This window comes from Salmo trutta, chromosome 2 (assembly GCF_901001165.1).
Source record: "Salmo trutta chromosome 2, fSalTru1.1, whole genome shotgun sequence".
Lineage (NCBI taxonomy): Eukaryota > Metazoa > Chordata > Actinopteri > Salmoniformes > Salmonidae > Salmo > Salmo trutta.
Window position 1 is genome coordinate 53,177,143 of NC_042958.1, and position 144,179 is coordinate 53,321,321.

General features: G+C 43.5%; 6 protein-coding genes across 10 annotated transcripts; 2 read left to right on the plus strand and 4 right to left on the minus strand.

Annotated features, from left to right (window-relative positions):
• Positions 1 to 9,799: 9,799 nt before the first annotated feature.
• Positions 9,800 to 52,103, minus strand: rnls (renalase, FAD-dependent amine oxidase). Of its 2 annotated transcripts, none has more exons than XM_029705104.1 (7): positions 51,717 to 52,103; positions 49,672 to 49,777; positions 49,255 to 49,400; positions 47,744 to 47,905; positions 20,135 to 20,308; positions 12,632 to 12,807; positions 9,800 to 10,679 (listed from the first exon to the last, which is right to left on the minus strand). In XM_029705104.1, the coding sequence occupies exons 1-7, from the start codon at positions 51,829 to 51,831 to the stop codon at positions 10,527 to 10,529; spliced, it is 1,032 nt and encodes a 343-aa protein (XP_029560964.1). In that variant the 5' UTR covers positions 51,832 to 52,103; the 3' UTR covers positions 9,800 to 10,526. The 2 variants fall into 2 exon arrangements, with proteins under 2 accessions (XP_029560964.1, XP_029560973.1); XM_029705113.1 differs by having other exon boundaries at positions 47,744 to 47,902; positions 51,717 to 52,096.
• A 207-nt stretch (positions 52,104 to 52,310) lies between these two features.
• On the plus strand, positions 52,311 to 69,784 carry LOC115157138 (lysosomal acid lipase/cholesteryl ester hydrolase). Of its 2 annotated transcripts, none has more exons than XM_029705124.1 (10): positions 52,311 to 52,422; positions 53,628 to 53,745; positions 60,135 to 60,246; positions 62,741 to 62,939; positions 63,670 to 63,779; positions 63,929 to 64,065; positions 64,245 to 64,391; positions 64,557 to 64,628; positions 68,346 to 68,414; positions 68,619 to 69,784. In XM_029705124.1, the coding sequence occupies exons 2-10, from the start codon at positions 53,635 to 53,637 to the stop codon at positions 68,856 to 68,858; spliced, it is 1,197 nt and encodes a 398-aa protein (XP_029560984.1). In that variant the 5' UTR covers positions 52,311 to 52,422; positions 53,628 to 53,634; the 3' UTR covers positions 68,859 to 69,784. The 2 variants fall into 2 exon arrangements, with proteins under 2 accessions (XP_029560984.1, XP_029560991.1); XM_029705131.1 differs by having other exon boundaries at positions 60,135 to 60,240.
• ankrd22 (ankyrin repeat domain 22) lies at positions 69,782 to 75,324 on the minus strand. Of its 2 annotated transcripts, none has more exons than XM_029705154.1 (6): positions 75,133 to 75,324; positions 71,331 to 71,522; positions 70,879 to 70,986; positions 70,636 to 70,713; positions 70,436 to 70,538; positions 69,782 to 70,283 (listed from the first exon to the last, which is right to left on the minus strand). In XM_029705154.1, the coding sequence occupies exons 1-6, from the start codon at positions 75,151 to 75,153 to the stop codon at positions 70,276 to 70,278; spliced, it is 510 nt and encodes a 169-aa protein (XP_029561014.1). In that variant the 5' UTR covers positions 75,154 to 75,324; the 3' UTR covers positions 69,782 to 70,275. The 2 variants fall into 2 exon arrangements, with proteins under 2 accessions (XP_029561014.1, XP_029561005.1); XM_029705145.1 differs by having other exon boundaries at positions 70,440 to 70,538; positions 75,133 to 75,322.
• Positions 75,325 to 80,635: 5,311 nt separating this feature from the next.
• Positions 80,636 to 93,554, plus strand: LOC115157160 (AMSH-like protease). 2 transcript variants are annotated; one of them, XM_029705168.1, is made up of 12 exons: positions 80,636 to 80,781; positions 80,920 to 80,977; positions 84,049 to 84,156; positions 85,980 to 86,197; positions 86,725 to 86,800; positions 88,117 to 88,212; positions 89,191 to 89,500; positions 89,766 to 89,890; positions 90,351 to 90,488; positions 91,354 to 91,466; positions 91,905 to 92,004; positions 92,149 to 93,554. In XM_029705168.1, exons 3-12 carry the CDS (start codon positions 84,127 to 84,129, stop codon positions 92,203 to 92,205), a joined length of 1,263 nt encoding a protein of 420 aa, XP_029561028.1. In that variant the 5' UTR covers positions 80,636 to 80,781; positions 80,920 to 80,977; positions 84,049 to 84,126; the 3' UTR covers positions 92,206 to 93,554. The 2 variants fall into 2 exon arrangements, with proteins under 2 accessions (XP_029561028.1, XP_029561037.1); XM_029705177.1 differs by lacking the exon at positions 80,636 to 80,781 and having other exon boundaries at positions 80,794 to 80,977.
• Positions 93,555 to 94,828: 1,274 nt separating this feature from the next.
• acta2 (actin alpha 2, smooth muscle) lies at positions 94,829 to 102,906 on the minus strand. Its single transcript, XM_029705187.1, has 9 exons — positions 102,802 to 102,906; positions 100,653 to 100,827; positions 100,260 to 100,388; positions 99,141 to 99,251; positions 97,230 to 97,314; positions 96,748 to 96,909; positions 96,387 to 96,578; positions 96,075 to 96,256; positions 94,829 to 95,453 (listed from the first exon to the last, which is right to left on the minus strand). The coding sequence occupies exons 2-9, from the start codon at positions 100,779 to 100,781 to the stop codon at positions 95,310 to 95,312; spliced, it is 1,134 nt and encodes a 377-aa protein (XP_029561047.1). The 5' UTR covers positions 100,782 to 100,827; positions 102,802 to 102,906; the 3' UTR covers positions 94,829 to 95,309.
• A 32,328-nt stretch (positions 102,907 to 135,234) lies between these two features.
• On the minus strand, positions 135,235 to 136,569 carry ch25h (cholesterol 25-hydroxylase). Its single transcript, XM_029705201.1, has one exon. The coding sequence runs from the start codon at positions 136,521 to 136,523 to the stop codon at positions 135,765 to 135,767; it is 759 nt and encodes a 252-aa protein (XP_029561061.1). The 5' UTR covers positions 136,524 to 136,569; the 3' UTR covers positions 135,235 to 135,764.
• Between the last annotated feature and the right edge of the window lie 7,610 nt (positions 136,570 to 144,179).

Sequence of the window (144,179 nt, forward strand, 5' to 3'; positions counted from 1 at the left end):
GCTTTAGTGTTAATACCTCTGGGCTTTAGTGTTAATACCTCTGGGCTTTAGTGTTAATACCTCTGGGCTTTACTGTAGTGTTAATACCTCTGGGCTTTACTGTAGTGTTATTACCTCTTGGATTTAGTGTTATTACCTCTGGGCTTTAGTGTTAATACCTCTGGGCTTTAGTGTTAATACCTCTGGGCTTTAGTGTTAATACCTCTGGGCTTTACTGTAGTGTTATTACCTCTTGGATTTAGTGTTATTACCTCTGGGATTTAGTGTTAATACCTCTGGGCTTTAGTGTTAATACCTCTGGGCTTTAGTGTTAATACCTCTGGGATTTAGTGTTAATACCTCTGGGATTTAGTGTTAATACCTCTGGGATTTAGTGTTAATACCTCTGGGATTTAGTGTTAATACCTCTGGGATTTAGTGTTAATACCTCTGGGATTTAGTGTTAATACCGCTGGGCTTTAGTGTTAATACCTCTGGGATTTAGTGTTAATACCTCTGGGATTTAGTGATAATTAATACCTCTGGGATTTAATGTAATAGTCACTGCTTACTCTTGTGACACAGGGTTCGATTCCTGAACGGCACCCCCAGAAAGCAGTAATGGTGAAGGGTTGGGCAAGGGGATAGTAACCCCATTCGTAAAATCCTTGTGCTCATGAAACAGCAACAAAGAGGTGATGCTACTGATGTGGCTGTATAGTAGGGGTGCTGAGGTAATGAGTTGGAGCTCTTTAGTAGAACAAGTCTGTCTGTATGTTTCTGACTGACTGTCCCTCCCTCCCGGATCAATAGTGAGCTCTTAGGCGATCCACTGACTGTGCTCAGAGGGCTGTGCCTGCCTGCCTGTTTCTCAGCTCTGCCACAGAGAGAGAGAAAGAGAGAGACGGCTGCTATGGTGACGTCACCTCCCACGGGGAAGCGCACCGCCTCTCTCCTTATCCAAGCCTGGGCGCTCTGGGGTGTTGAGGAGGAGTCTTAACATCCTAATCTACTGTCTGGCACACACACACACACACACACGATTGTATACGTGTGCACATGCACACATATCCATGCATGCACACACATAAATTGTTGTATGCCTGTGCACATGCACGTATGTACACACAAACTTGTATGAATGTGCGCTCACACAAGGGGCCACAGAGTGGACTCACTTTTACTAAAAACCCAAACCCATTTTCCCTCATTTCCTCCCTGAAGACATATTTTCCCCTGGGCAGATAGCCTTCCACCAGCAGAGTAATCTTATTAAGAAATGCTCTTGGATCCGAACCCCCCTCCATCCCCAGTGGGAACAGAGTAGAGTGATCGCTCTGAGACTTTTCATCCCAATCCGGGCGAGTCACATGACAAGCCATGACCTGAATCCTGCCCTTGTTGCCCCAGAGGGAGGGCTGGGGGGGTGGAGGTAGAGGGGGGTGGAGTTCAGGAGGTTGGTGGCACCTTTATTGGGGAGGACGGGCTCGTGGTAACATGGTTTCCATGCGTTTGATGCCATTCCATTCGCTCCGTTCCAGACGTTATACGAGCTGTCCTCCCTTCAGCAGCTTCCACTGGAGTGAAGGTGGGGGGGAGGGGGGGGGGAGGGGGGGCTGGGTGGAGGTAGAGGGGGGAGTGGCAGTAGGGGGGATGGAGGTGGGGGGTGGAGGTAGGGGGATGGAGGTGGGGGGGTGGAGGTAGAGGGGGTGAGGTAGAGGGATGGAGGTGGGGGGGTGGAGGTAGAGGGATGGAGGTGGGGGGGTGGAGGTAGAGGGATGGAGGTGGGGGGGTGGAGGTAGGGGGGATGGAGGTGGGGGGGTGGAGGTAGAGGGATGGAGGTGGGGGGGTGGAGGTAGAGGGATGGAGGTGGGGGGGTGGAGGTAGGGGGATGGAGGTGGGTGGGTAGAGGTAGAGGGATGGAGGTGGGGGGGTGGAGGTAGAGGTATGGAGGTGGGGGGGTGGAGGTAGGGGGGAGGAGGTAGAGGGATGGAGGTGGGGGGGTGGAGGTAGAGGGATGGAGGTGGGGGGGTGGAGGTAGGGGGGATGGAGGTGGGGGGGTGGAGGTAGAGGGGGTGGAGGTGGGGGGTGGAGGTAGAGGGATGGAGGTGGGGGGGGTGGAGGTAGAGGGGGTGGAGGTGGGGGGGTAGCTACTACCTCCTCAACCTCTGGTGCCATCTGCCAGTGACTTTGCAAAAATGCAAATCGGCTACCCACAGTGCACAGCAGACGCGCAGCGCGCTCCATCGGAATAGCCTACAAAAATAGGTCAGACGCACCATGAGCCTAGTGTCTCGGGCAGCATGCTTTACTGCTTTGTGTAACGGGGAGGGTGGGGGAACTCTTCACAGAGAGAGACAGAGAGACAGAGACAGAGAGACAGAGACAGAGAGAGAAGGGGTGGATAAAAGTGAAAAGGAGTCGGGGGAACATTTTAAATGAGTGCTGGCAGTGAAACAAAGGCTTCGCTTGACTTTGTCATTTACCAAGCGCTCTGCCAGCCAGCCAGTGAGAGTGGCACAGTGCCTGCAGCTCTTCTCACTGCTCCAAATGCAACGCTGCTCTGTTCTGTCTCTCGTCCTGCCGAACAATCACACAGCAGTAACCATCCAACCAGCCACACACAAGCCCACCGGCAGACCCAGGTTTACTTTAACAGCACCGTCCTCCACAACCCAAATCCCCAGCATTCTTCTCCCCTCCGCCGCCTAACTCTTCATCCATAACCAATTCTTTCTTATCGGATGCTAAAAAAAGATCAAAGACCCCCAGCTGGGGATGGGTGTGTTAATGAGAGTCAGACAGGCAAGCAGGAAGAGAGGCAGGCAGGCAGAGCAGAGGCAGGCAGGCAGAGCAGGCAGGCAGGCAGAGAGGCATGCAGAGGCAGGCAGACAGAGCCGAGGCAGGCAGAGCAGAGGCAGGCAGCTGATGCAACGTTGTGGCAAGGCTAGTGCAATCCAGGCAGCTGACTTCTTTTTCTTGCAGGATGACTCTGATGAATTATGTATCCCCTTGGAGCAAAAAGCTTCCCTCTCGTCCCCCCCCCCGCTGCAGTTCTGCTCTGTTCCACCCAGTCTCTGGATGAGCATTAGCATGTCATCTGAGCAGCTTCCATCTCTCTCCTCCTGCCCCTCACGTGAAGCTTGGTGTGGCACGAGGGGTACAGTGACTGATGTACTCTGTGTGCTTAGTCAATGTCTTGAGTTGTGCGACCTGCTGAGTGAAAATGTTACAGGAGATCACACACACATACAGTTGAAGTGGGAAGTTTGCATACACTTAGGTTGGAGTCATTAAAACTCGTTTTTCAACCACTCCACAAATTTCTTGTTAATTTCTAGTTTTGGCAAGTCAGTTAGGACATCTACTTTGTGCATGACAAGTAATTTTCCGAACAATTGTTTACAGACAGATTATTTCACTTATAATTCACTGGATCACAATTCCAGTGGGACAGAAGTTTACATACACTAACTTGACTGTGCCTTTAAACCACTTGGAAAATTCCAGAGAATGATGGATGGCTTTAGAAGCTTCTGATAGGCTAATTGACATAATTTGAGTCAATTGGAGGTGTACCTGTGGATGTATTTCAAGGCCTACCTTCAAACTCAGTGCCTCTTTGCTTGACATCATGGGAAAATAAAAAATAAAACATTGTAGACCTCCACAAGTCTGGTTCGTCCTTGGGAGCAATTTCCAAACACCTGAAGTTACCATGTTCATCTGTACAAACAATACTATGCAAGTATAAACACCATGGGACCACGCAGCCATCATACCGCTCAGGAAGGAGATGCATTCTGTCTCCTAGAGATGAACGTACTTTGGTGCGAAAAGTGAAAATCATTCCCAGAACAACAGCAAAGGACCTTGTGAAGATGCTGGTGTAACAGTTGTCGTCGGGAATGGAGGACCAAAATGCAGCATGAATGTGGATGCTCATCTTGTATTTATTTTAAAATAAAGAGAACACCAAAATAACAAAAACGAAGAACTCACGAACAACTAAACAGTCTTGTCAGGCTCACACAGGCAAAACAAGAAACAATCTCCCACAACACTACACAAAACAATTACCCATATATAGGACTCTCAATCAAAACCCGGAAAAAATAAATCTAACACCCTACTACAAAAACCATCACCCCGAAACACATAAACAAAATACCCTCTGCCACGTCCTGACCAAACTACAATAACAAATAACCCTTATACTGGTCAGGACGTGACAGCTGGAGGAAACAGGTACAAAAGTATCTATATCCACAGTCAAACAAGTCCTATATCGACATAACCTTAAAGGCCGCTCAGCAAGGAAGAAGCCACTGCTCCAAAACCGCCATAAAAAGCCAGACTACGGTTTGCAACTGCACATGGGGACAAAGATCATACTTTTTGGAGAAATGTCCTCTGGTCTGATGAAACAAAAATATAACTGTTTGGCCATAATGACCATCGTTATGTTTGGAGGAAAAAGGGGGAGGCTTGCAAGCCAAAGAACACCATCCCAACCATGAAGCACAGGGGTGGAAGCATCATGTTGTGGGGGTGCTTTGCTGCATGTGTCACGTCCTGACCAGTAAAGGGGTTATTTGTTATTGTAGTTTGGTCAGGACGTGGCAGGGGGTGTTTGTTTAGAGTGTTTTGGGGTTTGTTGGGCTATGTTCTAATGTAAGAGGGGTGTTTGTTTTATGTGTTTCGGGGTTTGTGGTTAATGTTCCTTGTTCAGTGTTTGTGCACCTGACAGGACTGTTTCGTTTTGTTCTTTTTTTGTATACGTATTTATTTGTTTTTCCTTCTTCAAAATAAAAAGAAGATGAGTATACATTTCCCGCTGCATTTTGGTCAAATCAATACGACAACCGTGACAGAACTACCCACCAACAAAGGACCAAGCAGTGGGGTAAAGAGCACGATGAAGAAGGATGGACATGGGAGGAAATGAGGATGAGCATATCCAGGGCTATGGAGGAGTTAAGGGAGCCTGAGAGGCAGCCCCAAAAAAGTTTTGGGGGGGGCACACGGGTAGTTTGGCTGGGCCAGGGTTGAGCCCTAAGCCAACTCCCCGTGCTTACCGGAGGCAGCGTGGTACTGGTCAGGCCCTGTGCTATGGGGTGATGCGCACGGCGTCGAGGCCGAGCATCCACAGGCCAGTGTGCTCGGTGCCAGCGTCATGCATTGGCCCGGGGGAAGCGGGCACCCAGCCAGTACGGGTGGTGCCAATCCTGCACTCGAGACCGCCAGTGCGCCTCCACGGCCCAGTGTATCCTGTTCCCGCTCCCCGCACTAGCCCTGAGGTGCGTGTCTCCAGTCTGGCGCCTCCACTACCAGCCCCACGCACCAGGCCTCCAGTGCGTCAGGCCACTCCAGCTCGTCCTGCTTCTGCTCCTCGCACTAGCCCTGTGGTGCGTGTCCCTAGTCTGGCGCTTCCTAAGTCAGCCCCACGCATCATGCCTTCAGTGCGCAGTCCCCGTCCAGAGCTTCCGGCAACAGTGCCTCGTCCAGAGCTTCCGGCAACAGTGCCTCGTCCAGAGTGTCCGCCAACAGTGCCTCGTCAAGAGTGTCCGCCAACAGTGCCCCGTCCAGAGCTTCGGGCGACAGTGCCCCGTAGAGAGACGGCCCACGGTCCGTAACCGAGAGAGACGGCCCACAGTCCGTAACCGAGAGAGACGGCCCACAGTCCGTAACCGAGAGAGACGGCCCACAGTCCGGAACCGAGAGAGACGGCCCACAGTCCGGAACCGAGAGAGACGGCCCACAGTCCGGAACCGAGAGAGACGGCCCACAGTCCGGAACCGAGAGAGACGGCCCACAGTCCGGAACCGAGAGAGACGGCCCACAGTCCGGAACCGAGAGAGTCGCCCTACAGTCCGGAACCGAGAGAGTCGCCCTACAGTCCGGAATCGGCGGAGCCAGAGTCGCCCTACAGTCCGGAATCGGCACAGCCAGAGTCGCCCTACAGTCCGGAGCTCCCAGAGTCGCCCTTCAGCCCGAGGTCTCCAGCGATGCGCATCAGCCCCAGGTCTCCAGCGACGCACATCAGCCCAAGGTCTTCAGCGATGCGCCAAAGCCCAGAGACTTCGGGAGGGGTAAAATGTAATAAGTATTTAGCGGGGGTGGACAGGTTAGGTTGGGGACTAAGGCCAGAGCCTGAGCCACCTCCGTAGGAGGAGGATTGGGGAGGGGGGGGGTGTAGCACAGGAGCCGTCGGTGACGGTAGCCACCCTCCCTTCCCTCCCTTTAGTTTAGGATTTCTTTTTGTTTTGGGGTTTATTTTTGTGTTTTTTTTTTGTTTGAGGTACATCCAGGGTCATCCAGGTGCATCCAAATGTCAGGAATTGTGAAAAACTGAGTTTAAATGTATTTGGCTAAGGTGTATGTAAACTTCCGACTTTAACTGTAAATAGTATTGCACACAAGCATGCATGCACATACACCTTAGGGCCTTACAATTACACACTGGTGCCAGTTGTGGTAGGTTGGCTTCATATCACACTCCTATTAGAAAGCAGACCGTCCACACCGCAGTAAAACTGCAGTTACTGGAAAGGAAACGCTTCAATTTTATTCTACCACTCTGTTCTTATATAGTCACATATCAGTTAACCCTGAGAGAAATGTGCTTGTATCTGACCCTGAATCCCGTTATCTGGTTTTAATGTCCATTCTAGAACGCCCTTCCAGCCAATCAGAACCGAGTATTCAACAATGCTGTGGTATAATTAAGCAATAAGGCCAGAGGGGGTGTGGTATATGGCCAATATACCACGGCAAAGGGCTGTTCCTACGCATGATGCAACGCAGACTGCCTGGACACAGCCCTTAGCCGTGGTATATTGGCAATATACCACAAACCAGAGGTGCCTTATTGCTATTATAAACTGGTTACCAACGTAATTAGAGCAGTAAAAATAAATGTGTCATACCCGTGGTATAAGGCTGTCTGCCAATCAGCATTCAGGGCTCGAAGAACTTTTACGTATTGTTCAGTGACAAGTGTTAGATCAAGAAAAACCCTCCAAAAACAGGGCAAACCCTTTGAGAATAGCGAACCTCCCAAGCATGAAGAACACTACCCAAACTCCACAAATACAGCGCATGGTGCTGCATCAGTATCCGAACCCCCCCACCCCCACCCCCACTCTCGCTCTCAACCCCCTTTCCTGTCTCTCATTTCTTTGGATAGTTTTGGCCTCTTCAAGCCAGTGTGTGGTTTTGCCCTCTTCAAGCCAGTGTGTGGTTTTGCCCTCTTCAAGCCAGTGTGTGGAATCTGTTCAGTGGGCTGTTCATAATTCGACATTCTGGGGTTTCTGTGGCACACTGCGTTGATAATGGTAGCATGCGAGACGGCATAGCCTAATTGGATGTCAGTGTGGAGGTAGAGCCTGGTGCCATAGCAGGTGTTACTGCATGGGGCTGGAGAGCGATGAGGGCCCCGCCGCTGCACACTTGCCCATAGACATGGGAAGTAGGGGTGCTGCAGCACCCCCTGATAAAATATTTTTTAATAATAATTTAAAAAAGAATACCACAAAATCAGTGAACTAGGCATTTATTACTCCTGTACGAGGGGAGAAACACTCATCAGCACCCCAACCCAAAACATCTTCCTGCGGCCATGCACTGGGTGTGCATACACACTGTAAAAACACTAAGCACATATAGATGTGTGTGCATGTGTGTGTAGGCACGTGTGTGTGTGTGTGTTAACCCCGATCTGGGTGCTGCTTGGTGCTGCAGACTAAGTAGAGTGGAGAGGAGAGTGGAGAGGGCCTACTACTACCCCAGCTGCAGTAGCCCGGGGCCCCGGCCCAAAATGCTGTAATTATGTTGGATTAGTGGAGGGGGGGGTGTCTCTCCCTCTCCAGACCTCCTGCCAAACATTTTGTTTGTCCCAGATTACTGCCCTGCCACTAAGCAGCTGAACTCGGCCAGCGGCGGGCGGCTGCCCCGGATGGAATTACACTGCCACGGACGGGGGGTGGCAGGGTCACAGGGCCCTTAGCCTCCATGGGCACAGGGCAGATCTGGGGTAAGTCATATCAGGCAGTCATACCCAGAGTCCTCTGGCTGTACTAATGCCAGGGGTCACACAATGGTGGGTGAGATCTGGTATTACTCAAACACTACATAGTGTGCCTACTTTGCCTAATGCATTTAGAAGTCATTAAGGGATCTTGATTGCTTTCTAATTGCTTTTTGACTACCACATCCATTTTGTACGACTTTTCTCTGAGCTCTGTGCGGATTGGTTTCCATACCACCTGCCATCTTCCTGTTTATCAGTGCGAAACGCAAGTGGAGTTAAAGACAAAGTGGGAGATAGTTTGAAAACATTTTTATTCAAGGTGAACCAAGATAAGGTGTTTAGAGAGAAATCCTGAGTAACAACACAATTACCGTAAATTCCGGACTATAAGCCGCAACTTTTTTCCCAGGCTTTGAACCTCGCGGCTTAAACAATGACGCGGCTAATATATGGATTTTTCCCGCTTTCAATGCATATGATGCAGCTTTCAAGTTGAAGGCGATTGATCTGGCTGTTGGAAAAGGAAATAGAGCTGCTGCACGGGAGCTTGATCTTAATGAGTCGATGATAAGACGGAAACAGCAGCGTGAAGAATTGACTCAGTGCAAAAAGACAACTACCGGTAAAGCTTACTGCTAAATTTTTATTTTTTGTTACAAGCCGTGTTTCGTTAAAGCCTATTTATTTTTGTTACAAGCCATGTTTCGTTAAAGCCTGTGTAAAGTTCATTTGTTTCAATGTACCGGTAGGCACCTGCGGCTTATAGACATGTGCGGCTTATTTATGTTCAAAATATATATATATTTTTTATTCAGTGGGTGCGGCTTATATTCAGGTGCACTTAATAGTCCGGAAATTACGGTACTTACAAGTACAGTTTTTAATTTTGCCTAAACAAGGCAATAGAACAGAATCATTGTACACCTTTTTAAATGAGCAGGCCAAGGGGTGTGTTAAACACACCTGTTTTGCATCAAACTACACATGAACACAGCCTCCTGTTCATCCTCCAGCATATAAACACCAAATGTATTTGGACAGATTTTTTTTTACATTTGTCTCTATACTCATTTTGGATTTGAGATTAAATGAGGTGATAAATAAAAGGTACTGAGGGTAATTTCATACATATCCGTTTAACCATTTAGAAATGAAAGCACTTTATGTATCGAGTCCCCCCATATGAAAAAGTCATAAGGGACTCTCAGTTGAACAACTTAATGCATTCATGTGTCTTCCACATTTAACCCAACCCCTCTGAATCAGAGAGGTGCGGGGGGCTGCCATAATCGACATCCACGTCTTCGGCCGCCGGGGGAACAGTGGGTTAACTGCCTTGCTCAGGGGCAGAACGACAGATTTTGACTTTGTCAGCTCGGGGACTCGATCCAGCAACCTTTCGGTTACTGGCCCAATGCTCTAACCACTAGGCTACCTGCCGTCCCTTTAATTCACTTAGTGTATTAAAGTAGTATTTGGTCCCATATTCCTTGCACACATCAAGCTTGTAACTACAAACTCCTTGGTTGCATTTGCAGTTTATGTTTTGCCCAATAGTAACTGAATGGTGAATGATGACTGGAGTAATTTTCTAAGTGAGTAGATAACATGTTTCTGAACAGTTCTAAATTAATCCTGATAATGCCATGATTATTAAAAATCCTGAATGAATTATGAATAATGATGAGTGAGAAAGTTACAAAACATGCTAACATCTCACCATTACCAATAACAGGTGGGGGGGGGGGGGGGTGACCTTTGTGCCTCTAACTTTCTCACTCACAATTAATTCACGATTATCCATTCATTATGGCATTCACGATTATGGCATTCATCCACATTTATTATAAAAGTGACAACACATTATTCACCATTCAGTTCCTATTGGGCAAAACATTATCTGAAACAACCAAAACAAACTGCAAATGCATCCAACAAGTGTGTAGTTACAAGCTTGATGTAGTCACTGTGTGCTAGGAATATGGGACCAAATACTAAACTTTTGACTACTTTAATACACTGTTCGTGAATTTGTCCAAATACTTGTGACTTCTTCAAATGGGGGTAGTAGATACATAAACCGTAAAAACAGATATGAACATTTCCTCCAAAACAAGGTGACATTTTGTACTGTCGCTCAAATCCAAAAATGCTGGAGTAAAGAGGCATTTTAAATTGTAGCTTCACTGTCCAAATACATATGGTGTTGACTGTAATATCACACAACATATTAAGTACCTCAGTGGATGAAACTGAATCCATTCATTCACAGAGAGGGGGGATGAAACTGATCTGTTTTACAGAATCCATCCATTCACAGAGATGGGGGGGATCATTACTCCCCCCTCATATCTCTGTGAATGGATGGATTCTGTAAAACAGATCAGTTTCCTCCCCCCTCTCTGTGAATGGATGGATTCTGTAAAACAGATCAGTTTCATGCCCCCCTCTCTGGGCTAACGTGCTGTACACATAGAACCCCACCACACTATACTCCCAACCCCAGAAGGCGGCATCAGAGAGAGTGCTTCAGAACGTCAAACACCTTCAGGGCAGACTCGATACAGCCGTCGAAATTGGAATGCGTGAAGCCGTCGCCCCCACACACCAACAGAGGCTGGGACAGCAGCGTCATCTGCCCCGGGCAGTCGGCCACCGAGCTCCTCACCTAATTAGTCGAGAAAGAGGGGGGTAGAGAGTGAGGGGGGTCCTTCCTTCCGATTTTTGCGGTATTTCATGAGACTTTGGATAAATTTGAATTATTACCAATATTGAAATTTTCTGGAAAATATGAATCTCTACACTACTTGCCACATATCTATTCACACAGATATAGTAGAATGAGAATTGAGAGAATTATTTGTTTGTACTACAATTATCCTGAAATCCCCAAAGTCTTTTCTAACAGTCTGTGCTCAGGGTAGGTCGATACATGGTGGGATACAATGGAGGCTGCTGGGGGGAGGACAATTCATAATGTCTGGAACGGAGCAAATGGAATGGCACCAAATACATGGAAACCATGCGTTTGATTTATTTGATACCATTCCACTAATTCCACTCCAGTCATTACCACGAGCCCGTCCTCCCCAATTAAGGCACCACCAACCACCTGTGGTGGGATAGTACAGATCAAGCCAGAAAAATGCACCGTCTTTGGCTAGACGAGCAGATATCAAATCAGCCTCGCAGCCAACTGTCTTCATGTTTCAACCCTGAATGCCGAGAGTTCAGTGTGTTAATGATTTGGGAGTGTAAACACACAAGTCTGTGTACGTGTCATAGCAAGGGCCATTTTTAGAGGCTTCTGCTGGCCTGCACTGAGGTACACTGCCCCTCACCACTAAGGGTAAGGAAATAGTATCCATTTCCTGCTGGGGCTTTTAATAGCCTACTACTGTGTGCTGATATCAACCCCCACTCTCCACCTCCCTCCCTCCATTCCCACTACTCCCCAAAAACTAAATATTGTGTTTGCTCATGCATTTCTGAATGGTAATCACCATGTAAATCAATTGATAAGCATTCTTGTTGAAATCTAGCCATGGACAAATTGTTTGGTTTACTCTAGTGGTAAGTTGATACAGCGGGCCTGAGCTCTGCTGTCTCCATATACAGTGTGAGGCTGATTTTCCAGGGCAAAGAGCACAGAGAGTGAAGGAGGAGGGTGGTTTTGGACATTAAGATAAAATGCCCCAATATAAACACATTTTATAGCAAGGAAAGCATGAGATTCTAGCAGCTGAAAATATGTCTGTTTCATGGCCAGGTCGCAGTTGTAAATGAGAACTTGTTCTCAACTGGCCTACCTGGTTAAATAAAGGTGAAATAAATAAAAAATAACATAAGTATCTAAAGAGAAAGCAACCTATAACCTACATCTAAGCAACAGTTAACTACTATAACTGTTAGGATAAATAATTTCCTCAAGTTTAAAAAAATATGTATTTTACACTTCTCATTTAGCCGTCGCTCTTATCCATTTCCGTACTGGTCCCCCGTGGGAATCAAACCCACAACCCTGGTGTTGCAAGCGCCATGCTCTACTAACTGAGCTACACATGTTCCTCGCTCTCACAACGGTCTTTGCTAGAATGTCTGCTTGTGTATTTGACAGGGAGCTGATGTGTGTATGGTATGAGTGTGTGTATTACAGTACAAATGTGCATGTGTTCTATCATGGCCCGTCCAGTTCCAGTGGGCCTTGGCCCATGCTCTGGCACTCCCAGTGATGTGCCTCCCACACAGATGTTCTGTGGCCTCTGACCCCCTAGCCCAGTCCAGCCTCGCTTAGCAGAGTGTGTGTGAGTGTGTTGGAGAGAGAGAGAGAGAGAGAGAGAAAGAGCATGATAGAAAGAGCGAGAGAAAGAGCATGATAAAGAGAGCGAGAGAAAGCGCGAGCAGAGAAATGTAATGCATTGAAGTTTAATAGCGTTTGATAGACAGATACAGCATGTCAATCCTCTACGTTGACCTTCTTTCCATGCATCGTGACAGGACTGAAGTAGAAACAGTTATTTTCTCTCAAAGGAGTAATGAAGACAAACATCTTGACAGTCTACTTTCTCTTCTCTCAAAGAAGGAATGCGGTAAAACTCCTGACCGAGTAACCCCGCTCACCTGCGAGTATCTCCACTTCTGGCATTTGATGCTGTCGGGCTGTGGCAGGCCGGGCAGCAGCTTGTTCAGCTCCTCCAGGATGAGAGGCTCCACCTGCTCCTTGGCCTCCTCCAGGTGTTTGATACCAAAGGGAACACTGGTGTGAACCACCATGGAGGTACCGCACTCAGGGGATTCTGCACAGAAAGAAAACACAGCCCAGTACAGAACCATACCACCACGGATGGACTAACTCTGCTGACTGAACAGCACCACACAGGCATAGCTAAGAACACAGTGCAGTTACGTTTACAATGCAGGACAGTAGAAGTATCAATACAAAAAACAAATATTAAGACATTTATGTTTTGGCCATACTGATCATCAGAAACGACTTCTAAGACAGTGAACTCTTAAATCTCACAGCTGAACAGTAAAAAACATATGAAATATAAATCCAAAATGCCCTACTGAATGTAGCGGGTCATCAGAATGTCTTGAGAAGATTCGTTTTCAGAAAGAACCTCAGATTTAAACAGCTGGAGATGGAAACAGCTTAGATGTTGAATAGAACCGAAAATCATCCTTGGCATCAAGATCGTTCCCCTAATCTGACAGCGGAATTCTTTGATAGGATTCTGACTCCAGGAAGAAGAAAAAAAAGCACTTCCTTATCTCTGTCCTGATGTTTAATTAAGAGTTGCATGCCAATACCAAAAGGGGGTTAAAACTGTGCATGCCGCTGACAACATACGTCATGGCTTTTTAATGAAACAGACTCCTGTACCCAGAATCCCCTGTTTCTGCGTAACTAATATGACCAGCTTGATTTGTAATGCAAATGTCTCCCTCAGTCAGAGGTTGTTGTGTGTTGCATGTACAGGCACTGCCAAACAGGTAACGCCAATGTAAAGTGTCTTGAAGCTGTTCTGGCCACCACGAGCCAGTATAGCTTCAATGCGTCTTTGCATATATTCTACAAGTGTCTGGAACTCTATTGGAGGGATGCGACGCCGTCATTTGGTGTTTTGTTGATGGTGGTGGAAAATGCTGTCTCAGGCACCACTCCAGAATCTCCCATAAGTGTTCAATTGAGTTGAGATCTGGTGACTGAGACGGCCAAGGCATATGGTTTACATTGTTTTCATGCTCATCAACCACTCGTACCCGGTGGATGGAGGCTTTGACATCCTATGGGGGCATAGCCATGGTATCCAAAATAATGCCCTGCCCAGCATTTTTATACATGACCCTAAGAATCATGGGATGTTAATTGCTTAATTACCTAAATAGACTTTGTAACCCTCATTTCCTCAAGTGTTTCCTTTATTTTGGCAGTTACCTACCTGCATGTTGTGTTTTTGGTAACTGTACACACAACCGAAAGGCTTGTTGTCTGCTGTGGATCTGGCTGTGTGATGGTGACATCATGCAGGGAATGGACACAGTAAGGTCCTGTTTCTAATGACTGACAGACAACAGGCACAGACAGACAGGGCTCTGACCCATAAAGGATGTTTTGCGTTGATTTATCGCGGCAATATGTCGTGAAGTCATCTCTCTGATGAAATTGTCTTAAAACCATATTTAAACTGATTGCGGAGAATAATAGTTTACCACAGCAAATAAACACATCCCGAGATTGGCTTGCCGGAGCAGGACACAGAGTTACCAGAAGTTCAAATCATCTCCTCCTGTTCGGTTCATTTTTTTTTAAAAGCGGCAGACGAGACCATGTCGCGTGACTGAGCGCACACACAAACACAGCCAGCTGTTTTGTTTGGAGCCAAACTGGAGATGCTAAACTGACTTGTGGGAAACTAGGGAGCTGGGGATGCTCACTGTGGGCCCACCGTGGGGTCACAGAGACTCTACAGCACACATTCACTGGGGTCTAACTTTTGTCCAGTGGGCCATTCTGGGTTGGCTCTTGGGTAAGAGAGACACTCTAACCAGTGTTTGGCATCACTGTGCCCAGGCAAAGGGCCAGCTAGAGAGAGAAAATGAGAGCGAGAGAGAAAGAGGAAGACAAAGAGAAAGACAGAAAGAGGTGCAAAACCCAAACAGCGTATCCTGTGCGGAGGATATTTGTTGTCATGGCGACTGAACCCACAGATGACTGTTTCACCCTGATCACTTGAGATGTGTCATTCCTGGAAGTGAGCTTTTGCATCTGCCGTTCTCCTCCAACAAATAATTCTGTTCAGATGGAGAGGGCAGAAATGGAGACGGAGACCATGTTAATACGACAGGGTTCTCCAACCCTGTTCCTGGAAAGCTACCCTCCTGTTGGTTTTCAATCCAACCCCAGTTGTAAATACCAAATCAATTTTTATGGTCACAAACATATGTAGCAGATGTTATTGCGGGTGTAGCGAAATGCTTGTGTTCTTAGCTCCAACAGTGCAGTAGTATCTAACAATACACACATCTAAAAAGTAAAAGAACGGAATTAAGTAATATTAGGACGAGCAATGTCGGAGTCTGGAATGTAATTGGATGTATAGACAATATGGACAGTATATAGAGTAAAAAATGTAGTATATCTGACAAATAGTATATGTACAGCGATTGTTAAATAGGATAGGCCTCGACTAGAATACAGTATAGAAGTATGATGTGGGTGAAACAGTACTGTAAGTAAATATTATTAAAGTGACCAGTGTTCCATGACTATGTACATAGGGCAGCAGCCTCTAAGGTGCTGGGTAGAATACCGGGTGGCAGCCGGCTAGTAACAGTGACTAAGTTCAGGGCAGGGTACTGGGCGGAGCCTGGCTAGTGGTGACTATTTAAACAGTTAGATGGCCTGGAGATAGAAGCTGTTTTTCAGTCTCTAGGTCCCAGCTGACCTTGCCTTCTAGATGGTAGAGGGGTTAACAGGCCATGGCTCGGGTGGCTAAGATCCTTGATCTTCTTGGCTTTCCTGTGACACCGGGTGCTGTAGATGTCCTGAAGGGCAGGCAGTGTGCTCCCGGTGATGCGTTGGGCAGACTGCACCACCCTCTGGAGAGCCCTACAGTTGCGGACGTTGCAGTTGCCGAACCAGGCGGTGGTACAACCCGACAAGATGCTCTCAATAGTGCATCTGTAGAAGTTTGTGAGGGTCTTAGGGGCCAAGCCGAATTTCTTCAGCCTCCTGAGGTTGGAGGCTGTTGCGCCTTCTTCACCACACTGTCTGTGTGGGTGGACCGTTTCAGATTGTCAATGATGTGTACGCAGAGGAACTTGAAGCTTTTACCTTCTCCACTGTGGCCCCGTCAATGTGGATGGGGGCGTGCTCCCTCTTACGGTCTCCTGAAGTCCACGATCAGCTCCGTCCTACAGGACGGTATCTCTGTAGGATACCTACAGGACGGTATCTCTGTAGGAACCTGCAGGACGGTATCTCTGTAGGAACCTACAGGACGGTATCTCTGTAGGAACCTACAGGACGGTATCTCTGTAGGAACCTACAGGACGGTATCTCTGTAGGAATGGTGTTAGGCAAGCCCTGTTATAATATGTAGGATATGACACAGAGGAGATGGACATAGGGCTCTTTTGAAATTCATAGCTCTGACTGTGCAAGGCCATGGTATAAGATATTCAATTTTTTAATGGTATATGGCACCACTAAAAGGTGTTTGAGTAGCTGGTATTTAGAGCTCACAGAATCAGTTATTGGTTGTTTTATACGTAGGTAGGTAGAGGCTGGCATCAACTCTGCTTCCGAGATAGAAGCAAGAGACTACAACGTTCACCAGGTAGAAAAACAAAGACAGGCTCCACTCAGAGCAAGTTGGCAACCAAGTTATGCAGTGTGCAATTTGCATTGGTTGTTAACTTACTTTTATATGACACAGGGGGCCCACTGTCCTGTCCTGTGACCTGACACCTGTTCCCCTGGTCACAGCAAGCGCCCCGTTTTAGACCACTGCAGAGAGTTGGAGAGACACTCCACAGCTATTCTTACAGCGCCTCTAATGCTCTCTGCATTCACAAGCTTTCAAATGGCCATTCAGAAATAATCTGAGAGAAGTTTGCTTGCACACTACTACCCTGCTTAATCAGGCGGGAAGTGAGCTGAGAACTGGCGGGTTGATGGTATCAAATCCATTGCCTGCAGTAGTGACCTTGAGCAAGCTCCCCAGACAGCCAGTGTGGCAGCCCCCCACAACTCTACAAAAACCTGGATACAGTGAGTTCGGAAAGTATTCAGACCCCATTACTTTTCATACATTTTGTTACGTTACAGCCTTATTCTAAAATGGATTAAATTGTTTTTTCCCCCTGATCAATCTACACACACTCACAATACCCCATAATGACAAAGCAAAAAGTGTTTGAAATTTGCTAATTTATAAAAAAGAAATACTGAAATATCACATCTACATAAGTATTCAGACCCTTTACTCAGTACTTTCTTGAAGCACCTTTGGCAGTGATTACAGCTTCGAGTCTCTTGGGTATGACGCTACAAGCTTGGCACACCTGAATTTGGGGAGTTTCTCCCATTCTTCTCTGCAGATCCTCTCAAGCTCTGTCAGGTTGGTTGGGGAATGTCGCTGCACAGCTATTTTCTGGTCTCTCCAGAGATGTTCCATTGGGTTCAAGTCCGGGCTCTGGCTGGGCCACTCAAGGACATTCAGAGACCTGTTCCCGAAGCCACTCCTACGTTGTCTTGGCTGTGTGCTTAGAGTTGTGGTCCTGATGGAAGGTAAACCTTTGCCCCCGTCTGATGTCCTGAGCGCTCTAGAGTAGGTTTTCATCAAGGATCTCTCTGTTCTTTGCTCCGCTCATCTATCCCTCAATCCTGACTAGTCTCCCAGTCCCTGCTGCTGAAAAACATCCCCACAGCATGATGCTGCCACTACCACCATGCTTTATGGTAGGGATGGTGCCAGGTTTCCTCCAGACGTGACGCTTAGCATTCTGGCCAAAGAGTTGAATCATGGTTTCATCAGACCAGAGAATCTTGTTTCTCATGGTCAGTCCTTTAGGTGACTTTTAGAAAACTCCAAGCGGGCTGTCATGTGCCTTTTACTGAGGAGTGGCTTCTGTCTGGCCATGCTACAGTACCGTAAAAGCCTGATTGGTGGAGGGCTGCAGAGAGTTGTCCTTGTGGAAGGTTCTCCCATCTCCACAGAGAATCTCTGGAGCTCTGCCAGAGTGACAATTGGCTTCTTGGTCACCTCGCTGACCAAGGCCCTTCTTCCCCGATTGCTCAGTTTGGCCGGGCGGCAAGCTCTAGGAAGAGTCTTAGTGGTTCCAAACTTCCATTTAAGAATGATGGAGGCCTTGGGGACGTTCAATGCTGCAGAAATGTTTTGGTACCCTTCCCCAGTTCTGTGCCTCGACACAATCCTGTCTCGGAGCTCTAAGGACAGTTCCTTCGACCTCATGGCTTAGTCTTTGCTCTGACATGGATTGTCAACTGTGGGACCTAATATAGACAGGTGTGTGCCTTCCCAAATCATGCCCAATCAATTGAAATTAGCACAGGTGGACTCCAATCAAGTTGTAGAAACATCTCAAGGATGATCAATGGAAACAGGATGCACCTGAGCTCAATTTCAAGTGTCATAGCAAAGGCTCTGAATACTTATGTATTTAATAAATATATATATTTTTTATACATTTCTTAAAAAATGCAAAAACCTGTTTTCGCTTTGTCATTATGGGGTATTGTGTTGTCATTATGGGGTATTGTGTATAGATTGATTAAATACATCGATGAGGACAATTTTAGAATAAGGCTGTAACGTAACAAACGTGGAAAAAGTCAAGTATGTGTATGTTTGTGTGTCTTTAGGAGGGGTTGGGATAAAAATCTAAAAAAATCAATTTTGGTTGGACCTTGTGTGGATTGACCAATGAATTGACCAATGAAGTGATCTTTTTCTTAATAACCCCCCCGATATCAAACTCAACCTTTTGTCTTTTCTAGTGATGAAGACATGGATGTCTCATGGTATGGTAGGGTATGCAACATGGGTCAACTTTAAGCACCTTTATCCCCTGAATGTTTTGGCATTCAGGTCAAAAAAGTCACTTTATGAACACTTCTATGATGGGCAAATATGTACAGAAAATTGTAAAATTTTTGTTCGTCTACTATTCTTGTGGGGACTTCTGGTCCTCACAAGTACAGTTAAACATGTCCACACACACAAATACATATATTTCTCTCTCTGAAACACACACACACACCCACGAACCCCTCCAGGTGTGATATAAGAGGATTCTGTTCCTTCTTATAGCAGCCGAGAGGCAGTGGTTGCAGGAGTCTGACCTCAGGGTGCTGTGCTCCCCTGCTCAGCGTCTAATGCTTCTCCCTCCTGTCAATCAGTAATGAAGCCTGACTACCAATGGACTGACTGGGCAAGCCCAGCACTCAGGGAGACAATCAAATACTTAGGACTATGGAGGGTCTCCCCAGCACCATCAAAAAAGGTTGAGTTTGAATGAAAATGTCACAACTTGTATATTGGGATTTTGAATGCACACAAAATGCAGCTTTATAAAGTCAAGGAAGAATCCGGTGGACTGAAGGCATAAGCTGGCATGGAAAGTTACATGCCTGCTGAACAGTGGTACTCAATTAAAGAGAAATTCTGACGCACGCCTTCTAGAGAGGGAAAAAGAGAAGCAGAAAAGAACAGAGAGAGAGAGAGAGTGAGTCAGAGAGAGAAAAAGAGAGTGAGTCAGACAGACAGACAGGAGAGAAAGAGAGTGGGAGTCAGACAGACAGATAGACACAGAGAGACAGACAGACACAGTCAGACAGATAGAGAGTGGTAGCACTGACCTAAATTGGCTTTTTATCGCCAATGGCGATGAAGCAAAAATATATATATTTTTTAATTGATTAGGTAAAAAAAAAAAAAAAAATGGATTAATGCATAGCGGGGTAGGGTGAGAGGAGGCGGCAGAGGAGGAGAGAGGAGGGAGCGGAGGGCAAGAGGAGGGAGCGGAGGGCAATAAGAGGAGAGAGAGACAGGCAGAGAGAGAGAGAGAGAGACACAGGCAGAGAGAGAGAGAGAGAGAGAGACAGGCAGAGAGAGAGCGAGAGACACAGGCAGAGAGAGAGAAAGACACAGGCAGAGAGAGAGAGGGAGAGAGGCAGAGAGAGAGAGAGAGAGAGAGAGAGACACAGGCAGAGAGAGAGAGAGAGAGAGAGAGACACAGGCAGAGAGAGAGCGAGAGAGACACAGGCAGAGAGAGAGCGAGAGACACAGGCAGAGAGAGAGAGAGCGAGAGACACAGGCAGAGAGAGAGAGAGCGAGAGACACAGGCAGAGAGAGAGAGCGAGAGACACAGGCAGAGAGAGAGCGAGAGACACAGGCAGAGAGAGAGAGAGAGACAGGCAGAGAGAGAGAGAGAGAGAGAGAGAGAGAGAGACACAAGCAGAGAGAGAGAGAGAGAGACACAGGCAGAGAGAGAGCGAGAGAGAGACACAGGCAGCGAGCGAGCAAGCGAGCGAGCGAGAGAGAGAGAGAGCGAGAGAGACAGACATGGCAGCAATAAAATGGTAGCACTGACCTAAATTGCGCTTTTTATCGTCAATGGCGATGAAGCGAATGCAGGGATTATTGGAGATGTACTTGGCGGCCCAGGGGACGTTGATGTGAGCCTGGGCTTTGTAGAAGAGGCCCAGCGCATAGCGCGACGAATAGCTCACCGCCTCAAGCTGCTGCCGCTGACTCTTCTCTAGCACTGCAGCATAGGGAAACAGAGGGACAATGTCAGGGTCTATACGCCTGTTATCATGCCAGTATCAGGTAGCCTAACCTGGACACACACAAACTACACTTACAATGAATACCACTGAGGTGATGGGACTGTGTACCAAAGTCTAGGTCCCAGTCAAGCTAACATTTACCAGTATCAGGCTTCACTCATTCATCCCCACTGAGCCCTCAACAACGGAACATTAACGGCTCTACACAGTAGTCTAGGATCCGACGGAGGTTCGTTTGCGTGGCTCTCTACATAGTCAGATTGCGTAGACTGTGAAATCACTGTGGAGAGCCCTTCAGATGACATAGATTACAGTTTCTTAAAGGATTTGATCCAAGCAGGTTTACAGCAGCGACATTAATGCAATCTTGAAAAAAAATAAAAAAATACTCCGCACATTAGGCTCCAGTTATGATATAAATTATATTGTAACTTGACCCATATAAAAGCATGTCTAATGAGGTGCTCAGAGTATGATCATTGAGCAAGCACTCAGTCTACTGAGGCAAGATAGCTACCGCCTATCAGACCACATGCATAAGATTGGGTGCAACTAAACTAACATCCATTATTGCAAAGACTGAGTGGAGGGCGAAAAGAGGATCTCTCCTTAGTTTATTTATAAGGGTTTGGATTTTATTTTTATTTTTTTAAATGCTGTTTCGTCTGGAACATCTGTTGTTTATTGGCCTCTGAAGCGTCAGCTTGGCCGTGCTTTAGTTATTTAGGGCCCCAGAGTGTAGAGCATATACAGGTCAAAGGTCAACTCTGTGGATTCTAATACATATTTCTACTAGACATGTTGGAAAGAAAATCTTCTCATTGAGGCCAACAGTGGGTCCTAAGAAAAAGCCGCAAGTAAACTAACCCTATGGTCGTCTCTGGACGGTCCTAAACAAATACGTGACTGAGGCGATTCCAGAAGAGCAGAGTCAATATGTGGGTAGAACGATGTCTCACTAAAGTTTACCTATGACCGGTTGTGCGACATAACCGTTTCTGAATCCAAACAATATTTTTTTAACTGCAAACAAGATTTACCCAGAAAGTAAAAACAGGGCCAAAAGGGCCAAAGAGATAAAAAATGAGTGAGGCTTACAAAGACAAAAAAAGTCCATGAGCACAAGTCATGTTAACATATTGCATAGTACAAACAACAAGCACCACATCTGTACGCTTAACATCCCTGCGACAAAAGCTATTAAAATCAACAGAATGAAAAATTATCCGCCCAGTAGTCCCAATGCTGTAGTTTCACTACTGCACGGAACACTTGCAAATGGTCATCTAATTAGCGCCACACCGAGCTGACGATGGGGGAATATGACAGTGCCAGTCACAAGGTCACATGACTTTCCCAGGATATGGAGCCTTTTATCATCATCTGTGTCATCCAGGAACATCTGGGCCAGATTAGGCACGTGTAAATGTGGCTCTTGGTACGACTGGGCAATCTGCTGCAGCATCGCACAAACACCCGGCCGGCGTACACGCACGCACACAAAAAGGGGATAATGCAAAACCATCTGATATATATATATATTTACATTTAAGTCATTTAGCAGACGCTCTTATCCAGAGCGACTTACAAATTGGTGCATTCACCTTATGATATCCAGTGGAACAACCACTTTACAATAGTGCATCTAAATCTTTTAAGGGGGGGGGGGGGTTAGAAGGATTACTTTATCCTATCCCAGGTATTCCTTAAAGAGGTGGGGTTTCAGGTGTCTCCGGAAGGTGGTGATTGACTCCGCTGTCCTGGCGTCATGAGGGAGCTTGTTCCACCATTGGGGTGCCAGAGCAGCGAACAGTTTGGACTGGGCTGAGCGGGAACCATGTTTCCTCAGAGGTATGGGGGCCAGCAGGCCAGAGGTGGATGAACGCAGTGCCCTTGTTTGGGTGTAGGGCCTGATCAGAGCCTGAAGGTATGGAGGTGCCGTTCCCCTCACAGCTCCGTAGGCAAGCACCATGGTCTTGTAGCGGATGCGAGCTTCAACTGGAAGCCAGTGGAGAGAGCGGAGGAGCGGGGTGACGTGAGAGAACTTGGGAAGGTTGAACACCAGACGGGCTGCGGCGTTCTGGATGAGTTGTAGGGGTTTAATGGCACAGGCAGGGAGCCCAGCCAACAGCGAGTTGCAGTAATCCAGACGGGAGATGACAAGTGCCTGGATTAGGACCTGCGCCGCTTCCTGTGTGAGGCAGGGTCGTACTCTGCGAATGTTGTAGAGCATGAACCTACAGGATCGGGTCACCGCCTTGATGTTAGTGGAGAACGACAGGGTGTTGTCCAGGATCACGCCAAAGGTTCTTAGCACTCTGGGAGGAGGACACAAGGGAGTTGTCAACCGTGATGGCGAGATCATGGAACGGGCAGTCCTTCCCCGGGAGGAAGAGCAGCTCCGTCTTGCCGAGGTTCAGCTTGAGGTGGTGATCCGTCATCCACACTGATATGTCTGCCAGACATGCAGAGATGCGATTCGCCTCCTGGTTATCAGAAGGGGGAAAGGAGAAGATTAATTGTGTGTCGTCTGCATAGCAATGATAGGAGAGACCATGTGAGGATATGACAGAGCCAAGTGACTTGGTGTATAGCGAGAATAGGAGAGGGCCTAGAACAGAGCCCTGGGGGACACCAGTGGTGAGAGCGCGTGGTGCGGAGACAGATTCTCGCCACGCCACCTGGTAGGAGCGACCTGTCAGGTAGGACGCAATCCAAGCGTGGGCCGCGCCGGAGATGCCCAACTCGGAGAGGGTGGAGAGGAGGATCTGATGGTTCACAGTATATATATATATATATATATATATATATATATATATATATATATATATATATATATATATATATATATATGAGGATTTCTGTTTCTCATGGAAATTAAGCAAGCCCATTGTTAGCTGCTGTTTAAAGATTTCAGACAGGCAGGGTGGGAACCAATCTAGTCAACATATACCATTTGAAACAGAGTAAAGTCCCACACCAACTGTGGATTCAGTACTTTATTCAAAACGCATTACGCTTAACTAGTCAGACCCTGAGGTAACATTTAGTCATGGAAAATACTTGAATGATCTGAATAGAGACAAACCTTTTGAAAGGCTTGTTCTACTGAGCGGTCAGCATTGGGGTCCACCTAAACCTCACTCACGGAGCTGTTTAAGATATAGCCCTAGTAGATCGGAGGGGAATGACAATTTCGTCTCAAAATGATCCTGAACAATGCTGCTTGTTCCAATGAGTTGTTCATGGAATCCTCAGACAGTCCTTCAGCCACGTGAAGGCTGCTCCATTCCATCTCATTAACCTTTTTCTACTAAGTCTGACCTGATGAAGGCTCATTGAAGGTTCACCCATCCTGCTTTCTTCAGTGGTGTGGACTCCAGTGTTTTGTTGTGGGTGGATGTGAGAGATGCCGTCCAATGTGACGATCATCTAGTGGGAGTTACTGGGTCCAGCGCACCAATTCTAGACGTCCAACAGGTTGTGGTAGGAACACATTATGGTATGAACAAATATGGAACGGGTATGTGTGTCAAATACCTTGTGTTCAGGCCTGTAAGTATACAGTGCATTACAACATTCTGTAAAGATCTATCAGTTACAGTAATCAAAACACTAGGAACCATTCCTTTCGATGTCTATTGCTTTACTGACTAGGACACTCAATATTCATTCTGCACAACAAGAAGAGGACAGACGAATCTGCAAAAGGCTGGGGCCTCTTTGGTCCTCCAAGCAGAAGGGAGGGCCTCTCCAACCCCCTTCATTCACCACGAGACAGCACTACAAAACACACGTGCACATGCGCTCACACACACACACACACGCTTGCACACACACGCCATCCTCACACACACTTGTCACCACGGAGGCCTCTGGGGTGGGGGTGCCTGCTCTCTGTTTGTTCATACATTCCCTCAGGCCCTCTCTGCAGAGACCTGGCCAGCTGCCGTTGCAGGCCTGAGAGAGTGGCTCCCTCCAACCCTGGCAGCATTGAACAAATGCTTTACAACTCCTATAAAAACACATTCAGAGCATACGGTTCAGCACCAAAATAATCCATATGAGCCGGCGGCTTTTCTATATGATCACCTGGATGTGTAGCAGCCAAGGATCTCTATGTAGGTCTTCCGTGTGTGTGTGTGTGTGTGAGATGAAGATAAAGAAAGAACAAGCATATGTGTATGTGCACGCGCTCGCACAGATGTGTGTGTTTGTGGATGTGTGTGGGTGCAGATGAGAAGGTTCACATTTTCCAGCGTGGTTGTGGTGCAGTCAGTGTGGCTGCTGCCGCTGTGTGTGTGTGCCAGTGGCCACCCTGATCTTTGATGTAGGAGTGGGCTTGCGTGCACTGCACACACACACACATGTTGACAGAAGAACTCTGGAGGCTCATACGTAGTCCTCTGAGATCCAGATATGACACGGACACCTGGCAGAGCTACAGCCCCTTCACTCCTAACGGAGGTCCTGGTGCCAGCGACGGGTGGGCAGAGCTCTCAGCAGGAGCAGGGTCTCATCCAACCAGAGTCTCTCTGGGGCAACAGGCCCAAAGCTGTAGAGATGCATGTACTATAACACTGCATTCTGTTGTATTTTCCTAAATGTGCAGATAGTGGATACTCATTGGCTGAATGCACAGCACATACAGTACAGTAGCAAAGGTCAAACAAACAATTCCTTTTAAAAATACCCCTCAGGTACGGTTTTACGGAGGTCTTTAAATCACAATTGGGACTGTCTATGGTCTGTACTTTAAGGATTCATGCCACCAGTCAATTACAATGGACCCTCAGGCTTATTGTCTGATGTGCTAGAATTTAACTGGCTATCAGTGCCTTAATTACAATGCATTTCTTTATGAAAGAGGAAAAGGGAGGAGCTTTGTATAGTGAAGTGAAAGGTGGAAGTTACAGTATCTATTGTCATCACCACAGTAAGGGAGGGAGGGAGGGGAGGCATACTGGAAAGCGTGAAAGAAAAAAAGCTTCCACTCTAACGCGTGCTCAATGTTAAGGTCATGGTCCATGGCAAACAAATAGCACACAGAGCTTCCTTATCTGGGTCTGTGTGTTATGATAACTACCAACGGCATCCATGGTTGACCACAGAAAGCCTTCAACCCCATTCAAATACATTTGAAAAAATTCTAGCCCAATTTCAACATTCACGATGAGGTGCTCAGAAGACACGCAGCAGTTACAATTAGGAATAAATACACTGCACTTATGTACATTGATGTATGGTCAACTGGGACATGCAGTGAATGATATATGGTCAACTGGGACATGCAGTGAATGCACATCACAAAATTTCACTTGTGAAGGACATCCTATGAAGGATACAATGCATCCTTGGGAAAATGTCAAATTGCATTTCCTAGATTCCTCACGTCCTCTCTCCTCGCCTTGTCCTCCAAACCCATTGGATGAGAAGGTCAGAGGGGAGGGATCTCTAACCTTCTCATCCAATGGGTTTTGAGAAGGAGGCGAGAAGACGTCAGTAATCAGGGAAATGCAATTCAGATTCTCCCCTGCTCCCCTCTCCTGTGTCCACCTGTCCTCTAGTCAGAGAGGAGACATGCTCCCCTCACGTCGCCGTCCCCGGAGGAAACCGCTTCGTCCCTCCACGGCGCAATCTCTTTTCACCTAATTGCATTTTTTGTCAAACCTTGTAAAGGATCTGTGCGGGCAGCGGAGCGGCAGCCATGCGGAGTCACGTGTCACTTGCAAGGCCCGGTTACACATCATAAACGGCAATGCCTCTTCCCCATCTGGCAGGGGCAAGGCTGTAAAAGAGAATGTTATTGTGAAACACGCTCGACAGCTCACATCCAATCAATGGGGAGTAAAGCGGAGAGAAAGAGAGCGGAGGAAGAGAAACGTGCAGGCCAGGCATTTTCATATAAAATCCCAAAGTTTAAAAGTTAGAGGCATAAATATCATACCCCCACAAAAACGCTAACCTCTCCTGTTATTGGTAATGGTGGTATGCTCTTTATGCCTCTGTAAATTTCTCACTCATCATTATTCACGATTCATTAATGATTAGCCGTAATTATGGTAGCATCCACATTGTGTTTAAAAACATATTCTATTGTTATTTACAATAAAAGTTACTCCAAAATGACAATATATTATTTACCATGAATTTATATTGGGCGCAGCATGATCTGAAACAACCAAAATAAACTGCAAATACATCCATCATGTCTGTCGAGTCACAAGCTTGATGTAGTCATTGCGTGCTTGGAATATGGGACCAAATACTAAACTGTTGACTACTTTAATACACAAGTGAATTTGTCCAAATACTTGACACCTTCAAATGTGGGGACTAGATACATAACATGATTTCATTTCTAAACGGTAAAACAGGTATGTATGAAAAAAAACTCATAAAAAAGGGTGACATTCTGTACTTTCGCCTCTTACGAAACATTATCTCAAATCCAAAATGCTGGAGAATAGAGACAAATTAAAATATTTACCTTCACTGTCCAAATAAATACATAGGGGAGTGTATACAGCATTTTTAACTTACTGCGTCAGGGTGCTAGCCAGCCATGCTACATAAAGCCTGCTCTGGGCCAGATTTATAGGCCCTGCAGCCTGGGCCAAGGAACCAGAGAGAACTGCAGCCCTGCAGTGCTGTTGCTGGACTCCAAATGAATGTGTAGTGTGAGCAGGGTGTGTGTACAGGTAGACACTGTTAATCACTACAGGTCTATTGAGGGGTCAGGAGTCTAGTTCCCTAAACGTACTGCTGCCACACTTTCCCCCCTAAAACCACAGGTTTAGGATCAGATGACCCTCCTAAACAGTCCTAACTTTACCAATTAAGGGAATGGAACAACACAGACCTGGCTTGACTAGTGATTTGGGGGGAGGGATCTCCTCCCTCTCAATATGGTACTGCAGACTGAGCTACCGTCACGGTGCTCTCTGAGGATCCAAGCTATGTCCATTACTGTGGAGGAGAACATGACATCCATTCTAGGTGATGACAGTTACCATGAACATCATATTTTACCAGGTTAGACACCTGCTGCTGGCAAATGGGCTGAGATGTGTCACTACACAGGGGGATAGAGACAGAAGAAGGGACAGGGAAACGGAGTGTCCATCTATGAGGAACATATAGAGGACAATCTGAGAAGATCCTTGTAAGTCTCTCTCACTATAACAAGGATGTTCTGTCCACCAACACCAACTCTATAATAAAAGGGCTGGCAAGACCAAAAGGAAGGCTAACCCATACATTTTATATAAATATATACATTTTTTGTATGGGAAAATCAAGTCTGAAATGTCAAACTTCAGAAGCCTTTTTAAACCTCAAATACACTACATGTTTTAAATGTCCTGCATTGCAGGAAAGTTCTGCAACAGGGTGATCAAATTAAGATCCTACATCTGTAGAACAGCATAGTGAGACGACGACACTACAAATACACTGACCACATCCACAGGCCTGTTAACACATACCTAGGTGTCAAACCATGCAGACTCTTTCCTTCACAGTGTATTATAAAGTGTGATAACAGTTCAGTAATAAAGGTTTGATAGGATGTAAAACAGAGCGCATCATCTCTGTGGTGTAATTTAAAAAGCAAGATGTGATACGCAAAGAACGAACTGAGCCACAAAAACCAAGTACTCAATGAAAAGAGCTACATTAAGTTCTGACACTCTCTCACCTGCAAGAGTGTTTATTCACCAAAGCATCAGAGTCTGCTTATTTGAAAAACGGGTGGTAGGATAATTTTTTCTTCTTCTTCACGTTAGTATTGTTTTAAAAATTGACATTATTGCGAGCGAACACAAAAGTTTGAATGGGTCGCAACACTACTCCCATCCATTCTCCATTGTTCCCAGCCAGGACCTGGTCTTTAGACATTTCCCTAGGGGGGCTCGGGTCCGGTACCATGGCAACGCATTGAAAAGTTATTCAGCTCTAGCTGCACCGTTCCCCCAAGTTATGATCTCTCAGCCCTTTAAAGGTTGATTTAATATTTGCCTGAGAGGTTTTGGACGGCGTCCCGTTAGTTAGAAGGAAAGAAAAGAGAGGTTGTTTTGCTAACCTTTAATGCACTTGTATGTGAACTGTGTCCGACAATAAGTACAATATTTATTGGGTAGGGTGAGTCATTGGCGTGCGTAGGGAGGGGGAGGAGACGGGGCGGTCAGCGGCTCAGCACTGAGTGTCTGTCAGTGGTCAGAAAGCCCCCACACAGGAGCGACCAGGCTCCGTCATTAGCCCCGTTTCCTAATGGAGCCCATTTGAGCCCTAATTTGTTGGAATAACAATGTCGTAGAGGATATATTTTAGGAAGGGGGCCAAATTACATTTCCAACTGCAGCACGCATCTAGACACGGGTCAGATTAGAGAAGTTCTACAGAGAGAATGAGGTAGTGTGTTGGCCAGACAGAGGAGACATGTCTGTGCTGGATGAAGTAGCCTATTAGAATAGGTCAGAATCTCTCATTCAATCATTTATCATCTCAGACTGTTTGGCTTGCTTCTGTTTGTGTCTTTTTCATTATTAAAAAAGACAATTCCCAGACAAAGGTCTCTGAGAGCCAAGCCAGTAATTGACTCTGCTGCTACTCACCACAACAAAGATCCACCTTCAGCGACCACCTTCCTTTCCTGAGCCACAGAGTCAGACTAGAGATTGAGCGGCCAACATATCGACCGGTCTGGACATTCATACATCCGCTCTCTCTTGGTAGTGTGCATCTTGCTTCAGCAAATCTGTAAATGAAAGTTTCAGGCCTCTTTACCTCTGGGGTGATGCATGGAGGACGGTGAGGAAAAGCAGATCAGATTTTCACTGACTCCTCCACAGCTGCAGTCTACTTTTAAAGCACACGTTTTCAGGGATGTTTATTAATGCATTCGCTGGAGGGGTTTTGTCTCTTGCTGCAAACAAGCAACCCCCTTTGTGAATTCCAGGCAAATGAAGATAGCTTTCTCTGATGTCAGATTTTTTTAATTTTATGGGATGAACAGAGCAGCGCAGGGCAAAAGCGTCTGGGTTTATTTCAGAGATAGCGTGTGTTTAATTATGTCCCAAACAGAAACATTTAGAGTGACAACCTGCAGGCTCCAGGACTGACGTCAAGCCAGAGTGGTTATTTTAAGCAGGGAGGGAGTAAAAATGTGCCAGTTCCACTGTCTTTTTATAGGGGGAGCTTCACTTGTCCTGACCAGCCAAACCTATACATACTGCCCAAGCTACTCATATGGTTATTGCTTCATCCAAACTGAAACAGAAAGGTAGCTTTATTTCTGACTTTGAACTGGGCTGATGGATAGCTACCAAGTACATTCATAATGGTTGCAGTAGTTCCTTTAGATGACTCATATTTAGTAGGCTATCTGTGGAACTCCCTCTCCTCTCTGTAGAAGCCACTGCTGCAGAGTCAGAGTGCTGCAGAACAGAATAAAAACAGAACAGGAAATCAATATGCCCCATTTCAAACTACACAACAGTTCCTCTACGAATGAAAACCGTTGGCACAACTGGGGGAGTGAAAAATAATCTACTTAGTCAAATTCAGCCAGTGAGTTGGGAAATGGAGAATTGCATACCGCCCATTTAGTACAGAGCTTTGGCTGACATCTATACAACCCCTAAAATGGATGCGTTTGGTGCTTTTCTATCGATGACATCATCGGTGCACACTGGCAGGCTTGTGAAACCACTAGCTGCCATATAACCAAGTCACCATGCTCTGCACAGCAGAGTCCTGTGAGATATCTGTGGCCATAGCTTCTATTTTGAATAAAAGCGCTGGTAGGTAGAAGTCAGTGGAGGCTGCTGAGGGGACAACGGCTCATAATAATGGCCGGAACAGAGCAAATGGAATGGCATCAAACGCATGAAAACCATGCATTTGATACCACTCCACTAATTCCACTCGTCATTACCACGAGCCCGTTCTCCCCAATTAAGGTGCCACCAACCTCCTGTGGTAGAAGGCTGTGGCCATATTTTGTGGGACTTACGGGTGAGCTACAGTATGCAAGTTGGGTTGACACGTTGAGTAGGTGTGAAATGTTTCAGCCCAGGTGATAAGAGACGTGCATCACCACAGGTTTCCACCTCCGCTACACCTGTAAAACGTGTTCAACAGTGAGAAACCACTAAACCATTCAATTCTACTCATTTCATTGCCCTTAATAAGCAACAGGAAGTCCATTCTATATTTTCACATGCACTTGCAATGCAAAGCAGCAAGACAAAGCTGTGAAAATAGGGTTTCTACTGGAAACAGGAAACAATCTGTGGGTGTGATTTAAAATTATGTGCATGCATGCATACACGCATGCACGCTCATACGCTCACACGCAACCGTTCAAAAGTTTGGGGTCACTTAGAAATGTCCTTGTTTTTGAAAGAAAAACATTTTTTGTCCATTAAAATAACATACATTTGATCACAAATACAGTGCAGATATTGTTAATGTTGTAAATGACTATTGGAATAGCCTTCATTTCTCAGAACAAGAACAGCCTGACGAGTTTCTGAAGAAAGTTCTTTGTTTCTAGCCATTTTGAGCCTGTAATCGAACCCACAAATGCTGATGCTCCAGATACTTAACTAGTCTAAAGAAGGCCTGTATTATTGCTTCTTCAATCAGCATAACAGTTTTCAGCAGTGCTAACAATTGCAAAAGGGTTTTCTAATGATCAATTAGCCTTCTAAAATGGTAATCTTGGAGTAGCTAACACAATGTGCCATTATAACACAGGAGTGATGGTTGCTGATAATGGGCCTCTGTATGCCTATATTCCATAAAAAAAAATGTAATCTGCCGTTTCCAGCTACAATAGTCATTTATAACATTAACTAATGTCTACACTGTATTTCTGATCAATTTGATGTTATTTTAATGGACAAAAAAATGTCATTTTCTTTAAAAAACAAGGACATTTCTAAGTGACTCCAAACTTTTGAACGGTAGTGTACATGCATACAGAAAATATACTGTAGCCTACACCCTAGCACCATCAAGTCCTCAACATATATTCTGACACATACTGCATATTGCACATCTCTGTCCCCACTATGGTGTGCATTTGTAAGATGACATAGAGCAGGCAGGAAATAAGCAATGCGTCTCTGACAGTAATCAGAGAGAACGTTTGCGTCATTTCGTACACACCAGACTGATGCGCTGCTGTAGCTGCCCAGGGCAGACCGACCTACATTCGGGCTGCGTTTCAAACTCAAAGTTGACAACCTAAACCCTCAGCCCTTGAATGACGTTTTACATCGTCACATCCGAGTGTACCTTAAATGTCCCTTGCCCAAGCGAGGGAGTGTGATGGTCGGAGAGGCAACATCCTTGGAGGAAGTCTTGAAGTTGAGCTTAAAAACAACCAACCTAAAGCTAATAATGTACCTAGTAAGCTAACATATCTAGCTAGCACCCCTGTCAGGTAGCTAGCAACAGTTACCCATAGCTGGCTAGCTAGTTTTATAGTTTGGTCATTTATTCCAATACAGCAACATTTTATAGCCTCCTCATACGAGACTAAGACAATTTGCCAACGCTTATTTTTATATATAAGCGTTGGCAAATTGTCTCCGACCAGTAAGTGAGAAAAAAGTACTGCTCACACTGCTCAAAAAAATAAAGGGAACACTAAAATAACACATCCAAATCTGAATGAATGAAATAATCTTATTAAATACTTTTTTCTTTACATAGTTGAATGTGCTGACAACAAAATCAAACAAAAATAATCAATGGAAATAAAATTTATCAACCCATGGAAGTCTGGATATGGAGTCACACTCAAAATTAAAGTGGAAAACCACACTACAGGCTGATCCAACTTTGATGTAATGTCCTTAAAACAAGTCAAAATGAGGCTCAGTAGTGTGTGTGGCCTCCACGTGCCTGTATGACCTCCCTACAACGCCTGGGCATGCTCCTGATGAGGTGGCGGATGGTCTCCTGAGGGATCTCCTCCCAGACCTGGACTAAAGCATCCGCCAACTCCTGGACAGTCTGTGGTGCAACGTGGCGTTGGTGGATGGAGCGAGACATGATGTCCCAGATGTGCTCAATTGGATTCAGGTCTGGGGAACGGGCGGGCCAGTCCATAGCATCAATGCCTTCCTCTTGCAGGAACTGCTGACACACTCCAGCCACATGAGGTCTAGCATTGTCTTGCAATAGGAGGAACCCAGGGCCAACCGCACCAGCATATGGTCTCACAAGGGGTCTGAGGATCTCATCTCGGTACCTAATGGTAGTCAGGCTACCTCTGGCGAGCACATGGAGGGCTGAGCGGCCCCCCAAAGAAATGCCACCCCACACCATGACTGACCCACCGCCAAACCGGTCATGCTGGAGGATGTTGCAGGCAGCAGAACGTTCTCCACGGCGTCTCCAGACTCTGTCACGTGCTCAGTGTGAACCTGCTTTCATCTGTGAAGAGCACAGGACGCCAATGGCGAATTTGCCAATCTTGGTGTTCTCTGGCAAATGCCAAACAACCTGCACGGTGTTGGGCTGTAAGCACAACCCCCCCCTGTGGACGTCGGGCCCTCATACCACCCTCATGGAGTCTGTTTCTGACCGTTTGAGCAGACACATGCACATTTGTGGCCTGCTGGAGGTCATTTTGCAGGGCTCTGGCAGTGCTCCTCGTGCTCTTCCTTGCACAAAGGTGGAGGTATCGGTCCTGCTGCTGGGTTGTTGCCCTCCTACGGCCTCCTCCACGTCTCCTGATGTACTGGCCTGTCTCCTGGTAGCGCCTCCATGCTCTGGACACTACGCTGACAGACACAGCAAACCTTCTTGCCACAGCTCGCATTGATGTGCCATCCTGGATGAGCTGCACTACCTGAGCCACTTGTGTGGGTTGTAGACTCCGTCTCATGCTACCACTAGAGTGAAAGCACCGCCAGCATTCAAAAGTGACCAAAACATCAGCCAGGAAGCATAGGAACTGAGAAGTGGTCTGTGGTCACCCCTTGCAGAACCACTCCTTTATTGGGGGTGTCTTGCTAATTGCCTAATATTTCCACCTGTTGTCTATTCCATTTGCACAACAGCATGTGAAATTTATTGTCAATCAGTGTTGCTTCCTAAGTGGAGAGTTTGATTTCACACAAGTGTGATTGACTTGGAGTTACATTGTGTTGTTTAAGTGTTCCCTTCATTTTTTTGAGCAGTGTATATTTTGACATGCCGGAAATACAACATTGTTGATTAAATTTGACACTTCACGGCCACCAGAGTTTGACATGTGACTACAGTTTATTGAATTGTGTGTCCTGTCAACCCCGCAAGTGACCATGGTTGTTCACTCGCTCCGTTGAGCTAAATCGAGGGCCAAGGGGGCAACGTTAGTAAATTGGACCTCCACTTAAGATGGCAATCAAACTGCATCCAGTTTCGACGGGGATTCCCCCGAGGGAAGTGACTAGCGCAATGACTGAGGCGGTAATAATAACGTGTTTGGACTGCAACATCGGCCTTAGGTCTACACAAGAGTACAGTCAAACTATAAAGATGTACCTGTTCAACGGATACAATTGCATAAATAACTAAGGGTATGATTGTTTCAACTTTGAATAAACCAAAATGTGCAATACGGCTGTTCACTGGTGGATTTGATAAACATAGTGTGGGGGGGGATCATCAGTGCGAATACTATTAATCTCAAACTATCAAAGCCACAAATCAAACCCGGCTGCCAAAAAGACAAATTGCCACACAAGCGAGGCAAGCCTGCCAAGAAGAGTTTGTAATTTCATAAGATCTTAATAAGAATGATGTTTGTCAATATCAGCCTGGTGTGGGAGCCAAATAAGAGAATTGGGAAGTGGGGGTTAAAATAATGGGAAGTGAGTGACTGCCTGCCCTGCTTTCGCCATAATGCTCCACCTTCTTCTCTATGCTGCAGTCCTAGTTCTATCCTGCTGTAATTATCTGTGGCTATCTGCAGCTCAGGGAAATCAAAGCAGTGGCCTAAAGCCTCAGCACAGTGCTGTGCAACAGGAGTGACCAGACAGGACAGGACGGATGATGTCATCGGAGAAAGGAGAGGAGACTGCTGGGATCCATAGGAAGTGTAGTCCAGCCAGAGGGACAGATGATGGAGGGATGAATGGAGGGAGATCAGGTCAAGCCCCCCCCCCCCCCCCCATTGACACAGCCTATGGGTAATAATAGCCACCCGTCTGTTGAGAAAATCTGACGCGGTAGTTTAGGGAGAGCGGAGGTGAAAATGCTGTGAACCTGCAAGGATGTCATAAAGTACAGTCGAGTGGCTTATGATTCACAGCTTGGTGGAGGCATGCTATAATTTCTCTGCAAAAATAGTTGGGCCTTGGCTTAGAGGGAGCTGGAGAGAACCAAGTGCACTTTGATCTCGTGGATCTGTGGCTAATTGGTTTGACAGACGATAACACCAGTGCAAAGGGAGTGGCTACACACTGAAACTTTGATATAAGTTCTGTAGAAGCAATGAGCGGTTCTACAGATGCACCATTGAGAGCATCCTTTCGGGCTGCATCACCGCCTGGTACGGCAATTGCACCATCCGCTACAGCAGGGCTCTCCAAAGGGTGGTGCGGTCAGCCCAACGTATCACTGGGGCACACTGGCTGCCCTCCAGGACATCTACAGCACCCAGTGTCACAAGAAGGCCAACAAGATCATCAAGGACTTCAGACATCCAAAACTGCAGCTTTATCTCTGTTCTTTGATAAGGTCAGAAAATAAACTACCAGTTAGTCTCACACCTGCTCACTACATGGCCAAAAGTATGTTGACACCTCTTCAAATTAGTGGACTCGGCTATATGACGCACACCCGTTGCTTTATACACCGACAGGTGTATAAAATCGAGCACTCCATAGACAAACATTGGCAATCTCCATTAACAAACATTGGCAGAATAAGGGCCCGTCATAGGATGCCATCTTTCCAACAAGTCAGTTCGTCAAGTTTCCGCCCTGCTAGAACTGCCCCGGTCAAATGTAAGTGCTGTTATTGTGAAGTGGAAATGTATAGGAGCAATAACGGCTCAGCCGTGAGGTGGTAGACCACACGAGCTCACAGAACAGGACCCCCGAGTGCTGAAGCACATAAAAACTGTCTGTCCTCGGTTGCAACACTCACTAGCGAGTTCCAAACTTCCTCTGGACGCAACAACAGCACAAGAACTATTCGTTGGGAGCTTCATGAAATGGGTTTACATAGCCAAGTAGCCACACACAAACCTAAGATCACCATGCGCAATGCCAAGCGTAGGCTGGAGCGGTGTAAAGCTCACCGCCATTGGACTCTGGATTAGTGGAAACTTGTTCTCTGGAGTGCTGAATCACACTTCACCATCTGGCAGTCCGACAGACTAATCTGGGTTTGGCGGATGCCAGGAAAACGCTACCTGCCACAATACATAGTGCTAACTGTAAAGTTTGGTGGAGGAGGAATAATGGTCTGGGGCTGGTTTTCATGGTTCGGCCCAGTTCCAGTGAAGAGAAATCTTAACACTACAGCATACAATGACATTCTAGACAATTCTGTGCTTCCAACTTTGTGGCAACAGTTTGGTAGAGGCCCTTTCCCGTTTCAGCATGACAATGCTCCCGTCCACAAAGCGAGATCCATACAGACAGTTTGTCGAGATCGTTGTGGAAGAACTTGACTGGCCTGCATAGAGTCCTGACCTCAACCCCATCATACACCTTTGGGATGAATTGGAATGTCGACTGCGAGCCAGGCCTAATCGCCCAACATCAGCAAAGGGGGGACCAACTTCATATTAATGCTCGTGATTTTGGAATGAGGTGGTCGATGATTTGTTGTCCATATACTTTTGGGCATGTAGTGTACTTTTAACGCTTCCTAAAATCAGAACGGATCATGGCAAAAAGTGTTTTAGTTCCGTGGTCTTGGAATTCTCTCCAGACCAGCTTGAAACACCAGGATCTTGTTTCCTTGGAGGAGTTTAAAGGTTTGGTTGACTCACGTTACTAAGAAATGTGATCGTCATTAGACTTGATGCGGTGGTACATATGATTGATTTTCTATATATGACGCTTGTATAGTTCTGCATTTGGAAAGTATTCAGACCCCTTGACTTTTTCCACATTGTGTGACGTTACAGCCTTATTCTAAATAAATCCTCAATCTTCACACAATACCCCATAATAACAAAGCGAAAACAGGTTAAGGAATTCTTGCAAATGTATAAAAAAATAAACAGAAATACCTTATAAGTATTCAGACCCTATGCTATAAGACTCGAAATTGAGCTCAGGTTCATCCGGTTTCCATTGATCAGCCTTGATGTTTCTACAACTTGATTTGTCATCTATGCATAGTCACTTTAACTCTACCTCAACCAACAGGTGCCCCTGCACCGGCAACCTGTATATATATATATATATATATAGTTCTTTTTTTACTGCTGCTCTTTAATTACTTGTTACTTTTCTCTTATTCTTATCCTTATTTTCGGTTAGGGGCTCGTAAGTAAGCGTTTCACTGTAAGCTCTACATCTGTTGTATTCAGCGCAAAATTGGATTTGATTTGAGTCCACCTGTGGTAAATTCAATTGACTGGAAATGATTTGGAAAGGCACACACCTGTCTATATAAGGTCCCACAGTTGACAGTGAATGTCAGAGCAAAAACCAAGCCATGAGCTGGAAGGACTTGTCCTTAGAGCTCCGAGACAGGATTGCGCCGAGGCACAGATCTGGGAAAGGGTACCAAAACATTTCTGCAGCATTGAACGTCCCCAAGGCCTCCATCATTCTTAAATGGAAGTTTGGAACCACCAAGACTATTCCTAGAGCTTGCCGCCCGGTCAAACTGAGCAATCGGGGAAGAAGGGCCTTGGTCAGGGAGGTGACCAAGAACCCAATTGTCCCTCTGGCAGAGCTCCAGAGATTCTCTGTGGAGATGGGAGAACCTTCCACAAGGACAACTGTATCTGCAGCCCTCCACCAATCAGGCTTTTATGGTACTGTAGCATGGCCAGACGGAAGCCACTCCTCAGTAAAAGGCACATGACAGCCCGCTTGGAGTTTTCTAAAAGTCACCTAAAGGACTGACCATGAGAAACAAGATTCTCTGGTCTAATGAAACCAAGATTCAACTATTTGGCCAGAATGCTAAGCGTCACGTCTGGAGGAAACCTGGCACTATCCCTACCATGAAGCATGGTGGTGGTGGTAGCATCATGCTGTGGGGATGTTTTTCAGCAGCAGGGACTGGGAGACTAGTCAGGATTGAGGGATAGATGAACGGAGCAAAGAACAGAGAGATCCTTGATGAAAACCTACTCTAGAGCGCTCAGGACATCAGACTGGGGCAAAGGTTCACCTTCCATCAGGACCCCAACTCTAAGCACACAGCCAAGACAACGTAGGAGTGGCTTCGAAACAAGTCTCCAAATGTCCTTGAGTGGCCCAGCCAGAGCCCGGACTTGAACCCAATGGAACATCTCTGGAGAGACCAGAAAATAGCTGTGCAGCGACATTCCCCAACCAACCTGACAGAGCTTGAGAGGATCTGCAGAGAAGAATGGGAGAAACTCCCCAAATACAGGTGTGCCAAGTTTGTAGCGTCATACCCAAGAGACTCGAAGCTGTAATCACTGCCAAAGGTGCTTCAACAAAGTACTGAGTAAAGGGTCTGAATACTTATGTAGATGTGATATTTCAGTATTTCTTTTTTATAAATTAGCAAATTTCAAACACTTTTTGCTTTGTCATTATGGGGTATTGTGTGCGTGTGTAGATTGATCAGGGGGGAAAAACAATTTAATCCATTTTAGAATAAGGCTGTAACAAAATGTGGGAAAAGTAATGGGGTCTGAATACTTTCCCAACTCACTGTGGAAGGGTACCAAAAAATGTCTGCAGCATTGAAGGTCCCGAACACCACAGTGGCCTGCATCATTCTTAAATTAAGTTTGGAACCACCAAGACTCGTCCTAGAGCTGGGTGCCCGGCCAAATTGAGCAATCGAAGAAGGGCCTTGGCCAGGGAGGTGACCAAGAACCCGATGATCACTCTGACAGAGCTTCAGAGTTCCTCTGTGGAGATGGTTGTCTTTCTGGAAGGTTCTTCCATCTCTGCAGCACTCCACTAATCAGGCCTTTATGGTAGAGTGGCCAGACGGATGCCATTCCTCAGTAAAAGGCACATGACAGCCCACTTGGAGTTTGCCAAAAGGCACCTAAAGGGCTGACCATGAGAAACAAGATTCTCTGGTCTGATGAAACAAAGCCTGAATGCCAAGCTTCACATCTGGAGGAAACCTGGCACCATCCCTATGGTGAAGCATGGTGGAGGCAGAATCATGCTGTGTGGATGTTTTTCAGTCAGGGACTGGTAGACTAGTCAGGATCAAGGGAAAGATGAACGGCGCAAAGTACAGAGAGATCCTTGATGAAAACCTGCTCCAGAGCGCTCAGGACCTCAGACTGGGGCGAAGGTTCACCTTCCAACAGGACAACGACCCTGAGCACACAGCCAAGCTAACACAGGAGTGGCTTCTGGACAAGTCTTTGAATATTCTTGAGTGGCCCAGCGAGAGCCCGGACTTTAACCCGATCGAACATCTCTGGAGAGACCTGGAAATAGCTGTGCTACGACGCTCCCCATCCAACCTGACAGAGCTTAAGAGGATCTGCAGAGAAGAATGGGAGAAACTCCCCAAATACAGGTGTGCCAAGCCTGTAGTGTCACACCCAAGAAGACTTGAGGCTGTAATAGCTGCTAAATGTGCTTCAACAAAGTACTGAGTAAAGGGTCTGAATACTGTGTAAATGTCATATGTCAATGTCATATTTCCATTTTTTTATTTTAAATAAATGTGTCACGTGTAGATTGATGAGGGGGAAAAACAATGGAATCAATTTTAGAATAAGGCTGTAGCGTAACAAAATGTGGAAAAAGTCAAGGGGTGTGAATACTTTCCAAATGCACTGTATTTGTCTATGTCCCCAAATTGTTATGGTGTGTCGATGTCTGTTAGTTGTTACAGAACGTCTGATATTTGTCTCAAACATTGTTCCCCCCAGCTGCTGTCTTGGTTGGACCTGGTCTCTCTTGAAAAAGAGATTCTCAAATGAGACTAACCTGGATTTTTTTTTCTTTTTTTGTTGTTGACTAACCTGGATAAATAAAGCTTAAATAAAGAAATTGAACACTGGTCACTTTAATATTTACATAGGGTTTACCCACTTCATATGTTTATACTGTATTCTAGTCAAGGCTCATCCTATAAATCTACTGTACACACCTTTTATATTCATATACTGTCCATAATGTCTAAACAGCATCATATATAAATATATTTATATTCTGACATTGCTCGTTCTGACATTTCTTTCTTTCAATTTTGTGGATTTGTGTGTATTGTTTTGTATAGTTAGGTATTACTGCACTGTTGGAGCTAGAAACAAACATTTAGCAAAAAATGTGTACGCGACCAATAACATTTGATTTGACTTTCACCTCTATAAAGTGTAACACGTAAGCTTTGACTACGAAAGCGATCACACTCAGATCCACAGATAACATGGAAGATATCTACATTAGTTCAGACAGTAAGACTGCCTTTCACTAAGAAGGCAATACATGTACTATATTATAAATCAATAACCCTCTACCCAGGGGTGCAACTTTGGTTTTAGAAGTGTCCCCCGTCCCCAGTGAAAGTTGCACCCCTGCCTCAACCTATTTAGAGGACAGGGAAAACCATTACACTGTACTTACTATACAAAATCATTATTTCCATTAAAAAAACACTACTCTTCAATGGGTAAGTCTAATGTTTTTCTAAGCAGAAAGTGAACAAACTTCTGCTTTTGTCCCATTCTTCCTTTACCCACAAGAACAGAAACAGTTCCCCTGATGCTATAACAGTATGTGCCAAAGTGGAAGTGAGTTTATATGACATTCTAATTTTAAAACGGCCTTACTCAGCCTTTCTGCATTGTTCCAGGACTGGGTTAACCACCTGTTAGCAATTACAACCTCTGATGTAAAATATACCAATAGTGCTCCACTTCTGGCCTAGATTCAGATGAATTCGAGGAAAGTGTGGGCAAGAGAAGGGTTGTATAATGTTTCATGGACGGTTTCCAATGTGAGTACTGGGCGTGTGTGTGGGCTGTGGCTGGCAGTAGGGAACACACCGCACCAACAGGTGTCCCTGTGAATACTGCAGCAGACACACTGGCCCTCAGAAACCATTCAAAAATCTTATGTCATTCAGAGAACTCTGCCAGCTCTTGCAAAACCAAACATTCCTGACTCTGTTGTTAATTTCTGGCAGTTGGCTAACGTTGTCAATGAAATCAGATATATCGCCAGAGTAAAAGAGGAAAAGAGGAGACATTCTGCAAAAGCTCCCAACATTAAGACAGGGAATTCACTTCCCTGAACAAAAAAAATAAATGTCCATAAAGCAAATTGGCTGGGGTAGAATGCATTAGGGCTCTGGCACAGAGGTTGGCAAGCCACCCTGGATGAAAGGACATCTCTGCCCCTAAAACTAGTGCTCCAGGAACCCTGTCAAACCACTGACCCAAAATCCTCTGCGATATATTATGGGAAACAAATAAGCCAGGAGACCGCAGAGATTTATATCAGGCGTGCCATGGCCCGCCAGTGCTCCCTGAATTCATTCATCTTTTGCAAATGTTACATGGTCCTATTTCCCTGCGCTGTGAGGGCCAAGACAAGCCACGCAACGCCACAGAAGCTGTGCCCGAGTATTCTGCTGGATACCAACCATAAAATCCAAACATTTCGGACGAGACAACATGAACTATATGTTGAGTACTTGCTCAATGTACATTTGACAGCATGGATATGTGGTTGTTTGAAACCAAGGGTTTGATTTATTTTGGTTGCAGTTCTAAATTGTAGCTCTAAAGTAACTAAGGCAATAAGACCGAGAGAATCGGAATAATATGCACATAAACAGTTGCCAAAAACCTTGTTCATTTCAAAAAGGGTCTGCAGAGTACAGATAAATCCACATTGTGCGGCGAGATCAAAAGACAAAGATGATTAGATGAAATAACCCACTATTCTGTGAATGGTTAGACCGTGTGTGTGTGTATATACATATAATTTGTATATTTTTTTATACATTATTTGCTAAACTAAATTCATGTGAATTATTAATTTATAGTAGGGACAGATCAAAATGTACTGGGTAGGATGGGTTCACCAGCAGCAAATACAAAAAGACTGCTGAACAATTAATCAACTGGCCACCCAGACTATTTACATTGACCCCCCTTGTTTTTACACTGCTGCTACTCGCTGTTCATTATCAATGCATAGTCACTTTACCCACACCTACATGAACAAATGACCTCGACTAACCTGTACCCCCACACACTGACTCGGTACCCCCTGTATATAGCCCCGTTATTGTTATTTTATTGTGTTATTTATTTTTTTACTTTAGTTTATTTTGTAAATATTTTCTTAACTATTTCTAGACCTGCATTGTTGGTTAAGGGCTTGTAAGTAAGCATTTCACAGTAAGGTCTACACCCGTTGTATTCGGCGCATGTGACAAATACAATTTGATTTGAAACATCTAAAGAATAAGCTACTAGCAAAACAAGCGAGTAAGAATTGTACTTAAACTCCCCCCTCATACTCATCTGGAGGTTGAGCATTTTTTCATCTCTATGTAACTGTATATGTAAAAAAAAAATATAATAATAATAATAAAATCGGGACCGCAATGTAAATAAGTCCCCGACTTTATTGTGCAATACCGGTCACTTAAAAAAAAAAAATTGTGTATATTTATTTTTTTAAATAACAAATCAAATCAATAAATCCAAACTGTGCAGCGGCCAATTGATGAACTGAAAGAGACATCTGTTACAAAACACCAAAAAGTTTAATGACATTCAGAGACTGTGAAGCCAAGCCTTCGATACTGGGTAGTCCTACATGGTAGAGAGGAATGTTTTTCTGTTTGTCGCAAACTATGATATTGAAGTGTCCTAAGTCAGTAGGCTTTGTTTATTGGTTGTGTGGTGCATTGGCACAGAAACCTTTGTGGAAAATGTGTTGCATATATTTTATATAATTGTAAATATGGCATCAAAATGTTGAAACTCAGATTGCCCTCTAGTTGATGATTGTCTGCAGCTGGCTCTGATTGTAGTGTAATGAAACAGGCAGGGAGAGGGAGCTCATTCGTGGTCGTCGGTGAACCATTTATAAACACAGGGTCACTACAGTTATTGTTATTTATGGTCGTAAACATTATTTTGAGTTAATTCTACAGTACAAGGGGAGAGTCTTGTGAAAATATTTTTAACATTGGGGAAGAGGGTGCATTTTTTTTATGACACCTTGAGTTGGACCAGCCACCCCGTCAATTTCGATCTGTCCCTATCAAGTGTGGCTTGAGCATGATCTACTATAGGCTTGGTGTAAAAGTCAGAGTTGATTCCTGCAAATTATCCATGGGCTTTTTCTATTCTCCATTTCTCTTTTCAACATAACGACAACACATTTCTCTGCGTCTCATATTTTCAGAATTTTGAGCAACCAGGATCGAGGAGGAAGTGTGAAGCAAGGGTTATTTTGGAGCTTGATTCTGTTTAAAATTACTTCCAGATTGCATCCTCATGGGGCAGGGACTGGCCCCAGCTCTCACCTGTTACTGCCCCCCTCTGTCCAGTTCCTCACACTGCATCACTATCAATGACGTCTTCAAATGATTCAGGACCTTTTTACACAATATGCCTCATAATGAATGAATCTGACAATAAAGCCAGTCAGTCCTACCACCCACATTTAGGAAGCGTATCTACTGTATATTATATAATCTGTATCTAATATATAAAGACAAACCAATGTGTGGTGGTCTTCCAGAAATGTTATATCAATATACTGTACATTCAGCTTTGGCTTGTATGAGCCTGAAGGCTGTAAAAGTACACCCCCTGGACAGGACGCTGTCTATTGCGTATATACGAGTATATTCGTACAGTACCAAACAAAGTTTTCCTTTCCAAGAGGTTGAGTGTTGGATCTAGAATGATCTACACATTGTAGAACATTTGCTGTTACTTAAAAACAATCCCCATGAACACGTACTTACAATCAATCCATGATGAGTTCGACACACTCTATATGGAGACGGATGGTTCGGTTGGGCCAGATTTAATTTGACCGAAATACTATAACGAGAACAAAAATATCCAAGTGTCAGAAGTTGTGTGTATAAATTAAACAACAAAGGAGACGGGCATCTGAAGAATGCTCCCAAATGACTCCAGTCTGTTTCTGTAAAGCAGGGCCATTTGTATGGATAGAGTTTCTCCAAAAGGCACAGAGCACATTTCTCAAACGAATCCACAAATCCATTTCTAAGTCAAGGGGGCTTTGAAGTCATTTTCTATGGCTTTGAATGAAAGCCGTCAAACTGGGCTGACTTACATGCTTCTATTAAGTGAACTGTAGCAGCTCATCATGCCCATCCCCAACTGAGAGAAAGAGTCAAACATTTTCTCCAGACAACTCTGTGAATATTTTAGGGACAGGTAATTCAGTGTGTAATACTTTCAGAGCCTCTGTCTTAATTGAAAGAAAACTATTCCCCACTGCTCCTGAGATTTCAGTGAATCTTGACATGGGCTGACATTTCCTGTATGCACCGGTCCCAGTCGTATGGTGTATAGTAACTTAGGGGACACCACTACTTCAGTCAGACTATGGTTCCTTTCACGTGTACCTCAGCTGTCACTCACAGTGCAGCACACTTCCAGAAGATAACAATGCTTCACCAACTCCTGCTCTAACGCCATACTTCGACCATCCTCAACCTTCTGTGTGTGATGCCACCCGAGTCATTCAGAATTCAGCATCTCAGACCATCTCTTCAACCTAATAGCAATAGGCACTGATTCCTCCACCCTTTTCACTCGTCTCGTTCCCTTGTTCCGTCCAGCGGCTAATTTGGAATGCAACCATTTTTTTGGAAGCAGCGACTTCTGCTCGCGCTCTGCATTATTCAGCATTTCCATGAAACTCTAGGCACCCTGGAGGACTATGCCTTCCTCTCTCATTTCCATATTTGGCCTGTAGGACTCTACACTACGCCGCGTTAGGGTTTAGAAATCTTACTCAGAGAATACCAATTTGTCGATGAATGTGAGCCCCTCGCAGCCAGAGAGACACCTGGAGACCAATTTAACATGCAACTGGAGGGACCCGGTCAGCAGTTGGCAGCTAAGGACAGGCTCTGTGTCTGTCTGTCTACTGGTGTGGCCGTGACCCCACTCTCCGAGGGTGTCTCAGGGGGTGGTGGGATATGCAAAAACCACATTTCCAATTCACACATGCATATAATACACACGTTTACATGTGTGAAATAGGACAAATATGAGTACCAACCAAATTATTATTATAGTCACCCACCGACCAGCCAGTCAGCTGTCTGTCTATAATGAGAGGCCAGAGTGATACCTTCATACATATATGCATTGGAGTGAGGAGCACCCAATTTTTCCAAGTCAGAGGAACGATGGGGCGCTTATTCATGAAAACAAATGAAGTAGAAGCAGCTTGTTACATACAGGTAACTTCCCAAATAAAGGAAACACCTAAATAAAGTGTCTTAATAGGGCGTTGGGCCACCATGAGCCGCCAGATCAGATTCAATGCGCAGTGCTTTCCCTAAGCTACGGCCGTCGACTAAACAGCCGATAACAGACTTAGTCAGCCGGCTACTTTTTCCACTTCATAAGGTAACTAGGATTATTTTCATTGAAAAGTTTCAATTCGCTAGTCAGAAATGTTTATATAGCCTTCTCGCTCTAGAATGAACAACATGCATCTTCTAGCGATCAATTGATAGGAAAGGCGCATGTCAGTCACAAAGCAAGCAATGACAGGGAAACACTGCTGTTTGTCAGTCTGCTGTCTATCCAGCCTCTCGGTACCAGTGTTATTTTTGTGCGATGTGGTTGGCTGCAGTTTAATTTCTTTTCACGGAGGAGGGAAAACATGATGCTTCTTCATCGTCTCCTGTGAGTGAATTTAATGAGGAGTTGAAATCCACTTAATTATTGTTTTGTGGCACATTAATTTATTTTCTTCCGCGTGTTTCATATGAACAATATGCATCTAGCCAGACATGGAGTCGGGCGCATAGGCTATTTATTGATGACAGAACAGCAAGTGTTGACTAGTTCATAAAAGGTGTTGGAACTGACTGAATAAAGTAGATCTCCTATATCCCTTTATTCATAAATCATACAATGTAGTTACACGGAGTGTACAAAACATTAGGAACACCTTCATAATATTGAGTTGCACCCCTTTTGCCCTCAGAACAGCCTCAATTCATTGGGCATGGACTCTACAAGGTGTCAAAAGCGTTCCACAGGGATGCTGGCCCATGTTGACTCCAATGCCTCCCACAGTTGTCAAGATGTCCTTAGGGTGGTGGATCATTCTTGATACACACGGGAAACTTTTGAGCGTGAAAAACCCAGCAGCGTTGCAGTTCTTGACACAAACCGGTGCGCCTGGTACCTACTACCATACCCCGTTCAAAGGCACTTAAATGTTTTGTCTTGCCCATTCACCATCTGAAGGGCACACATACACAATCCATGTCTCAAGGCTTAAAATGCTTTCTTTAACTTGTCTACTCCCCTTAATTTACACTGATTGAAGTGGATTTAACAAGTTACATCAAAATGGGATAATAGCTTTACCTGAATAGTCTATTTCATGGAAAGAGCAGGTGTTCCTAAAGCTTTGTATATCGCACCGGGACAATGGTATTTTATTAGAATCCCCATTAGCTGTTGTAAAACATGAAACATTACATAATACAGAACATTAATAGACAAGAACATATGAAGGACAGAACTACATCAATTTAAAAAAGGCACACGTAGCCTACATATCAATACATATCAATACATGTATACAAACTATCTAGGTCAAATAGGGGAGAGGCGTTGCGCCGTGAGGTGTTGCTTTATCGGGTTTTTTAAACCAGGTTTGCTGTTCATCTGAGCAATATGAGATGGAACGGAGTTCCATGCAATAATGGCCCTATATAATATTGTACAGTTTTTTGAATTTGTTCTGGATTTGGGGACTATGAAAAGACCCCTGGTGGCATGTCTGGTGGGTTAAGTGTGTATTTTCCCAGTGACCGCTAAAGTGAATTGTTAGTGTAGCCTAGTGATGGGTTCATTCGGCTCCCTAATTTGCATACTGGTAGGCTACTACTTTTTGGCAGTTATCTGCAGATAAATTATGAAAACATTTGATAAAGATGTTGAATCCTCATTGCAGGAACAATAGGAAGTGGAGAGAGCCTCAATCTGGTCCAAAATATGATAAAAGAAAACATCTTGAAGGTTATAAAAGCTAATGATAGTATTTCAGATATTTATATAGGCCTACTGAGTTGATTAAAGTGTCGACAATGGAGTAGTCAACTGCTGCTTTCTGTGTAGCAAAGCCCATGTTCAACACCTGCTTCATTCTTCAATCATACCTGTAGGTCTATTCGTGGTTACCTGACTTTGTGCACCCAAACTTTTATACAATCTGACGGGGGATCTGGGGATCCTCCCCATGAAGTTTTGCCTTTTTATTTTTATTCTGCAATTCTAGATTGTTTCTCAACAGGTAATCCATGTTTACTTGACAGAACACAACTTTCTTCTTAGGTTTTTGCCACAATAAACAAAATTGAAAGACTAGACTATGTAGACGAGTATTTCTGACTAGATTAGTAATCTACCGCCTTCCTCCAAAGTCCCACCCACAGTGATTGATTGACAGGTCTGAAACCCTACCAGCTCTGTGACTCACAAATATCCTAACAATACACTGAATTCATACATTTCCAGTCATTTTTATTGCAAAGTCATGTCTTCTACTCAATACAACACCTAATTTTTACCAATCTGGGAGGTTAAATCGTTAAAGTATTCAATAATGTAGCTGTGCATTTTGAATGGAATCAAGGCATGAGAATGTACAAGAGGCCACCAAAATAGAACTCGTTCTGCAAGTATATTATAAGACCTGGCTGACTCCAGCTATGCCAAAACGCACATGTAAGTAGAGGCAGAGGTGAACTAGACAATACCAGAAGAGCATCTCACATACTGTTCAGTGCAAATATTTCACTGATTAAAAACTAAAACATAGGCTGTATATAGGCCAGTCCTCAGATGTTTTTTTCCCCCATGGCTCCTAACTGATAAAAAAGATAGGATGAAATAGGAGCAGCATACATTGGCCCTCAAATCTGAAGCTGTGTAGCTCTTGTAGAAGTATCATGACAAACCATGCATACAGTATGTGTGTTTCGGTGATGGTAGGTAGATCAGTACTCACAGGAGCCCATGTCTCCTTGCAGCTGTAGGATCTGCGGTACTGGCATAGTGAGGACCACGGTGTCAAACTGCTCCGGGGCCCCACCCTTCCGACACACCTCCCAGATGGCGCCCTTCTGGTAGATGTGGGTAACGTGGTGGTCAAAGAACACCTCTGCCCCTGCTTGGGTGTGGAGACACAGAGTTGGCAATGTTGCAGTGAAAGACAGGGACAGATGGAGGAAGAAAAGGAAAGAAAGAGTCGGTGAGGAAGAAATCCAGAGAGGATGTAAAATATAGAGAAGACTGTGCACAACTGGGGAAATGATTAAAACTTTGTGGTTAATAATACATACACATTGTATATGGTTACATACACTCTCTGGCGCACATGGTGGTGCCAAGAGAGTTCTAGAAAGGCATGCTACCTCACTTCATTCCATTCCCAAATTACATATAATGAGGAGAAAAATGCAGGAAGAGATTGTGAATTAGAGAAAAGATGCACAACTCCTCTCCCTGAGGACGCCGAGTTGTACATTCCAGAATTAGACTACAGTATAAAGAAACAATTTGTCTCTTTAAAGATCAAGAACAAGGTTAGGAGCGTCGTAGAGGTCCAGAAAAAATATATAGATAGAACCCTCAACCTTTTCTTTGTGGAGACTGGAGATAAAATTACAGTTGTTGCCTGAGGGCTGTTATTTGATCTGCTAATAGTGTACCATTAGGTTTTGTCCTATTAGCTGATTAATCAGTAGAGTAATCAAATGTGGAGGTAGTATATCAGGCCTCTATTCATCATTCATAACTCATTCTAAAAGGCCTGGAGTGGGTAATACTGTAGATAGCCCTACTTTGTTTGGCCTGCTAACAACTAGCTACCCACGACCTCTTATAACATTCCATGGCTTTGACCTAGCGTGACACTCTGCTATCTTTGAATTTCAATGACATTATTTGTTATCACTTTTTTGATCTTGTATGACATTCACCTTGATTTACTGAAATAGACACTTCAGTAGGGTGAAACCGGGTTAATGACCTAATCATTACTGACCAAGTTCAAGGCAATATTTGGATTAACTGATTCATCTTTTTTCAAAACTTGTTGTCAACTAAAGCATCAGTTGATCAATCAGTTTGATTAATGGATTCATCTTTACAGCCCTAGTTTTGAAGTCAAAGCAACATCCTGCAATGTCCCTGCTTGATATCTAGTTGGGCTAGGCCTTCATTATCTGGACTCAGTAAGGTTTAGACAATATAAATCACCCTATGAAATCTGGCCTTATTCCCCCCTTGCCCTCTAGGAACTTGGACAAATAAATGAAAGCTGGATGAGTGGGAGGACATGAACCTCAGGACATGAGCTTCTTGCAAAATATTTGTTTAATTAAGAACAAAAGGAAAACATCTGTGAAATACTCAACAGAAAACAGCGCAAGTAAATCATTTCTCCAACAAGGTCCTTGTCGAAGATATTTGAGACTGACATCAAATACAAGGTAAAAGGGTAGAAGACAGGGCTACCTGACTGCTTAAGGAAATGTTTGACGATGGCGGACACTCCTGTTGGACTGACATAGTTTTTATGGCCTCCGTCCTTCATCACCTCCCCTTCCACAGAGGAAACCAGGGGCTTCAGAACACCATGGGCCAGCAGCTCTTCATAGAAGCTGAAACACAATGGGATGAAGATGAGAACCATCTTGGAACACAAAGAATAACTTGCTCAAAGTTAATAAAACAGACACCAATGGATGGACACATTTGTTGCTTCCCCTAACGGGTATAATTGGTCAAATGTTGTATAAAAAAATGTTTTAAGAAAAAAAAATGATTATGCTAGTAACATACTGCCATGGTGCTGTGGGTAATAGGTAGACCCTAGAACAACAGATTTGAGAAGTTTGGGACATGATATGCATTGATTGTGGAATACTGTACTTTTGATGCATTTTGGCGTAGTATGACGTGGCAGTAATGTACTGTGCACCAAGATCAACTATACAGGATGGATCAGACGGACTTCTGCTGGTGGACATCCTTCCTCCTGCAACACAGAGATGAGAAAAGGCATGAAGAAAACAAACATTATGTATAAACAAAAATATTGAAATTATATTTACTCAAATTACATAACAGACTGACTGGAAAAATTGACAAATTATAATAGTTTACTGATGAGATTTCATGAGTGTTGTTAACAACATTCACATCAACTCAAACAAAACATCTGCATGTGGGCCTAAGGTTAACAGCAGCAAGCATATACATAGATCATTTTATTGGTCAGTTGTACACAAGGTCCAACTGAAATTGGACTTCTGCTTTTAACGCAAAGCCTCCGAAAGACACACACAGGCGAGAGGTGCGGGGGACTGCCACACTGAATGCCCAGGGAGCTGTTGTTGTGGGCGGTTAAGTGCCTTACTCAAGGGAAAGAACGGCAGGCAATGGCAACCCCCCGGTTGCTGGCTAGCCTCTCTAATCACTACGCTACCTGCCGTTTAGGGTTATATAACCTATACATTAGGGTCAAATATTATTTTGTGATATATCTTTCTAAAAACCAACATGCTCCGACACAGCTTCAAGCCCCAAGCCATCAGATTGCTAAATAGTGAATTAATGGTTTTATTTGTATTTTATTTAACTAGCACGTCAGTTAAGAACAAATTCTTATTTACAATGACAGCCTACAATGGTACCCAAACTATTTGCACTGACCCTAAGCACACTCACTAGACTGTATATACAAACCATATACACACACTCACTAGACTGTATATACAAACCATATACACACACTCACTAGACTGTATATACAAACCATTTACACACACACTCACGCAAAACACTACTTTGACAATCCCACACACATTCACACACACACACACACATAATTTGCTGCTGCTACTCTGTTCTTTATTTTACTCTTATCTATCCTGATGCCTTGTCACTTTACCCTGCGTTCATGTACCTACGTTAAATACCTCGTACCTCTGCACATTGTTGGTATTGACATTTTATTTTTATAGACAAAAATATGTTTTAAACTCCATCAGTGGCTTGTCAACTCCATCACTGATGGCTAACCCTTAAGATCGTTTTTTTGTCAATATGCCGAAGAAATATTTTTATCACTGTTCTGCAAGAGATCTGTGGTGGAAAAAGTACCCAATTGTCATACTTGAGTAAAAGTAAAAATACCTTAATAGAAAGTAAAAGTCACCCAGTAAAATATTACTTAAGTAAAATTCTAAAAGTCTTTGGTTTTAAATATACTTAAGTTTCAGAAGTAAATGTAATTGCTAAAATATACTTAAGTATCAAAAAGTGTAAAGAATTTTAAATTGCATATATTAAAACAAACCAGAAGGCACAATTCTCTTGTTTTTGTTCATTTACAGATAGCCAGGGGCACACTTCAACATAATTTACAAACGAAGCATTAGTGTTTACTGAGTCTGCCAGATCAGAGACAGTAGGGATGACCAGGGATATTCTCATGATAAGTGCGTGAATTGGACCATTTACCTGTTCTGCTAAGCATTTACAATGTAATGTAATGAGTACTGTTGGATGTAAGGAAAAAAAAATCACTGGTGTAAAGTACATAAGTAAAAATACTTTCAAGTACTACTTAAGGTCGTTTTTTTTGTATCTGTACATTACTTTACTATTTTTATTTTACACTTTTACTTCACTACATTCCTAAATAAAATAATGTACTTTTCGCGCTAAACCACTCAATTTGACCCTCTCATTTTTACTGTTCTCTATAGAATAAGCACGCAGCCGACATTGTAATTATATAATTTTGTATGGAAACGTGCATCTGGCCAACGCACTGTACATTCTGTGCATTGTAACATTATGTGACAGTCATTATTGCCTCGTGTAGCAGTATGCTACGCTTCTGCTTCGTATACATTGTATCTAAATAAGTCAAAATGTAAGAACTTTGTCGGCAACTGACACAAACTTACCTGCTCCTCGCGATTTATCCCAGACAACAATAACTTTGTTTGGCATTTCTCTTCGTAGAAGACAAGCGCATAAACTGCCTGTCAAACCTGCACCAACTATAAGAACTCGAGACATTATCACCTGAATTATAAACTATTTTATTTGACAATATTTGACCGCACCAAGCTTCTTTAGGCGTGTTTGGTAACGCTGCAGATTTCACCTCTATCCTATAATTGTAAACATGAATGGCTGTTGGCCGACCAAAATGTTCCCTTGGTTGTATGCATAGAGAAACAGTTTATTGAAGCAAAATAAACAAACCACTTAGTTCCCATTACAACATCGCACTGACAATGTTATTGTAACATCTATATGACTGACTAATTAGGCTACTAATCACCCATTTTGGTTGATACAAGCCTTTCAACCAATCGGCAATAAAACCAGCAGGATGTGTAATCATTACTCTAGACACATGCAAAACGCAACGGAAACGAGCGTTTATATTGGACAGGTTCAGTTAATAGGGCGGGACCTAACCGAATCTGTCCAATAGAAACGCTGGTTGTCGTTGCGAAACAGAACGTTTCGTAACATGAGTAATGATTACATCCCACTGTTGCCTCTGACGTTTTATCACGCTACTGCTCTTGTGACTTATTCCTCTTTCGTCGGCCAACCAAGAATAATACAGTATTCTAATTCTACACAGAAGTTGTCCGGGTAAGTTTTTAGATATGGACACATTGTAGCTATCGTAAAATAAGATTTTTGGGGATATAGGCTATTTGATAGCTGATAAAAATGTTTGCGTTTTCCATATATCACCAACGTGTATATATAGGCTTGTATGGCAATAGTTTAGAAGTTGTCAGTGACTGAGTGCAGATCACAGTGTGGAATGAATGTCAACAATGGCCTACTGAATGAAGCCTTTGTCTGACTACTCATCCTGAATTTCATTCCGCTGCTCTATGATCGCTCCATACATTCATCATGGAGAAGAAACGCTAGTTTGACCGGAGCGATCCGGCTACGGAAGCCTTGCCTACTCCTATTCAACGTATGCTGTAGGTTAGGTCGAATTAACCGTTTCCTTTGTAAAGGCTAGAGATTTAAACTTTCACTTACTCATGATAATCCTGGTGTTATATCTACTCTATTCCCAAGCGTATCTTAAGCTCTTCACAACAACTCATTAAAATGCATTTTTTGCTCTATTGACTGCAAAGGCAACCTTATAATCAAGTTTGTTGTATTCTAACTAATCGGCTATGAGACTCAATAATTTTTATTTATTATTTTACCTTTATTTAACTAGGCAAGTCAGTTAAGAACAAATTCTTATTTACAATGACGGCCTAGGACCAGTGGGTTAACTGCCTTGTTCAGGGGCAGAACGACAGATTTTTACCTTGTCAGCTCGGGGATTCGATCTTGCAACCTTTCGGTTACTAGGCTACCTGCCGCCCCAAATAGCTCAATGTCAAAATCTGGACCAACTCATAGCAATATTTATAGAATTCATCTATTTAGTGATAATTCTTGCCACAATCCCCAAAATCTTTTGATATTACACAAACATATGGCTAACTTTGAACTTGTATCAAATGCAAAAACACTATCAAGCCATATCTCATGGCGAAGAGAAGAAAAGGCAGCTGAATAGCATCTGTGAAATCCGAAGAGTAGCAAGTAGAGACAGCAACATTTGGATTGCAATCATCTCGCTTAACCAGAGCTAAAATCTTGCATTATTATGTTTGACGAGAGATTAGCATTGCAATGATACGTTTAATGTATTAAGTGCCCTTTGACCATATTAATATTTCCAGGTGTGTGCTGCTGCATAGGTCTTGACCTAATGTGGTCAGAAAATGTCTTTTTCATTTTTTAGAGGTTTATAACACATGTATTATGTTTTTCAGAGTGAAGATGATGTGGGTTCTACTTTTAGTGGCATTCCTGAACACTGGAGCGCTCCAGTGTCAGAGATCCTCGCTGAAAGACAGTAAAAGACTGGACCCAGAGGTCAACATGAACATTGTGAGTTAGATCAAATCAATAACAGAAGCTGTGTTCTCGTAAACAAAGTGGCCAAATACTGACAAATAGTATTTATCCAAACAGTTTTTTTCAGACAGCCTTCAAATACACTATTGGACTTCATGGTTCATAGAGCTCATTAACAATTCATAGAACTAGGCAATCTTCTGGGCCACACAAACAAATAGTCATGGTGGTTACCTCATGTGGGGAGTACTGTTTTAGCCCACATTCTGCCCTTTGTACCCCATATATCTCATGAGTTATTTCAAGGAATGTCATAACATGTAGTTGGGCTGTTGCCGTGACTGTTTTACCCGCAATCAGTAGTCATGACTGCAGTCAAATGAGCAACTAGGCTTCTCCAAAACTGCACTCTGATGTCGCTGATGGTCTTTAGTAGCCTACCAGACTTGCTAACAGCCAGTCGCTAATGGCCTGGTACTCAGCGCTCTATTTAAGCAATAAGGCATGGGGGGTTGTGGTATATGGCGTCGTGCCTGGACACAGCCCTTAGCTGTGGTATATTGGCCATATACCACAAACCCCGAGGTGCCTTATTGCTATTATAAACTGGTTACCAATGTAATTAGAGCAGTAAAAATAAATGTTTTGTCATATCCGTGGTATACGGTCTGATATACCATGGCTGTCAGCCAATCGGCATTCAGGGCTCGTACCACCCAGTTTATAATGTCCCTCTAATCACTCTGACATCAATGCAAATGCCATTGAAAATTGAACCAAACACTTCTTCAGAGCCCTGGCATTCAGAGTTTGTATAGAATAGGCTCACCTATAGCAGAGTGAGAGCCAGCTCCTCACAGCTAATTTATGCATGGAATGAAATAAGTGTTCGTATAAATCCATGTTGCATTTCTATAGGCTATGCAATTGCTTGAGAAAACAACAGAGTTTTGATGGCTTGTATTAAAAAGAAGAGGATCCCATCAGCGTTCTATAGGCTAGGCCTACTATATTTATTCCTCAACTTTCCTAATGTTAAGCACATTGCTTCGCTTTGCAACCGGAGTAGCCTACCTGGCTGGCATGTAAGTGAACCGCGGAAAAAGTGGCCTCCTTTCGCTATTCAAGTACCTATGGATGACTTGTTAATTATTATTTCTATTTTTTTCTGTTCCGACAGATGCATGATAATGGCCCATTCAAAACTAATTTCACAAATATATTATGATATGCAAAGACAAGATTAAATTGAGAATAGTCTGAGGTGTGAGAATATTATCACATGAATGATGCCCAGTGTGTGCAGTCTAAGGCAAGAAACAGCAACTTTTTTCCCCCCGACTTTTTCAAATCATAGTGGCATGCGTCATGTAGCCTAGCCCATTGGCCTATATGTTTTGATAAGGTTTGTATCACAACTAAAGTGATGCCCATAGGCCTAGAACCCCTGGAACAGGGTTGGAGAGTCCAAAGCCTACAGAGCCTAGTGAAACGTGTTCTTGTAAGCTCAGTCATTGCACAATTGCATGTGAAAACAGAATTTTGACTGGGCGATATTTAATAGAGGATCCCAGCTTTCTCATGCTGCTATAGTCTATTTATTGCTCAATTCTTAAAAGTAGGCACATAAATTCACTTTACAACTGGTGTAGCCTACCTGCACTAAAATACTGCTTGATTACAGGCCTTTGGTCACTTAGTTCAGTTGTTTTCTTTAAAAACTGCTGGGTTATTGAGGCTGGGTTATTGCTCTATGACCCAGCGGATCAGAAGACTAGAGGTGGAGTTTAGTAGGGCGTGGCTTTCAGATAGTTCGTTTTAGCCACCCATGAGAGTAAATGCCATTCCTGTTCATCTGTTTTGTAGACGGGTTGGTTGTTTAGCTATGAAACCGACGCGTGCGCAACTAAGGGGCAAAACAGACAGGGTTGGCTTAGATTGTTGACAACATGTAAGCTACATTTCCTCTCCAATGTTTATTGAAAACATAAATACATTTGCACAATGAGCACTTGTCTCTCAAATACATTGTTACAGTTGTTGGTTAGCTAGCTAGTGAATTTTAGCCATATTAGCATTGACATGAAATCAGTCAAAACACCTCAAAGCACGACATGTTATCAATAACAAGATGAATCGAGCTGAAATGAGCCACCTATGATTCCCCAAATGGCAGTTTCTTGTCATTCTTGCTAGCAATCTGGCCATCCAGAATCACAACAATACGCCCCATGAAAGCACGTACATCGTATTCATGACATTGTCAGCTAACCCATCTATAGTTATCACATATTGAACATTTACATTTTTGTAGCTTCAATGAGGCTTACAGCAGAGTGTAAATTCCCTAAAAGACTATTTGAATCCCATTGTTGGATACAATAAGGTGTTGTACCTTATTATAAGAAATAATCTTCATGTTATAGAAGAATGTGTAAAATGCAGTAAATTAAAATTTGCAGTATGTTAATTTAACATGATGAACAGGAATGACATTTATGCTCACGGGTGGCCAATAAGATCTGCCTTAAAGCCACACCCCTAATAAGCCACTCCTCCTGAAAACAACTTAAGGATTTCATTAAAAAAGGCCCAGCTGCTAGGTCAACCAAGCATGAGAGTAAAAATGATCCAATTAATGGTTCAATTAACCCATGTTTGTGTAATCACAACCACCCAACATGTTGGGTTATTCACACAACCCAACTGGCTGGGTTAAAATAACCCAACATGTGTTCTGTCCACTATTTAACCGGCATTAGGTTACCAAATAACCCAAATTTGGCTGTTTTTAGCCCATCATTTTTTAGAGTGTTGCATATTTAAAATGTAACCGCTGGAAGCACTTCCTCCATTCGCTTCTTTGAGTGCAAGCTACGGATTACATGTTTTACATTTTTTTGATATCACCTTTATTTAACCAGGTAGGCTAGTTGAGAACAAGTTCTCATTTACAACTGTGACCTGGCCAAGATAAAGCAAAGCAGTGCGACACAAACAACAACACAGAGTTACACATGGAATAAACAAACATGCAGTCATTAATACAATAGAAAAGGTCTAAATACAGTGTGTGCAAATGAGGTAGGATAAGGGAGGTAATGGGGTGCAAAGGAGCAAAATAAATAACAGTATGGGGATGAGGTAGTTGAATGGGCTATTTACAGATGGGCTATGTACAGGTGCAGTGATCTGTGAGCTGCTCTGACAGCTGGTGCTTAAAGTTAGTGAGGGAGATATGAGTCTCTACAGCTTCAGTAGTTTTTGCTGTTCGTTCCAGTCATTGGCAGCAGAGAACTGGAAGGAAAGGCGGCCAAACGAGGAATTGGCTTTGGGGGTGACCAGTGAGATATACCTGCTGGAGCGCGTGCTACGGATGGGTGCTGCTATGATGACCAGTGAGCTGAGATAAGGCGGGGATTTACCTAGTAAAGACTTATAGATGACCTGGAGCCAGTGGGTTTGGCGACGAATATGAAGCGAGGGCCAGCCAACGGTGGGTAGTATATGGGGCTTTGGTGACAAAACGGATGGCAGTGTGATAGACTGCATCCAATTTGCTGAGTAGAGTGTTGGAGGCTATTTTGTAAATGACATCGCCGAAGTCGAGGATCAGTAGGATAGTCAGTTTTACGAGGGTATGTTTGGTAGCATGAGTGAAGGATACTTTGTTGCGAAATAGGAAGCCGATTCTAGATTTAATTTTGGATTGGAGATGCTTAATGTGAGTCTGGAAGGATAGTTTACAGTCTAACCAGACACCTAGGTATTTGTAGTTGTCCACATATTCTAGGTCAGAACCGTCCAGAGTAGTGATGCTGGACGGGCGGGCAAGTGTGGGCAGCGATCGGTTGAAGAGCGTGCATTTAGTTTTACTTGCATTTAAGAGCAGTTGGAGGCCACTGAAGGAGAGTTGTATGGCATTGAAGCTCATCTGGAGGTTAGTTAAGTGTCCAAAAAAGGGCCAGAAGTATACAAAATGGTGTCGTCTGCGTAGAGGTGCATCAGAGAATCACCAGCAGCAAGAGCGACATCATTGATGTATACAGAGAAAAGAGTCACCCTGAGAATTGAACCCTGTGGCACACCATAGAGACTGCCAGAGGTCCGGACAACAGGCCCTCCGATTTGACACACTGAACTCTGTCTGAGAAGTAGTTGGTGAACCAGGCGAGGCAGTCATTTGAGAAACCAAGGCTGTTGAGTGTGCCGATAAGAATGTGGTGATTGACAGAGTTGAAAGCCTTGGCCAGGTCAAAGAATACAGCTGCACAGTATTGTCTCTTATCGATGGCGGTTATGATATCGTTTAGGACCTTGAGCGTGGCTGAGGTGCACCCATGACCAGCTCGGAAACCAGATTGCATAGCGGAGAAGGTACGGTGGGATTCGAAATGGTTGGTGACCTGTTTGTTAACTTGGCTTTCGAAGACCTTAGAAAGGCAGGGTAGGATAGATATAGGTCTGTAGCAGTTTGGGTCTAGAGTGTCTCCCCCTTTGAAGAGGGGGAAGACCGCGGCAGCTTTCCAATCTTTGGGGATCTCACGATATGAAAGAGTAATAGGGGTTGCAACAATTTCGACGGATCATTTTAGAAAGAGAGGGTCCAGATTGTCTAGCCCAGCTGATTTGTAGGGGTCCAGATATGGGGGGGTGCATTCTAAACCAAATGTAATTCCACACATATATTAGTAGGCTCTATTTAAAGACTATATTAAATTGCGAATAGTCTGATGGGTGAGATTATTATAATGTGCTTGACAAATTGTGAATGAGAGAATGTGTGCATGCAGCCTGTGCAAAAAATCTGAGCAGAGCGCATGCCTTTCATGCAATCTTTTATTTTTCTTCTTTCAAATCATCATTAGAGACACATCAATGATGTGGCATCATGCAGCCTTGGAATGTATTAGAAATGAAAACATTTAGCCTAAGGTTTGTATCACAACTAAAGTTTCATAATAGCCCGAAGATGCTGAACGTGTTTACATTAATTAACGGCCAATTACTGTGAGACCGGCAGTTATTTGCATGGGAGTTACCGGCTGACAAAATGTCATGGGAAGTCCCTCTGTCATGTGTTGAACTTCAGCATAGATGTATCTTTAGATAGGACAATATCACAGCCATATGATATACCTAAAGACTGAAGGTTAAGATCTGTCCTAATAAAACAGAAAACGCTATATAAAAACGTGTAAATTGCAGTTTAATATATTTGTCTGTATCCTCTTGCTCCGGTGTTTCTATATAATAATTATAATGCTAATAATTATTATCATTTAATAATAATAATAATAATAATAATAATAATAATAATAATAATAATAATAATAATTTATTATTATTATTAAGGTGTAATAACCCTTGAATTGATCTTGGGTTGTTTGTTGTAAGCTAAAAGAGTTTTGATGGGCATTCATTCACTTTTCAAGAATGGATTTTAAGGGGCAAATGGTGATTCTGTGTGCTTAGTGATATCAGTATCATTTGTGCTCTAGGAGCACATACAGGCATACAGTAGTTAAAATATTTGACATGGCAATCAATCAAATGTGTTCACCACAATTTGTCAGAAAATATATAATGTATGTTTATTCATATATGAGGTATGCCAATGGTAAAATAAACGTGTGGATTTGGGCCTGGTGCATGTCAATGGTTATCCTTAAATCTTTGATAAGCACAGTAACACAATATCATGATCCTGAATCTAGTGTCTAGTTAGTATACAGGATTTGTCATTGGAAACTACAGTCTCAGTGATATAATCCTAATACAATTCCCAGTAGCAATGGTTCTCACATGCTAATGTTTCTTTCTCCCATTGAAAGCCTGCAAGCACATGCCCTCTCAATAGCTCTCCTCACCACATGCAGGTCACGTGACAGGAAATTATTTTCAATACTCCCATTTCCCTATGTAAAACCAGACCCAAATGAGACAGAGCAGAACACCGATTCTCCCCTCCACCCCTGTGCCTCTGATACCTCCTCAGTGTGTGTTGAGCCAGCAGAAGGTTTATCACAGTCCCACAGTCAGTAGAATGTGTAAACTTGCAGCATAGAGGGAGACAGGAAATGGTGGTGGGTATTAATTATGCATGGCTAGATTGCATGGCAGGCCTGGCCGGAACCAACAGGCTCACATGCTTTCTTTTGAAGGTCCAGATTAGCGTATATATTATCTGGGAATGGGCGTGTGGGAGGGAATACAACAGGGGAACAATGGAATTTTTTAGTGACATGATGACTAGTAGAGGCAGCGGAAATAATGTTGTCTGCTTGAATTTTACTGTAATTTCACAGCGAGTAAAGTATGGTAATAGGGCTGTAAAATAAAGTGTTACCATAGAAACCCCTTCTGTCAGAATTCCAAATATGTTTGACTGTTTGTTTTTGTCTTCTCTCTCTCCCACACAGAGTGAGATCATCAGGCATTGGGGCTACCCGACAGAGGAGCACGACGTCGTCACAGAGGACGGCTACATCCTGAGCGTCAACCGGATCCCACACGGTCTGAAGAAAGGTGACGGTATGTATAAAAGAGTTCATGGCCATAGCATGGGGTTAATTCATATGTTCAGTGGCCTTAACTCTTTTAAACACGGAGTAGAGGTCTGCATTGACGTGCACTTTGGAAAGCCAGGGCCTCAAGCCCTGTAATCAGATCCACATATCAAAGACCAACACACACACACAAACACCGTGACTAACATCTGAAGTGCTGATATTTCCCACATTGTCAAACATTAGTACTGAGTCAAGATCCAAAATTGAAGTGGTCTTCAGCATTAGTCACTCTGACAAGAGCGGAGGAGGAGGACTCCATTTCTATATAATGCGATTGCACCGCCCAGCCTACGCCTGACCTTTTGTTGTCAGAAGGTGGCTTGTCCTGTCATCACCAGCTATAATATCACATGCATCCAGTGAGGCTGGCTAGCTGCAAATAGTTCACCTCTATGCTTCAATCATTTTGAGCCCAGACTATGATTGAATTGAATTTCTGTGGCGTTTTTATTTCTTTGGTATTCCTCATAATCCGTCCCTAGCTTGAGCTGTTTCAAATGTAGCTCGGATCATTTTCAACCATCTCATTTATTAGGATTTTGTTCAAATGTATTTACAGTGTATTTTCAATATGTGATGGGAAAAGTAACAGTTACAGTAATAAGGAAGAAATGATTTGCTTTAGTGTGTTAGGAATGCATAATGGTATTACAAGTTTTAGATTTCTTCTTAAGAGCAGTTGTTGTCTTACAAGTTTAGGCGAAAATACCGTGATCCACCGCTTCTGTCAGACAGAGCCACACTCGCTCTCCGGTTCCTACGAATCAGTATTCAGTTTCTCTTGCCTGTGTTGCCGCTATATTTCATTAATAAGCAAAGTGATTGCTAAACCTCACACTAATCTCATTGGGGGAAACCATTCGAGTGCAAAACAAATTCAGATGCTATAAACTATGCTTTTTCCTGAACACAGTGCCTCATATCATTCTGAACAAGAACTCATGTTCTCGACACAGATCTCTCTGTAGGTGAATTTAAGTGCCTTGAGTATTAAATACTGGCCTTGGCTCCGGTCTTGTTTTTACTCCATTGGATTACTTTCCAAAACATGAATTAGTAAATGAACTACTTCAGTTGACCCTCTCCAATGATTTAAAATGCAAATTCAGTTTAGTGTTAATATTGACATTGGTTTGTCATTAGAAATGCTTCATAAACTAGCCAGGGGTTCCACTTGAAAGATACCCCCCAATACATGTGATATGCCAGGGTTGAGCTAGTCTGGGGAGTTAAAAATCTCAATAATATATTCTGATATCCTCTAAATAAGTAAGGAGCCATCATGTTGTTTGTATCTCTTGATGCCTCTCGCTCCATGCTCTATAGTATGTGGCAGCAGCAGCCCATCCAGTCAGGGAGGCAGCAGGGCTCTGTGATAGGCTGGAGATGCATCTCATTTCCTGTTGTCCCACTTCCCCTGCACACACGGGAGAGCGTCTGGATCACTCCAAAGGAACACAGCAGAGCTGGAATTATTTCAGCCCCCAGATGGGGTTTTGTTCTGAAAATCGTGCTAGTTAGAAGAGCTAATGTTAGAAATCTTTGATGTTCAATCTAGGAGAGATACTGTAGATTTGGTATTTTTGCACACAGCTGCATTGTGGCGAAGTGGTTGAGACATATCATTCATAATGTATAACATTTGAACAGATAACACTGTGTTTATGTCTTTGACTATACATTAGACTATTGTTAAAACAAAATCCCTTTTTGTCCCTTTAACCCCTTAGCTATTGTAACAGTGAATGGCAGTGTTTTAATACTAAAATAAAACATAGATACTTAATCAACACACACACCCATTTCACTGTAAGACAACAGTCAGGATTTCCCATCAGCACCCACTACAAAGCATTATGTGTGTCTCTTGGGATCACCTGGGAGTTATGTTAAATCTCTCCAGCAGCATGCTGGAAATTCAAGTAAAGGCAGTCTCGGCAACAGGGTAGGCTAGGGGTCCATTCCCTATATCAATGTTCATTGATAACGTACACAGATTTGCAAGTGTTCTAGCAGGTGCAGTGAAATGCTCCGACAGTGCAATAGAGGGATAGTACCCAATCCTATCGTCTAATGGTCTGTTTATGCCACAGCTCCTGTTTCTGACATATATCTGGGGTTTTTAAAGCTCCCAAAAATGCACTGGGAGAGTGCTGAGCCACAAGGAGAAAGGCTGCCCTGCAGCTGGGATGTACCGTAACTTGGACAGACACGCCCTCTGGTGGTGACAGTCAACACAACACTTGAATTATGAATCGACCAGTTATAGTTAAATCCACTTTCAGTTTATGTATTTTTGGTCATGTTTGAATGTGAATGGATTCTTCAGCCATGTTTGAGACGAATGGATAAATATTACATAACCACTATGTTATGCCTATGATCCTTGCTTTACTTTGCTACAATATTCACCCTATAGCATTATGCTCAATTAAGTCCATTTCTCATCCTCCTAGATCCCAAGCCTGCAGTGTTCCTCCAGCATGGTCTCCTGGCCGCGGGGAGTAACTGGGTGACCAACCTGCCCAACACCAGCCTGGCTTACCTGCTAGCCGACGCTGGCTATGACGTCTGGATCGGCAACAGCAGGGGAAACACCTGGTCCAGGAGACACCTCACACTCAGCCCTGACCACAATGAGTTCTGGCAGTTCAGGTAGCTTCAAAGATTCATTCCACTTATACTGATCCTTGCTTGCGCTTCACGTCATGGCTATGCACCTAGGCCTGGATATACACTCAGTGGCCAGTGTACCAGTTAGGTACACAAAAATGGTTAGCTCCTACAGAGAGTCACGGGGCTGTGGCGCAGTACAACAGCGGTGCGCAGAACGGCATCTCGGAACGCACAACTTGTCTGTCCTTGTCACAGATGGGCTATTGCAGCAGATGACCACACCGGGTTCTACTCCTATCAGCTAAAAACAAGAAGAAGTGGCTCCATTGGGCACCCGATCACCAACACTGGACAATTGAGGAGTGGAAAAACATTGCCTGATCTGACTAATCCCGTTTCCTGTTGCGTCATGCTGATGGCAGATTCAGAATTTGGTGTAAGCAGTATGAGTCCATGGCCCCATCCTGCCTGGTGTCAACAGTACAGGCTGGTGTTGATGGTGTAGGGAATGTTTTCCTAGCACATGTTAGGTCCCTCGAAACCAATTGAACAACGTTTCCACGCCCCGAAGCATTCAGGCTATTCTGGAGGCAAAGTTGGATCTGACCCGGTACTAGACCTAATAAACTGACCATATGAGTGTATATCCCCTGTGCTCACCAACAGAATCACAAGAGGTTCTAGTAGAAACACATGATATTGTATGAAATGTCTATTTAAATAGTCTTATTATGGCATTTACTGAGTTTCTTCTGTTCTTATTCTTCAGTTATGATGAGATGGCAAAGAAGGACCTGCCAGCAGTGGTCAACCACATTCTGAAGACCACAGGCCAGGAGCAGATCTACTATATCGGCCACTCTCAGGGAACCACTATTGGTGAGATGGCTTGATTTTTGGTTATGTGTCATATTACATGAAGCAGAACATTTTTCACCTGTAGTTTGGCACTGGTATCTATTCTACACTATGGTTTACCGTTTTAAACCATTAAATGTTTTTCTGATTGCTTGTCTCTGTCCCCATAGCTTTTGTTGCATTCTCTTCCATGCCTGAGCTGGCAAGCAAAATCAAGATGTTCTTCGGCCTGGCTCCAGTGGCCACTGTGGCTTTCACTGCCAGCCCCATGAGCAAGCTCTCCATCTTCCCCGATTTCCTCATTTGGGTGAGTAGAAAAGGACTTTTTCTTACATTGTATTATGTCACAATTTATTCATACAATACGTCTGACCTGTGGCTTACCTAACTTTGGCGGAAGTTTTTTTTATTTGAACAATCGGTCAGAATCTTTGATTATTTCAATACTGACTAATGCTAATCCATTGTTTGGTTTCTGTATGCTAGGATGTGTTTGGGAAGAAGGACTTCATGCCTCAGAGTGCTCTCATCAAGTGGTTCGCCACCAACGTCTGCAGTAAGAAACCTCTTAGTGAGCTGTGTGGAAACCTCTTCTTCGTCCTCTGTGGCTTCGATGAGCTGAACCTCAACATGGTGCGTCTCCACCGCGCTCACATTTTCATTATCGCTTTAAAAAAAATTCTTGTACAGTATTACTGTTGTAGACTTCCTTAAATCTACTTTCCTCAAGCCAGTTCTATAGGTATGAATGAAGATGGGGGAAGATGTTGATTTCTATATTTATTTGTTTTTGTCCAGACTCGCACACCTGTGTACACCTCCCACTGCCCAGCAGGGACCTCAGTGCAGAACATGATTCACTGGTCTCAGGTAAGAACATACCTGATGAGAACCTATCAAAACACACTGGATCCAATATGATTCAGCTCACTTCTTCAAACCTATACATCCCGCCCCAACCCCTGTTTGTTTAAAACTGTCACGTAGGACTACCCTAGATGGCAACCTATATATGCAGAAAGGCTGGGGTGCAGGCAGCACAGTCTGAATGGAGAATGAGTTTGCTCTTCTGAAACCACGCAGTTCTAATAGCTCCTATACTGTACGAGCCTCCATTTCCTGAGCCCTAGCCGTGGAAGTAAGACGTCCAGTCAAAGAGCAGAGGGATCAGAGCAGACACAGCTTTGGATTAAGTTCACAGCTGCAGTCAGATGTACTCCCCGACTGACTGAGTCTCCCGGGCAGACTTTACTCACAACACCCTGCTCTGATCCCCCTGTCTGGGTGCCTTTGATGTTCCTTTCCCTTTTACACATCTCATATCCTCCCTTACCAATCCCTCTATTCCCCCCATCCTCTCCCCTCCACCCCCCAAGCCTCCGCTCTGTCCTCACTAGGGTTGCTTGGCTACAGGTCATTTACCAAAGTTACTTGAATCTATGGCATCTTTGGTAATTTATACTTGAATAACTTATTTTTTTTATTTTATATATATATAGTATTCATTTTCATATATACTCATTTTCCTAGATATGTGTCCATATTGTCCATGAGTTTCTACTGGATATACTATGGTTCCAGAGAAAATAGCATAAATAATTTTAAAAAGCATCTAATCAACAATAGCATTATTTTTGATTAACTATGCAAATATTCAAACTACAGTTTGGCTCCAAAACATTTACAACAGAGACATATTGACATAGTAAAATAAATACAATTATATAAAAATGTTCCACTTTGTCATTCTTTTTCATTTTAAAATCATGGCCAAACTGATTACAGACATGTGTGATAATCGGAAGTACCCAAAAATACCTTGAAAGTTACAAAAATTCTGGTTGTTTCCAGTTATATACAGTGCATTCGGGAAAGTATTCAGACCCCTTGACTTTTTCCCCATTTCATTATGTTACAGACTTATTCTAAAATGTATTAAATCGTTTTTTTCCATCATCAAACGACACACAATACCCCATGATGACAAAGCAAGATCAGGATTTTTTGTTGTTGTTGTTGCTAATTCATAAAAAAATAAAAAAATGGATCACATTTACATAAGTATTCAGACACTTTACTCAGTACTCAGCACCTTTGGCAGCGATTACAGCCTCGAGTCTTCTTGGGTATGACGCTACAAGCTTGGCACACCTGTATTTGGGGAGTTTCTCCCATTCTCTGCAGATCCTCTCAAGCTCTGCCAGGTTGAATGGGGAGCGTCGCTGCACAGCTATTTTTAGGTCTCTCCAGAGATGTTTGATCGGGTTCAAGTCCAGGCTCTGGCTGGACCACTCAAGGACATTCAGAGACTTGTCCCGAAGCCACTCCTGCGTGGTCTTGGCTGTGTGCTTAGTGTTGTTGTCCTGTTGGAAGGTGAACCTTCACCCCAGTCTGAGGTCCTGAGCGCTCTAGAGCAGGTTTTCATCAAGGATCTCTGTACTTTGCTCCGTTCATCTTTCCCTCGATCCTGACTAGTCTCCCAGTCCCTGCTGCTGAAAAACATCCCCACAGCATGATGCTGCCACCACCATGTATCACCGTAGGGATGGTGCCAGGTTTCCTCCAGATGTGACACGTGGCATTCAGACCAAAGAGTTTAATCTTGGTTTCATCAGACCAGAGAATCTTGTTTCTCATGATCTGAGAGTCTTTAGGTGCCTTTTGGCAAACTTCAAGCAGCCTGTCATGTGCCTTTTACTGAGGAGTGGCTTCCATCTGGGCACTCTACCATAAAGGCCTGATTGGTGGAGTGCTGCAGAGATGGTTGTCCTTCTGGAAGGTTCTCCCATCTCCACAGAGGAACTTTGGAGATCTGTCAGAGTGACCATCGGGTTCTTGGTTACCTCCCTTTCCAAGGCCCTTTCCCCTGGTTGCTCAGTTTGGCTAGGCGGCCAACTCTAGGAAGAGTCTTGGTGGTTCCAAACTTCTTCCATTTAAGAATGATGCAGGCCACTGTGTTCTTGGGGACCTTCAATGCTGCAGAAATGTTTTGGTACCCTTCCCAAGATTTGTGCCTCGACACAATCCTGTCTCAGAGTTCTATGGACAATTCCTTCAACCTCATGGCTTGGTTTTTGCTCTGACATGCACTGTCAACTGTGGGACCTTGTATAGACTTTTTATTTATTTTATTTAACCTTTATTTAACTAGGCAAGTCAGTTGAGAACAAATTCTTATTTACAATGACGGTCTACCCCGGCCAAACCCTAACCCAGACGACGCTGGGCCAATTGTGCGCCGCCCTATGGTACTCCCAATCATGGCCATTTGTGATACAGCCTGGAATCACGCCTTTAGCACTGAGATGCGGTGCCTTAGACCGCTGCGCCACTCGGAAGCCCAGGTGTGCCTTTCCAAATCATGTCCAGTCAATTGAATTTATCACAGGTGGACTCCAATCAAGTTGTAGAAACATCTCAAGGATGATCAATGAAAACAGGATGCACCTGTACTCAATTTCGAGCCTTATAGCAAAGGGTCTGAATACTTACGTAAATAAGGTATTTCTCTTTTTTATTTTTTATTTGCAAACATTTCTAAAAACATGTTTTCGCTTTGTCATGATGGGGTATTGTGTGTCAATTGATGAGGGGAAAAAAATCATTTAATACATTTTAGAATAAGGCTGTAACATAACAAAATGTAGAAAAAGGGAAGGGGTCCGAATACTTTCCGAAGGCACTGTAACTTCCCTTCACAACCCTAGTCCTCACCCATTCAGGATGCATGGCTCGTCTGTTCATCGCTTGCAACAGAGGTTTTCATGGAAACCGTTACATTATGAAGGGGGATATGTCAGAGGAGATTTTCGCTTTTATTTTCATGTTTGCAAATTTAATGTCCCAGATACTTTCTGATGCAGGGGAGTTATTATTTATGTCAAACCGACACTGATTTCACAAGCAACTGAGCAAAAACAGACACTCAGGACATAAATAAATGATCTCAGACGTTGATAAATTATTCCTCAATGTTTCTGTGTCATAAATTATTACTTCACCCTGTTTATGACACAGTTTCACACCCAAGTCAACTATCATCGACATTCCGCTGTGTGAAAAGGAGCGGCACAGACATTCCTGCTGCGCACAGACTTATTGACTTAAACACGCCCATTTCCCCCACTCAACGATTCAGTGTTGTAGAAATGAATGAACCTTGAGTAAAGGTCAATCCCAGATTTACCAAAGACAACTTTAACCTTACTGAAGGTTACCTATTGTTGGACATGGTGCACATGGTACTCTCCCATGGGCAGATTCTGCTTAGACCGATGGATCTGCCGGGACTGAATAGGATCCGTGAGATGACGAGCAGCGTTAGTTAAAAAAAATGTTTGTCACTGGTTATTTGGACGTATCAGGATTGGGTGAAGGTGGTGCTTGAACTGCTTTGCGCTTGTGTCTTTTGCGAGGGTGGAGATTCTGTCAATTTCTAACATGTATGAACACAGAAGTTGATCACGCAGCTGACCAAATTCCGTAAGATTTTACTTCTGGGTTAAGAGATTCTACCTTTACATCCAGGACCACCACGTGTTCAGCTACCTAGAGTCCAAATATTTTTGATGTATATTCTTTTTACAGGCAGTGCATGGTGGAAAGCTGATGGCTTATGACTACGGGAGAGCAGGGAACATGGCTCACTATAACCAGGTAAGGCCAGCTCAGAGCTCATTAGTCTACCACAATACACACACACACACCACTTCACACTGAAGTTGTTTTCCAAAGCTCTCAGAAGCTCCCACCTCTTTCTGAAAGTACCTTCTCTTTACTGCTCCGTATCCACTGTGCCCTTATGGTCAATCGATGCCTTTAGCTGACATCTAGTACATTCTCCCCCCCCCCCCCCTCCAGTCGACCCCCCCGCTGTACAACATCCAGGACATGAAGGTGCCTACAGCCCTGTGGTCCGGAGGTCATGACACCCTGGCTGACCCTAAGGACGTTGCCGTGCTGCTCAACCAGGTCCCCAACCTGGTGTACCACCGCCACATTGAGCACTGGGAACATCTGGACTTCATCTGGGGTCTGGACGCCCCCCAGGAGATGTACAGTGAGATAATCAAACTGATGAGTCAGCAGGACTTGGTGTGAACAGTGGATTGACAGGGAGAAATATGGCCCGTTTTAGCCTCAGCTCTCAGCACACTAGCTGAAGAGACTTTAATACTGTATCTGAAACATATTGGGAGACATGTCGCAGCGCCTGGGTGCGAGTGTGTACACGTTTATGTGTTTGACTATAAGCATGTGTAAAAGCGAGTATTCGCGTGTGTGAGTAAGCCATGCTCTCAAGCAGCAATAATCATTTACCTCTAAATTGGGATGGTGAGGAAAACAAGCTGTGAGATTAGGATTCAGTGTTGTGAGGAATCCTCTATTTTGTGATTTTACTACCACAGTCCTCTTTCAGAACACTTGAATGGATTTTAGATGTCTTTAAAACAAAATAATTTAACCTTTAACTAGGTAAGTCAGTTAAGAACTAATTATTATTTACAATGGTAACCCACTGTTCCCCAGTAGGCTAACGGCCTTGTTCAGGGGCAGAACGACAGATGTTTACCGTGTCAGCTTGGGGATTCGATCCAGCAACTTTTCGGTGACTGGCCCAACTCTCTAACCACTAGGCTACCTGCAGGTTATGAATGTAGCTTAAGTCATTGGTACATTATCATGAGAAAGGTCCAGGGTCCAGTTCAACATACAGTACCTCTCTCTACAGAACTTGCACTTTTCAAACTGTCATCACCAGGACTTTATTGCGGTGTTGTGTTGGTTAATGTTGCTGTGCCTTTTTTAATCAAACACATTCAATTTGGGTTTACCTGTCCCTACTGATACTTGTCATTTTGTTACAGAGATGAAGTATTTTTATTGGATCTTAGGTAAGGAAGGGAGCCGACCAAAGAATGACTGATGTGTTTGTTCATTCATTTTCTACTTCCGTTGTGTTAGAACACTTATGTATGCTGCTTTTTAATGTATCCAACTACTCAATAAAAATGTATTCAATCTGTTGTACAACTCAATTTATTGAAAACATTTATTGAAAAGTGCTTAAGAAACTGAGTATCTACTCATAGAATGCTTTAATCTGTAACAATGTTTAAATTCACTTACTCCTATGTACAATATGAAAACCAGGAACTCATCTGTTTCTAATTTACATTCATTTTGCTAAATATTTTGAGACGCATAGTATAAATTAATGTCATATTTCAAGGAGGTTCAACCATTAGACTAAAAACTATTTATTGGCCATTGATATTGGTGTGAACTTTAACGAATGGTTGCTAGACAGCCGAGGCCAAAGTGTCGAGTACGAACCATAGATTGTATACATATGAATAGAGATCCTTCCTCCGTCAGACAAAAGACGCCTGACGAGAAGGTGATGTTGCCATGGTGAAAAATTCCCCATCGTCTGCAACTCTCCCTTCAGTCAGGCTTTTTCAGCATTGTAACAATCTTCTTGAACTGCAGTCTCCTTGCTATATCCAGTGGGGTCTCATCCTCCTAAAGGACAGGATAATACATTATATTACCGCCAAAGCTTAATGAAATAGTAGCATAAAATGTCCTCTTATGCTTTGTCAGAGGCGTCGAGCAGGTTAGAGAAGAGATTAATAAGCTTACCATAATGCACTTTGCAAAAAGTGACCTCATACCTACTTTGTTTTTAATAGAAATGTCTGCCTTTTTCTCCAGTAACAGTGGAACGAGTCTGTGACTCTTCCTCTGACAGACATAGTGAAGACCCGTGTTTCCCTGCTGAAATACACAGTGAACACAAAGGTCAAATAAGTCACACAGAATGATCAGTAGCTCATTCTAATTTTACAACTATATACTTAATCTCAGTACTCACATAGTCCACAGCGTCAACCTCCACTTTAGTGTTCAAAACCAGATTCATTAGTTTCACATTCTTCCTTTGCTTGTCTTCCTGTTGAAAGGAGGAAGGTTTATACCACAGTGACCAACAACAACACTTTCCCATTGCTCTTACAGTGTAGTTGGTGTGGCTGGTCTGGGAGCCTTGACTGATGAGGAGAGACTTAAGACTTTGCACCACTGTATTCTAAGGTCAGCGTTTCAAAGTATATCCTACCAGAATGAGGTATCCAATCAACAGAATTGGCATGAGGATAGCGATCATCAGGTAATCCAAGAAGGAGAAGGTCCTCTTTGCAGCATAGTGCAAACATGTCCTCTGTTTCTACAGGCAGACAGGGAGAGAGAGCATGGATCAGTGCTACACATTTCACAAGACGCCCAGTTTTGGCAGGCTCCTCATTGATAACACTAACATATTTCTGTATTGTTTATATAATTGCATCACCTAGTTGAGGAACATTCTCATTTCCATTGTAGATTCCTACAAACAGTGAAGTAAAGGTCACACTTGGTCTGATTGTATCCTTTTTACCTAATATTTACATATAAATGACAGTGACATAGTAAATAATAACTACTGTTTGTGTATTTGGTAGTCATAGAAACAAGCATAAATAAAAGTTACACAACTACTGTCCAAATGTCTCAGAACTGCATTTCCACTACCTTGTTTCTTATAGCTACATCTGCCTTTAGGTCCAAAAGGTACTTGACCATTTGGATGTTTCCACATCTGCAGGCAGCTATGATTGGTGTATCGCCAGATTCCTCATCTTGAACATTTAAAGTCTTGGCATCCTCTTTTAGAATGTGGTACACCTTTTGAAGGTCGTTATCGTAGGCAGCTTGGCAAATGGGCTGCGGAAATAAGCAAATGGTAGCATGTAAAGTAACTTCATAAACCAGTTCATGCATTTGTAGGCTGTTGATTCGTCTTGATTTCACACCTGGGTCAAGGCTTTATTGAAGGATAAACAGACCAACAATGAAACAATGCCAACATCAGATAGGGTAAGTGAGCCTACTGCTGTACTGAGAAGGAGCCCTTCTGTAGCCAGTGGCAGATAAGATGAGCAGCAAAACAGGTCATTCCTGTCTCACTTCAGTTATAACTGTGAGACAACCGGCCAGCCCCTCCTTAGGTCACATCCTTAAAAAACACAGATGACACCTGAGAGCGGTCAAATACAGGTCACCTCCGCTTTCTGTCCGATGGCTAGTGAAATATCATAGCCTATATGGGTATGGCCAACACCGCCCTTTAACAAGACAATACATCTGTGGCAGACCCCAAGTTACAGGGGTGCAACTTTCACACGACCCTCCCAAATAGTGAAATTGCATTTTTGTCCCCCCCTCCCAGTTGTATCATTGCCTGTGATACAAAAAGCGGCATCAGTGTGCTTTAGGACCATGCAAATGCCTCAGAGCGGTCGGCTAGGCTGTTTGGTGGTTTCAGCCAACTAGATTTAGGGTTGCGTGGACACCACAGAGCGTGCGAACAGAGGCAGCTGTTGTCTATGTGTGTTATGCTTTTTCTCTGAGTTGTAAAAGCAAGTAGAACAGAAAATGACTACTTTTTATTTAACTGATGTAGCTGCCAAGGTAACTGCTGTTTGACTTAACAGAAAAAAAAGAAAAAATATCCCAGTGCTGAGCTAGTAGTGTAACTGACATGTAACATGAGCTAATGTTAGATCCCCTCTCGACTCAAGTTCTATCTTAAGTGAATGAACAAGCTAGCTAGCTAGTAACTAGCTACCACAGCCAGTTCAGCTCTAGCCTCTAGCTATCTGTCAGGTAGCACTATGTAACAGTTGTTGTGTGTATGGAAATGTTTTGTAGCTTTTGTTTTGTCCCCTTTCCACAGAAGTAAATTAACTTGGCTCGTTTTCGCCAGTTGATGTACCATAGAGCTAGCCAAAAGTTGGCTAACATTATATATTATTTTTATCCTCAATCACAGTCAGTATAGCAATGTAACATTATTGGTCTGTCAGTTTTACTACATAATTCTCTACTTTTCATGCTGACACGGTATAAACAGCTCTACAGGCTTCAGTGTCATGGTGGACACTCAGTAGAAAACACTTTGCTCATCATGTCTTAGCACGATTAGATGGTGACAGCAGGGTCAGACAGCCAGGGAAGACCAGTCTACCGAGCTCAGGTGAATTTTACAGATGCAACACTTTATTCTCTCGGTGCAGCAAACACTGGACAAGCCAGAAGCATCAAAGATTGAAATGATTTTAAGGCCATCTGACAAACCTCAAGTTGATTTACAAACTGTACCTAGGGTTGATAGAGGCTTTTCCCGATAACACTTAACATGTAAAACAAAAATACGAGGAAGACCTGGTAGAACCTATTGATGATGATGATGAATGGATACAGATTTGATTTAATGCTCAGTCATGTTCATATAATCTCAGACATAAATTACTGCAGTTTAAGGCCATCCATAGAACATACTATATGCAAGTGAAACTGAATATCACGCATTCAGAAATGTAAGTCCTCTGCTGGAGGTGTAAAACACCTTTGCTTGGAAATGTTGATACGGGAGACTTATCAGAAGAAACTGTGTAACCTAGCATTTATAGCAGCTAAGAAATGCATTTCCATTCATTCGAAGGTTGGTTATCCTCCCACAATGTCACAATGGATGACAGTAATGTCAAGTTATATATCAATAGATTTGATTTATTTCCAGATTAAGGGTATACTGTGCAACTTTCATACAGTTTGGATTTCTTATATGGAATACTGTGCGACAAAAGGAGTCTGTATTGAAAACATGCCCACGTCAGGGGAGATACCCATTTAGGCAATCCCTGCTGGGCTGCTCAGTCCTGGCAATGGGGGTCTGTTGGTTGTCACTCTGGCCTTGGCCTAACACACCTGAAACCAATAATGAATGTTTCACTAAGATCCTAAAGCTGAGTGGGGTGTGTTGGGTTGGTGGACCCATACAGGCAGGACGGAGCTCTACAGTACCATTAGGCCTATGATATGAATTACAGTGCCCTCTGTAATTATTGAGACAGTGAAGCATTGTTTCTTCTTATGGCTCTATACTCCAAAAGTTTGGATTTTAAGTCAAACAATGACTATGAAGTTATCGTGCAGACTGTCAGCTTCCATTTGAGTGTAATTTCATCCATATTGGGTGAACCGTTCTGAAATTACAGCACTTTTTGTGCATAGTCCCCCATTTTAGGGGCGCAAAAGTATTGGGACAAATTCACTTCTATGTGTATTAAAGTAGTAAAAAGTTAAGTATTTGGTCTCACATTCATAGCATGCAATGACTACATCAAGGTTGTGACTCTACACATTTTTTGGAAGCATTTGCTGTTTGTTTTGGTTGTGTTTCAGATTATTTTGTGCCCAATTGAAATGAATGGTAAATAATGTATTGTGTCATTTTGGAGTAACTTTTATTGTAAATAAGAATATAATATGTTTCTAAATACTTCTATATTAATGTGGATGCTAACATGATTACAGCTAATCACAAATGAACTGTGAAAAATGATGAGTGAGAAAGTTACAGACGCAAAAACATCATAACACCAAGACATGCTAACATCGCACCACTACACTAATAAAATAGCTTAGTATTTTTCAAGGGGTATGATATTTGTGTGTCTATAATTTTCTCACTCATCATTATTCACAATTCCTTCAGGATTATACATAATCATGGTAGCATCCACATTCATATAGAAGTGTTTAGAAATAGATATTGTTATTTACAATAAAAGTGAATGCAGGAAATGATGAGTCTTTCTTGTATTATGAAAAGTGTTTTGACTTATTTCCTTTTCCTTCCTCTCCAAAAGTTGTGTAAGTGTAGGCTGCCATTTATCGTGTTCTACATACAATTCATTATGTAAGTACATGATGTGTTATGTTTGTTAATTATAATTTAGCAGTGACTTTATTAAGTAAACCAGGCTAGTCGGCTATATGACGCAACGACTGCACCCATCTGCGATTCCCGACGTCTGCTTTTCACTGGAATGTGGTTTGCTCGAAATTAACTGATTTTGTGATTGTTTTCTTTCACCCTTTTACTCGAGACACCGATACAGTTGCCCGAATAGTCCTTCAAATATCATAAAGACTAGGATCCCTGTTCCTGGAGAGTTACCACCATGTAGGTTTTCATTCCAACCCCAATTTAGCGCACCCGATTCTAATAATTAGCTGGTTTACAAAATGAGCCAGGTTAGTGACAATTTGGGTTGGAGTGAAAACCTCCAGGAGGGTAGAGCTCCAGGAACAGAGAACCCTGGGCTACAGGTAGTGCTACTCAGCTGCGGGAAATTGCGTTTACCTGGATACACCTAGCAATCCATATGCTGCACTGCATAGGGGCATCCTACTAAAACTTTCTCAGAGACTAAACACACAGACTAAAAGAAACGTGCCCATTAAACGTCTGTAAATGACAGCTCACCTCTGAATACACTATCCCCATGTCGCCTCTTCTTCAGTGACAAAATACTTTCCCCGGTGAAATAAAACACCTGACTTTTATTTTTTAGAAGCCAGTCAAGTAAAATGTCTTCAGAGGTAGGCTAATATTTCCACAGCCGATGTATTCATTTTTCAGTTACGCACCTATCAGATTCATCATGCTAGTAACACCATTACTGTAGGGTGTGGCTTGTTTGAGTCATTACCTTAGAACCTCACTTTGCTCATTTTAACAAGAACAGGCAACAATTGTGGGTAAGCACTTTGTGCAAAGCCCTAACTGCAGTATACTGTTGTATTTTGGACCAAGTAATTGTAGAATAACTTGTGTAGGCCTACTACTGCTGTTGAACTGCAGTTATACTGCACTGTAACTCCAATTACACGGCAAAATTACTGCCGTAAAAACAACTTATTTTGGAAGCAGTATTTGCAGCATACTGCACTCTTTTTTTCGTAAGGTATGGCGCAACAACACGGGTGTGCAAGGCGAAGGGTTCACTAGAATAGAGCTGTCTGATAAATCTGCGCAGCATTTTTTACACATGATCCTAAGCGTGTTTGGATGTCAATTGCTTAATTAACTCAGGAACCACTCCTGTGTGGAAGCACCTATTTTCAATATACTGTATCCCTCATTCATTCAACTGGTTCCATTATTTTGGCATTTAGGATTTTCATTTGTAGCATTATGTGGTGATTTCCATCTATCCACGTTGCAGAGATCAGCACAGCAGGGCCGCAGGGAAACGTGTGGCAAGCTGGAATTTGCCCCAGCACCTTTGGTTCAGTTGAAGAAGAGATATTGACACAAAAGTGTTGAAAAGGAGGGACAAAGTACTGTTGTTTAGACTGCTTTGCCTCATGCTATGTCAACTCGTGCACAATTAATCTGATCAGCTATAGCCTACCGATAACAACCACAGCTGCAGGTAGCCTAGAGAAACCATATGAGCTCTGACCCCCTCTGGCCATGGGAAACGAAGCGGTAACGTCATGTATTCATAGCCTAAGCTATGTACTGCATTTATAGCCTAAAATAGGCCTATTTATTTGTGTTAAGAGACCATGTGAATGTGATCAAATGTTGTTTATGTTCAAAACTTCGGGTGGCTAGGCTGTCTAGACCTTATCAATCCAAAATGATTGACTGGAATTAATAAATCAACACAATAGTGATGACAATGTATAAGTCACTTTTTAAATACAAAGGCCTACACAGGTGATATACATACGTCTATATACATAATATATGTCTAGCTAGTTTTTGTATGCGTCAAACCTCTCACCGGGGACCCCTAGATGTTTTACAATTTTGTTTTAGCCCTGAACTAGTTCACCTGATTCACCTTATCAAGTGCTTATCAGTGGCCCCCACATTTTTTTCAAAAATTTAAATGCATGTTATTTTGGCATTAATGTGTCACATATCTGTTTGCAAACAATGTAAAAAATAATATAGAATTTAGTTAATAAAGCCGCATACAAACATGGTCCCTTTTTTGTTTTCTTGAGTAAGGCAGCTCCAAAATGCAGGTGTTTCAGCCTAGCTCAGTGCTTTCTGTGGTGGTGGGGCAAGTCAGCAGAAAACACGGGGCGGTGCGCCGTGATTGGCTCAGTGTTCTGTCACTCATGGGGACACTACGTCACCGCCAAGTCTAAGGGTAGAGCTCGAAAATTCAAGCCCCTTGGGTACTGCCATAGAGTTACATTAGAAGTGCCCATCCAAGAAGACTCAAGGTCATTGGCCACAGATAAAACGTCAAATCACGTTATATCTACAGTAGCTTTGATTGGGCTGATCATGTCAACATCATACTTTCAAAATCTTAGCAGTCATCATGAATCGAATCGACAATCTACTGGCAAATCCTTTTAAATCCCTGTCATATGAAGGGAAATAATGAAGAGAAAGTGTAGATAAAACATATCGGTGCTCATCGGCTATTGGACATAAACATTACACCACAACTTGTACATCACAAATTCAACAATGAGTGGTTTGGAAGGAATCAGTGGCTAACTGAAAGCATTACAAAGCAATCAGCCTGCTATTCAGTGGAGTGGCTGTGTGGTTCCAAGTCTAAGATTAAGGGTCTCTTTTCCTTGTTTAAAATTATAAACATTCAACATTGATCATGCTGTCAATGAAGCTCAAAACAACCGTTAACTCGGAACTGCAAAATCGGACTTTAGTGAGTTCAAGACAACTGGGACCTCGGGAAAAATGATCTATGACTGGGAAAATACGTTTTGAACTTTCATCCAACTCAGAATTGTAAATCCGGAACTCAGGCCTCTTTCTAGAGCTATGGCCTGAATATCACTGACATCATCATGATTCAACCTTTTTTCCCCCCAAGTTACCAGTTGTCTTGAAAGCACCATAAATCCAGGGAATGGCAGACTGTGATGACAGTTTGACAAAATTTGCCCACAAAGGACTGCCGTGCCACCTTCCTGTTCAAGTGAGCACAGCACAACAAGGTGAGTCCAAAAATGTCTTATATGCTTCTGCATAAATTATGTAATATGCCAGGGACATATGTATACTGTAGACAAGAATGTAATACTAAGTGTACGTTGTGTAGTAAGCTGTTAGTAGCCCATGTGAAACACCCTAATAATTTGGTCTATTTTCACCTCTTAATTTCGCCTACTGTTCTGACTTGGTGGTGCACATGCAGCCTATAACCTGTTTTTGAGAAATGTAATGATCGAATATTGTAAGAGCTTTCATTGTCTGCTTATCCTCTCTAGGGTATGTGGGACGAAATCGTCCCACCTACTCAACAGCCAGTGGAATCCCGTGGCGCGTTATTCAAATACCTTAGAAATGCTATTACTTAAATTTCTCAAACATATGACTATTTTACACCATTTTAAAGACAAGACTCTCGTTAATCTAACCACACTATCCGATTTCAAAAAGGCTTTATAACGAAAGCAAAACATTATTATGTCAGCAGAGTACCCAGCCAGAAATAATCAGACACCCATTTTTCAAGCTAGCATATAATGTCACATAAACCCAAACCACAGCTAAATGCAGCACTAACCTTTGATGATCTTCATCAGATGACACTTCTAGGACATTATGTTATACAATACATGCATGTTTTGTTCAATCAAGTTCATATTTATATCAAAAAACAGGTTTTTACATTAGCATGTGACGTTCAGAACTAGCATACCCACCGCAAACTTCCGGTGAATTTACTAAATTACTCACGATAAACGTTCACAAAAAACATAACAATTATTTAAAGAATTATAGATACAGAACTCCTTTATGCAATCGCTATGTCCGATTTTAAAATAGCTTTTCGGCAAAAGCATATTTTGCAATATTCTGAGTAGATAGCCCAGCCATCACGGGCTAGCTAATTTGACACCCACCAAGTTTGGCCCTCACCAAACTCCGATTTACTATTAGAAAAATGTGATTACCTTTGCTGTTCTTCGTCAGAATGCACTCCCAGGACTGCTACTTCAATAACAAATGTTGGTTTGGTTCAAAATAATCCATAGTTATGTTCAAATATCCTCTGTTTTGTTCGTGCGTTCAAGACACTATCCGAAGGGTGACGAAGGGTGACGCGCCCGACGCGTTTCGTGACAAAAAAATTCTAAATATTCCATTACCGTACTTCGAAGCATGTCAACCGCTGTTTAAAATCAATTTTATGCGATTTTTCTCATAAAAAAGAGATAATATTCCGACCGGGAAACCCTGTTTACGTTCAAAGACAAGAAAAAACAAGAAAAAAAACAAAAAAACAAGAAAATAAAAACATGGTGTCGCCTCGTGCACGCGCCTCAGTCTCATTGTTCTCTGATCGACCATTATCCAAATGCTCTAGTGTTTTTCAGCCAGGGCCTGCAAAGACATCATTCAGCCTTTTGCCGCCTTCTGAGAGCCTATGGGAGCCGTAGGAAGTGTCACGTTACAGCAGAGATCCTCAGTTTTCAATAAAGAGAGTGTAGAAGCCCAAGAAATGGTCAGAGAGGGCGCTTCCTGTAAGGAATCTTCTCAGGTTTTTGCCTGCCATATGAGTTCTGTTATACTCACAGACACCATTCAAACAGTGTTAGAAACTTTTGGGTGTTTTCTATCCAAAGCCAATAATTATATGCATATTCTAGTTTCTGGGCAGTAGTAATAACCAGATTAAATCGGGTACGTTTTTTATCCGGCCGTGCAAATACTGCCCCCTACCCTAGAGAGGTTATATGCCCCCTTTATATATCCTACGGTTCTGACTTGGTGTACAGGGAGAACACTAAGAACGGCCCATGTTCTGAATTTCAAAAGTGCTCAACAAATAGTTATACGTTCGTCCTAGCTCGCTCATTAATGTCTTAATCGAAATTACGGATTGCCTCTTATCCGCATTTGGTCACCATATGACTTAGTTTGTACATCTCAATTGTCATTAGAAACCACATTTGTTTAAGAAAGTCAGCCATTACAGCTATGTTTTTTTTAAAGGCAGTAAATGAGGCTGAATGAACTGTTTCGCTGCCAGACAAGACTCCGCTGATAGCCAGGTGTAGCAGTGGTAAGGTGTTGGGACTGCTGTTGGGACAGCTTTATGTAGGCCCTAACAGTTTGTGGGCACCATTTGTCACCGTTATAGTGCAATTCATATGTTGTTTTAGTGTTGTGTTGTGGCTTTGCTGGCATGCATCCCACTTTTTTTGTTTGTTTGCCCCACGAAGATGTACATACTAATATCGCATCTGGGCTGATTATTAGTTGACAAGTTGAATCAGGTGTGTTCGTTCTGGAATAGATAAAATACATTAACCCCCCCCCAATCACACACACACACACACACACACACACAACTCAACATTTCGACTTAGTATCACGAAATGTTAAGAGTGCATCTCGAACATTTTTAAATAGCTTCCACACAGTGGCGGTTCTAGACCATTTCAACTGGGGGGGGCCAAGCTGGGGCCAGTTGTACTGTTAGAGGGGCCAGTTACATTAGACGTTATTGTTGTCAGGCATTAGCAGGCAAAAGACCATGTTCATAATCATCCTCGTTGCCACTGTCTAATAAGGATGTAAAAAAAGAATGATAGCAAAAATGTGTTATGTAAAAATTATTTCATACTCCACATTTAGGGGGGCCACAAGGGGGTCCAAAATTGTTGTCACGGGCATTGCATTAACCCCCCCCCCAGAACCGCTAGTGCTTCCACATTCAAATAAATCTGGGTAGCTGAATGGGCTTCAATAGAAATATCTTCTTCTTGTTGGGCAGCCTTTAGATTTTTTTCTTTCTAATTTTCCCCACGTTAACATGCAATGTGTCAAGCCAAACGCTTCTGTGGTGTGCACCATGAACAATCTTCTTAGAAATTACAGGATGCATGAATATTCTTCTTGTAAATTACAGGATGCAAATGATGCCGCATGTGTCGCAACTGTAGGGCATTCTGTCTTTTGTCCACCAGAGTGGTGGACTGGATTCTCCTCTCCACACATCACTTCATAGAGACCGCCGCTGCTGCCAACACCACATCGCCGATGCTATAATAGGTGGACTGGATAACAATCTCTCTCGCCTTATTGGACATTGGATTTGAAAGACAGCTTTCAGCCATTTTATCGCTGGTAAGCTGTCGCTCTTTCTATCCTTTTTCATTTTGAACAATGACTTCATGAAGTAGATTACCGTACAAAAGCTAAATCGGCGAGGTTTGGATAAGAGAACAGTGATTTATTGACGCCTGTTTTTGCACTCAATTCTAGCATGTGCCACGTGACGACAGGGACACACGAGTATGGGCATTAGCGGGTAAATAAACTGGTAAGCGTTTTCACCTATTTACATGGTTGATCAGTTTACTGCACGTTAAGCTGTGTAAATCAAATAGCTTCTATTATTTTCCTGAATCTACACGCAGTAGTCTGATTAAGTTAGCCTCATTCATTCCCCCCCCCCTTAAATCTCCTGATGTTGCAAAGCTGTGAAATGCCCAGGAATTTATTTTAAATCACAAACATGAAGTCCTATTGCTACATGGAATCTGAAATGACAAGTTCACTGTAGCCCAAAGGGATGATCGACGTCATTGTACAGACACAATGTTGTTGATGAGCCACTTTCCTAGCGTTGACATGTAGGGTGTGATTTTTATCTTTATGTTGATACACATGGCTATCAAAAGAGGACGATGTACTACTGTAATAGCTAGTGACAGGTGCATCAGTTTACCAAAGAATACAGGAAACAGTCAAGCCTGTCTGAGAGAGCGGAAGTTACACTGTACGTTCAACTGTTTTATTTTGTTTCAGAGGATACTTGCATACGTTCTGTCTATAAATTCACTGACGTTTGTTAATAAAATTACTTAAAATAATGTTATAATGGATATTAGATACTGGTATAATGGACAATTTATCCAAATGATAGTACTGTGACTTAAGTACAGTAGACTGCCTACAATGCAACCACATTCATGTTTTAGTTTTGGGGAGGTTCCTGAATCTGCACTGTTGGCAAGTCATATCTTAAAATTGCCTGCCATTTTTGAATGGTGCATTTAGTGTGGAAATTCAATTGAAGGAAAGACTCATGATTGCGATGCCCCATAGTAGGGAAATGTTAATAGGGAAGTTGTAGTTAGAAAGCCTAATCAATATCATGCTGTATTCATAATCTGCTAGTAGGGTTGAATGGCGGGAACACGGTTACCGAGATTTACCACTTTAAGCCACTCCCTTTTCCCGGGATAAATAACTGTGAGAAACCGGTAAATTATAATAAATTATTTATATGAACAGCATGGAGTGAAATGGAAGTGTTAAATTATATGCAATGTCTAAATCTGGCTTTTCTACGGCCTCTGCATGATGAATCATCAATGCTCAGGGTGGGGACAGACCATATCAGATTGGAGCCTAGTTCACAATGTATGTAGATCTATCTCATCATGCTAACTTTTTTTCTTTTCTTGTGACAGGTAGGCCTACATTTGCTGCAGCATAGTCTATAATATAAAGACCAAATGCACGTTGAATTTACCCATCTAACTTTCAGGGGTCACCTTATTTTTTTAAAGATGAAGATATATAAAGATAACTTTTTGTAAGGATATAATTTTTTTTTAAATTACAGCTGCAGAGTTTCAAAACCTTTCTCGAATATTGTTGCTTTAAATTAGTGCATGCCGAGCAGTCTCTCGCAGTCTTTCTCTCTCTTCATCAATTCCATTGAAATTGCATCCAATATAGTTAATCCTGTTCTAGATTGCTATATAGATGCTCTATAACCTTTTAAATGATATCCCTTGCGACCATGATTTATAGGCCTAAAGGCAGAGACAACAAGACACAGTGGCAGAATAAATTCAACCACACCTTTTGGTTTTATCACAAAACTGGATAACAACCTCTGTCCAGTGAAGTCCACAAAGCATATTGCATGTACAGCAACAGACAGTTACATGACCTACAGCAGGGTCAAGCAAGTACATTTTTCCCAAATTTTTGGACCACTAAACAGCTATTGATTTAAATCCACAAAGAGTTACCAGAAGTCACAAACATATATACAACTGTCATCAAGGCAAAGGGTGGCTACTTTGAAGAATCTCAAATATACAGTATTTTGATTTGTTTAACACTGTTTGGTTAGAATATGATTCCACATGTGTTATTTCATAGTTTTGATGTCTTCACTATTATTATACAATGTCGAAAATAGTAAAAATAAAGAAACCTTTGAATGAGTAGGTGTGTCAAATGTTGACTGGTACTGTATGTGTATTGGATAAAGACACAATCATTTGGCATTTTTTGGGCTCATTACATGTCTTTAATGTAGGGCTCATAAAATGTATGTAATGTAGGGCTCATGTAATGTATGGCTCATTAGGCACAGGTAGTATCAGACTTGAATTTTCAATCAAAGCTCTAATCAAATCCAGACAAAGGTCTATTTACAGTATATGCTTTTGAATGACACTTTCAGTTTTACCAGATTACCTGGGAGAAAAGTGATTTATTCTAGGGATGGAACATTTTGTAAAATACTGGGAAAATATTCAACTCTATCTGCTAGTGACTGAAGCCTGTCAAGTCTCCTGTAATTTTATTTGGTAAAAAATTAGAGGAATAATTCAGAATTCGAATCAAATTTTTGTATTAAATACACGTATTAACTGCAGAAATATACACATTTTACAGGAACTGACTTGATGTCTCTTTTTCACATTGCAGTCAGCCTTGGGCAGTGTTAATTACACCTAGATTTCACACCATGCTGCTATTGTGTACTGTACATGATGGGTTTCCATGGCAGCATCAACCAGAATGTCACTGACAAATGGAAAGGGTTTGGATGTATTGCAACATCTTGCTTTCAGTTCGGTTGCACTATCAAATAGTAGTTTTGGGATTGAAGAGTAGAGGGACTCTGGAGGATTAAAGGCACTGTTCAAATCTGCTCATTGACCAAGCTTAGTGATAGATAAAGGATTTCATCTCAGCAGAATATGTCCATGAATCACCCTATTTTGCTCCTTGGTTACAAGCTGTCATAGCAACAGTATGCCACCTTTTCTTGGAGGCCATTAAAGCATGTTTCGCTGTTTTGAAGAACCTGTAAGAATTTGATTGAGCGGCTGCTTTTGGAGACTTGTGCTATGAAACAACAGAAATCCTTGTTGGCTGAAAATACTACATACAATGCAAGTCAAGTTCTAAGTCAAGAGCTTGATCAATTTATATGACTCCTACCGAGGGTAAGCTGTCTCTGTGGACAACATTAATGTCTCGATCTCTCAGTGAGAGGGAACCTTATCGACCCAACGGCCATCATCACACACCGAGTCATGGCCATTAGCCGAGCTAAGATTTCTCTCCTCTCGTCTCCAGTGGGCTTTCATCTTAGGAGATGACAGGTGGACACATTTGGGAAGATTGGAGCCTGTGATCCTGCAGTCTAAATACACCATGGAGCAAGGCTTCAGCTTCAGCACACTGGTGAGTCTTGTTAGTCGGGGGTAAAGGCGTCTGTTTGCTTCCCATCCTAAACAGTTTGTGCATATATTATGATGACATTTTGTGACGTTTTTGTTCCCTTTGGTCTTCGGCAAGGGGTTTTTTCGTCTGTTCATGCTCACAATTTTTGTTGTTGTTGAGACAATCCGAAGTGTGGTGATTGGTCAACAGTAGGGATTCTTCAAATAAGTGTTTGTTGTCATTCGATGTGAGACGACTTGCTTTCATGCACATTTTTTTCCATTGTGGAATACTGCAACAAACATCTTAGCTCTAAAATTACTAAAACCTCTTCGGAACAAACATCAATTAATTACACATTTTTTGAGTACATTTTTGAGGAAGTGTTAACTGGCTACGGCGTCTCAAGAGGGACAAACGGTACTATTGCCGCGCTTTTCAAATTTTTCAAGCGACTGTCTTAAGGGAGTATGCGAGGCACATACGTTCACTTCACCTAGCCGAGTTCCGCTAGGCGCAAACTGAACCTAGTGTGCACGCCTATAGGGGTTAGAGGTGAAGTGGGGAGAGATGGGTTGTGTGTGGAGTGGGAGGTGACGGGGGGAGAGATGGGCTGTGTGTGGAGTGGGAGGTGACAGGGAGAGTGATGGGCTGTGTGTGGAGTGGGATAGGTGGGAGGTGAGTAAGGTTGATGGGCTTGAGTTCATTTGTCTTTAGGAAATGTAGGAATCAAGGTGAGTATAGGAAGGTGGGTGGAAAGCTGGAGTGAATGGGTGTCCTCTGTGTAGAAGGGGTGATGAGGGTGTGGGTGGGCTGCATTGATTTCTTCTGTAGAGTGGGGGGACTGGGAATGGGTTAGTGGGTTGGGGATCCACGCCAACGGTTTCCCCTGACTCACTCCCGTTAGTATTCAGCTGCTCTGTCAGACTCATCTCTCCATTCAGAGCCATCCCTCCATCCTGGGGTGGGAGAAAGGGATGGTGCGGATGTTTGCCTCTTTACACTTCCTCTGCTCATGAATAGATGATTAGACAAAGGAGATGCTATCATCAAGCTCTCCAAAGAGCGAAATCTCCTGCCTGCTTCAACTGTCGCTGCCGAAAGGATGTCTTAATCTGATCCTTCATCGAGAGTACAATCATTTCCCCCGCAGTCTTCGTCACTACCCCCTGTAGAGTCCAGTGGAGTCTTGATAAGACTCCCACGTCAATAGTAACCTCAAAGAACTCTGAGGCAGCAGTGTCCCGTGTGTACTGTGCTGTTTTCATTAGTGTGGTGCAGAGCAGGGCTGATCAGGCTAGCGTGTACTAGCATAGCGCCGTCCGTTCTACCTATGAATGCTTCCGACCAGCCCCCCTCCATCCCCCGCCTGTTTTGGCCGCCTTGACCTAGTGAGGGATCGCAGTGCTGATGTTGTCTGGTCACGTGACCGCCTGGGGAGGGCTGGGAGGCTGCTGAGGGAGACGGCTCATGCTGATCCTAGCTGTTGGTATTTCAGTTGATGCTCCTGTAGACCTCTGCTAGGGGTGATAGTGTTGCTGTGTCAGGCTGTTAGCCTTAGGGTTTTTCTGCCTATGTAGACACTGGTTCTGATGCAATGCTAGTGATAAATGTGTTGTTTTGGGCCCTGAGGTGTAGAAAGAGGTGTGCTAGTGCTGACAGGGCTGTCCTCTCCATGCTTAGTCAAATCCTAACCTTATCCATTGGAAGGGAATATGCTAAACTACCACAAGGACATCTATTATGTTCTTCTGTACTCCGGCGCTTGTGGTTACATTGACTGCTAAGTTGACCTCTGTGACACTTTGAACTCTGACCCTGGTGACCTTTGACCCCCCCAACAGAAGAAGCTGGCGGCCGAGCCGGACCACACCGACGTGAGCTTGACGGCGGCGGAGCGCGTGTTGGCCCTCAGCAAGATGGGCTGCAGCGTGGAGATCAACGAGGAGATCACGCCACGCCGCTACTTCCGCTCTGGCGTGGAGATGGAGCGCATGGCCGCCGTGTACCTGGAGGAGGGCAGCCTGGAGAACGCCTACGTCCTCTACAACAAGTTCATCACGTGAGGAGAGAGAGTGCCCACTGGGCACACACTGGTTGAATCAACATCGTTTCCACGTCATTTCAATTAAATGACGTTGAACCAACGTGGAATAGATGTTGAATTGACAATTGTTGCAGACTAGTTTAGGGCCTGTGATAGTGGAATACTAACATACCTATGTCCAATGTACTAATGACAGTTCAAGTACTTGATTGATGAATAATACAAATAAAAATGTATTCGTCACATGCGCTGAATACAACCGGTGTAGACTTTACTGTGAAATGCTTACTTATGAGGCCTTTCCCAACGATGCAATAATAATGGTAGGAATAAACAAGGAATAAAATACACAAGAATGAAGCTATATACAGACAGTAGCAGTACCATATCAATGTGTGGGGGTACGAGGTAATTGAGGTCGATATGTACCTAATAGGCAGGGGTAAAGTGACTAGGGTACAGGATTAATAGTAGTAGTAGTAGTAGCAGTAAAAATAAGTCTTCATAAACTATAATCTGTCTAACCATCTCTGTTGTGTCAGTCTGTTTGTAGAGAAACTCCCCAGCCATCGAGACTACCGGGAGTGCAGCGTGCCAGAGAAGCAGGTGATAATGAAGGTAAACCCTTGGCCTGCTGTGTTGGGGGGACTCCCGTGGTGCCAAACCCTTGGCCTGCTGTGTTGGGGGGACTCCCATGGTGCTAAACCCTTGGCCTGCTGTGTTGGGGGGACTCCCATGGTGCTAAACCCTTGGCCTGCTGTGTTGGGGGGACTCCCATGGTGCTAAACCCTTGGCCTGCTGTGTTGGGGGGACTCCCATGGTGCTAAACCCTTGGCCTGCTGTGTTGGGGGGACTCCCATGGTGCTAAACCCTTGGCCTGCTGTGTTGGGGGGACTCCCATGGTGCTAAACCCTTGGCCTGCTGTGTTGGGGGGACTCCCGTGGTGCTAAACCCTTGGCCTGCTGTGTTGGGGGGACTCCCGTGGTGCTAAACCCTTGGCCTGCTGTGTTGGGGGGACTCCCGTGGTGCTAAACCCTTGGCCTGCTGTGTTGGGGGGACTCCCGTGGTGCTAAACCCTTGGCCTGCTGTGTTGGGGGGACTCCCGTGGTGCTAAACCCTTGGCCTGCTGTGTTGGGGGGACTCCCGTGGTGCTTAAACCCTTGGCCTGCTGTGTTGGGGGGACTCCCGTGGTGCTAAACCCTTGGCCTGCTGTGTTGGGGGGACTCCCGTGGTGCTAAACCCTTGGCCTGCTGTTTTGGGGGGACTCCCGTGGTGCTAAACCCTTGGCCTGCTGTGTTGGGGGGACTCCCGTGGTGCTAAACCCTTGGCCTGCTGTTTTGGGGGGACTCCCGTGGTGCTAAACCCTTGGCCTGCTGTGTTGGGGGGACTCCCGTGGTGCTAAACCCTTGGCCTGCTGTTTTGGGGGGGACTCCCGTGGTGCTAAACCCTTGGCCTGCTGTGTTGGGGGGACTCCCGTGATGCTCAGACCTGCAGAGAGCTCATTAACCTAGCTGGAAGGATGGAGAGAGGGGTGGCAGGGACGGAGAGAGGGGTGGCAGGGACGGAGAGAGGGGTGGCAGGGACGGAGAGAGGGCCCTGTCTGCCTGAGTGATAGGCTACTTAGTGGTCTGCTTTGATTTAAGTGAGGTATGTTTATGGTAAGCGATGCAAGGTCAGCTCAGGGACAGCCCAGTCTGGAAAAGGCTGTAGATGACCTTCTGGTGACTAACAGTGGAAGCGACACTATAATCTATTAAGAGCTTTGAAATGGTAGGTTAATGGCTTATTGTTTTTCTATTCTCAAAGTAGTGATTCAGCCCACTTGGACTGACCGTTTGAGCTGCAAATTCCCTCTACTAATGGAAGAAAGTGTTTCCCTGCCTGCATTCACACAGATGTCCTTGTCCCGTTTATCTGTTGGATGTTATTCTCAGAAATTGCAAGATGTCGCATTTCCGCGCAAAGATCAATTGAGGAAGCTCCTCCATGAGAAGTTCAACAAGGAACACTCAGCGTATCTTATGAGTCAGGTAAGGTTTAGCACCCAAACCTTTCATTACATTCAAAATCAAATCAAATTTATTTATATAGCCCTTCGTATATCAGCTGAAATCTCAAAGTGCTGTACAGAAACCCAGCCTAAAACCCCAAACAGCAAGCAATGCATGTGAAAGAGGCACGGTGGCTAGGAAAAACTCCCTAGGAAAAACTCCCTAGAAAGGCCAAAAACCTAGGAAGAAACCTAGAGAGGAACCAGGCTATGAGGGGTGGCCAGTCCTCTTCTGGCTGTGCCGGGTGGATATTATAACAGAACATGGTCAAGTTGTTAAAATGTTCATAAATGACCAGCATGGTCAAATAATCATTGTAGTTGTCGAGGGTGCAACAAGCACGTCCGGTGAACAGGTCAGGGTTCCGTAGCCGCAGGCAGAACAGTTGAAACTGGAGCAGCAGCATGGCCAGGTGGACTGGGGACAGCAAGGAGTCATCATGCCAGGTAGTCCCGAGGCATGGTCCTAGGGCTCAGGTCCTCCGAGAGAAAGAAAGAAAGAGAGAAAGAGAGAATTAGAGAGAGCATATTTAAATTCACACAGGACACCGGATAAGACAAGAGAATACTCCAGATGAAACAGACTGACCCTAGCCCCCCGGCACATAAACTACTGCAGCATAAATACTGGAGGCTGAGACAGGAGGGATCAGAAGACACTGTGGCCCCATCCGATGATACCCCCGGACAGGGCCAAACAGGAAGGATATAACCTTAATTCAGACAGGTTATTTTGGAGGCTGGCTGGATACCCTGTTTGTGCTAGTGTGCAACACCTGTTCATATTAGTTATATACAGTGTGGTATTTGGATCACTTTTTGACGAATGGGTATACTTCAATGCAGCAAGTTTATAGTTGAAGTGTTTTGGAGTAACATCACCTATATCAACAAATGGTACGAACATTGAGATGGCACAGATCTGTGTGTTCGTGTGTGTGTTTGTGTGCGCGCGCAGAGCCAGGCTGTGGTGGTGGATGGCTGTGGCCAGCAGCTGCAGAGGACGTCTCTGGTAGAGCAGGAGAGACTGAGGGTGGCTCAGCTGCGCAGGATGCAGATGGAGGCGGAGCAGTTCCGATACTTCGAGGACCAACTGCGCAGACAGGAGCTGGCCAATCGCAGAGACGAGGCGGTCGCTAAAGTGCCTGAACAAACGGACGGGTCCTGCCTGTCCCACTCCTCCAAGAACCATGTTCGTCTCGACCCAAACCGCAATCAACCTTGTCACCCCAGCAGCAAGCCAGCAGCTACACTGGCTGGTGTACATAGTGAGTGTCCTGCTTCGATTACCATTGAACATCTAGGCTCTATATTTTAGATTGAATGATTGTTACTCAAATAATCCATTCTTAGGTAATATGGGGAAGTCAATAATGAGTTACATTAATAGTTAATGTGTATATTTTAGCTGGCTAGTATAATAACTGTTGATGTATTTGTAGTCTGTATATGTGCTGCATGAGTCACATGGTTGGACATCCTGTTATTGTAGTTCAACATTGTGTGTGTGTGTGTGTCCGCGCGTCTGTACAGCTCAACTGGTTGAGGGCCTGAGGCGGGTCGTCATTCCGAGAGACCTGACCTACAAGTTCTTGCTGCTAGCCGACACCAACACAGCCAGGGGCATAGAGACATGTGGGGTCCTCTGTGGAAAACTGGTAAGACATGCTCTTACATCAAATATACTGTACGCAAACATTTATCCCTTTTTATTTGTAGACAAACTGCCAGTTTATTGGGGAAAGTCAAACATCCCAGTTTACTATGTCTAAGCGTACAACAGGAGTCACCATTTGTAATCATGTCATCTGTGAACGAGGAGGAGGGAGGTTGCCAATGTAAGGTGTTCAAAGTTCAAGAATAGTATTTGAAGTCGCTTGTACTTCCTACATTATTTGCTGTCTTGTGATGTAAGTGCCTGCTCCAGATTGCTGTGTGTAGGTGGGTGTGCCAACTCCTGCCAAATAGCAATAACAGTACTTCAGTGCCACCAGACTTATGAACCGTTATTAGCAACTGTTGTGCATTTGTAATGAATTAGCTCATAAGCTGTTAGAAATGCACTTCTAATGCCGTACGAGGGGATTCATGGGAAGGGTTCCCTTTTGCCTCTTCCAGACTCAAAATGAGTTTCTGCTGACCCATGTGGTGGTTCCCAAGCAGTCAGCTGGCCCAGACTACTGTGATATGGAGAACGTAGAGGAGCTCTTCAGTTTCCAGGACCACCACAGTCTGCTGACTCTGGGCTGGATCCATGTGAGTGTACATCACACACACACACACACACACACACAAATAAAGGTAATACGCTGTCCATTCAGCCTGAAAGCAACCATTCAATCAATCACATATATTTATAGAGCCCTTTTTACAACAGCAGTTGTCATAAAGTGCCTATACAGAAACCCAGCCTTAAACCCCAGATAGAAAGCAATGCCGATGTAGAGGCATGTTGACCAGGAGAAGCTCCTTAGAAAGGCAGGAACCTAGGAAGAAACCTAGAGAGGAACCAGGCTCTGAGGGGTGGCCAGTCCTCTTCTGGCTGTGCTGGGGAGAGATTGGCAGAGGCTGAGCGTTTATTTGCATAATATCACCATAGAAACCAGGCCCTCTGGTTCAGATGTCACAGTTATTCATAGCCCTGCCAGTCACCTTCAGAGAATGCACTGTAGATTCTGTACCCCTTCAATGTAAACCTTGGATTTACATCCCCTAACATGGGAGTTGTACAGGGGAGGGACACAGTGAAATGTACAGATGTAGGATCTTAATTTGAGCCAGTTTGCTCAAGCAGGAAAATTATCCTGCAGCAACTGAAAATATGAATAATTACGTGGATTATAATTAATGAAAATGTTTGCATTTTTCGTTATGGCAAATCAAGTGTAAATTACAAACTTTAGAAGCCTTTTAAAAACTCATACACTACAAGTTTGCATTTCCTGCTGTGCAGTAACAAAAGAGTGATCAAATTAAGATCCTATATCTGTAGTTCCACCGATTTTTGGGGAATGAAACCTATTCTGTAAATATCAAATGTAATTCACCTAACAGAAAATGACCTTTTTGGCGCAGTTCCATTATCTCTTCTGCCGGTTGCTCTCTTCTCCTCTGCCCTTAGACCCACCCCACCCAGACGGCCTTCCTGTCCAGTGTAGACCTGCATACACACGGCTCCTACCAGCTCATGCTGCCTGAAGCCATCGCCATCGTCTGCTCGCCCAAGCACAACGAGTGAGTCTCTGTCCCTGTCCGCTAGAATGAGTAGGCCTGCTGATGCTAACGCTAAAGAAAACCAATCCACTAAGAAATGCAATGTGGACGGTATTCAAATAGTTTATTCAGTAAGGAGCAATGTTCCAGGGAGTTAGAAATGCGTGATGTAGAACCAACATGATGATTCTCTGTGACGTGGAACAATGAGTCTTGTCAGTTCTATACTCAACATCTCTATCTGGTTGTCTAAATGTTCCAACCCACTGAACGAGCCTCGGGCGTAAGCTCAGCTCTGAGGGGTGGCCAGTCCTCTTCTGGCTGTGCTGGGGAGAGACTAACCTATGTTGGCTTTACGGTTGCTTAGCTGGAAGACTATCTAGTTTTACTAGACAGACTTTCTTTGGCCATGAGAGCGTCGTGTAGACGAGGCCTGTGTCTGTGATCTGTGTTTTGCAGTACGGGGGTGTTCAGACTCACCAGCTCTGGCATGGGGGAGGTAGCCCGCTGCAGACTGAAGGGCTTTCACCCACACTCCAAGGACCCGCCGCTCTTCAGCGTAAGTCATACACACAGACATCCTCTCAGCACTCAGCACTGTCACGAATGGAGCTTGTATGTGTTCACATTTCCTTCTATTGTTAGTTGTGCTTCTCCACGGTGAGTTGACCTGAACAGTTAAACGAGGCTTTTCTCATTTCAGATCTGTAGGCATGTTGTTATAAAGGACTTGAAAACAACCGTGCTGGACCTCAGGTGACAGAGAGGGGAAGGGAAGACACTCACCCCCACCCCCCCTCCTCCTCACCATCACAAACTGGATCTCCTATTTATATCTTTGTTTACAATGAAGGCTTTTGTATTTATTTAAAAAAAAAAAAAAGGACGTACTGTCAATTGAAACTGCTTTGCAACACATGGTGATGAATTGTTCTAATGGTGTCGTTTTATCAACCCTTTATCCTAAAGTATGTTTTTTTTGATAGCTTAACAAGTCAATTTGGCAGAGTGGATTTTTTTGTTGTTGCCAGTTCTGCTTGTCAGATTTGATGTGGAATTCTCCAGAGAGAACTACTTTAGCATGCAGGCCTGCTGTAAATGGCCTGAGGAGTTACAGTTTGAGAACTGGCTAAAGTGTGTGCACTTATGTGTTATGTGAATGATAGTCTCCCATGAAGGTATCCTTACCATTAGACTTTCCTGGAACAGGACACTATGGAAAAGACTTGTAAGACACAATTATACAGCATTTGCACAATTGATTACATGCAGAGATTTGATGAACAAATAAAAACAAATTGATTTCTTAAATATAAAATGGACTGGATTTAATTGTGATGGCTCTGTGGTTTAGGAAGTTGTTTTGTTGTCTTTTTAGTCTTAGTTATAATGAATGACTTTTGGCCAGTTGGATGTTAGCCTTGACATTCTTGCGTTATTTGTGAGTCTTGATTTATCTTGAAGTGTTGACCAAAAAAAACAGAAACGAGAACCATAACTTAAATATTCCTAAAAGTAGCCTGTCGAGGTGGCATGTCTTGTGTGGGGAGGAACAAACCAAAGTGCTCAGAGAATTTGTAAGCAAAGAAACCTTAGGCGCCTTAAAGTAACTGTAGCTTTTTGCCATTCAAGGGCCTTGACTACACAGAGCTCAGGTATTGGCTCACTTTCCACGCCCACGAAGCATTTAAGTAGCCTGGTTCCAGACCTGTTTGTGCTCTCATCATTGTTTGGCTTGCCAATGACCATTTGAAGTTAATGAAACACTACAAACATATCTGGGACCAGGCTAGCCTTTAAGCACCCCTCCCTGTAGAAAATTGAGCTCTCCTTTCACCTTTGGCAGAAGTGGGTGTGGGGGGAAAAAAACTTGTCACACCCCCTCACAGCAGTCCTGATAATGGCTTTGTCTTTCATTTGACTTTATATCAGTACTACAGTGTGTTGTTGGACTGTTGCTACAGTGTGATTAGCTGTCCCAGTGGCGCTGTAGGAACATGCTCTGTTGTAGCGGCTTTGTGTTTAGAAATGGGAAAGACAACCAGTCAATGCAGTGACTCTACCATCATTTTCCACTGTCATTTTGGTAATAAAACACATACTGCTTTATCTTCTTGTCCGAGTTGTTGTTTAACTGCGCGGCGTGTCTTTCCAAATGTGGTTGTTCTGCTTTCCCCTCCCCAAATCAACAGAACCATGTCATCAATGGAAAAGAATGAGTGAAAGCGGGTTATCAAGACAGGGCCAGAGATCCAGTTCCTCTGCAATCCAGGGCAAGAAGTATCCCACTGGGCACAGACGTCAATTCAACGTCTATTCCACGTTGGTTCAATTTAATTTCATTGAAATGACGTGAAAACATTGATTCATCCAGTGTTTGCCCAGTGGGATGTCCGTGTAATTACGTTGTTAGAGATCACACAAGCCAGTCTCCGTAAAGGATGAACCAGGACATTTGTACACCACGATGATGATAAGAAAAGTCATTTTATGGTAGTTAATTTTCCCAGAATGTGGGGTAGTGACGCATAGAATCTTTTATCAGAAAAGAATGACGTAAAATGTGCAGGTTGACGTTTATTTAAGCAAAAACACAGAGGAGTTGTGGTTAATGGCCAATATACCACGGCTAAGGGCTGTTCTTATGCATCACACAATGTGGAGTGCCTGGATACAGCCCTTAGCCGTGGTATATTGGCCATATACCACAAACCCCCGAGGTGCCTTAATGCTATTATGAACTGGTTACCAACGTAATTAGAGCAGTACAACTAAATGTTTTGTCATAGCCATGGTATACGGTCTGATATACCACGGCTGTCAGGCAATCAGCATTCATGGTTCGAACTACCCAGTTTATAATATCTATGCTTTGAAAGCCAATTCATATGTTGACAATGACATCGCGTGATCACCACTGAACATAAATGCCCATCGGAGACAATTATTAATTTGACTCTTCTGGTCTTGTCCCTAGAAGGTCTTGTTCCGGTGTTGCTTGTGGAAGACTCATATTGGCACACAGGTTGATGTTTACTGTTATGAACCTTGTCCTGGAGGCAGAACTGTGATTTTCCCCTTAGATAAGCTAGCTGCAAAGTCAAAATTGGCTATATTGTAAACATTTATGAAAATAAAAATGTGCTTTTTGGTCTTCATTTAAGGTTAAGGTTAGGCATTAGGGTTAGCAGTGTGGTTAAGGTTAGGTTTAAAATCAGATTTTATGGTTGGCTGTGCCAGCTAGTGACCACTCTGAAGAGCTGCCTCCAGAACAACATTCATGACATTAAACGCTAACCTGCTGAAAATGTGGCTTGATGCGACAGTAGTCATAGTAATTGTATTCTTAACACTTGTAATATAAATGTATGAACCAGACAGAGTTCCTTGTATGAGAGCTTTATTCCTTCCTTGGGTGTTCATTCATGTTCACATGGATCTTTACAAACAGTCAGATGGTTAAAGCTTTCAGCAGTGATCTGAGAGACTTGGCCACATCCAGGGATGATGTACTGAACAAAGTGAACACAAGGGAGAATGCGAGCTCTGTGGAACAGATTCAGCTTCTTCTCCTTTGCTTCTATAGCCCCCACTGGAATCTACATACATACATACATACATACATACATACATTGCCCTAGGAATGTCCCCAAAGTTTTACACCAGCTGCACGTTCAAGCTTTATTCTTTCAAAGGTACATGACCAACCCATAACATAACATTCACGCAGGGGTAGGCAGTGCAAAGACAGAAACACACAAGGTTAAATGGGGTACACATTCACAGTTTACAGGCAACAGAACGAGAGCAGAGTTTGGGGCAGGAGGGACGGAGTGGGCTGGGGTGGGTGGTTCTGGGCCTTGTTTAGAAGCACTTGCGATGCACAATGGAAGGGCCGGCCTCGTCGTACTCCTGCTTGCTGATCCACATCTGCTGGAAGGTGGAGAGGGAGGCCAGGATGGAGCCGCCGATCCAGACCGAGTACTTCCTCTCAGGTGGGGCGATAATCTGGTAACACAAGATAGTATTTAATATACTGAATGAGGAAATCCCATATGTGTAGTAAATAGATACAGTACAACAAAGCTTCGTGAGACAATATCAGTGACATTCAGCTTCAGATTGGGCCTCAACAATTTGCATGAAATCTTGAAACACTTATCAAGACAATGGTTTCTATTCATAGAAACCAGGTCAAAACTGGAAAGGATAATTGCGTCAACGTTGAAATGGGCCAATATCATTACTGGCTGTGAATGGAACAAATATACCATTACAGTTAGGAGGACTACTATATTGAACAAATTCAAATCACTGTATAGCATCTCACTATGGCATGCAAGTTAACTATGTTAGTAGCATCTCACAGTGACTTGCAAGTTAACTATGTTAGTAGCATCTCACAGTGACTTGCAAGTTAACTATGTTAGTAGCATCTCACAGTGACTTGCAAGTTAACTATGTTAGTAGCATCTCACAGTGACTTGCAAGTTAACTATGTTAGTAGCATCTCACAGTGACTTGCAAGTTAACTATGTTAGTAGCATCTCACAGTGACTTGCAAGTTAACTATGTTAGTAGCATCTCACAGTGACTTGCAAGTTAACTATGTTAGTAGCATCAACACACCTTGATCTTCATGGTACTGGGGGCCAGGGCTGTGATCTCCTTCTGCATTCTGTCTGCGATGCCAGGGTACATGGTGGTACCTCCTGACAGGACGTTGTTGGCGTACAGGTCCTTACGAATGTCAATGTCACACTTCATGATGCTGTTGTAAGTGGTTTCATGGATACCGGCAGACTCCATACCTGGGGAGAAATCAGAGGAAATCACGCTGAGTCACAAGAGACAGTGGGGAGAATAGATATTTGTTTCAAACTGTTGAGAGAAAGGCAAATGGAGAGAGTGGAAAGAGGTAAAGAAGGAGCGAGGGATTACCGATGAAGGAGGGCTGGAAGAGGGTTTCCGGGCAGCGGAACCTCTCGTTGCCGATGGTGATGACCTGACCGTCGGGCAGCTCATAGCTCTTCTCCAGAGAGGAGGAGGTGGCAGCGGTGGCCATCTCATTCTCAAAGTCCAGGGCCACGTAGCACAACTTCTCTTTGATGTCACGAACAATTTCTCTCTCGGCTAGAGAGAGGAGAATAAGGGTGAGGTCAGAACAAGAACTTAGATTGATTTGTAGTTTGGCAGAACAACACTTCTGTGTCTGCATAGGCCTCTGCTTAAAAGTCATGCACTGTACGGTATGAGGGAATAGTGTCATCAGAGTTTATAGCGTCCCAGAGTTTCTACTGACCTGTGGTGACAAATGAGTAGCCCCGCTCGGTCAGGATCTTCATGAGGTAGTCAGTGAGATCACGGCCAGCCAGGTCCAGGCGCATGATGGCGTGAGGCAGGGCATAACCCTCATATATGGGGACATTGTGGGTGACACCATCACCAGAGTCAAGGACAATACCTGTGGAGGTTTAGGAGAACACAGGTTTAGGAGAACACAGGTTTGGGAGGACACAGGTTTGGGAGAACACAGGTTTGGGAGGACACAGGTTTGGGAGGACACAGGTTTGGGAGGACACAGGTTTGGGAGGACAAGTTTGAGAGGACACAGTTTTGGGTGGTATAGGAGGACACAATTTTGGGATGACACAGGTTAGGGAGGACAGGCTTGGGAGAACAAAGTTTTGGGAGGACAGTTTTGGGAGTAAACAAGTTTGGGCTCAGTGGGACTGAATGGTCAGTGTAAAATGAGGCTGGTTTTGACTGGTGTCCTATACTGACCTGTTGTGCGGCCAGAGGCATAAAGTGACAGCACGGCCTGTATAGCTACGTACATGGCCGGAACGTTGAAGGTCTCGAACATAATCTAGAACAGGAGCGTTTGTTTAGGTTACAGTGTTATTTTCCACAATAACATTTTGACAGTGAGCATATCATTCTAATTGCACCAATCATACACTCAGCATCATGTAACAAATTCCTACTGTTTATATCAGGTGTATTACACAGTCTTGAAAGGCTGGGTTGAAGATATTCATTGGAACAAGTCCTAGCTGTAGTGTATGTAGTCATCACTTTCTTGATGTCTATAGTAGAATAGTTCTTAATGTCTATAGTATTCACTCTGGTATGCAATCTGGTTTAAGCTCAGGTTATGTATGTGTCACTGAAACCTTAAAGGTCCTCAATGATGTCACCATTGCCCTTGATTCTAAGCAATGTTGTGCTGCTATTTTGGCCAAAGTTTTTGATACGGTAGACCATTCCATTCTCGTGGGCCGGCAAAGGAGTATGGATGTCTCTGAGGGGTCTTTAGCCTGGTTTGCTAACTACCTCTCTCAAAGAGTGCAGTGTATAAAGTCAGAAAATCTGCTGTCTCAGCCACTGCCTGTCACCAAGGGAGTACCCCAAGGCTCGATCCTAGGCCCCACGCTCTTCTCAATTTACATCAACAACATAGCTCAGGCAGTAGGAAGCTCTCTCATCCATTTATATGCAGATGATAGTCTTATACTCAGCTGGCCCCTCCCCGGATTTTGTGTTAAATGCTCTACAACAAAGCTTTCTTAGTGTCCAACAAGCTTTCTCTACACTTAACCTTGTTCTGAACACCTCCAAAACAAAGGTCATGTGGTTTGGTAAGAAGAATGCCCCTCTCCCCACAGGTGTGATTACTACCTCTGAGGGTTTAGAGCTTGAGGTAGTCACCTCATACAAGTACTTGGGAGCATGGCTAGATGGTACACTGTCCTTCTCTCAGCACATATCAAAGCTGCAGGCTAAAGTTAAACCTAGACTTGGTTTCCTCTATCGTAATCGCTCCCCTTTCACCCCAGCTGCCAAACTAACCCTGATTCAGATCACCATCCTACCCATGCTAGATTACGGACACATAATTTATAGATCGGAAGGTAAGGGTGCTCTCGAGCGGCTAGATGTTCTTTACCATTCGGCCATCAGATTTGCCACCAATTCTACTTATAGGACGCATCACTGCACTCTATACTCCTCTGTAAACTGGTCATCTCTGTATACCTGTCGCAAGACCCACTGGTTGATGCTTATTTATAAAACCCTCTTAGGCCTCACTCCCCCCTATCTGAGATTTCTACTGCAGCCCTCATCCTCCACATACAACACCCGTTAAGCCAGTCACATTCTGTTAAAGGTCCCCAAAGCACACACATCCCTGGGTTGCTCGTCTTTTCAGTTCACTGCACCTAGCGACTGGAACGAGCTGCAACAAACACTCAAACTGGACAGTTTTATCTCAATCTCTTCATTCAAAGACTCAATCATGGACACTCTTAATGACAGCTGTGGCTGCTTTGCGTGATGTATTGTTGCATCTACATTCTTGCCCTTTGTGCTGTTGCCTGTTCCCAATAATGTTTGTACCATGTTTTGTGCCGCTACCATGTTGTTGTCATGTTGTGTTGCTACCATGCTGTGTTGTTATGTGTTGCTGCCTTGCTATGTTGTTGTCTTAGGTCTCTCTTTATGTAGTGTTGTGTTGTCTGTCTTGTCATGATGTGTGTTTTGTCCTATATTTATATGTTATTTATTTTTAATCCCAGGCCCCCGTCCCCGCAGGAGGCCGCCTTTTGGTATGTCGTCATTGTAAATAAGAATTTGTTCTTAACTGACTTGCCTAGTTAAATAAAGGTTAAATATATATATTTTTTAAATCACCTGGGTCATCTTCTCCCTGTTGGCTTTGGGATTGAGTGGAGCCTCTGTCAGCAGGGTGGGGTGTTCCTCAGGAGCTACGCGGAGCTCGTTGTAGAAGGAGTGATGCCAGATCTGCCAATCATCGCCAATAATTAGCATAACATCTCTGAACATGTCTGGGGTCTCTTTAGCTAACTCCTCGTTCACTGTTATCATGTAACTGTTATCATGTAACAGTTCTGAGAATAGATCCTGGATCTAAATGCCTCTGGATAAATCCCAAAGTGCCACCTGGGGAGTTGTGTTGGCTGAGGCTACTTTTGAGTGCCATGATGGAAAATCAGAAAGAACATAAAATTCCATGTTAGAGTGTGTCACTGTTTTCCAATTATATTGTTTTAAAATTGTCTGAATCCTGAGTCTGTGTCATTGTTGTCTCAGGTGGGGTAGGGTTCGGTAGGGTGTGGTAGGGTAGGGTGTGGTAGGGTAGTGTGGTAGGGTGTGGTATGGTAGGGTAGTGTGGTAAGGTGGGGTGGGGAAGTGTGGTGGGGTGGGGTAGCGTGTGGCAGGGTAGGGTGGGTAGGGTGGGGTAGAGCAGGGTGTGACGGGGTAGGGTGGGGTAGGGTGGGTGAGGTAGGGTAGGGTAGGGTGGGGTAAGGTGTGGTAGGGTATGGTAGGGTAGGGTGGGTGGGTGTGGTGAGGTGGGGTAGGGTAGGGTGGGGTGGGGTGGGGTAGGGTGTGGGAGGGTAGGGTGGGGTGGGGTGAGGTAGGGTCAGGTGGGGTAAGGTGTGGTAGGTGTGGTAGGGTAGGGTGGGGTGAGGTGAGGTAGGGTGTGGGAGGGTAGGGTGGGGTGGGGTGAGGTAGGGTAGGGTAGGGTGAGGTGAGGTAGGATGGGGTAGGGTAGGGTGTGGGAGGGTAGGGTGGGGTAAGATGGGGTAAGATGGGGTAGGGTAGGGTGGGGTGAGGTGAGGTAGGGTGGGGTGGGGTAGGGTGTGGGAGGGTAGGGTGGGGTGGGGTGAGGTAGGGTGGGGTAGGGTAGGGTGGGGTAAGGTGTGGTAGGGTGTGGTAGGGTAGGGTGGGGTGGGGTAGGGTGGGGTAGGTTAGGGTGGGGTAAGGTGTGGTAGGGTGTGGGAGGCTTACTTTTTCCATGTCATCCCAGTTTGTGATGATGCCGTGTTCGATGGGGTACTTCAGGGTCAGAATACCTCTTTTGCTCTGCGCCTCGTCACCCACATAACTGTCTTTCTGTCCCATGCCCACCATCACACCCTGGGGAGAGAAACCGGCTGCTCAGAAGCACACTCACCACACTGTAAAGTGGATGCCATTGCTAGCACTGAAATTCAACAAATAGGCCTTGCTGTGTTGAGCCTTAAACCATGATGGGTAAATAAAATCAAATAAATATGCTTTAAATGAAGAATATACCAAGGACCATGAAAGACTACGGACAAAAAAGTGGATGCATTCTCATCACCCAACCAGAAGTCGGTTACATCCAGCCTGTCTTTAAATGGACGAATGGTGGCTCACCTGATGTCTGGGACGGCCCACGATGGAGGGGAATACTGCTCTCGGGGCATCGTCCCCGGCGAAGCCTGCCTTGCACAGACCGGACCCATTGTCACACACAAGGGCGGTGCTCTCTTCATCGTCACACATTGTCAATTCTTTGCTTTAAGTTCCCTACTCCAACTGGAGACAATCACTGCAGGGGCAACAGGGAGAAGAGTGTGTTAACATCTTCAGAGTGATAGATTTGTGTGTGTGTGTGTGTGTGTGACCACACCCTTCTGAGGTGAATTCATTAAAAAAACATAAACCATAAAATGTTTAATCTGGTGTGGCAATTATTTACGTCAATTCATTGAGGAATACATGGCTCAGGCAAATCCACTGGACTACCAAAGTGTGAAGAAAGGATGAGGCTATTCCTATTGAAAGTGAAAAAGTCCATTTGGAAAGTTGACCTGTGCTTAGAGTATAATATAGATACAGTCCACCAAAAGCCTACGAAGCACATTGTTATATAATGTTATAATACTGTAAACATTTAACATTAATTGGCAAAGCATATATGCTTAAGACCAAAACTCCCCATAGGAGTTATCCTACAACACTCTTTATTTAGGGTTGAACTCCAGTCTTTAATGAATGGATGCAGCACCCTGGGAAAACTTCCTAATTAGGAAACGATGCGGAGTCATGTCTGTCTTTGGACTGGACTGTGCAAACCTCACTCCCTCTTTCTTTGGTCCTGCCTATCTACAATCATTTACAAAAAAGGATAGAAAAAAATACGGGGATGGGAGGGAGAGAGGGAGGGAGAGAGAGAGAGTGAGAGAGAGAAAGAGAGAGAGAGAGAGAGGGCAGTCGATTCCAGCAGAACCATATTTAGTCATAAACCTTCAGAATAAAGGATTTCCTAAGCTTTCCAGCAGAGGGTACCATGAGCAGCTATGATGGAGTTCAGTGCTGAAAGTTGACAAGTGCTGAACTCTCCAATAACATGACAGAGGCCCCTGTATGCATCCAGCTATTATCCCCTTTGCACGTTTCAAAACTGTTACTCATTTCAAAACTGTGTACAATGTTTTCAAAAATGTCCAAACTGACTGAGTTCCCAAGAAACTTTACAACCTATCAACTTGACTTTCCCCAAGAGACCTTACAAGAATTTGAGACTATGTTTCTATTGCATTATGGGACTGATGGCATCAGATGTCTAATATCAATATCAACCAGCTGAAAAAATGATGCATAATAGGTAATTGGTAGCTTAGCATATACCAGAATATCAACAAAACAGTTCTAGCGTTTACTACTGTGACATTCTACTGCACTGTTTCAAGCAAGGTACAGCATTAGCAGCAGCACTAACTTCTTCAACCACAAGTTGTTAATAAACCACATCACCACGAGGCTTAGGATCTCATCTACTGGGACACTTAATACCCACAACAAACCACAGTGACTTAGCTGTGAGATGTCTAAACACCTGTCTTTCATTAACATGCGCCTGTGAGATCAGCCAAAGCTCATCAAGCCTAATGAGCCTGGTTTAAATTGATTGAGAAGCAGTCTGCACTGTAAGGTGCTGACCCCTGCAGTTGACTCGGACTACCAGATTAGCAGTTGACAATTTAGCAGTTGTTGACTTGAGGCAGTCGGGCAGACAGGAAGGCAGGAGTAGAGGAGAGAAGTGGAGAGCAAAGGAGAGCAGAGGAGAGGAGAACAGAGCAGAGAAGAGGAGAACAGAACAGAGGAGATGAGAGCAGAGGAAAATAGTGCAGAGGAGAGGAGAGGAAAAAAGAGGGTAAGGAAAAAAAGAGGGTAAGAAAAAAAGGTTATATCTAGAACCTGAAAGGGTTCTTCAGCTGTCCACATAGGATAGCCCTTTGAAGAACCCTTTTTGGTTCCAGATATAACCCTTTTGGCTCAAGATAGAACCCTTTTGAATTCCATGTAGAGCCCTTTACACAGAGGGTTATACATCGATGCTAAAATAATTATATCTGGAACCAAAAAGGGTTCTCCTATGGGGACAGCCAAAGAACCCTTTTGGAACCTTTTTTCTAAGCGTGTAGGAGAGGAGTAGGCAGGAGGGAGGACAACGAGGGGATGAGAGGAGGAACAGTGAAGAGAGAGGAGGACAGGAGAGGTGAGGTGGTGGTCCACTTACCCTGACAGTGCTTGGCCGGGGTTTGCCGCTCAGGGATGGTGTGCCCTCTCACTGGCCTGTGGAGACTTTATGTAGCTCCCAGCCCCCATCCTGAACTTCCCCCTCCCACATCCCAAACATGGAGCCGGGGCCGCACTCTCTCTGTCTGCCTCACTCAGCCATAGCCTTATAGGGATGGCCGGGGAAAAACAGTCCAATCCAATTGCTTCTGCGGAGGGCCCAGTCACATCATTCAGGGCATTCCAGGGGCCTTCTTTTCTGTGAAAGGCAGGAGATCTCACCATGCTGGAACATAAACACACAGCACAGAGCTTGCAGGACTGCCCCCTGTGACAAACAAGCCCTCACACACACAGACAGTGGCATTCCCGTGTAGCAAGCCTTCACACACACAGACAGTGGCATTCCCGTGTAGCAAGCCTTCGCACACACAGACAGTGACATTCCCGTGTAGCAAGCCTTCACACACACAGACAGTGGCATTCCCGTGTAGCAAGCCTTCACTCACACAGACAGTGGCATTCCCGTGTAGCAAGCCTTCACTCACACAGACAGTGACATTCCCGTGTAGCAAGCCTTCACTCACACAGACAGTGGCATTCCCGTGTAGCAAGCCTTCACTCACACAGACAGTGACATTCCCGTGTAGCAAGCCTTCACTCACACAGACAGTGACATTCCCGTGTAGCAAGCCTTCACTCACACAGACAGTGACATTCCCGTGTAGCAAGCCTTCACTCACACAGACAGTGACATTCCCGTGTAGCAAGCCTTCACTCACACAGACAGTGACATTCCCGTGTAGCAAGCCTTCACTCACACAGACAGTGACATTCCCGTGTAGCAAGCCTTCACTCACACAGACAGTGACATTCCCGTGTAGCAAGCCTTCACTCACACAGACAGTGACATTCCCGTGTAGCAAGCCTTCACTCACACAGACAGTGACATTCCCGTGTAGCAAGCCTTCACTCACACAGACAGTGACATTCCCGTGTAGCAAGCCTTCACTCACACAGACAGTAACATTCCCGTGTAGCAAGCCTTCACTCACACAGACAGTGACATTCCCGTGTAGCAAGCCTTCACTCACACAGACAGTGGCATTCCCGTGTAGCAAGCCTTCACTCACACAGACAGTGACATTCCCGTGTAGCAAGCCTTCACTCACACAGACAGTGACATTCCCGTGTAGCAAGCCTTCACTCACACAGACAGTGACATTCCCGTGTAGCAAGCCTTCACTCACACAGACAGTGACATTCCCGTGTAGCAAGCCTTCACTCACACAGACAGTGACATTCCCGTGTAGCAAGCCTTCACTCACACAGACAGTGACATTCCCGTGAAGCAAGCCTTCACTCACACAGACAGTGACATTCCCGTGTAGCAAGCCTTCACTCACACAGACAGTGACATTCCCGTGTAGCAAGCCTTCACTCACACAGACAGTGGCATTCCCGTGTAGCAAGCCTTCACTCACACAGACAGTGACATTCCCGTGTAGCAAGCCTTCACTCACACAGACAGTGACATTCCCGTGTAGCAAGCCTTCACTCACACAGACAGTGACATTCCCGTGTAGCAAGAATGACACGGGTCAGGTCACAAATACAGCATCTAGGTGCAGCTTGTCATCAGTTAGATGTTGAAACAGTCAAACAGTGTGAGGGTATATTATTACTTGTCAGTTGGTGTTGAGGAAGAGGTCAGTTGAATTCTCTAACTATGGAATATCCTAACCTTTCAAAATGCCAGATTGTCATGCTACACAATTTTTTCTCAGTGTGTCCTTGAAATGACCTTGCAACCCAACTTGTAACAGTCTGTGACAACCCACTACGGAACGAAAATGCTACCGTTTGTGAGCGGCTGCTCAGTGGATGGGCCTCGAGACCACAGCAAGGAACAGTGAAGTTGAGGCTTTACAGAACTAAAGAAAGGTGCCAAAAGAACCTGTCACCAACTGCACGTTGTCACAGCACCGAGACCCACAGTGAATGGCCTGTTAAGTCGCTGGCTCTTAGTATGGCAAAGCCCACATCAACCTCCTTTAACAGTCAGGGGGTCAGTGTCTTCCAGCAGCGTTTATATGAAAGGAGCACTTCCCCACTTTTTGACATCATGGTCATTGTCTCCAGCACCAAACCACTGTCCAGCCTACATACATGAAAACATAAATGTTTCATTCTACAGTCAAAAGCTAAAGTGGCCCTTTAAGTTTAAACTAGGTGTAGTTATTATTGAACTGTAAGAGGTGCAGCTAGTCATAAAGCTGGGGACGGGACGCTAGTCATCATCTGTGCTGATGGGACCACTTACTGTAAACATCAGACGGATTGGCCGGGTGTTGCCTCATGTCCCAGACTCCCTGCACTCTTTCTCTCTGTCTGATGAGGTATGCTACGCTACGACAACGCACGGACAATGGCCAGCACAAAGCCATATCAGGATGGAGAGAATAGGGGAGAGAGGGAGATGAGGGGGGTGGAGGAGAGAAGGGGGGGGTGGTGGGCGGGGCAAGATAGAGAGAGAGAATAAGGAAGTAAGAGAGAAAGAATATTATCAGCATGACTGGTGGACTATTGGGTTTGTGATTGAACTAACTGAACAGACTGTAATTGTAGCAGGCTATTGTCAGTGAATATGAATTGTCATGCAAATGGTATAGCATTCCCTCTGAAACAGTTCAAATTGTCAGGAATTGCCACCAAATGACTGTAGTTGTCACCCAATAATCAACAGCTTTCAAGTTACAGCAAATTGAGATGTTCCTTTTTTTTCTCACAGAATTTGTCTTTCTCTGGCATAAATCTTGATATAACACTCTTCTATCATGATCATGTTCTGTTGTCATGACGATTTCAGTTGACTGAGATTGCTTCTTACTTTGTGGGTCCGAGGGGATTCTCAGTCCTGTTGTATTAAAGGATTCGTCATGTCCAATAGTACAGGGCCTAAACTGTTTAATGGAAAAAATGCTTGGAATGTAAGATCTGCTATCAAAACTAAATGTGTCTTGTTGTTGTCTAGACTCCATTCTAGACTCCATTCTAGACTCCATTCTAGACTGATTGTGCTCTTCATTTTGTTCATACTTCGAATAATTGAAATTAGTAACAAGATGCCGTACAGCTGGATGGCCAAATGTAACATGGTATCACACTTTTCATTAATTGTCAAACAAAGCCTAAATTATTCAACAGTACACAGTTCTCCTCATATTGTCTAGCTAGTCAGACACTTGTCTATCAAAGCACAGGGAGCCCCAGTTAAGATACATGATATTTGCAACACTAGAATGACTAGTGTTTATCACTGTCTTTCAGAGTGAAATCACTCAAATTGGAGGTCAGCTTTACACATTGAAGGAAAGCTACTGGTCTGCCTCCCACTCAGCTACAGTAACAGCATACAGAAGAGTTTGATGCAGCACCAAAAAAGGAGCTGTTCAGTAAATAAGGAGAGACTTGGCAGACCACGCTTCCCGCAAGGCATGTAAGGGAAGAAATCATCCCACTGAAGGTGTGGTCTGGTAAAAGAAAAACATTATACCCTCAATCTATCGCTTGTCTGAGTGTCTGCGTCTACGTAATACCGCAGGTGAAAAGACATCCTGCATGTTCAACTAAAGTTAACCTTTGAACCCCGTCAGTCAGTGTGCGCTCACTTATTTCCATGTTTAGCTGCACTATATACTTCCTGTCCGCTCCTGCAGGGACTTTTATTCTTTATTATGAGACCTCCTCTCATTATTTCCCTCATTGAAGACATCTGTGTGTCTAAATTATAGTAACTACAGTAAATAATTCAATAAGCCTTGTTTTGAAAGACCTTTCAGAAGACCATGGGTACAGTATACAGCATTACGTAACTATAACAAGTACAGACGACAAGTTATTGTCTATTTGAGAGGTTCTAACAGGAAGAGTCGTCACTATACCCTTGTGCCACATGACTTTACAGTCATCTCTCTCTCACTATCTTCCACCCATGCCTCGTTCATTGAATTGAGTCTGCAGCATTTAGGGGGAAAGTGGGTCTAGACCAGAGGTGTCAAACTCATTCCATGGAGGGCCTTCTGTCTCCAGGTTTTAGTTTGTTCTTTCAATTAACACCTAGACAACCAGGTGTGGGGAGTTATTTACTAATTACTGACCTTAATTGATCAATCAAGGACAAGGGAGAAGCGAAAACCCGCAGGCACTCGGCCCTCCGTGGAATGAGCTGGACACGTGTTCTAGACCATTACATCTCCCTCAACACAGCTACTGTTGCTATGGTTCCAACTATCAACACTGATAATACCCCTCTCCACATTAAACCCCATCTGACATCAGTCCATAACAGCAGACATCAACAGGGCAGTGCGTGCAGAAGGGCCCTGCTCCATTGGCATGTGCTTTGACCCAAAATGGCAAAGCAGCTGTGCTCTTAAAGGATGTTCCAGGCATCTGCTCACAACCAGCTCTGGAATGTCTTATTGCGACTCCTCGCAAGCAAGTCCTGAGCTCGAGCCCATTTTCTTCCTGTTTTGCGTGTGTGTGTGTGTGTGTGTGTGTGTGTGTGTGTGTGTGTGTGTGTGTGTGTGTGTGTGTGTGTGTGTGAGAGACAGAGAGAGAGAGAGAGAGAGAGAGAGAGAGAGAGAGAGAGAGAGGCTACTGTATGCTGCGTTCTAATAAGCTACTGTATTCTAAAATTCCTAGTGTCAAGATGTCTGGGACAAATCGTGTTAGTTAACTCGAGTATAGATGCAGTACCTCAAATTCAGTTCCTTGTTCCAGAAAATGAGAAAAGGAAGCCAGAAAACCCATTAATATTATCTGGTGTTATCTGTAGGGTAAACCTATGGATATTATATGTTGTTATCTGTAGGGTGAACCTATGGATATTATATGTTGTTATCTGTAGGGTAAACCTATTGATATTATATGGTGTTGTCTGTAGGGTAAACCTATGGATATTATTGTAACGCCCTGGCCATAGAGAGGGGTTTTTGTTCTTTATTTTGGTTAGGCCAGGGTGTTACATTGGGTAGGCGTTCTGTTCCTTTTTCTGTTTCTGTTTTGAGTATTTTCCTAACAGGACTGTTTGCTATCGTTTTTGTTCATTTTTGTAGTGTTCTCTTGTTTTTAAAAATTAAAATTCTAATAATGAACACATCCTCTGCTGCACCTTTTTCTAATTCTGACGACGGCCGTTACAGAATCACCCACCAACAACGGACCAAGCAGCGGAGGAAGGAGCAGCACAAGGAGAGGCACCAGGAGAAAAGCTATCTGGAGTCGTGGACTCGGGAGGAAATCCTGGACGGGAAAGGACCATGGGCTCAAGCTGGGGATTATCGCCGCCCGCAGTGGGAGATCGAGGCGGCGAGAGCTGAGAGGCGCTGGCATGAGGAAAGGGAGCGCAACGGACACGGGAGGCAGCCCCCCAAAAATGTTTTGGGGGGGCACACGGGGAGATTGGCGGAGTCAGGCGGTAGACCTGAGCCAACTCCCCGTGCTTACCGGAAGCAGCGTGGTACTGGTAAGACACCGTGTTATGCCGTGGAGCGCACGGTGTCCCCAGTGCGCGTTCAAAGCCCGGTGCACTACATACCAGCCCCCCGCAAGTGCCATGCGAGTGCAGGCATCGAGCCAGGGCAGATGGTGCCAGCTCAGCGCGTCTGGTCTCCAGTGCGCCTCCTCGGTCCAGGTTATCCTGCACCGGCGTTGCGCACTGTGTCTCCAGAGAGCTGGGAGGGTCCAGTTCGCCCAATGCCTGCTCTCCGCTCGAGCCGGGCCAAAGTGGATATTCAGCCTGGAGTGTGGGTAAAGAGTGTCCTACCAGAACTCCAGTGCTCCCCCACAGCCCGGTTTATCCTGTGCCTCCTCCTCGGACCAGGCCTCCAGTGGGTCTCCCCATCCTGGTCAGTCCTGTGCCTGCTCCACGGACCAGGTCTCCAGTGGGTCTCCCCATCCTGGTCCGTCCTGTGCCACCTCCCAGGACTAGGCCTCCAGTGGGTCTCTCCATCCTGGTCCGTCCTGTGCCACCTCCCAGGACTAGGCCTCCAGTGGGTCTCGCCAGTCCGGAGCCGCCAGAGCTGCCCGCCAGTCCGGAGCCGCCAGAGCTGCCCGCCAGTCGGAAGCCGCCAGAGTCAATGCCGTCAGTGCCGCCGGAGCCGCCATCGCCGCCCGCCAGCCGGGCGCAACCAGGGCCGCCCGCCAGCCGGGCGCAGTCAGGGTCGCCCTCCAGACCTTCGGCGCGGCCAGGTGCGCCACCTAAGAGGGCAACGCCAAGGGTGGAACAGAGGCCACGTCCCGCACCTGAGCCGCCGCCGTAAGAAGGCCCACCCGGACCCTCCCCTTCAGTGTCAGGTTTTGCGGCCGGAGTCCGCACCTTGGGGGGGGGGGTACTGTAATGCCCTGGCCATAGAGAGGGGTTTTTGTTCTTTCTTTTGGTTAGGCCAGGGTGTTACATTGGGTGGGCGTTCTATGTTACTTTTTCTATGTTTCTGTTTTGAGTATTTTCCTAACAGGACTGTTTGCTGTCGTTTTTGTTCATTTTTGTAGTGTTCTCTTGTTTTTTTAAATTAAAATTCTAATGATGAACACATCCTCTGCTGTACCTTGGTCTAATTCTGACGACGGCCGTTACAATTATATGTTGTTATCTGTAGGGTAAACCTATGGATATTATATGGTGTTATCTGCAGGGTAAACCTATGGATATTATCTGATGTTATCTGTAGGGTAAACCTATGGATACTATCTGGTGTTGTCTGTAGGGTAAACCTATGGATATTATCTGATGTTATCTGTATGGTTAACCTATGGATATTATCTGGTGTTATCTATAGGGTAAACCTATGGATATTATCTGTTATCAGTAGGGTAAACCTATGGATATTATCTTATGTTATCAGTAGGGTAAACCTATGGATATTATCTGGTGTTATCTGCAGGGTAAACCTATGGATATTATCTGGTGTTGTCTGTAGGGTTAACCTATGGATATTATCTGGTGTTATCAGTAGGGCTAACCTATGGCTATTATCTGGTGTTATCTTCAGGGTAAACCTATGGATATTATCTGGTGTTGTCTGTAGGGTAAACCTATGGATATTATCTGGTGTTGTCTGTAGGGTAAACCTATGGATATTATCTGGTGTTATCTACAGGGTAAACCTATGGATGTTATATGGTGTTATCTGTAGGGTAAACCTATGGATGTTATCTGACGTTATCAGTGGAGTAAACCTCTGGATATTATCAGCTGTTATCAGTAGGGGTAACCTATGGATAATATCTGGTGTTATCTTTAGGGTGAACCCATGGATATTGTCTGGTGTTTTTCTGTAGGGTAAACCCATAGATATTATCTGCTGTTATTTGTAGGGTAAACCTGTGGATATTATATGCCATTATCTGTAGGGTAAACCTTTAGAATCTGTCTTTTTATTTATTTTTTATTTCACCTTTATTTAACCAGGTAGGCCAGTTGAGAACAATTTCTCATTTGGCAACCTGGCCAAGATAAAGCAAAGAAAGCAGTGCGACAAAACAGCAACACAGAGTTACACATAAACAAACGTACAGTCAATGTCTCTGTTGGTTTCCTCCTCTTTTACTGTTGTATTCAGCCTCACCTGACCACTGCCCTCTCTTGTCTGCGGTCTGAGAGCACTGGAACTCTCTGGAACATTCTGGAACTGTCTGTACTCAATGTGCCTTTTCCTCTCTCTCCCCCTAGTGGCATAATAATAACCTTGTTGTTTCTCAGCAAAACAGCATTTGAGTAGGAGTTAATACAGTGCTCAAAAAAATAAAGGGAACACTAAAATAACACATCCTAGATCTGAATGAAATAATCTTATTAAATACTTTTTTCTTTACATAGATAAATGTGCTGACAACAAAATCACACAAAAATAATCAATGGAAATCCAATTTATCAACCCATGGAGGTCTGGATTTGGAGTCACACTCAAAATTAAGGTGGAAAACCACACTACAGGCTGATCCAACTTTGATGTAATGTCCTTGAAACAAGTCAAAATTAGGCTCAGTAGTGTGTGTGTGGCCTCCACGTGCCTGTATGACCTCCCTACAATGCCTGGGCATGCTCCTGATGAGGTGGCGGATGGTCTCCTGAGGGATCTCCTCCCAGACCTGGACTAAAGCATCCGCCAACTCCTGGACAGTCTGTGGTGCAATGTGGCGTTGGTGGATGGAGCGAGACATGATGCCCCAGATGTGCTCAATTGGATTCAGATCTGGGGAACGGGCGGGCCAGTCCATAGCATCAATGCCTTCCTCTTGCAGGAACTGCTGACACACTCCAGCCACATGAGGTCTAGCATTGTCTTGCATTAGGAGGAACCCAGGGCCAACCGCACCAGCATATGGTCTCACAAGGGGTCTGAGGATCTCATCTCGGTACCTAATGGTAGTCAGGCTACCTCTGGCGAGCACATGGAGGGCTGTGCGGTCCCCCAAAGAAATGCCACCCCACACCATGACTGACCCACCGCCAAACCGGTCATGCTGGAGGATGTTGCAGGCAGCAGAACGCTCTCCACGGCGTCTCCAGACTCTGTCACGTCTGTCACATGTGCTCAGTGTGAACCTGCTTTCATCTGTGAAGAGCACAGGACGCCAGTGGCGAATTTGCCAATCTTGGTGTTCTCTGGCAAATGCCAAAGGTCCTGCACGGTGTTGGGCTGTAAGCACAAACACCACCTGTGGACGTCGGGCCCTCATACCACCCTCATGGATTCTGTTTCTGACCGTTTGAGCAGACACATGCACATTTGTGGCCTGCTGGAGGTCATTTTGCAGGGCTCTGGCAGTGCTCCTCCTGCTCTTCCTTGCACAAAGGCGAAGGTATCGGTCCTGCTGCTGGGTTGTTGCCCTCCTACGGCCTCCTCCACATCTCCTGATGTACTGGCCTGTCTCCTGGTAGCGCCTCCATGCTCTGGACACTACGCTGACAGACACAGCAAACCTTCTTGCCACAGCTCGCATTGATGTGCCATCCTGGATGAGCTGCACTACTTGAGCCACTTGTGTGGGTTGTAGACTCCGTCTCATGCTACCACTAGAGTGAAAGCACCAGCCAGGAAGCATAAGAACTGAGAAGTGGTCTGTGGTCACCACCTGCAGAACCACTCCTTTATTGGGGGTGTCTTGCTAATTGCCTATAATTTCCACCTGTTGTCTATTCCATTTGCACAACAGCATGTGAAATGTATTGTCAATCAGTGTTGCTTCCTAAGTGATTTCACATAAGTGTGATTTGACTTGGAGTTACATTGTGTTGTTTAGGTGTTCCCTTTATTTTTTTGAGCAGTGTATATATATTAAAATAGCAAATACCGTTCAAATGTTTGGGGTCACTTAGAAATGTCCTTGTTTTTGAAAGAAAGCACATTTTTGGTCCATTAAAATAACAAAATTGATCAGAAATACAGTGTAGACATTGTTAGTCTTGTAAATGACTATTGTAGCTGGATATGGCTGATTTTTAATGGAATATCTACATAGGCGTACAGAGGCCCATTTTCAGCAATCATCACTCCTGTGTTCCAATGGCACGTTGTGTTAGCTAATCCAAGTTTATCATTTTAAAAGGCTAATTGATCATTAGAAAACCCTTTTGCAATTATGTTAGCACAGCTGAAAACTATTTTGCTGATTAAGGAAGCAATAACGCTATCCTTCCTTAGACTAGTTGAGTATCTGGAGCATCAGCATTCTTCTGAATCTCATCAGTCTATTCTTGTTCTGAGAAATGAGGATATTCCATGCGAGAAATTGCCAAGAAACTGAAGATCTCGTACAATGCTGTGTACTACTCCTTTCACAGAACACGCAAACTGGCTCTAACCAGAATAGAAAGAGGAGTGGGAGGCCCCGGTGCACAACTGAGCAAGAGGACAAGAACATTAGAGTGTCTAGTTTGAGAAACAGATGCCTCACAAGTCCTCAAAAGGCAGCTTCATTAAATAGTACCCGCAAAACACCAGTTTCAATGTCAAAAGTGAAGAGGTGACTCCGGGATGCTGGCCTTCTAGGCAGAGTTCCTCTGTCCAGTGTCTGTGTTCTTTTGCCCATCTTAATCTTTTATTTTTATTGGCTAGTCTGAGATATGGCTTTTTCTTTGCGACTTTGCCTAGAAGGCCAGCCTCCCGGATTCGCCTCTTCACTGTTGACGTTGAGACTGGTGTTTTGCAGTTACTATTTAATGAAACTGCCTGTTGAGGACTTGTGAGGCGTCTGTTTTCTAATGATTAGCCTTTTAAAATGATAAACCTGGATTAGCTAACACAACGTGCCATTGGAACACAGGAGTGATGGTTGCTGATAATGGGCCTCTGTACGCCTAGATATTCCATTAAAAATCAGTCGTTTCCAGCTACAACAGTCATTTACAACATTAACAATGTCTACACTGTATTTCGGATCAATTTGATGTTATTTTAATGGACCAAAAATTGGCTTTCTCTTTCAAAAACAAGGAAATGTCTAAGTGACCGAAAACTTTTGAACGGTAGTGTATGTATAACGCTTCATGACGTTCTTTATAATCCGTTATAACACTAACATAAGCATCCATAATAATTCACAAGCGGTTATAAAATTCTGTGTTATGTTTTATAGATAATGAACTATAATGACTTAATAGACTATAGAGCATAATGTATTATAGCAATACTGGTTTGAAAACACAGACAAGATCTATTTCCACAATAGAAATAAAAATACATAACACAGAGTTAGCTTCCCTGGTAACATGAACATTTTATTTGACAGTGTCAGCATGATATGGCCATTTGTAAGCGAAGCTGTTCGTTATTTCAATACATTTAAAAAAACATAATATTTAGTTGTCTTGTTACAAACTTAATGCATAGAAAGTGTCTGATTGGTAAGGTAGTTGCATGCATCACATTCCCTTCCACTTCCCCATCCTCATGTTTGTAGCATTCTACTGCTGCCAGGTAGCTCAGTTCTAACTCTGTTAGAAAGTCTTGTCACTAGCTAGCTACCTAGCCATTCACACCCGTAGTTTTCTGTGTTTTCAAACCAGTATTGCTATAATACATTATGTTCTATAGTCTTATAATTCATTATAGTTAATTATCTCTTAAACATAATACAGAATTGTATAACTGTTTATGAGTTATTATAGTCGGTGTTATAACGCGTTATAAAGGATGTTATAAATGTTATACGTATGTTCTTCATAGATAGGGATACCGAGTGTTAAAGCATCAATCAAGTAAACTAGTTTCCTCACTGTTGTCGATCAGAGCGATAATAATGCATACATCAACATACTTCTAATAACCATGTTTACCCCTACTTAAATATTCCTAACATCAAAGCTGAGAGCTTTGCATGGTGCCTATGCAACCAGCAGGTGGTGCTGTTCCTCGCTTTCTATGTCCATTCTACTTGGTTGCTTTCTACTCACATTCCAATGTGTGACGAAATGAACTTTCCGTTCCTTATGGTGCTTTCAACACAACTGGGAACTCAGAAGAAAATGAGGTCAAATCATGTCAGTGATCTTCAGGTCGGAAAGTCAGAGCTCTAGAAATATGCCCGAGGTTCCGACTTGGAATTCCGACATTTTCCCAGTCGGAGCTAGTTTTTTCCAGTTCCCAGTTGTCTTGAAAGCACTGAAGTCGGATGTCAGAGATTTACAAGTTCCCAGTTATTTTGAATGCGGCATAGGGCAGTCTCCCTGAATGTACTACCTCACATCCTGTAAGGCAGAGTGTCAGAGGTCAAACAGAAAAGGAAAACTCCCATTCCTATCTCCCATTCCTGATGTTCAGCGGTCGACTGCCTTGTTATTTAGAGAGAATAGCTGCACAGCAAATTCTCCAGTGTGTGAACATTAACTATGCTTTTGATATGACGAGTTTCTGTGGAACATGCTTGTATTATGTGATTCATAAGTTAGATTGATATAATTTTAAGTGCAAATGAGGATGGACTTTAGCCCCTAGTTAGTTATACAACATGCCGTTTACAGAAAGTACTCTATTCGCATTCCTCAGTGCAAACAAGATGCTGTAATTACTGTAGTTTTGTAAACAGATGTTTATCAAAAGTAGGGCTTGTTTGGACATCTATTAGTCATCATGGTCTACTAGCCACAAAGAAAATTCTCCAGTGTTAAAAACAAAACAAATGAAAACTGAGAGTGTTAAATCAACACTGAAAGTGTGGAGTCTTTGGACCCATATAGACACCAGAACAGTGTTAAATTAACACTGCTTAGTGTAAAACCTTATTCAAATATCTCCCAGAGTACCTTTCGAGTAAATTGAATTATCGCTTTACCACCAGTCAATGTATTTATTAGTGACAGAGACATGGTTGTTGCATTCATCCATTTTCGGTCCTACAGACTTCACCAGGTGAGATCCTAAACGAATATGTTATCATTAAAATACAGCGACCAAAAATATAAACACAACATGTAATGTGTTTGCCCCATGTTCCATGAGCTGAAATATGAAATATCCCAGAGATGTTCCATATGCACAAAAAGTTTATTCCTCTCAAATGTTGTGCACAAATTTGTTTACAACCCAGTTAGTGAGCATTTATCCGTTGCCATGATAATCCATCCACCTGACAGGTGTGGCATATCAAGAAGCTCATTACACAGGTGCACCTTGTGCTGGGGGAAATAAAAAGCCACTCTAAAATGTGCAGTTTTGTCACAACACAATGAAACAAATTTCTCAACTTTTGAAGGAGTGTGCAATTGGCATGCTGACTGCAGGAATGTCCAGCAGAGTTGATGCCAGAGAATTGAATGTTCATTTCTCTACCATAAGCCGCCTCCAACGTAATTTTAGAAAATGTGGCTTCACAACCGCAGACCCTGTTTATGGCGTTGTGTGGGCGAGGGGTTTGCTGATGTCAACATTGTAAACAGAGTGCCCCATGGTGGTGGTGGGGTTATGGTATGAGCTATGGACAATGAACACAATTTTATTTATCGATGGCAATTTGAATGCACAAAATGCTGTGATGAGATCCTGAGGCCCATTGTGAGGCCAATTTGTTTAAGGTATCTGTGACTAACAGATACATATCTGTATTCCCAGTCATGTGAAATCCATAGATTAGGGCCTAACAAATGTATTATAATTGACTGATTTCCTCATATGAACTGTAACTCAGTAAAATCTTAGAAATTGTTGCATGTTGGGTTTTCTATTTTTGTTCAGTATATACAGTGCATTGAAAAAGTATTCAGACCCCTTTGTAACGGTTGTCGTTGGGTAGAGAGGACCAAGGCGCAGCGGGTTGCATGTTCATCATTATATTTTATTAAATAAATGTGAACACAGAAAAACAAGATAACAAAGAACGACAGACCGACAGTTTCACAGGCTAATACTCACAGCAGTGCGAAATACAACTACCCACAAACTACAAACAAAACACATACCTATATATAGGACTCTCAATCAGAGGCAACTAAAAACACCTGCCTCCAATTGAGAGTCCAACACCCAATTACCTAGACATAGAAATACAAAGAACTAGAATGAACCTAGAAATACACAACATAGAACATAAACCAAAAACCCGGAAATAATAAATCAAACACCCCTACAATATACATAACCCCCGAACCACATGAAACAAATACCCTCTGCCACGTCCTGACCAACCTACAAATACAAATAACCCCTATACTGGTCAGGACGTGACACCCTTCCGTTTTCCACATTTGTTACCTTACAGCCTTATTCTAAAATGCATGAAATAATTTTTTTCTCATAAATCTACACACAGTACCCCATAATGCCAAAGCGAAAACAGGTTTTTAGAAGAAAAAAAACAACTGAAATACCTTATATACAGAAGTATTCAGACCCTTTGCTATGATACTCAAAATTGAGCTCAGGTGCATCCTGTTGCCATTGATCATTCTTGAGATGCTTCTACAACTTGATTGGAGTCCACCTGTGGTAAATTCAATTGATTGGACATGATTTGGAAAGGCACACACCTGTCTATATAAGGTCCCACAGTTGACAGTGCATATCAGAGCAAAAACCAAGCCGATGAGGTCGAATAAATTGTCCGTAGAGCTCCGAGACAGGATTGTGTCGAGGCACAGATCTGAGGAAGGGTACCAAAAAATGTCTGCAGCATTGAAGTTCCCATAGAACACAGTGGCCTCCATCATTCTTAAATGGAAGAAATTTGGAACACCAAGACTCTTCCTAGTGCTGGCCACCCGGCCAAACTGAGCAATTGGGGGACAAAGGCTGAGGTGACCAAGAACCCGATGGTCACTCTGACAGAGCTCCAGAGTGCCTCTGTGGAGATGGGAGAATTCCAGAAGGACAATCATCTCTGCAGCACTCCACCAATCAGGCCTTTATGGTAGGGTGGCCAGATGGAATCCACTCCTCAGTAAAAGGCACATGATAGCCTGCTTGGAGTTTGTCAAAAGGCACCTAAAGGACTCTTAGACCATGAGAAACAAGATTCTCTGGTCTGAAGAAACCAAGATTGAACTCTTCAGCCTGAATGCAAAGCGTCACATCTGTAGTAAACCTGGCACCATCTCTACGGTGAACCACTGTGGTGGCACCATCATGATGTGGGGTTGTTTTTCAGCGGCATCGACCCGGAGACTAGTCAGGATCGAGGGAAAGATGAACAGAGCAATGAACAGAGATATCCTTGATGAAAACCTGCTCCAGAGCACTCAGGACCTCAGACAGGGGCGAAGGTTCTCCTTCCAACAGGACAATGACCCTAAGCACACAGCCAAGACAACACAGGAATGGCTTCGGGACAAGTCTCTGAATGTCTTTGAGTGGCCCAACCAGAGCCTGGACATTGAACCCGATCGAACATCTCAGAGAGACCTGAAAATAGCTAATCATCAACGCTCCATATCCAACCTGACAGAGCTTGAGAGGATCTGCAAAGAAGAGTGGGAGAAACTCCCTAAATAGAGGTTTGCCAAGCTTGCAGAGTTGTACCCAAGAAGACTCAATGCTGTAATCGCTGCCAAAGGTGCTTCAACAAAGTACTGAGCAAAGGGTCTGAATACTTATGTAAATGTAATATTTCATTTTATATATATATATATATATTAGCAAACGTTTCTAAAAACCTGTTTTTGCTTTGTCATTATTGGGTATTGTATATAGTTTGATGAGGAAAAACTAAATGTAATACATTTTAGAATAAGGCTTAACCTTACAAAATTAGGAAAAAGTCAAGGGGTCTGAATACTTTCAAAGGCACTGTAGGCAGGGGCGAAAATCTGATATCAACTTTGGAGGGGACAATTACATTAAATTTTCTCAAGACCAATTCCTGAGGGGGACACCAAAAGTAGTGCTGTAACACATAGCCTACATTGTAATATGGTAAATGTATATTGAGGAACCAAAGAAATAAGGTGTTTGCCGTACTCCTAACTACCGGTACCCAAAACTACACAACTAATCACAACAGTAATACCATTGCCTTTAACAAATCTTAGTTCAGTCACCAGTTTAAGTTGAGAGTGGGGGTATCCACGGCATTTTCCAATTATGTTCCTATTTTACAAGTCCAAAAAATTGAGAACCTTTCATAATGTTGCCAAACAAAGACTCAACAAACTTACCTGAGACTCCCTGTCTCTGCCAGTCTGTCCCTGCATATCTGTCCCCAACTCTGCTGTCTGTGTGCCATCTGTTGCCTGCTCTGCCTAATGACATCATTGTGAAACATTTCCATTAGAATTTCATTTCTTTCTTATGAACATTTTATCAACTAGTCTTTGAGATATTAGGCTACTAGGGTTCTTACTATGCGTTTTGGTGTATTGAAAAATACTCTGATGTCCGTCTTTTATTTTCTGCCATTTTTCTACCTGGCTGGCTGGCTGGCTACACACACACACAGTGTGTAGGTTATTTACAGTAGGAGATGGGCTTCTATCATCTTCAATCATTCTATTTGGTCTTCGATCTAAAAGGTAACTAGCAAATGTGAAACGGATTAAAATGACAAGAGTTGACAGCTGTATGAGTTCACCATTTACACAACATATGCTGCAACCTTTTTGTAATTTTAATAGTTTGTTTCATATTGGCTGGCTTCCAACAATAGCTGAATTTGCAAAGCTAGCGAGCACCAATTCAGTTTCAGTGGTGTTTGCTATAATCTTTGCTACCCGGGTTAAATAAAGGTGAAATAAAATAAATAAATAAAAGTTCCCTTGCAACAATTTAGCTTTTGCAACGAGACCATTAAATATATTTAAGACAATGGTAGAAGAGAGTGTAGTTCTGTTCAGTTTGGATTTCAGTTTATCGCTAACCTTATCACAGGGACTTTGAAGCACTAACTTACATCATCTGCATGCTAATCTTGGAATAAATTGACGATAGCAAAGATTCCATCTTTGACGACGCCACATAAATGGAATAGGTACTAGCTAGCTTAATAGTTAATATTTGCGCGCTAGCGCTGCATATTCAGCTAGTGTGTGTGCGCGATTGACTGGATTAACCTCACGTCAGTTACGTGCATTGAGTGCCTTTCAGACAGTAGATACTACCTCTCTGTTACCTAGCAAGCTAAGGAACTGGCAGTGGATCAAATCATTTTGAGGCAAAGGGTGGGGGGGTCGCAATCTTTTGAAACTTATAAACTTAAAAGTGTCTATAATCAGCACAATTGCTTTCATTGCGTATTATTAATATTATTTATATTACATAGTTATGTTTCAGTGATATATTGGGGGGGACAAATCATATTTTTCCCAGGATGGGGGGGTCGTGTCCCCCCCGTCCCCCCCGGGATTTCCGCCCCTGACTGTAGGACTGAAAATGGATGAATGCAACGACCATGTCTCTGTCACTAACAAATACAGTCATGGCTGGTAACACTACAATTAATTTAACCCTGTTCTAGTGTCTACATGGGTCCAAAGACTACACACTTTCAGTGTTGATTTAACACTCAGTTTTAATTTGTTTTGTTTTTAACACTGGAGAATTTTCTTTGTGGCTAGTAGACCATGATGACTAATAGATGTCCAAACAAGCCCTACTTTTGATAAACATCTGTTTACAAAACTACAGTAATTACAGCATTTTGTTTGCACTATGAGGAATGCCAATAGAGTACTTTCTGTAAACGGCATGTTGTATTACTAACAAGGGGTTAGTAGGGGCTAAAGTTCAACCTCATCTGCACTTAAAATTCTATCAATCTAACCTACGATCTAACTTATGAATCACATTATAATACACATGCAAGCGTGTTCCACAGAAACCTGTCATATCAAAAGCATAGTTAATGTTCACACACATGACAGCACAAAGGAGAGTGTGAAAGTGAGTCAGCTGTTGACTCTTCCTTTCTGATGTAAGATAAGGAGAGTTCAGACTTGTCCGGGGCGGTCCTTTGGAATCAGGTTACAAACTGAGACCCTCCCATTCCCGTAAAATCCTAGGAGGTACTTTCCGAGCTTAGTTGCATTGCCAAACCCCAATTCTGCTACCATCTGTAGCAGTGCTGACTGGATCTGTGGGATTATTTGAGCTCCACACTCTGTCTTACTATCTGTCCACACACTGCCCTTAATGAGCCACTTTCCATTGATCATGTTACAAAGATGATAATCTACAGCACAAGAGGAGAGATATAAACTACCGTTCAGGCGTACAGAGGCCCATTATCAGCAACCATCACTCCTGTGTTTCAATGGCACGTTGTGTTAGCTAATCCAAGTTTATCATTTTAAAAGGCTAATTGATCATTAGAAAACCATTTTGCAATTATGTTAGTACAAATGAAAACTGTTATCCTGATTAAAGAAACAATAAAACTGTCCTTCTTTAGACTAGTTGAGTATCTGGACCATCAGCCTTTGTGGGTTCGATTACAGGCTCAAAATGGCCAGAAACAAAGCACTTTCTTCTGAAACTCGTCAGTCTATTCTTGTTCTGAGAAATGAAGGATATTCCATGCGAGAAATTGCCAAGAAACTGAAGATCTCATACAACGCTGTGTACTACTCCTTTCACAGAACAGCGCAAACTGGCTCTAACCAGAATAGAGAGAAGAGTGGGAGGCCCCGGTGCACAACTGAGCAAGAGGACAAGTACATTAAAGTGTCTAGTTTGAGAAACAGACGCCTCACAAGTCCTGAAATGGCAGCATCATTAAATAGTACCCGCAAAACACCAGTCTCAACATCAACAGTGAAGAGGCGACTCTGGGATGCTGGCCTTTTAGGCAGAGATGCAAAGAAAAAGCCATATCTCAGACTGGCCTATAAAAGGAAAATATGAAGATGTGCAAAAGAACACAGACACTGGACAGAGGAACTCTGCCTAGAAGGCCAGCATCCCGGAGTCGCCGCTGCACTGTTGACATTGAGACTGGTGTTTTGTGGGTACAACCTGCCTAAATGACTACAGACCCGTAGCACTCACGTCCGTAGCCATGAAGTGCTTTGAAAGTTTGGTAATGGCTCACATCAACACCATTATCCCAGAAACCCTAGACCCACTCCAATTTGCATACCGCCCAAACAGATCGACAGATGATGCAATCTCTATTGCACTCCACACTGCCCTTTCCCACCTGGACAAAATTAACACTGCTGTTCATTGACTACAGCTCAGCGTTCAACACTATAGTACCCTCAAAGCTCATCACTAAGCTAAGGATCGTGGGACTAAACACATCCCCCTGCAACTGGATCCTGGACTTCCTGACGGGCTGCCCCCTGGTGGTGAGGGTAGGTAGCAACACATCTGCCACGCTGATCCTCAGCACTGGAGCTCCCCAGGGGTGCGTGCTCAGTCCCCTCCTGTACTCCCTGTTCACCCACGACTGCATGGCCAGGCATGACTCCAACACCATCATTAAGTTTGCCGATGACACAACAGTCACCGACAACGACGAGACAGCCTATAGGGAGGAGGTCAGAGACCTGGACGGGTGGTGCCAGAATTAAAACCTATCCCTCAACGTAACCAAGACTAAGGAGATGATTGTGGACTACAGGAAAAGGAGGACCGAGCACGCCCCAATTCTCATCGACGGGGCTGTAGTGGAGCAGGTTGAGAGCTTCAAGTTCCTTGGTGTCCACATCAACAACAAACTAGAATGGTCCAAACACACCAAGACAGACGTGAAGAGGGCACAACAAAGCCTATTCCCCCTCAGGAAACGAAAAAGATTTGGCATGGGTCCTTAGATCCTCAAAAGGTTCTACAGCTGCAACATCGAGAGCATCCTGACTGGTTGCATCACTGCCTGGTACGGCAATTGCTCTCGGCCTCTGACCGCAATGCACTACAGAGGGTAGTGCGTACGGCGCAGTACATCACTGGGGCTAAGCTGCCTGCCATCCAGGACCTCTACACGGTGTCAGAGGAAGGCCCTAAAAATTGTCAAAGACCCCAGCCACAGACTGTTCTCTCTGCTACCGCATGGCAAGTGGTACCGGAGTGCCAAGTCTAGGACAAAAAGGCTTCCCAACAGTTTTTACCCCCAAGCCATAAGACTCCTGAACAGGTCATCAAATGGCTACCAATTATTTTCTCTGTGTGAAATGTGAAATACAAAAAGCTCTTTCCATTGACGTAAGACACACCAACCCACACAATGTCACGGGCAGTTAAATAACAGGAGGGATGAGTCAGGCGCAGGAGACTGAGGTCTGTTGAACAAAAACGTATTTAATACTGCCAAGGGGCAAAATCCAAAATACAAGGCAGGGTGCACAAAATATAAACTACGAGAACAGCTCCACTCTCAAAGTCAAACGGGGCGCAGCCCGGCAACCCTAATGCCTATCCAACACGTAGAAAAAATCAACTACGTACAGAAATTCTAACCCCTACCACACGTAACATAGAACAATCCCGCACGAATCCTAACTAAACACAGACAAACTAAATACCCCCCCACTAATGACAAACAAGAAACAGGTGCAACCTAAAACAGACATAACTAACAGACACTGAAACATAGATCGGTGGCAGCTAGTAGGCCGGCGACGACGACCGCCGAGCACCGCCCGACCGGGGAGAGGCGTCACCTTCTGTGGACGTTGTGACACACAAACTACACTCCAAAAGGGCTCTTTGTAAGGTACATGTCAAACTCGTTCTACAGAGAGCCAATTGTCTGCGGGTTTTCGCTCCTCCTTTGTACTTGACTGATGAATTAAGGCCATTAGTAAAGAACTCCCCTCACCTGGCTGTCTAAGTCTTAAATGAAAGGAAAAACTAAAACCAGCAGACACTGGGCCCCCCATGGAATGAGTTTGACACCCCTATTGTAAGGCAAAGGGTTCTACCTAGAACCTCTAACATCCTAAGAACTGTTTTTGGAAGAAATGGTTCATTGATGATTCTTTGGAAGGCAAGAAGTATTCTTTGGAAGACAAGAAGGGTTCTACATAGAACCATATATAATATTTCCCAGCATGCTCTATTGCAGGGAGATTTTCAGAATTGTTTGTTTTACTGTAATATCTGTGGTTTTGCATGTACATTGATTGGTTGATACATTTTATGCTACACAAAGATAAATAACAGTTCTCTAAATGAATCCAATCTGTTAGTAATTGGATTTGTTGCACCAGTTACTGAGGTCGTTGTTCCAGTTTAGATGATTGAGGTAGTCTCAATCTTTTATGTCCTGACAGTCATGCTGAATGCAGGTTTGTGGGTGAGTAACAAGTCGACTTGTTCAGTATCCTAACTGGATTCCAATAGGAATTACACATCACTTTGCAAATCAGCATAATGTGACCAGGAGATTCCTAACGCCACTGCGTTAGGGTATAACTAGGCCCTCAAAGAAAGGCCTTGTGATATATGTACTGTATTGTCATAAATAATTACATTTTAAAGGCTAATTATACTGGTTGAACTGTTCATAGAGGGTTCTAGGAAGAACCTTCCAAAGATAAAAGGGTTCTCGGAAGAACCCTTCATAGATGGTTCTAGGAAGAACCTTTAGATGATTAAATGGTTCTAATGCAGTGGCGTTAGGAATCATAGGGGAACCCTTAATAGAGGGTTCTAGGCAAAACCATATACAGGGGGTTCTTTGAACAACCCTACATAGTGGATTCTAGATAGAACCTCCAGCACCAAAAAGGGTTCCCCTATGAGGATAAATGGTATGGTTCTACTTAGCACCTTTTTTTTCTAAGAGTGCATAATGCATCAGAGCAGTAGTCAATTGTTAATCACACCATTTACTATCATTCATACCATCTGTCTACTACTTTCACAACAATACCGTATGTTGTATTGCATTGTAATGCTGTTATTGTAATGCTGAGAGCAATTCCGAAGCTCAAAAAACCCAGATGACCCAGACCCTTTCCAACCTTTTCAATTTTAAACCTTTTGACCCAGTACCCAACACATCATGCACATTCACCCACAGCTATTTGCATCTGTATGTAAAACTAGTTGAAACACATTACTTACACTAAACACACATTGTTTAATTGCATGCTTATATAATACTGCATTTTTCCTCTACTCAGCATGTTCACTGTGCGTTTTGTTCATGAAGCCTTCCTTTAGAAATTAACGATTTTTATGTCAACGATAAAGAGAAGAGTTATTGCTCAATGGCAAGGTCGTCATGTAAAATTGAGTTTTTGCAAAGGGGTGACGTCAGAGAAATAGGTTTGGGCACGATGATCAGTGCTATCCTTTTGAAGTGCCTCGGGGCAAAAGTAAAAGAGAGAGGTTGATTGCAACACGACTTTGAAGTGAAATGATGCACCTACAATTTGTTTTGGGTCAATGGGCAAAGGAACATTGTGGTCTTGTATGAATGTGATACTATCACTGTAATAAGTAAGAGTTTAGATTATTCATTTTCTAGAATATTCTCAAAACTAGTATTTCATGTGTCAAAATCAACCCACCATTTGATGAATCACCTGGCTTTACTTATGCAACATGGAACAAAATGTCATTCATCATTCAAAATGACCATCAATTTCCTTTTTGTCAATGTATTACTGTACCATGATAACCTCTTGACCATACAAGACAAGTGTTTTACTTATCAGCCCCCAGAGATAGCTTGATGACTATATGACAATTACAGTATTCTGCTTTGTCACGTTTGTGGACCATCACACTGACTTGCAATACAACATTATTTCCATTATGAGATTAGTGGAAAACTAGAAATGCAACACAGGGCCGGCCCATGTCAGAACCCAACCTACAAAACAGAACACCAACAACAACAAAAAGTGTGCGTGGGTGTGTGTGCAATTAGTCTACTGTATGATTTTAAAAAATGATCTTTCTCATCACTATCAGAGGAAATAGAGTTTCTCTTTCTGTTTGGAAGGATGTGCGTTTGTGTTAGTTGTTTGACTGCTACTATTGGCAATGTGTCTAATCTACAAACTTCTGTTAACTTTTCCCATTTAATGAGTTTCTGAGCTTTTCTCATGACACAATGTTCCTGTAAAATCCAGGAGATTACACAATGTTCCTGTAAAATCCAGGAGATTACACAATGTTCCTGTAAGTTCCATGAGATGTTACATAGCTATGTATGTCTGGAAGACAAGCACCAGTTTTATTTTTTTAAGATGAAACAATACTAAAACAATGGCAAAAGTCTGTATCACCATCTGTGTCCGATCTAAGTGTTTGCTTGAAGATATCATTGCAAGAGATACAATTCAGTTTATTTGTATTCAGAATTCAGGAGAAATGAGGGTAAAGCTAGAATTCCTTATTCAAACATGTGTTGACGTTTACGGTCTCATGGTAAAAGGGGACGAATGAGTCTGGGATTGGCCAGTGGCCACTTGTGTATGGGAAGAGACTGAGATTGGCTGGGATTGGCCAGTGGCCACTTGTGTATGGGAAGAGACTGAGTAAGACAATTGAAAACAGGAAAGCAGTCAACTTCAGACATCTTTTGACTTGTGTTCATTATTAATGCAATCAGGCTTTCCATTCTGCACTAACTGTCATTTTTATTCAGACATTTGGAACAACACCAATAAATAATCATAACATTTAAAACGATATAAATCTAAAAGTATATACAAAAATAAGAATCATCAAAAAGAAGTAACAAAAACAAATAGAAACAAATGTGTGTTGATTTGGCACTCGAGCATCAATGCATTACCCATCCCCCAACACTGTCAACCAAGAGTCAAGACTAAACCAATTCACCTTGGTGGTGTGCAGACTGGTTTTATATTATTCTTAACGATTTCGCACAAACCAGAAACAAATGCAACAATATGTCTGTGAAACTATATATTCACAGTATGATGAATGAATTGGTTTATTTGGTACGATTTCGTATTGTGACTGGTTTTACTAATTGCATTAGTCTTGTACAAAGTTAGAGGTGCGCTATTTGATAGATTTCACCGCTCCTTCTACCTCGTGCTTCCAGTGGGGAGACCTGAGGAGAACCTACCCCCGTCCCCTCCCCATCTCATACTTCTGAGTGGGAGACCTTCCCAGGCAGTAGCCTGCCTAGTTCACAAACTACAATCAGGCCGCCCACTCCGACAAGGTTAATTTACCCACAGTCCCACACGGTGACATAATATCATTGACGTGACGTGCATATGAGTGATAGAAAACCAATTGCGTAAATGTCACCATTACCCAAAAAATTGTGTGGGGGACCATTTTTATTTTACCTTAATTTAACTAGGCAAGTCAGTTAAGAACAAATTATTATTTTCAATGATGGCCTAGGAACAGTGGGTTAATTGCCATGTTCAGGGTCAGAACAACAGATTTGTTTTACCTTGTCAGCTCAGGGATTTGACCTTGCAACCTTTAGGTTACTAGTCCAACACTCTAACCACTAGGCTTCCTGCTACCCTATGTCACCTATACCTAAATCCGCCACTGAGGCTTTCACAATATTCCGAAATAAACTTTGGCTTTCACATTGTCCTCTTGCTCAGTTGTACACCAGGGCCTCCTACTCCTCTTTCTATTCTGGTTAGAGCCAGTTTGCGCTGTTCTGTGAAGGGAGTAGTACACAGCGTTGTATGAGATCTTTAGTTTCTTGGCAATTTCTAGCATGGAATAGCCAACAACAGTTTTCAGCTGTGCTAACATAATTGCAAAAGGCTTTCTAATGATCAATTAGCCATTTAAAATGATAAACTTGGATTAGCTAACACAACGTGCCATTGGAACACAGGAGTGATGGTTGCTGATAATGGGCCTCTGTACACCCATGTGGATATTCCATAAAAAATCTGCAATTTCCAGCTACAACAGTCATTTACAACATTAACAATGTCTATACTGTATTTCAGATAAATTTGATGTTATTTTAATGGACAAAAAATGGCTTTTCTTTCAAAAACAAGGACATTTCTAAGTGACCCCAAACTTTTGAACGGTAGTGTACATTTACAAATTACCCGAACTAACCTGTACCCCCACACATTGACTTGGTACTGGTACTCCCTGTATCTTGCCTCGTTATTGTTATTTTATTGTGTTACTTTTTATAATTTTTTACTTTAGTTTGTTTGGTCAATATTTTCTTAACTCTTTCTTGAACTGCACTGTTGGTTAAGGGCTTGTTAGTAAGCATTTCACAGTAAGGTCTACACCTGTTGTATTCAGTGCATGTGACTAATAAACTTTGATTTGATGTTTTACTTCAGAGGTTTCAGCCCTCACATCACTCTGAATAATTATTTGTTTTAGATAGATAGATAGATAGATAGATAGATAGATAAATAAATAGATAGATATCAGAACCATCTTAAAGTGAAACGTTAAACATTCACATGGTTGGTGGAACATCCATCAAAATAGGAGTCAAATAAACACAACTGCGAGATGTACAGTAGTAGAAGATCATTGATGAGAACAGGAAGTGACATTGAGCAACGCGGTTGGTAAAGTACTGTAGGATACGACTCACAGGAGTAGCTATTCACACATGATGGAAAGAACCACCACGAAAATATTGTTTCTGCCTGCACCCTCATAGCAGAGTCTAAACACCATCATCCTCAGGGCAACATCCACATAGCAATTTGGTTCAAATTTGGTTTGGGAAGAGACAGAGGACCATGACACTTGTTTGTAAAAGCACATTATTTTATAGTCATTTAGAAGACATTCTTATCCAGAGCAATCAGGGTTAAGCGTGTTGTTCAAGGGGACATCAATAGATTTTTTACCTAGTTATTTCAGGGATTTGAACCAACAACCTTTTGGTTACTGGCTTAACACGCTTAACCACTAGGTTACCTGTCGCAACTGGGAATAGTAGACTTGGAAGATTACTATTCTCAGTATGTGTGATATCACTCCAAATAGTGGTTCCCCACCTTAAGTTCACCCTTGACTCACCGGGCTTTGTTCAATCACTGAGTTCAAGGTCAAGTTTTAATTTATACTTGGTTGAGTTGTCAACTAACGTGAATTCAATGTAAAATCAACCGAAAATGTCACCATGTCATTGAATTTAGGTTAAATGTTTTTGCAAATACAATCAGTTTTCCACATTGATTCAACATCATCACATTGATTTTGTTGGTTGAAATGACATGGAACAATGTTAATTCAACCAGTTTTTGCCCAGTGGGCATTGCCTCTTATCAACACAATCCAGATTTGACCACATCACAGATTTGATCACAACCCATGGACCCGTGGTGACCCAGTATAGGCCGTAAACCACTATCTGGAAAACACTGCTCTAAAGGCTATAATAACATTCACAGCGAATCCTACAGATGTAGGATCTTAATTTGGGGCAGTTTGCTAAAGCAGGAACATAATCCTGCAGCAACAGGAAATGTGAATTATTATGTGGATTATAATTCATGGACATTTTTTGTAGGGGTTGATACATTTTTCATTAGGGCAAATCAAGACTGAAATTACAAACTTTAGAAGCGTCTTTAAACCTTGAATTCACTACAAGTTTGCATTTCCTGCTATACAGGAAAATTCCCATCAACAAAAAATAGTGATCAAATTAAGATCCTACATCTGTACATTCACAAAGATATAATCATACAATATTATAATGTGTTTGCATTGGCCAGCAAATCTTCAATTATTTATGGGAAATTCCCCATTGTCAATCTCAGAAAGCTTTCCTTTTCCCTTTTTAGATGAGGCATCGGCAACTTCATACATATTTTGATATTCGGAGGGTGAAAGGGTTGATTACAGCTTATTTGTAAGTAGTGGACGTCATTCTATATTTCCCCTCATGAGGAGAGGTCAGGAAATGTCTGCATCCGTGTCAACAGGGGCTTTTGGTTCTTTCATCTGATTTCAGTAACATTGGAAAGGGCCTAATTAACATGGATACTATTGTCCATATAAAGTAAGAAAGTAAACTGTTTGTTAGAAACAATAAAATTAGTATGTGCTACTGTATACATTCCTGTTTCCTGGTCAGGTCACATGGCGGACGAACAACTCCTGGATGTAGCAATGTGTATCAACCTCTAAAGCACACAATGACATCACCTGATCATGATGGGTCCCCAGAGAGAGGGACTTTCCAATGCATTGAGACATTGGTAAGAATAAACTTCCCACTTTGAAAGCATGATTCATGAGTCATCAGACTTATAAAAGCCCTAATGGACCACTAGTAGAATCTAAATTTGATTGCCAGAAAAAAAGGTGCTAGGTAGAACCCTTTGCAGATGGTTCTACCTAGAACACTATGTAGGGTTCTTCAAAGAACACCCTGTATATGGTTCTACCTAGAACTCTCTATGTAGAGTTCTGCCAAAAAACATTTTATTATCTAAAGGTTCTTCCTAGAGCCCTCTATGAAGGGTTCTACCGAGAATCCTTTTATTTTTGGAGGGTTCTTCCTAGAAGCCTCAATGAACAGTTCCACCAGCTTTAATGTCCTTTAAAATGTAATTAAGAAGTATATATCATAATGCCTTTCTTTCAGGGCCTAGTTATATCCTAACATAGTGGTGTTGGGAAACTCCTGGTTTACAAGTCACATTATGCTGGTTTGCAATGTGATGTTTAATTCTTATTAGAATCTGGCCAGAGTTAGACTATCCAAGAGGTGGAATTTCTAATCACCTTCTTTCAGAATGACTGCTAGGGTAGAGAAGATTGAATTTTGATACTACCTCAATCATCTACCGTAATTTCCGGACTATTGAGCGCACCTGAATATAAGCCGCACCCACTGAATAAATTATTTTATTTTATTTTGAACATAAATAAGCCGCACATGTCTGTAAGCCGCAGGTGCCTACCGGTAAATTGAAACAAATGAACTTTACACAGGCTTTAACGAAACACGGCTTGTAACAAAAATAAATAGGCTTTAACGAAACACGGCTTGTAACAAAAATAAATAGGCTTTAACGAAACACGGCTTGTCATCGACTCATTAAGACCAAGCTCCCGTGCAGCAGCTCTATTTCCTTTTCCAACAGCCAGATCAATCGCCTTCAACTTGAAAGCTGCATCATATGCATTTCTCCGTGTCTTTGCCATGATGAGGGTGATAAAATGACTACCGTAATCAGAATGATGGGAAGTTTGAGAGCGTTTGATTTCATCTAAACAGTAAACAAAAAAGTTGTTTGACCTTAACCCGTTCGGCAATTTCATTGGTCTAATGAAAGCTTCATGCCGCCAAAAAACTGAGCACGTCACAGAATGTGTTTTTTTGGAGAAAAAAAATTGAAAGCGGGAAAAATCCATATATTAGCCGCATCATTGTTTAAGCCGCGAGGTTCAAAGCCTGGGAAAAAAGTTGCGGCTTATAGTCCGGAAATTACGGTAAACTGCAACAACCATCTCAGTAACGTGTGCAATAAGTGAAAGTACTAACAGATTGGATTAGTTTACAAACATGTATGCTATTTATCTTTGTGTAGCATAAAAATTAATCAACCAATCAATGTACATGCAAAAACACAGATATATAAAAAAAAAAACAGAAATCACCTTGCAATAGAGCGTACTGGGAAGTATCATATATGGTTTTATGTAGAACCCTTCTTGTCTTCCAAAGAACCCTTTTTACCTTCCAAAGAATCATCAAAGAACCCTTTCTTCCAAAAATGGTTCTTAGGATGTTAAAGGTTCTAGGTAGAACCCTTTGCTTTACAAAGAACCCTTGTCTTCCAAAAAGGATTCTTCAGATCAGAAAGTGTTTTGGTAGACCCCTCTCCCTACGCAAAGAATCCTTTCCAAACATTTTTTTCTAAGAGTGTACAAATTGTTTATGTACATTCAGAGAGTACTCATACACTTTAAGATCTGTAAAATACCTCTAGACTTATTCCACATTTTGTTGTGTTACAGCCTGAATTCAAAATGGATTTAAAAAAATTATCTTACCCATTTTCATCATGACAAAGTGAAACATGTTTTTAGAAATGTTTGCAAATATATTGAAATAATATCTCATTTACATAAGTATTCACACCCCTGAGTCAATACTTTGTGATTCTTTCTGGGTAAGTCTCTAAGAGTTTTCCACACCTGGATTGTGCAACATTTGTCCATTATTATTTTCAACAATTTTCAGGTTTTGCCATATATTTTCAAGTAGATTTAAGTCAAAACTGTAACTCGGCCACTCAGGAACATTCACTGTCTTCTTGGTAAGCAACTCCAGTGTAGATTTGTCCTTGTGTGTAGGTTATTGTCCTGCTGAAAGGTGAATTCATTTCCCAGTGTCTGGTGGAAAGCAGACTGAACCAGGTTTTCCTCTAGGATTTTTCCTGTATTAGCTCCATTCTGTTTCTTTTTTATCTTTTTTAAAAGGCACGGGGACGAAGCACAAAACAAACACGTATACAAACACACAGGAATGTAACCCAAACAAAAGAGCGAGGTAAAACCTCTAATAAATACACGGGACGAGACCCGTAACAACAATACACGGGACGAGACCCGTAATAACACTACACGGGACGAGACCCGTAATAACAAGTGCACAACAATACACAGGACGAGACCCGTAACAACAATACACAGGACGAGACCCGTAATAACAAGTGCACAACAATACACAGGACGAGACCCGTAACAACAATACACAGGACGAGACCCGTAATGACAAGGGCCCAACACTACACAGGACGAGACCCGTAATAACAATACACAGGACGAGACCCGTAATAACAAGTGCACAACAATACACGGGACGAGACCCGTAATGACAAGGGCCCAACACTACACGGGACGAGACCCGTAACAACAATACACGGGACGAGACCCGTAATAACAATACACGGGACGAGACCCGTAACAACAATACACGGGACGAGACCCGTAATAACAATACACGGGACGAGACCCGTAATAACAAGTGCACAACAATACACAGGACGAGACCCGTAACAACAATACACAGGACGAGACCCGTAACAACAATACACAGGACGAGACCCGTAACAACAAGTGCACAACAATACACAGGACGAGACCCGTAACAACAATACACAGGACGAGACCCGTAATAACAAGTGCACAACAATACACAGGACGAGACCCGTAACAACAATACACAGGACGAGACCCGTAATAACAAGTGCACAACAATACACAGGACGAGACCCGTAATGACAAGGGCCCAACACTACACAGGACGAGACCCGTAACAACAATACACAGGACGAGACCCGTAATAACAAGTGCACAACAATACACAGGACGAGACCCGTAATGACAAGGGCCCAACACTACACGGGACGAGACCCGTAACAACAATACACAGGACGAGACCCGTAATAACAATACACGGGACGAGACCCGTAACAACAATACACAGGACGAGACCCGTAATAACAAGTGCACAACAATACACAGGACGAGACCCGTAATAACAAGTGCACAACACTACACGGGACGAGACCCGTAATGACAATACACGGGACGAGACCCGTAACAACAATACACAGGACGAGACCCGTAATAACAATACACGGGACGAGACCCGTAACAACAATACACAGGACGAGACCCGTAATAACAATACACGGGACGAGACCCGTAACAACAATACACAGGACGAGACCCGTAATGACAAGTGCACAACAATACACAGGACGAGACCCGTAACAACAATACACAGGACGAGACCCGTAATAACAATACACGGGACGAGACCCGTAACAACAATACACAGGACGAGACCCGTAATAACAATACACGGGACGAGACCCGTAACAACAATACACAGGACGAGACCCGTAATGACAAGTGCACAACAATACACAGGACGAGACCCGTAATGACAAGGGCCCAACACTACACGGGACGAGACCCCTAATAACAAGGGCCCAACACTACACGGGACGAGACCCATAATAACAAGTGCACAACAATACACAGGACGAGACCCGTAATGACAAGGGCCCAACACTACACGGGACGAGACCCGTAATGACAAGGGCCCAACACTACACGGGACGAGACCCGTAATAACAAGTGCACAACAATACACAGGACGAGACCCGTAATGACAAGGGCCCAACACTACACGGGACGAGACCCGTAATGACAATACACGGGACGAGACCCGTAATGACAATACACGGGACGAGACCCGTAACAACAATACACGGGACGAGACCCGTAATAACAAGTGCACAACAATACACAGGACGAGACCCGTAATGACAAGTACACAACAATACACAGGACGAGACCCATAATGACAAGGGCCCAACACTACACGGGACGAGACCCGTAATAACAAGTGCACAACAATACACAGGACGAGACCCGTAATGACAAGGGCCCAACACTACACGGGACGAGACCCGTAACAACAATACACAGGACGAGACCCGTAATGACAAGGGCCCAACACTACACGGGACGAGACCCGTAATGACAAGGGCCCAACACTACACGGGACGAGACCCGTAATGACAAGGGCCCAACACTACACGGGACGAGACCCGTGATAACAAGTGCACAACAATACACAAGACCAGTAATAACGAGTACACGTAGCACGCAGCACGAAAGCCGAAACAACAAAGCATAGGTACTCACAAGACCAACGGACATGGGAACAATGAACGACTAGGACAATGGTGAACAGACAGCACATATATACAATTACTAATCAGGGGAATTGGGAACCAGGTGTGCGTAATGAGACAGTTCAGTGACGCCTAGAGGCCGGTGACGTAGACCTCCAGAACTGGTGCATGGAATGAGCAACAGTAGCGGGGGGATCCGTGACACATACCCATAACATGATGAAGCCCCCACTTTGCTTGAAAATATGGAAAGTGGTACTCAGTAATGTGTTTTATTGGATTTATCCTAGACATAACACTTTGTATTCAGGACAAAAAGTGAATTGCTTTTCCACATTTCTTTGTTTTGGAATATTTTGATTCTGTACAGGCTTCCTTCTTTTCACTGTCCTTTTAGGTTAGTATTGTGAAGTAACTATAATGTTGTGGATCCATCCTCAGTTTTCTCCAATCACAGCCATTAATTAAACTCTGTAACTGTTTTAAAGTCACCATTGGCCACATGGTGAAATCCCAGAGCAGTTTCCTTCCTCTCCGGCAATAGAGTTAGGAAGGAAGACTGTATCTTTGTAGTGACTGGGTGTATTGATACACCATCCAAAGTGTAATTCATAATTTCACCATGCTCAAAGGGATATTCCAAATTTTACCTATCTACCAATAGCTGCCCTTCTTTACAAGGCATTGGAAAACCTCCCTGGTCTTTGTGGTTGAATCTGTTCTTGAAATTCACTGCTCGACGGAGGGACCTTACAGATAATTGATTTGTATGTGTGGGGTACAGAGATGAGAGAGTCATTAAAAAATCATGTTAAACACTATTATTGCACCCAGAGTCCATGCAACTTATTATGTGACTTGATAAGCACATTTTTACCCCTGAACTTATTTAGGCTTGCTATAACAAAGGGGTTGAATACTTAATGACTCAAGACATTTCAGCTTTTCATGTTTTTATTAATTTGTAAAAAAAATAATTGAAAAACATAATTCCACTTTGACATTATGGGGTATTGTGTGTAGGTCAGTGACCAAAAAAATCGGAATTGAATCAATTTTAAATTCAGGCTGTAACACAACAACATGTGGAAAAAGTCAAGGGGTGTGAATAGATAGGCGCTGTAGATTGAAAAAAAAGGGGTTCTATATAGAACATTTTGGTCAAGAAATGTTTTAACTGCCATTTCAATTAGAAAACTGTCATTCCAGCATGGCAATAAGAGAGGATGGTGCTTGAACGTGCAAATATGTATGTATCATATACAACCATCTGGTAGACTGTTTCATGGTTGTTCTGCACGCAGAAAACTGTCATCTCTATAAATCAAGGACATAAACTAACAGTTTTATGAATAATGTAGATTAATGACAGCGAGCCACAGAGACAATTTCTGATATTAGTTTTATTGCTTCTTGTTTTGTAACAAAAATGAGGGGTTCATCCCTTTTTAATAATGCATACAGCTTGAAACAGCTGAACATTTTGTTCAGTGATGCTCACCCAGTAGCACTGAGAAGTTAACACAAACATTTCAATAGTCTTCAGTCATTCAATCCCAGTCAAATTCATTCCGATAGTTCAGTTAACTGGCATCAAAGGTCTAAACTAGTTAATGTTTTCTGTTTTGAAATGTGACCTATAATTGATCCACATACAACAATATGTGTTTGTAAATTGTAGAGTCCATAGCATGAATCTTTAGAGATAACCTTCATATTTAAGAGAAAATCAGCTATAATAAATAACACATTTAGTTAAATAAATACTTTGATTAAAACAGCTCTATCTTAACCATGATAAATAACATCAGCATATGATACAATACATCACAATGTGCCTGCACTCTGTATCCCATTCTTTTAACATAAAAGATATTCAACATGTCCATTTGCACCTTCTTCTGTGCATAAATTCAGTCAGAGCTCTTGTGCAAGGTCCCAAAAAGCCTGTCCCAGTGTGTGAAGTACGGAGCGTAGTTGGATTTGAACTTCAGGTGGTGTATATCATGGTGCGGAGCTCCACCGTAGAGCCCAAAGGGTACCAGTCTATGCGTGGACCAGGGCAGGTCATAGCCACAGTGGTCCTCCACAGAAAGCCAGATATTCAGTACATAGAAGACCATCTCTGTCAGGGGGTGGCAGCCCAGTAGCAGAGGGTTAACCGACGCGAAGAAGCCCAGAGACAGGGTCTCCCAGGCCCCAGAGTACTCAGTGGTCAGGGCGAAGGTTGTTGTGTGCTTGTGGTGCACCTTGTGGAATGTCCGGTACAGCCAGGGCACCTTGTGGTGCAGCATATGCCAGATGAAAGACTGAAAGTCGAAGAGCAGGAGGCAGGCGACCACGTCCCAGATGAGACGCAGCGTCCCGGGGGCTTCGGCTATGAAGCTGGCTGGTCTCCAGTACCAGTGCAGCACAGTGAGAGGGAAGAGGAACACCACATGGTTGTAGAGGGAGAGAGCCAGGCAGCTCCACATCATAGTCCAGGAGACATGGCTCTTCTGCTGGATCTTAAAGGTCCTGATCCAGGCCAGCCTGGGGGAGAGGAGGTCCAGCACCACGAAGGGCAGGCAGAAGGCGAGGTAGACACCGAGTGAGAAAAGCACAGGGAAGAAAGGCGACATGAGCCACGCATGATACCCCAATATGAGATCCCATAGGCTCTGTAGAAGCATTGTGTCCAGGCTTGTGTGTGCGTGAGCTGGAAAAGCGTTGTTCTAACAGCTTCCTGCCAAAGCTATCTCTCCCCTTTTATGTGTTTGGTATGAAAAGTATCCACCCCCAGATGTTCCTTATAAAGACTTCCTGAACATTCTGGGGCCTTTTAACTTAGCCCAGTTATCTGACTCTGAGTAAGACTGTTCTGAGTGCCTGTATTGGAAATCAAATGAAAGTTTATTGGTTGCGTACACAGATTTTCAGATGTAATCGCAGATGCAGCTAAATGCTTGTGTTTCTAGCTCCAACAGTGCAGTAATACCTAACAGTACAAAACAATACAGACAAATCCCCAAAATCAAAGGCAATTAAGAAATATTAGAATGAGCAATGCCAGAGTCCGGAATATATATATATATATATATATATATATATTTATATATATATATAAATAATGGTGTGTATGGACAGTATGAATAGAAAAGATGTGTAAAGCAGTAGTTATATAGGATGAGCCTTGACTAGAATACATGATATACATATGAAGTGAGTAAAACAGTTGGTAAACATTATTAAAGTGACCAGTATTCATTGACTATGTACATACTGTAGGGCAGCAGTCAATAAGGTGCAGGGTAGAGTACTGGGTGGTAACCGGCTAGTAAATTGACAAAATATCAATATAATCATTAAATAAATACATTCATAACTAGAAATGTGTTTTATTATACAGTATGTAAATGAGCAATAAGGGTATTCAACTATTTGTAGACAGTCACAAGTGTGACAAATGTTTTGGGGATATACTGGCTGAAGAACTTCCCTACTTTGTGCAATGAAGCAATGCAACTTCCTTGAGAATTTCTCAAAGCCATGATGAATAATAAAATCTCTTCCATAACATTGTAATTCGATAGAATAGTAGAATGCTACTGTTTTCTCTGTTCTATTTTGGCTGGACATTTGCCTAAAGAGCATCTGCTCCCTCCCTCATCTTACCCCTTTCCTTTTCCTCTTTATCTAGTACACTACGCCACCAAGTGGTCAAGTTGAATCATCTTATATTCTGCAAATCCATTCAGTTGTTGAGAGGACTGTTGTGTACTCACGTTATAAAATTGGTTGTAAAGTTTTTGGCAGAATGGAAACTTGAAGTTTTAGATTCTATGCCAAGGAGTGGGTAGGTTTCGGCTGTGTATCAATTGTCAGCGTACCTGGCCAACACACTACTCGCTGCCTTCAACAGTAAAGATGAGGTAAGAAGCATAGGAGACAGGATCTCATAGACAAAACAGCATCTTTGACATTCCTGCTTCCTGCTGAAATTGTGTAATTTCTGTTGTAATAGTAATTTCTCGAATCGACATGGTATAACACAGTAACTCTAGACCACCTTTACTCCACACACAGAGAAGCGCACAAAGCTCTCCCTCGCCCTCCATTTGACAAATATGACCATAATTCTGGCGTCCTGATTCCTGCGTACAGGAAAAAACTAAAGCAGGAAGCACCAGTGACTCGGTCAATAAAGAAGTGGTCAGATGACGCAGATGCTAAGCTACAGAACTGTTTTGCTAGCACAGACCGGAAGAATCCCGGAACATATTCCAATGGCATTGAGGAGTACACCACATTAGTCACTGGCTTCATCAATAAGTGCATTGACGATGTCGTCCCCACATTGACCGTACATACATACCCCAACCAGAAGCCATGGATTACAGGCAGCATCCGCACTGAGCTAAAGGGTACAGCTGCCGCTTTCAAGGAGTGGGACTCTAACCCGGACGCTTACAAGAAATCCTGCTATGCCCTCTGACGAACCATCAAACAGGCTAAGCATCAACACAGGACTAAGATTGAATCCTACTACACCGGCTCCGGTGCTCATCGGATGTGGCAGGGCTTGTAAACTATTACAGACTACAAAGAGAAAGCACAGCCGCAAGCTGCCCAGTGACACGAGCCTTTCCAGACAAGCCAAATTACTTCTATGCTCGCTTCAAGGCAAACAACACTGAAGCATGCATGAGAGCATCAGCTGTTCCGGATGACTGTGTGATCACGCTCTCCGTAGCCGATGTGAGTAAGACCTTTAAATAGGTCAACATTCGCATGGCTGCAGGGCCAGACAAAGTACCAAGACGTGTACTCCGAGCATGCGCTGGCCAACTGGCAAGTGTCTTCACTGACATTTTCAACCTGTCCCCAACTGAGTCTGTAATACCAACATGTTTCAAGGAGACAACCATAGTCCCTGTGCCCAATAACACTAAGGTAACCTGCCTAAATGGCTACCGACCCATAGCACTCAAGTCTGTAGCCATGAAGTGCTTAAAAATGTTGGTCATGGTTCACATCAACACCATTATCCCAGAAACCCTAGACCCACTCTGCCCCCAATAGAACCACAGATGATGCAATCTCTATTGCACTCCACACTGCCCTTACCCACCTGGACAAAAAGAACACCTACGTGAGAATTCTATTCATTGACTACAGCTCAGCCTTCAACACCATAGTGCCCTCAAAGCTCATCACTAAGCTAAGGACCCTGGGACTAAACACCTCCCTCTGCAACTGGATCCTGGACTTCCAGGTAGATAACAACACATCTGCCACGCTGATCCTCAACACGGGGGCCCCTCAGGGGTGCATGCTCAGTCCCCTCCTGTACTCCGTGTTCACCCATGACTGCATGGCCAGACATGACTGCATGGCCAGACTCCAACACCATCATTAAGTTTGCCGATGACACAACAGTGGTAGGTCTGATCACCAACAATGACGAGACAGCCTATAGGGAGGAGGTCAGAGACCTGGCCGTGTGGTGCCAGGACAACAACCTCTCCCTCAACGTGATCAAGACAAAGGAGATTATTGTGATTACAGGAAAAGGAGGACCGAGCACGCCTCCATTCTCATCGAAGGGGCTGTAGTGGAGCAGGTTGAGAGCTTCAAGTTCCTTGGTGTCCACATCACCAACAAACTATCATGGACCAAACACACCAACACAGTCGTGAAGAGGGCACAACAAAGGCTATTCCCCTTCAGGAGACTGAAAATATTTGGCATGGGTCCTCATATACACAAAAAGTTATACAGCTGCACCATCGAGAGCATCCTGACTGGTTGCATCACTGCCTGCTATGGCAACTGCTCGGCCTCCGACCACAAGGCACTACAGAGGGTAGTGCGTACGTCCCAGTACATCACTGGGGCCAAGCTTCCTGCCATCCAGGACCTCTACACCAGGCGGTGTCAAAGGGAGGCCCTAAAAATTGTCAAAGACTCTAGCCACCCCAGTCATAGACTGTTCTCTCTGCTACCGTATGGCAAGCGCTACCGGAGCGCCAAGTCTAGGTCCAATAGACTTCTTAACAGCTTCTATTCCCTAAGCTATAAGACTCCTGAACAGCTAATCAAATGGCTACCCAGACCATTTGCATTGTCACCCCTGCACCCCCTCTTTTACGCTGCTGCTACTCTGTTTTTATCTATGCATAGTCACTTAACTCTACCTACATGTACGTAATACCTCAATTACCTCGACTAACCAGTGCCACCGAACATTGACTCTGTACCGGTACCCCCTGTATATATAGCCTTGCTACTGTTATTTTACTGCTGCTCTTTAATAATTTTTTATTTATATTTTTTTACTTATCTATTACTTACTTAAAACTTAGTTTATTAAAACATTGTTGGTTACTTAGTTTATTAAAACATTGTTGGTTAAGGGACTGTAAGCAAGCATTTCACTGTAAGGTTGTATTCGGCGCATGTGACAAATAACATTTGACTTGATTTGATGCGTGAGTTCAATTCAATTTAATTCATAATATTTAAATCTCCAAGGGGCAATTATTGCTGGGCATAAAAGGCCGTAGGCTGCGTGCAGACAATAGGCCTATAATGAAAACATGATCATAAATAAACCATAGGACCGGTGGCGACCCGTAATTCAGGGCAAGTGGGGCAGTTTTGAGCCCCACCTGTTTAGCACAAAAATATATATACAGTACCAGTCAAAAGTTTGGACTCACCTACTCATTCCAGGGTTTTTCTTTATTTTCACTATTTTCTACATTGTAGAATAATAGTGAAGACATCAAAACTATGAAATAACATATGGAATCATGTAGTAACCAAAAAAGTGTTAAACAAATCAAAATATATTTTACATTTGAAATTCTTCAAAGTAGCCATCCTTTGCCTTGATGACAGCTTTGCACACTCTTGGCATTCTCTCAACCAGCTTCACGTGGAATGAAGGAGTTCCCACATATGCTGAGCACTTGTTGGCTGCTTTTCCTTCACTCTGGGCAACATAAAAACAACTGGCTGTCTTCAACAAGATGAGGTATTGGATTAATAATTTTACTCTGAAAAACAAACAGGATCTCTTGACGCGATATAAATATATATGTAACATTTTTATTGTATTTCATCAATTAACTGAAGTTGTCAAGGCTGTGTGTAGGAACGGACCAAGGCGCAGCGTGAATATCGTTCCACATCTTTTATTTAAATGTGAAACTTCGCAATACAAACAATAAACTATAAACAAACAAACCGTGACGACAGATGTGCACCATGCACTAACTCAAAATAAACTCCCACAAACACGTGGGAAAAACAACTACTTAAATATGATCCCCAATTAGAGACAATGGGGACCAGCTGCCTCTAATTGGGAATCATACAAAACCCCCAACATAGAAAAAATAAACTAGAACACAACATTGAAAAAATAAACTAGATAAACATAATCTAGAATGCCCACCCAAATCACACCCTGACCTACCCAAATAGAGAAATAAAAAGGCTCTATACGGTCAGGGCGTGACAGAAGAAACACTTTGGCATCACCTGTGATATTTCTCCTTAAAATCATGATTTATTTAGCCTATACTGTTTTTGTAATTTAGTATTGCTAATAATACCTATTATTTATATGATCGACTTGACATAAAACAGTAAAACACACACAGCAACTTCGATAGTGCTAGTGCAATATTAATGCTTGGGCAGTAGAGGGAGCAAGGCATTAGTGTAAGTGTGTGAAAGGCTAGAGAAGAGGCAGATAGTGCCTGTCAGGACTCAGGGGAGAGGGTGTTGATTAACCTGACGACCTTGGGCTCAAATGGGATTATGTGACCCTTTGCTTTATGGTCCGACACCTTGGGAGGAGGAAGTGCCAACAACAGTTCAAATGCTGGATGGTAATAATTGTATTTTTCAAGGCAGATATGGAAGTCAAGCTGAAAGCATTTGAGTGTCACTTCACATGGGGCATAAGGAAGGCTGACATTAAGGACCTGGACAGCCTTCCTGAAAAACTTCTGGATCGCATCATGAAGTTCAGCACTTCGAACCATGCCACATATTTCAACTTACTAGCCTTTCTGAGCCACCTGGAGGAAAACAATGTTAGTGCTCTTGAGTATCTCCACAAGGCTGAGAGTGCATTGAAGAATAGACAGGATGATACAAAGTTACTGGTAACCTATGCTAACTCTATTTTGTAAGAGTTTATTTAGAATACTTTTATTTTGTATTTTCTAATACAAATATATACTTGCAAGTAACACCTCTCTCCATCTTATCCTCTCAGCCTCCATAAGTGCCATCTCATGCTTATCATTGTTTCCCCTTTTTTGATTCTCATTGCCAGTTCTTTCCATGTTTTCATGCAGTTTTGGTGTTCTGGACTGCTGTCGTGTGAAGTCAGCAAAGAACTTGCATGTTTCCAGTCTGTCAGTACTGAGTTTGCTAAATACATTTTCTTCTTAGAAAAGAGTTTGCAGCAGAAGCAGAAGAGGCTGTTGTTTCTTTCAGAATACACCAACCAACTTCAAGGTCGTCCTGAAATACTGGTGGTGGCATCTTCTTCCATCACTCTCATTCCTTGGGAAAACAAAGTTAGGTGGTACCTCACTTGGTCCTCTGCAAACTAGTTGTGTCTGAATTCTGTCAGTTAGAACTGAAGGCCAGTCAGCAGGGTCTGTAGACAGTGGTTCATCCTCACCAGCAGGATGTAGTGGGAATGCTGTTACAGGCATTTCTAATGGAGAGCACATAGGCATTCGTTTACACATGTTATTCACAGCATTTATAGTGGTGGAACATCCCACATACATACCCAGTAATAATAAAATCATCATTGTTACCTACAATATGGAAACTTAAAACTTTACAAAAGGGAAATTATTTATTTTGTTTATGTTATGCAGGGTTGCACACATAAACACATGTGCGTGTACCCACACACACACACACACACACACACACACACACACACACACACACACACACACACACACACACACACACACACACACACACACACACACACACCTGAGGAATCCTGCTGGTGAGAAGTGGAAGCAAATGGGTCTTCAGGCTCAGACAACATTTGTGAAGACATCTGTGTGGCTGAAGAGGTGGATGGCTCCTTATTCTGAGGCTCCGAGATCATTTCTGAAGAGGTCTGTGTGGCTGAGGAGGTGGATGGCTACTTATTCTGAGGCTCAGAGATCATTTCTGAAGAGGTCTGTGTGGCTGAAGAGGTGGATGGCTCCTTATTCTGAGGCTCCGAGATCATTTCTGAAGAGGTCTGTGTGGCTGAAGAGGTGGATGGCTCCTTATTCTGAGGCTCCGAGATCATTTCTGAAGAGGTCTGTGTGGCTGAGGAGGTGGATGGCTCCTTATTCTGAGGCTCCGAGATCATTTCTGAAGAGGTCTGTGTGGCTGAAGAGGTGGATGGCTCCTTATTCTGAGGCTCCGAGATCATTTCTGAAGAGGTCTGTGTGGCTGAAGAGGTGGATGGCTCCTTATTCTGAGGCTCCGAGATCATTTCTGAAGAGGTCTGTGTGGCTGAAGAGGTGGATGGCTCCTCATCCTGAGGCTCCGAGATCATTTCTGAAGAGGTCTGTGTGGCTGAAGAGGTGGATGGCTCCTCATCCTGAGGCTCCGAGATCATTTCTGAAGAGGTCTGTGTGGCTGAGGAGGTAGATGGCTCCTCATCCTGAGGCTCCGAGATCATTTCTGAAGAGGTCTGTGTGGCTGAGGAGGTAGATGGCTCCTCATCCTGACCAGTGCCAGAGGGTGCCCCAAAATATTTCAGAAGTGCCCCTGGATTTGCATTGAAATACAGTATATGAGTCTGACGCCCTAAATACATTTGTTGCACAATTAAATATACATGTGTAATGGCTGTCGGGAGAGAGAGTTGACCAAGGTGCAGCGGAGTTAGTGTTCATCTTGAATTTTAATAACAGAAAGAACACTATACAAAACAAAACAAGAAAACCGACAGCCAAACAGTCCTGTCAGGTGCAAACCACACAACAGAAACAATTACCCACAAAACCCTAACGGAAAAACAGGCAGTTATGTGTGACTCCCAATCAGCAACAACACTCTACAGCTGTGCCTGATTGGAAGCCACACGGCCAAAATCAATGAAACAAACCAACATAGAAAAATGCACATAGAACGCCCACCCAATGTAACACCCTGGCCTAACCAAAATAAAGAACAAAAACCCCTCTCCATGGCCAGGGCGTTACAGTACACCCCCCCCAAGGTGCGGACTCCGACCGCAAAACCTGACTCTGAAGGGGAGGGTCAGGGTGGGCCTTCTTACGGCGGCGGCTCAGGTGCGGGAC

Excerpts from the sequence above, each read along its gene's own strand:
- rnls (XM_029705104.1), bottom strand. The coding sequence starts at position 51,831 with ATGTCTCGAGTTCTTATAGTTGGTGCAGGTTTGACAGGCAGTTTATGC. Across the intron at positions 20,309-47,743 it reads GCAAGGAGACATGGGCTCCT|TGCTAGAGAAGAGTCAGCGG; the intron begins GTGAGTACTGAT and ends CCTATGCTGCAG. Across the intron at positions 10,680-12,631 it reads AGAAGTGGAGATACTCGCAG|GTGAGGAGCTCGGTGGCCGA; the intron begins GTGAGCGGGGTT and ends TCGACTAATTAG.
- LOC115157138 (XM_029705124.1), top strand. The coding sequence starts at position 53,635 with ATGATGTGGGTTCTACTTTTAGTGGCATTCCTGAACACTGGAGCGCTC. Across the intron at positions 53,746-60,134 it reads CAGAGGTCAACATGAACATT|AGTGAGATCATCAGGCATTG; the intron begins GTGAGTTAGATC and ends TCTCCCACACAG. Across the intron at positions 64,066-64,244 it reads TCCCCGATTTCCTCATTTGG|GATGTGTTTGGGAAGAAGGA; the intron begins GTGAGTAGAAAA and ends TCTGTATGCTAG.
- ankrd22 (XM_029705145.1), bottom strand. The coding sequence starts at position 75,153 with ATGGGGATAGTGTATTCAGAG. Across the intron at positions 70,987-71,330 it reads ATGTAGCTATAAGAAACAAG|AAACAGAGGACATGTTTGCA; the intron begins GTAGTGGAAATG and ends GTCTGCCTGTAG. Across the intron at positions 70,539-70,635 it reads AGGTTGACGCTGTGGACTAT|CAGGGAAACACGGGTCTTCA; the intron begins GTGAGTACTGAG and ends TGTGTATTTCAG.
- LOC115157160 (XM_029705168.1), top strand. The coding sequence starts at position 84,127 with ATGGAGCAAGGCTTCAGCTTCAGCACACTG. Across the intron at positions 86,801-88,116 it reads AGAAGCAGGTGATAATGAAG|AAATTGCAAGATGTCGCATT; the intron begins GTAAACCCTTGG and ends TGTTATTCTCAG. Across the intron at positions 89,891-90,350 it reads GGGTCCTCTGTGGAAAACTG|ACTCAAAATGAGTTTCTGCT; the intron begins GTAAGACATGCT and ends TGCCTCTTCCAG.
- acta2 (XM_029705187.1), bottom strand. The coding sequence starts at position 100,781 with ATGTGTGACGATGAAGAGAGCACCGCCCTTGTGTGTGACAATGGGTCC. Across the intron at positions 96,257-96,386 it reads CTTCCAGCCCTCCTTCATCG|GTATGGAGTCTGCCGGTATC; the intron begins GTAATCCCTCGC and ends ATTTCTCCCCAG. Across the intron at positions 95,454-96,074 it reads CCAGTACCATGAAGATCAAG|ATTATCGCCCCACCTGAGAG; the intron begins GTGTGTTGATGC and ends TTGTGTTACCAG.
- ch25h (XM_029705201.1), bottom strand. The coding sequence starts at position 136,523 with ATGCTTCTACAGAGCCTATGGGATCTCATATTGGGGTATCATGCGTGG.